The 136,643-nt window shown below is 33.2% G+C and overlaps 4 protein-coding genes and 3 long non-coding RNA genes across 18 annotated transcripts; 3 read left to right on the forward strand and 4 right to left on the reverse strand.

The window, feature by feature from the left end:
* The first annotated feature begins 10,933 nt into the window (after positions 1-10,933).
* Positions 10,934-41,362, forward strand: LOC127725701 (baculoviral IAP repeat-containing protein 7-A-like). 5 transcript variants are annotated; one of them, XR_007993107.1, is made up of 4 exons: positions 10,934-11,043; positions 14,667-15,307; positions 15,953-19,638; positions 41,167-41,362. XR_007993107.1 is itself a non-coding variant. In XM_052232879.1 (3 exons), exons 2-3 carry the CDS (start codon positions 14,701-14,703, stop codon positions 16,078-16,080), a joined length of 735 nt encoding a protein of 244 aa, XP_052088839.1. In that variant the 5' UTR covers positions 10,934-11,043; positions 14,667-14,700; the 3' UTR covers positions 16,081-19,836. The 5 variants fall into 5 exon arrangements, 1 of the variants encoding a protein (XP_052088839.1); XR_007993108.1 differs by having other exon boundaries at positions 15,953-19,503; positions 41,032-41,362; XR_007993109.1 differs by having other exon boundaries at positions 15,953-19,379; positions 40,908-41,362.
* On the forward strand, positions 29,228-41,362 carry LOC127725700 (baculoviral IAP repeat-containing protein 3-like). Its single transcript, XM_052232877.1, has 3 exons — positions 29,228-29,327; positions 35,901-36,545; positions 37,549-41,362. The coding sequence occupies exons 2-3, from the start codon at positions 35,930-35,932 to the stop codon at positions 37,674-37,676; spliced, it is 744 nt and encodes a 247-aa protein (XP_052088837.1). The 5' UTR covers positions 29,228-29,327; positions 35,901-35,929; the 3' UTR covers positions 37,677-41,362.
* A 9,475-nt stretch (positions 41,363-50,837) lies between these two features.
* Positions 50,838-53,609, reverse strand: LOC127725707 (uncharacterized). Its single transcript, XR_007993113.1, has 3 exons — positions 53,550-53,609; positions 52,392-52,796; positions 50,838-51,382 (listed from the first exon to the last, which is right to left on the reverse strand). It is a non-coding gene; the product is annotated as an uncharacterized LOC127725707 (long non-coding RNA).
* Positions 53,610-65,225: 11,616 nt separating this feature from the next.
* Positions 65,226-67,003, reverse strand: LOC127725704 (uncharacterized). Its single transcript, XR_007993110.1, has 3 exons — positions 66,830-67,003; positions 66,181-66,599; positions 65,226-65,707 (listed from the first exon to the last, which is right to left on the reverse strand). It is a non-coding gene; the product is annotated as an uncharacterized LOC127725704 (long non-coding RNA).
* Positions 67,004-76,645: 9,642 nt separating this feature from the next.
* On the forward strand, positions 76,646-79,616 carry LOC127725710 (uncharacterized). Its single transcript, XR_007993116.1, has 2 exons — positions 76,646-76,985; positions 79,079-79,616. It is a non-coding gene; the product is annotated as an uncharacterized LOC127725710 (long non-coding RNA).
* An 8,905-nt stretch (positions 79,617-88,521) lies between these two features.
* Positions 88,522-101,984, reverse strand: LOC127725698 (E3 ubiquitin-protein ligase XIAP-like). 7 transcript variants are annotated; one of them, XM_052232867.1, is made up of 5 exons: positions 101,855-101,984; positions 94,876-95,372; positions 93,991-94,236; positions 92,672-92,797; positions 88,522-90,270 (listed from the first exon to the last, which is right to left on the reverse strand). In XM_052232867.1, exons 2-5 carry the CDS (start codon positions 95,357-95,359, stop codon positions 90,017-90,019), a joined length of 1,110 nt encoding a protein of 369 aa, XP_052088827.1. In that variant the 5' UTR covers positions 95,360-95,372; positions 101,855-101,984; the 3' UTR covers positions 88,522-90,016. The 7 variants fall into 7 exon arrangements, with proteins under 7 accessions (XP_052088827.1, XP_052088834.1, XP_052088828.1 ...); XM_052232874.1 differs by having other exon boundaries at positions 101,830-101,984; XM_052232868.1 differs by having other exon boundaries at positions 101,779-101,984.
* Positions 101,985-125,931: 23,947 nt separating this feature from the next.
* Positions 125,932-136,603, reverse strand: LOC127725699 (baculoviral IAP repeat-containing protein 7-A-like). 2 transcript variants are annotated; one of them, XM_052232875.1, is made up of 5 exons: positions 136,551-136,603; positions 135,296-135,821; positions 133,959-134,204; positions 126,809-126,916; positions 125,932-126,388 (listed from the first exon to the last, which is right to left on the reverse strand). In XM_052232875.1, exons 2-5 carry the CDS (start codon positions 135,804-135,806, stop codon positions 126,177-126,179), a joined length of 1,077 nt encoding a protein of 358 aa, XP_052088835.1. In that variant the 5' UTR covers positions 135,807-135,821; positions 136,551-136,603; the 3' UTR covers positions 125,932-126,176. The 2 variants fall into 2 exon arrangements, with proteins under 2 accessions (XP_052088835.1, XP_052088836.1); XM_052232876.1 differs by having other exon boundaries at positions 135,296-135,450; positions 136,551-136,593.
* Positions 136,604-136,643: the final 40 nt, after the last annotated feature.

The following is a 136,643-nucleotide window of genomic DNA, read 5'->3' on the forward strand; positions in this document are numbered from 1 at the left end:
TTTTTCTGTATTTAACTGATGAATTGACTTAGTTATTTTTACAGTTAACAAGCATTTTAAGTCTGGGGTTAAAGCTTGTTAAACATCAATTACTTTGGCGGAAGCTTTTTAATAAAAAAAGATAACGTCTGAAGCAAACCTTGGAAAATATTTTTTTTTAATTTTATAATGAATTTGCTTTATTGTAACAAATAGACTAGCACAACATGTTTGAACAAAGCTATACATAATGGCATATTCACAGCAAAGAAGTTTTAAATCAAAAACAATTAATATATTATGTTATAACATTAGGTTACACATCAATAATTATCTAATAATGAGTGAAACATTATTTCCTTCTTGGATATATATTTGTGGTATTTAAAATCAAATAAACCAAAAAACCACCATTTATTAACTAGTGTATAATGGGGAACCAGGGACTCAAGTATTTGTTATATTCCTCTTCAGAGGTTTTTAAATGAAATGTATTTTTCCAAGTTCATGTGTTCCTTTAAATAATTTTTTAAAGCATTTAAATTTGGCAATACTTCTTGTAATTTTGTTCGGTAAATATAGTATTTTGTTAGCAAAATAATCTTATTTTTAACAAAATTCAATTTAATATTTTCGAATTTACCAAATAGAATAATTTTGCTATTCAAAGGCAGTTCAATATTTGTCATTTCATAAATCCACTTGTTTAGTGCATGCCAGAAACTGGAGACCACATGACAACTCTAAAAAAGATGTTCTATGGTTTCTGGGTCTTCTTTGCAAAATTTACATATATTGCTACTATTTATTTTCATCTTGTAAAGTAGCGTCTTAGTTCCCAAAATTCTATGGATAATTCTATATTGGAACCAGCAAAGCTTTATGCTTCTAGTATATTATGTCTTTTTTTCCAGTCAATACCAGTCATATTAAGATGGTTTTCCAATTTTTTCTTTGCAGCAAAAGTAATATTTTTCTCATTAAATACTGTGTACATGTCCTTTGAACCTTTCTTTGATTCAAAGAAAATACTTATATTAAAAGGTAGCATTGCCTGAGATCTTTTCTCCTTTACATCAATATTGATAAGAGTCTAACCACTCTTTGAGCAAGTGTGCTATTCCATAATAATGTAAAAAATTTGGTCTAAATTGATATAATTGTTGGAAATTTTGAAATGACATAATTTTGCCCTGATTATCTAACAAGTCATGTACTGTCCAAATTCCAGCTTTGGCCCAGTTTTTATCATAAACACTTGAACCACCAATTTTAATGTTTTCTCTCCCCATTAAAAATTAGATAGAATTTCATCAATATATCTTGGTGTTCTACTTTAATTAAGGGTTTTCCAAGCATCAAAAACCTCTTGCCAGAATTTATTTGATGACCTTTTTATGTGCCCAATATAAGGTCAATAAAATTTATTTGCTCCACAACAGAGACTAATCTCACCACTTTGGATATGAGTTATACATCCTTCTTATCCATGTAAGTTTCAAACCCTGTATAAATGCTTTTAAATTTAGCATTTTTAAACCACCAATATAATAATCTGGACATAAAAGATCTCGATTGACCTTATCTGGTATTAAGAGATAACGTCTGAAGCAAACATTTGAAAATGTATTTTTTTAGTTTTTAGTATTTTTCTGATGGATGAACTTCGCTTTTTACAGTTAATATTTACAGACAGTTTGGGATTAATTTTTTTTGACATGATAAATATGTAAACCTTCATAGATTGTTATGAAACTTGAAAAGAAGCTAATCTTCAAGACCAAGAAATAGCATCTAAAGAAAAAGTTTAAATTGTTTTTTTAAATTCTGTTTTTTTTCTGATAAATGGACTCACTTTTTAAGGCAAGATTACACTTTTACACTGACATCAGCAGACGAGGCGAGACACAGGGTTCCGTAAACATTTTTATTACACTTATTCTATTATTGCAACCATTGTGGTATCACCTATGACATGCAAGACATAGCTGAGTGCTAATCCAAAAGCATAAAGTTTAAATTATTCAATAGCTTTGATTTGTCAACTCTTGTCACTTTTTCCTATTATGAAGAAACGTGCATGGATATTACAAATAGATTATAAATTCCAGTTTTAAATAGCTAATATTTGAATGGATGTTGCCGGATTAGAAATTTCATTCATAATAAAAAGGGAGAGAGGTTTTAAAAAAGCTCTGGGGCCGTTAAACAATGATACAACCTTGAAACTAAGAGTGCATATATGATTTTATTGTGTGTCATGATCGTTTTCCGGGTCCCGGAATAAAGAGCCGTTCTAGATGTTGCCAGCAATTACAACCAGATGCGTATCTCTATATTTTATGTAATTTCTGTAAGGTTAGAATTGAGAATGGGAACGGGAAATGTGTCAAAGAGACAACAAAGCCACAAAAGATCAGAAAACAGCCCAATGCCACCAATGGATCTTTAACGCAGCGAGACATCCAGGCATAGGAAATTTGAGCGAAAATAAAAAATGCAGGAAATGTAGCGCCAGAATATTAACCTTACCTAGATTTTCAAATAGGACGTTTGAGCGAAATTTCCTGTGAAACTTTTATATGAATTAAGAAAGTATTTTTAAAAAGTAAGAAATCAGAGTAAGTTTTTTAAATAAATATGTTTTATTTGATTTTACAGCCGAGTGATTCGTCCAGTTCTGGCTAGTTAATGGTAGTGTAGTCCTGAGTTGATCTCTACTTACCAATCAATTCTACTATGATGCAAATTTTCTTTTTATGCTCCCGCCGTAGCGGTTGGGGCATTAAGTTTTACCCTTGTCCGTCTGTAAGTACGTACGTCCCAAAATTGGTTTTCGTTCTCTAACTTGAGTTTGCCTCAACAAAATGTCATGAAACTTATACACAATGCTTATTACCACAAAACACAGATCAAGTTTGAATTTTGGTGGCGTCACTTTAACCGTTCTAGAGTTATGCCCCTTTATAAATGGAAAAATTGCAAACTTTTTAGTTTCCGTTCTCTAACTAAAGTTTGCCTCAACCAAATGTTATGAAACTTATATACAATGCTTATTACTACAAAACACAGATCAAGTTTGAATTTTGGTGGCGTCACTTTTACCGTTCTAGAGTTATGCCCCTCTATAAATGGAAAAATTGCAAAATTTTGAGTTTCTTGCAAAATTTTTAGTTTCCGTTCTCTAACTCAAGTTTGCCTCAACCAAATGTTATGAAACTTATACACAATGCTTATTACCACAAAACACAGATCTAGTTTGAATTTTGGTGGCGTCACTTTAACCGTTCTGTAGTTATGCCCCTTTATAAATGGAATAAAATGCTCCGCTGGGTCGCAGCTTGATACGACCGCAGAGTTCGAACACTGAACAGTTGGGGCAAGTATGGACACAACATTCAAGCTTGATACAGCACTGAATTTGGATTGTAATTAAATATTTGACACAGCATAGGTTTCTGACACAGAATGAATGTGGTCTAAGAACTTAAAAAAATTTAATTTACCTATATAAACCATATCATTATTATTTGCTTTTATATATAAATCAGAAATAACCAATTTAAAATGGAAAATTGTAAAGAAAAAAAGGAAAAAAAAAATCCCCCCCCAAATTTTTTAAACCCCCTTATGATTTATCACCCCCAAACTCAATCCCAGCCTTCTCTTTGTGGTATGGTACCTTGCAGTACAATTTCAAAGAGATCCATACACTTGAACACAAGTTATTGTCTGGAAACTAGAAAAATGCTTGTTTTTTCCCCCTTTTTGGCCCCTTCTTGGCCCCAAATTCCTAAACGTTTAGGGCAATTACCCCCAAACTCTAACCCAGCTTTCCCTTTGTGATATGGAACCTTGTAGTACAATTTCATAAAGATCCATACACTTACACACAAGTTATTGTCCTGAAACTAGAAAAATGCTTGTTTTTTGCCCCTTTATGGCCCCTAATTCCTAAAATTTTAAGGCAATTACCCCCAATATCAATCCCAGCCTTCCCTTTGTGGTATGGTACCTTGCAATACAATTTCAGAGAGATCCATACACTTGAACACAAGTTATTGTCTGGAAACTAGAAAAATGCTTATTTTTGGCCCCTTATTCCTAATCGTTTTGGGCAATTACCCCCAAACTCAATTCCAGCTTTCTCTTTGTGATATGGAACCTTTTAGTACAATTTCATAAAGATCCATACACTTACACACAAGTTATTGTCATGAAACTAGAAAACTGCTTGTTTTTTGCCCCTTTTTGGCCCTTAATTCCTAAAATTTGGAGGCAATTACCCCCAAAATCAATCCCAGCATTCCCTTTGTGATATGGAACCTTGTAGTACTATGTCAGAGAGATCCATACACTTACACACAAGTTATTGTCATGAAACTAGAAAAATGCTTGTTTTTTGCCCCTTTTTGGCCCCTAATTCCTAAAATTTGGAGGCAATTACCCCCAAAATCAATCCCAGCATTCCCTTTGTGATATGGAACCTTGTGGTACAATGTCAGAGAGATCCATACACTAACACACAAGTTATGTCTGGAAGTTACAAAAATGCTTATTTTTGGCCCCTAATTCCTTAACTGTTGGTACCATAACCCCCAAAATCAATCCCCACCTTCCTTTTTTGGTATTGAACCTTATGGTAAAATTTCATAGAGATCCACCCACTTAAACTAAAGTTAGAGTGCGAAAACCAATGTGTCTTCTAATGACGACGACGCCAACGTCATACCAATATAAGACCGCAAAAATTTTTTGCGGTCGTATAAAAATTGCAAAATTTTTATTTTCTTCTAAATATCAAGTAATTTTTATACGCCCGTTTACGGTACGTATTATGGTATACCGTTGTCCGTCCGTCCGTCCGTCTGTCCGTCGTCAACATGTCGGACCTTAACTCAAAAACGCTTAAACCAATTTGCATAAAACTTTGGTGAATTGTTTATATCTATTGACGTGAGCTCACTTTCGTTTTTTATAAATTTTAGATTTTACGTTTCCGAGTTATGGGGTTTTATTCATTAAAAAAAGTGGGATTTTCCAGTTTTCGGACAATAACTGAAGAATGCTTTCACCAACTTGCAAGAAATTGTGGTGAATTGTTTATATCTATTGACATGAGCTCGCTTTCGATTTTTATATATTTTAGATTTAATGTTTCCGAGTTACATGGTTTTATTCATAAAAAAAGGGGGATTTTCCAGTTTTCGGACATAAAATCAAAAATGCTTTCAGCAGTTCTTTTGAAACTTTGGTGAATTGATTATATCTATTGATGTAAGCTCCGTTTAGAATTTTATAAATTTTACATTTTACATTTCTGAGTTATGAGGTTTTATTCATTAAATAAAATGCTCCGCTGGGCGCAGCTTGATACGACCGCAGAGGTTAAACCCTGAACAGTTGGGGCAATTATGGACACAACATTCAAGTTTGATACAGCTCTGAATTTGGATTGTGATTAAATATTTGACACAGCATAGGTGTCTGACACAGAATGAATGTGGTCTAAGAACTTAAATTTTTTTAATTTACCTATTATGGTCCAATATCCAAAATCTAAATACATGGTTAGATTCAGCATATCAAAGAATCCAAAGAATTTAATTTTTGATGAAATAAAACAAAGTTTAATTTTGGACCCTTTTGACCTCAATGTGGACCAATTAGATAACGGGGACCAAAAATCAAAATACATGGTTAGATTCAGCATATCAAAGAACCCCATATATTCAATTTTTGTTGAAATCAAACAAAGTTTAATTTTGGTCCCAACTTAGACCAACTTGAAAACTGGGCCCATAATCAAAAATCTAAACACATGTTTAGACTCAGCATATCAAAGAACCCCAAGAATTCAATTTTTGTTAAAATCAAACTAAGTTTAATTTTGGACCCTTTGGACCTTAATGTAGACCAATTTAAAAAACGGGACATAAAATTAAAAATCTAAATACACCGTTAGATTTGGCATATCAAAGAACCCCAATAATTCAATTTTTGATAAAATAAAACAAAAGTTTTATTTTGGACCCTTTTGACCTCAATATGAACCAATTTGATAGCGGGGCCCACAAATAAAAAATCTAAATACATGGTTAGATTCAGCATATCAAAGAACCCCACATATTCAATTTTTGTTAAAATCAAACAAAGTTTAATTTTGGACCCCAACTTAAACCAACTTGAAAACTGGGCCCAAAATCAAAAATCTAAATACATGGTTAGATTCAGCATATCAAAGAACCCCATATATTCAATTTTTGTTAAAATCAAACTAAGTTTAATTTTGGACCCTTTGGACCTTAATGTAGACCAATTTGAAAACTGGACCCAAAATTAAAAATCTAAATACACGGTTAGATTTGGCATATCAAAGAACCCCAATAAATTAATTTTTGATGAAATAAAACAAAGTTTAATTTTGGACCCTTTTGACCTCAATACGAACCAATTTGATAGCGGGGCCCACAAATAAAAAATCTAAATATATGGTTAGATTCAGCATATCAAAGAACCCCATATATTCAATTTTTGTTGAAATCAAACAAAAGTTTAAATTTTGGACCCCAATTTGGACCAACTTGAAAACTGGGCCCAAAATCAAAAATCTAAATACATGTTTAGATTCAGCATATCAAAGAACCCCAAGAATTCAATTTTTGTTAAAATCAAACTAAGTTTAATTTTGGACCCTTTGGACCTTAATGTAGACCAATTTGAAAACTGGACCCAAAATTAAAAATCTAAATACACGATCAGATTTCGCATTACAAATAAATAAATCAAATTTCCAATGGAATTTTCAACCATAATTACCCATTTAAATTTACCATAGTGCTAACTTAATCTATTTTATAATAGAATTTAAAGTATGGTGTCAAATCTTTCATATGGATTTTTTTGTAAAAAAAAAAAGATGCAACATTTGCAGATATTTTTACTGGTCTTCCTTTACAAATATGCATTTCTTTAAACATAATTTAAAAGCAGTGTAAGGGAAGTAATCAAAACGTTGTATGTGGATTACCTCCCTTACACTGTTTTAAATTGTCTTAATTGTTCATTAACCATTACTTTATACATAATTTAAAAGCAGTGTAAGGGAGGTAATTCAAATGATGTATTTGATTTATCTCCCTTACACTGCTTTAAATTATGTTTTGTACTAAAGTATTTGTCCATATAAAAATGCATGTTTTTTGTCCCTTATTTGGCCCCTAATTCCTAAAATTTTGAGGCAATTACCCCCAAAATCAATCCCAGCATTCCCTTTGAGATATGAAACCTTGTGGTACAATGTCAGAGAGATCCATACACTAACACACAAGTTATGTCTGGAAGTTACAAACATGCTTATTTTTGGCCCCTTTTGGGCTCCTAATTCCTTAACTGTTGGTACCATAACCCCCAAAATCAATCCCAACCTTCCTTTTGTGGTATTGAACCTTATGGTAAAATTCCATAGAGATCCATTTACTTAAACTAAAGTTAGAGTGCGAAAACCAATGTGTCTTCGGACGACGACGACGACGACGACAACGACGACGCCAACGTCATACCAATATACGATCGCAAAATTTTTTTGCGGTCGTATAAAAAGGGGGGATTTTCCAGTTTTCGGACAAAAACTCAAAAATGCTGTCAGCAATTCTCATGAAACTTTGGTGAATTGTCTATATCTATTGATGTAAGCTCCCTTTACATTTTCATAAATTTCTAATATGACATTGAGAATTGATTGAACTTTAATTGTTTATAGTCTGACAACAGATTTTCTAAGTATTGCGCAACAGCACAGTGTATTGCACAACAGCAAGAAATCTTTAATTGCATATAAATTCAGTTCATATAACCAATTTCAAGTTCTTTGACTACATTTATTCAGAAACCTATAATATGTCAAATATTTAATACAATCCAAATTCAGACCTGTATCAAGCTTGAATATTGTGTTCATTTTTGCCCCAACTGTTCAGGGTTGGACCTCTGAGGGCGTATCCAGCTGCGCTCAGTGAAGCAGTTTATTAAAATTGGAGTTATCTTCCTTTGTCCATGATTATAGTTGAATCAACTACAATCAATGCTTTATACAATGCAATGTTTAATTTTGACTTACACTGATAAAACACAGATCAAGTTGAATTTGGGTAGTGTCACTTTAACCATTATTGAGTTATGCCCCTTTATAAATCGAAAGATTGCAAAATTTTTATTTTCCATTCTGTAACTTAAGTTTGCCCCAACCAAACATTATGAAACATATACACAATATTCATTACCACAAAACTAAGATCAAGTACAAATTTTTTGTTTCCGTTTTCTAGCTTAAGTTTGCCTCAACCAAATGTTATGAAACTTATACACAATGCTTATTACTACATAATACAGATTAAGTACGACACTTTTAACATTCTTGAGTTATGTCCCTTTTATAAACATAAAAATTGCTGATTTTTTAGTTTGTCTCAACCAAATGTTATAAAACTTATACACAACCGTTCTAGAGTACGTACTTCTTCCATTCGCCAGCCATGATACCGGTATATATAATGTTACCCCTGCTCACCACGGGGAGGTGGAAGTAGAATTTCGAGCAGGATATAGTTAATAAAATGTGGAGTTTATAACGCACCAAGTTTAAAACATCGTTTAATTGCAAAAAAACAAAGCACTGTCATAAAACTTAAAACTCGGCAATGGCAATATTTTAACAAGTCAGTTCGGGCTTGTCAATTTAAGTTCAAATTCATATCCTAGGCTTCTGACATAAAAAAAAAAGCCCTCGTCATTTCCTGCTGGCAGTACCGAGAATGCAAGTTCAGGAGATTCTATTCCTTCTTCTTGTCCATTTGACTCTGAGGTGCATTTTGATGTAAGTCACAGATTGTAAAATTGTTTAAATACTTGCAAGACATATATATAGTTATATGAATTAAAGGAAATAAATGTGGATAGTGTCCACATGTGGACACAGATGATGCCCCCGCTTGCATATCATATAGTTATAAAGAGACATAACTGAAGAACGGTAAAAGTGACGCTACCCAAATGTGAACTTAATCTGAGTTTTGTGGTAATAAGCATTGTGTGTAAGTCTCATAACATTTGGTTGAGGCTAACTTAAGTAGAGAACAGAAACTAAAAATTCAGCAATTTTTCTATTTGTAAACACGCATAACCTGGCGAATGGAAGAGGTACGTACGTACTTCTTCATAATTCTTAATTTTTTTTCGCTCAAATGTCCTATGCTTATTTTTATTTTTGCTCAAATGTCCTATGCTAATTTTTATTATCGCTCAAATGTCATAAATTTTCGGCGCGGCTCAAATGTCCCATACTTTGGCGCTCAAACGTCCATTTTTATCGCTCAAATGTCCGTTGCCGCCCTCACCCAGATGCGGGCTTCAGCTGACCCCTTAACAATAATGTATACTAGATTCCACACCTGAAGGATCAATCCGGGGAAATCCCCGCGAATACCAAATGGTTGTCCCCTTACTTTTCGTTATCACAATTTAGTATCTTATACGCTGCCTCTTTTGCAAACCCCTCTGTACAGTTCATTTTCCAACTTGTTTAAGTTATTGACCTGTACACGTGTAACCGGAGAGCATGTTTCTTATTAAAAAATCACATTATCTCCTCCGGGACTCGAACCCGGGATCTCTGTATTACAAGTCAGCTCTAATCGACCGAGAGAAGTACTTCCCTAGCTCAATCGATTACGCTGGCTAAGTATCTACTACTACAGATTCTTTCTTTCTTTATTATTAAGATAACTAATAGTACATTAGTGTTCTCCATTACAATTCACATGATAATATACAAAACAACATTTCAAAGTTTCACATGTAGTCAATATATATAATAATAAAATTGTACCCATAATTTTAAGAATTGTTTCTTATTTCTAATGCATCTCTAATTAATTTGTATAATTACATTCAGTAATATTTTGTGGATTTAAAAGTTTAGAAACTGAAAAATAATTATTATGTGAATCATTCAAATCTAAACCATGAAATTGGAAAAATGTTTGCCTTGTATCTTTATATTTATCACAAGATATAAAAAAATGTTCTTCTGTCTACTTCAGTGCAAAATTTGCAAAAACGTTGTTCTCTTGGAATTTTGGGTTTATTGTATCTACCCGCTGTTCTATACTAGTATTTAAACAATGAGCACTGATACATAGTTGTGTAATTTTACTTTTTATATTTTTGGTAAGATTGGTTTGAAGATAGAAGGGAACAAAATTTGGAACAAAAATATTACTGAAAAACATCAGTTTACTGTCCACAGCTCCAGATTTGATTTTTTGTAGTTGTGAGTCAGATTGTTGATTATAATATCTTATTAGACTATTATTTTAAAAACACTATAATTTGTCAAATTGTTTGTATCAAGTTAAGTACTTTCGAAATATCTTATTTAGGGTAGAAAACCAGCATTTTGAGTTTTCTTGAGATAATTCTTGATCTGCAGTAAATGCACTATATAATATTCTATCTCTATTTATTTTAAGTAGTCTCATATAATAGTTATACATTAAACCAGAGACATATAATACATATGTATTATATGTCTCTGATTAAACATAATGAGAATATCAACATTGGATTCCTGTTACATTCAAGTCTACTAGCTGTATTTGATGACTGTCTTTTGACCCCCAGAATAGATTTCAACATCTTGTGTTGTAATTTATCAATTGGTAGATTGTCAAAATTATTTTAATTTATGTTATAATCGCATAACCATATTTCACTACCATATTTGAAAATAGGAAAAGTCCGACTTGTCACGGGCCGAGTCGACTTATTAATATAATTTATATCATATCCGTAAACTGGGACCCCTGTCTAATCTCTGCTTCGCATCATTAGCCCAAACATTGAGCCAAGGACCCCAGACTAAATATTTCTTATCGTAACACCTCGGTTATTCTCGACAATATTCATTGAGAATTGACGAGAAGTTACGATTGCGAAAAGTCCCAATGCTAAAAATAAAGCCTTGGTAATAACCTCTTTTTCCCTGGGGACTTGCCGAGTAAGCAGGTGCGTAAATTATCACTATTTGACGATGAAGCGTTTGAATGTTTTTCTGTGCTTTTTATATTCTCATGGCCTTCATTTATACTTTAGAGTAAGGATTAGGTTCGGCCTTTAGGTTTCGGTTTTACAGTTTCAGCCTTCAGGGCTAGGGAGTAGGGTTGGGTATGGGAAAGAAATTATTTAAAAAAGTGTTTAAAGCTTAATTTTGTATAGCCCTAAATAGATTGGGTCATCTTAAGTACAGAAGGCCATGTTAGACATTAAATATTAAAAAGTGTTCTTCCATTTTGAGTTTGTTTTTAATGAAAAAGTTACACTTTTTGACCAGATGTCAATCAGTGTATAAAATGATGTCATTGATTCTTACTATGACGTTGTAGCATAAGTATTGTGACATATAATATTGACATAGCAAATGTACAGGAAAGTGCACAAATTGAAGTCTGGAACCATATAGGTAAATTACGTATATAATTATAGTCATACGAGATAACTACATGTAAGGTCAGTAAGGATATGTTAGATATTTTTTTCATTTTGTCTCTGTATTAAAGTTAATAGTGAATTATCCAGCTATAACGGAATATCCTCAAAGAACTTTGTTTTAAATACTAATATTAACATGATTAAACAAAATTTAACTGATAGATTTTTTACAACATGTACAAAACTGTAACAAGATGGTCAGATCATATGTTTTCGTACGTCATATGACTTCGTACAATGCATGCTTTTTCAAAGGAAATTGTGACGTCACAATGCATTCTTAATAGCACAAAAACCCATGAGACGAGGATAGAACTGTCTGAAATAAGAGATTATGTAAAAATCTGTAAATATTCCTTTTTCGTCATATTTATATATACGGAATATTTATACCTTAATTTTCAAAGAGGTCTAAGAAAAAAACTTTACCAATTAAGAATAAGTGCACACTCTTCTTATGATATCCAGTTATCCATCAGATTTTTGATGATTACTAACTGCTGGGCATGCGTAGGATAATCATGATAATTATTAATAAATATTTAAAAGAAAGTGCAAAAAAATAAATACTACATTGTGTAACATGACGTGGTCAAAATGGTGGTTAAAACTATTTACATAACTACTATGTAAGGTTTACTGTTCTATATTGTAGAGAACAGAAGTGTCAAAATATCCTCACTAGCAATAGAAACTGGTAAAATTGAATATACAAAACCAATTAATAACACCCACTAGTGAAAAATTTTGTAAGTTTTGCAGAGGAGTCAGGACATGTTGAACATGGGATACATTTCTTGCTCATATGTCCTCTGTATACCAAAATTAGATCAGGGGAATCAAGGAAATAGATCTATAGAAATGACAAACCCTAATTCTGAAAAAGAAGTAAAATTTATTTCTCTTTTGTATATAAAGGAGGCTCTTGAATTAAAGGCCCTGCATACTGTTTTTCACCAAATATCAATCCTATTAAAGACAAAATTACATGTATATATGATTAAACATGTATTATTATTTATAGAAAAAAATACTAAGAATTGTACTATGATCTACTATGATAGTTCACATATTATATCTGATAAATGTATCAGCTAAAATAAGGAATTATTTGTTATTTATTTACCATATAATATGTAAAGTTTATAGATTTGTTTGTACTGTCAGATTTTGTGTGCAATTGGATCATATGATTCATATCTATTGAGCTCTTTTTAACAAAATATTGAATAGAACTGTTAGTCATAAATCAAGAAAACACTGAAGTTTCATACATGAATACATCATGTACATGATCAGGTAATGATGGATTTTAAACAAAATGGTGGTAAAAACTTATTGCCTCCTGCAGTCAGTACCCTTCTGTTTAAGGCAAAGTCATGAAATGCCAATTATATCCTTGACCAAAGCTCCCTATCCCAAGGGTGACTGGTGTATAGAGATATGGTCACTATTGGTCTTCTTCTGAGTGGCAGTAACACCCTTGCCAAAGTAGCCTACTAGGGTGTCTGTTTGGCTCTGCAGGATGTATAAATTTGCAGTCATGTACTGCCAGCTTCAGGATGTAAATTTTAATGCTTACATGTAGTGTAGAGAGAATGCCACACACTCTGCATTATTAGAACCCTTGCAACAACTCTTTGAAATATTTGAAACTGGACATAAAGCAAACAACAATCAATCAATATCAATACTTCTTAAAGTTTCATTAGTATTTTCCAGATACTGTAGTAAGATCTATCGCCAGTATAACATGTTACATATTGAGGAATCCTGTACTAAGGCTCATTGTTCAGTAATTCAATAGCATAAATGTTTAAGTTTTAGATTGTTGTCTATCGCGATTATGTGTCCACTACATAAGGCAGCAGGATTTTGTTAAATATATAAAATCCACTCTGAATAGAGTAGATCTGTGTGGTTACTTACCACTTTCAACCTTGTAAAGACATAACCACAAAAAAAAAGGCAGCGCTATAAGACAATGTAAGAAAACTATTTTAAAATTGAACATTTTAGGTTTTATTTACACCATATTTCAATCACATCTCAATTAAATCTTCCATAAAGAATGTATACATATATACAGTGTATCATATAAAACATGATTTACTTCAAATTTTGCAGTATTTTATTTTTTAATAGTTTCATAAAACATTTTTTTGTGAATTGGTACACTGTAATTTACTTATATTTATTATCAACCACTTATGAATAGACCATTGGAAATAAAGAAAGTCAGTTCAATGATATGGATTGATAGATTGATTGATTGTTGGAGCTTAACTTTCGGCACTCTTGGCTATATCTTTGCAACCAGCAAAGGAAGCAGGAGGACCTAGCTAGAACGAGGACCTTCAGCTGGAAAACTGGCAATCCTGGTCAATTAAGATTCGAGTCCAGCATTTTAGTTTGTGTTATATGCTTGGTCTGCACCAAATTGTAATACTCTTAGCATCAAGCTTACTTGGAAGTTCTTCAGTAACCAAGAGCTCATACACATACTAAAAGATGAAGTCAAGATGTCCTATATCAGTGTAAGCAGTATCCTATTTGTTGATATCCTTTACATTTATTTCTCTAATTCTTCGTCAATTTATCCCTTTCTGCACCCATTGTGTAAAAAAAAATTTAATCAACGTGTGGTTCGTTTGATCTCAGTTCTTCATTGGTTAAAATCCCATTATGACGTCGAATTTTCTTGCTTTCCTCTGAATTTCCTATTGTGACGGCATGAAAAAAGGCGACCATGCCTGATGACGTCACATAGAAAGAACACATCTTTTTGCAGATCATTCGAAAAGAAGGAATAAATTTGCTTGCGTGTTGTTTGAAAATCATTAGAGAAACAGATTCCACCACCAAATCTCGTGTAATACGATATTTATCCACTCTCGACAGTTAAATTTTAAATATTTAAAACGCTCGGCAAGCCTCACGTTTTAAATTTGGAAAATTTAACTGTCTCGAGTGGATAAATATCGTATCACACTCGATGCAGTGGTAGAATCTATATATATATGTCTTTGAATGAACTTAATCTATGCTTATTTAAAAAAAAATATTTGGAAAAAACATTTAACAGATGAATGGTATTAACACGATTAAATACTGAGATCTTTTCTTTTTACATGTTTTAGTTAGTTGTAAAGATTGGATTCTTACCCATCCAGAATGGTGTCAATGATGAACAGACTGAATATACATGACCACCGTGGTGGATATGACGAGGTACCCCAGCATCCATTAGACAGATTAGAACCTCTGAGAAAAAAAATCATCAGAAAAAACACTTTCGATCGCTGGCCTAAAGATGCTATAATCAGTCGTAATAATTTGATTGACGATGGATTTTATTATATGGGAACAGATGATAAAGTTCAGTGTGCATATTGCGGGGGAGTCCTCAGTGGGTGGCAGAAAGGTGATAATGTTCATGAAGAACATAAAAGACATTTTGGGAAGTGTCCAAAGATGAGGGTTGATACTGTGAGTGATGATGAAAATGACCTTGAGACTGATGGTGTGGCAGATTATAGTGAGTATGCAGACCAACAAGATCAAGCACAACAAGGTTCACCCGTACATCAACCTAAACAACATAATTTTGGATTTCAGAATGAACAAAAAGATGATTTTGTGGAAAAATCTATACCTGTCGCAAAGGTTCATAATCCAAAATTTTCCTTGTACATTGACAGATTGGAAAGTTATGAAAATTGGCCAAGTGATCATCATTTAAAACCTGAGGAATTAGCATCTGCAGGGCTACACTACAAAGGTTTGTTTGCTTTATAGATAAAAAGATTATCATAACCTTCCCTGGTTAAATTACATGAATCATCCTGTCTGTTAGAAGCTGTTTTGGCTTTCTCGATGCAAAACATGATGTTTCCTTATCTCAACTGTTTAAGCTACTTGGTTGGAATAATTTTTAGAGTATACCGGTAATTGAATATCATAGAGATGTACTTATGCATAAATGTATTAACAACTATGCTCAAGATAATTTACGTGTTATTATTAAATCATGACGTTAAAATTAGTATTCTCTCAGATCATAAACTGATAGAAATATTTTTGTACCACAACCAAAATCTTACATTATGAAGAAATTATTCCATTATTCAGATGTACACTGTAATGTTATGGAATCATCTACACCCAACTTTAACTTTCAACTTTGGATTAATTCAAGAAGAAATAACATATCTATTTGTTTATGAATTGAAATGCAAAGCTATACATTTCATCGAAGTTTATTAAATATTTCCATGATTTAAAAAAATATTTGTTCAAAAATTAGCATTTTTGTTTGTATTTGTAAAAATGGTTCATAGATTCAGTAATCAGTATGTACATGTACTTCATCTTGAAATTAAGATTAATACAAAATTTAATGTTCTTTATATGTTTTTACATGTAGGTTCAGGGGATAAGTGCCAATGTTTCATGTGCGGAGGCATACTAGAAGAATGGGAAAAGGAAGATATACCAAAAGAAGAGCACAAGAGATGGTTTCCAAAGTGTCATAACAGCATGGACAATGAGTGAAGAAATCTGTTACAACTAATTATAAGTCCCATTTATTTACACATACCTGCCAACATTTCAAAATGCCCATGGGGGTTTAGCGTGCAAGATGGCTCTCATTGTCCCACAAAACCTTTAAAGGGGCCTTCAAATTTATTTTAATGATGTTTATTTGCTTCTTCACAATCTTATACCCATGGTAAAATTGATTGTTTTGTTTAAAATTGTGGACAAAATTGCTTTTTTAAAATTTCCAATTGGGAGCCTCCATGGGGGAAATCCCCACAAATAGTGACAGTTGGCAGGTATGTTTTCCATTTATAATATTACTGTTTGATTCATTATTATTCATGGGATAACAATTTTCATGGATTTCGCAGGTATATGAAAACCACTAATTTTAATGTTCAATGAAGTATAAATTTTCTATAGTCATATATGCAGACTTTGGCAAATTCATGAATTCAAATATTCATGAAAAATACATTTTATTTGCTCAATCCAAGAAAATTGTTACCCATGAAACATATGAATCCACAGTAGTACAATTGTATAACATTTAAATCAGAAGTGATTGTGATAATGTTGTTAAATTACTGAAGGTTGAACAGTATTTTGAACTGTGTACTGTAAATTAAAAAGAAAAGGAGTATACCCCCTCAAAACCAGGGAGATTCAATGTCACCAAATAAAACCCTATTTTCTACATTACTGTAAATATTTTTAACTAGACACTGCACCTTCCCTTGTATACCACTTAGCCCATAATTTGACAAAGAGCCTGTCATACCACACTATTGAATGCCTTCGATAAATCCAAAAAGGCTCAGTAGAGGGATGCTTTAGAAGAACAGTACAAAGCACACAAACCTCACAAAGCTTAACATTTATCTTAGATGCATCGATCCATAGGTAAGGTGCCATGTTTTCTCTAAGTACAAATGTACTTTATGATGTTCTAGGAAGTTTACGATATGTATTTCCAAAGTTCTTGAAATAAGTTTGTAAACATTTGACGACAAAGTGATACCTTTCTTAAGTATCAAGATCGTAAACAGAAACAGGTTTTATGTAGAAGTTGTATAATTCCCCTCTGCCATTCAGCTGGTATCAGTTCAGAATCAAATATAAAGGTAAACAGATCACATAAAGATTATACCGTTGTATCACCACCATATTTTAGGAAGTCGTTTGTAATATCATCAAAGCATTTTATAATTTAATCCAACATAATGCATTTGAAACGGAGGAAAAGTCACTGCTAGCAATTGATCTTAATATAATAAACTATTGTACAATATGTCAAGCTTTATATTGTCCCAAGAGACTTGTGAATAAATTAAACATAAACAATTAAAGATATGTCATCAATTCCTTAAATTAGAAAGAACTTAAATATATGACATAAGACAACCACTAAAAAGATTCCTGACATCGGACAAGCACATATTTTTCTTTGAGTGTCAGTTCATTAGTTGTATTTGATGGTTGTTATGTGTTCTAATATGGTTTGGACTATATTTACACTTGTGTCATAGTGGTTAAGTACATTTAATGTGCCTACATGTATCCAGCCACTTTTTGTTATCTTAACTGTTGAATCAGCATTTTATTCTGTGTTTAAACTTATACTTCTGATGAAACGCTGAGGCGTTGGATATGAATGTGTAATACATTTTAAATTTTAATAGTTAATTCATATTATATGAACATGATAAACCTAGACTTAAATTACTTTGAAATCTGCATAGATTTTGTTCTTTATTTTAACATGGTATTGCTTTTTTTCCACAGTATAATATATTAACCCCAATTTTATATAAGGTAGGTCAATTTATCTTCATTTAGTGCCTGCATTTCTTTAATGAAATCATTATAATTTCCATCTTCGCTAGCCAAGGGTTGGAGAGGAGGGGACTGGATCGTAACCCTTGGCTAGCAAAGATGAGTCATTTCCAACTAATCTTTTCATGCTTTTTATGTTACATTTTTACAATCACATGCATGTGATATGTCATGTGTTTGCTGATAATTAACATGATTAAAGTGATAATTTTTTATGTTAACAATTTTGTCAGATTTTTGCCTAATTTGGAAAAGGTTTTGCTTCATTATCATATGACATTTGCAACATTAAAGTAAAGACAACACAATTTTATTTGGATGTATATCTACTCATTATGGATATTTCTAAAAGAAGTTGTTGTTGGTGTAACGTTAATGCAAATGTTTTTTGGTACTTCTTAAACGTTCATAACAGTTTAAAGCAAGAGTTAAGGAAAAATGAATGTTTGATCTGTTTAAGTCTTAGTATTTTAGATTTATACTAATTGTTTTTAGATGAAATATGATATAGGTCAAAATTCAGGACCAAAATCATGACCTCTTGAACATACACCTTTCAAACAAGTCTAGCATTGGGTTTTCTTGGTTATTTTACAGGTTTATGGACAGATGTTGCCATAAGGTGTCAAATAAAGCAAAAATTCATTTGAAATCTAATTTGACAAATAATTTGGAATCGTTTAATCTGACAGGGAGATATCAATAATTAATCTAGAAACCTATGTGCTAATTATGTTTCAGATATATAATAGGAATAGCTCAGCATTGGTAAATATTAAACTTCCTGTATGTTCTCATGGTCTGTGATTGTGTTATTGAGAAGAGAGAAAAATATTGAAAGTTATATTTACAAACATAACAAATTAAAGGAAGGTCATACATGTATAAATCCTACCTTCTAGAGATCAAAGAATTCAATTGGTTGTTTGATGTCACATGCTGACCATGTATATTTAAAATACAGAGTATACAAGATTTAATGTTATAAGATCTGTAAAATTTTCAAAGTTAGTAATAGATAAATAGATACTCCTGTCTTTTCATAGTATCAGACTGTCAGAAGAATATAAATATTACACAGTTCATCAGTAACCTAATATGGGATATACATGGTCAGAACATTTTATATGGAGATTCAAGCTACGCACTTACCAAAAATAAACTTAAAAGACTGTGTATATACCATATTAGGTCACTGGTAGAGTGTGTAATATATTGGTTATAAGACATTGTGCAAAACTAGTTAGCTTCAAGCAAAAAATATAGATTACATGCCCCAGGGGAAATCTTTAAATTATTTCAGATCTTAATGTACAGTAACAATTCTTTCTCAAACTACAATTTTAAAGATAAAGAAATATTTGGTACCCTCATTTATATTAATTTTCAGTGTAATTAAAGATAAAAATTGCTGAGTTTCAGTCAATATACATGTAGTGGTAGATGCAAAAGGTTAGAAAGAATATTTTTGAAAGGTACAACCACAAAATTAAAAAGAAAAAACAGCAAATATAAATAACACAAATTAAGAAAAGCTAAAATGCAGAAATCGGCAGCCCCATACTTCCACCTATTTAAAGGTCTTTTTTGTTGAAAAAGGTAAAGATCCAGATGGCGTAAGGATGACTGGGTAAGAAGAGTTATGCAAATGTTTGGCCCTTTTGACCATTTCTATCTTTTGTGTTTTATCACAACACAACATGTATTTTGTCAGAAAATTTAGATACAAAAAAGGTTACTATGTTCATTTGTTACCTTTTATAGATTTTCCCTGGGTATTTTAACCCCAAAAACTTCATAATGTGAAACATTTTATTTTAATATTTGATGTTTAATCTAGTGATAACCTGAAAGGTGTGTTTTTACTGAATCTGTTTTATATTTCTTTCTGTTATTTTTAATTTTTTGTTTTGATTAAATATATTTCATGTATTTCATTAATGTTAATTTTGCCTATTATTGCCATTACTTGACAAAAAGAGATGACAAAGGTTGCATCTTCATTATAAAAATTAATAGATGTGGTATGATTGCCAATGATACAAGAACTAAGCAGAGTTCAAATGAAGGGGATATAAGTTATAAAAGGATATCGTAGGGCTTTCAACAATGAGAAAAACCCATACCATATAGTGGGCTATTAAAGGCCCTGACATGAAAAATGTGAAACAAGAAAATTTAGATAAAAACTAACGGCCTAATCTATAACAATTTTATTTGCGAAAAACGTATATGACAGACATGAACCAACGACAACCACTGAACTACAGGCTTCTGGCATGTTTGAGAGGGCTCATATTCAATTCAGGATGTCTTCAATAGTTGGATTGCTAATTCCCTGATTTGAATCTGTATCTCATTATTTTTTCCGGAATAGTAAAATGACTACTAGTATTAAGTGATCCACATGGACAACTGTTTATCAAATTCACTGTCTGTTTAGAAGTTCAAAGAAAAAAAAAGAAGAGAAAATCCCAGTTTTAATTGTAAAACAGCAGAAAATGCAAGATTCTACCAGTTTTGTATTTTGTATATAAAGCTACTTTGCTGTTCTCATATTCAAAGCTTTTCAGAAAAATTTATTTGCCATTACTTAAATTGCAGAACTTATGACATATCAATAATCACTGACTGTATATGTATTCAAACTTTTTTTGAGTTTAAATTGCAAATATTTGACATAATTGTGGTTCTTTGATCTTATTCCTTTAACATGTTTAATGTAAATTGTCTGACCTGTGAAAAATTCAATAAAATATCTGTTACACCCCCATAATGTTATCAATAATGTCGTGCATTTGAGACGACCTTTTAATCAGAGGTATGTGTTGGAAGATTGCCATGCACAGTATATTTGGAATTATTTTATTACTAGTATGGTTAACATTACTTTAGTACCTTTTTGAATAAATATTTCTACTAGTCCCTATTGGAATGATTTCCAAGTAGCCATATTTTTCTCGTCTGCAAAAGAGGCGGAAGATACCAAAGGAATATATATATTCAAACACATAAATGGAAGACATACTGACAACATTATGAAAAAACCAACAAAAAGACAAACAACAGCCACCAAAACACAACCTAGAAATCTAAAGATTGAGCAACACAAAACCCCACCAAAATCCTGAGTGATCTATGGTGCACCGGCTGGGTAAGCAGATCCTGCTCCACATGTGACACCCGTCTTGTTACCCATGTAAAAATGTATAACAAAACTACCGAACTCCAAGGTAAATTTAAAAAAGGGAAATCCACAAAAACTGACAAAATCAAACGTTATCAAACAAAGTAATGTAATTTAAAAAAAAAATCGTTGATGTAGACTATCAAATCCACTATCTTTAGACGTTCAAAGAAATAGAAGAGGAATTCCAGTCTTTGTTGTAAAGTAGCAGATAATGCACGATCCTACCAGTTTTGTGCTATTGCTCTAGTTACTTGAAAATTATCCTTGTATTTGGTTTATAAAACTACTTTACTGTTCTAATATTTAACGATTTTCAGAAAATTTTATTTACCATTACTTAAATTGCAGATCTCTTGGATATATCAGTAACTGTATATGTTTTCAAACTTTCTTTAAGTTTAAATTACAAATATTTAGAAATATTGTGGTTCTTTTGTCTTAGTCCTTTAATGTAATTGATCTGACCTGTGAATAATTCAACAAATATTTGTTACACCCTCATAATGTTATCTACAGTGTGTTGAGACGATCTTTAAATCAGAGGTATGTGTTGGAAGATTGCCTTTCAAAGTACATTTCGAAAAAAAATCTTTTGCTAGTAAGGTTAACATTACTTTAGTACCTTTTTGAATATATGTTTTTGCTAGTCCCTTTTGAAATGATTTCAAAGTAGCCATGTTTTGTCTCGTCTGGAAAAGAGAGGTGAAAGATACCAAAGGGATATTCAAACTCATAAATAAAAGGAAAACTGACTAGTACATTTGGAAAAAAAACGACAAACAAAAGTCAACAAAACACAACATAAAAAACTGAAGACCGAACAACACAAATATAAAACAAAGAAGATGTGGTATGATTGCCAATGAGACAACTCTTCACAAGAGACCAAATGACACAGAAATTAACAGCAACAAGTCACAGTACGGCCTTCAACAATGAGCAAAGCCCATACCACTATAAAAGCTATAAAAGGCCCCAAAATCACAAATGTAAAAAAAAATTCAAACGAGAAAACTAACGGCCTAATTAATGTACAAAAAATGAACAAAAAACAAATATGTAACACAGCAAAAAACGACAACCACTGAATAACAGGCTTCTGACTTGGGACAGGCACATACTTACAGAATGTGGCGGGGTTAAACATGTAAGCGGGATCCCAACCCTCCCTTAACCTGGGACAGTGGTGTAACAGCACAACATAAGAATGAATTTTAAAAATAAGTTGTAAATGGTTTAACTCATCAGATGGATACAAATAGAAATACATATAACAAAAACATAGAGTGAATGTGGCTGGGTACTGTTACCTCCCAACAACAAAAAGACACTAAGTACAAATCTGAGAGTACTCGCAGTTACTGACAGCTAGTTCAAAGACAATAACAACTAATAAAAAATCATGCTACTCTGAAATTGTTGGGAAACACCTTTTTTCTATAAATACTACTGTTCACTACCTGGCCAATTGAAACCTTGTACGGTCTAATTGAGACTAGATTAGGAATTTAGATATTTCAACCTATAGAAAATGCTTTTGGAATTTTGTAACCTTTTGTACGATAAAAGATAAAAAAAACCAAATATATCTATATGTAAATTGAGTTGATTTTCGATGCTTTGTATTTTCTCAGGAGAGGTAAATATATAGAAACTTGAAATGGCCTTTATTTTTTAGGGTTAGGTTAGAGGATATACATAGCATCGAAAATCAACTCAATTTACATATAGATATATTTGGTTTTTTTTTATCTTTTTTATCGTTATAAATGTGGACTTAATATAATATTTAAGTTATTAATTCAACAAATAATAAGATTAAGAGACCAAATACCTACATCGAACAGAAAAGGAGAGTGAGTCTATAACACCACAACTCCGCAAACCACCACTGCCACTGGACACCTCAAATACATTTTATAGCGCCGATGTTCGCTTTGGATATATTGAACTGATCGACAAAATGTGTTAATATCTCTTTTGTTTTAAAATATTTTTTATGAAATTACGAAATCAGCGAGATTAATATATATTTTATATGAAAATATAAACTTTATAGTACAAATAAATGTTTTTCTACAAAAAAAGTTGACCGGACGGATTTCACAGTCGCCGATGTATATTGAGCTGATCGACAAAAAGTGTTAATATCTCTTTTGTTTTACAATATTTTTTCATGAAATTACGAAATCAGCGAGATTAATAAATTTATTATATGAAAATATAAACTTTATAGTAAAAATATTTTTTTCTACAAAAAAAGTTGACCGGACGGATTTCACAGTCGCCGATGTACGCTTTAAATATATTGAACTGATCTACAAAATATGTTCATATGTCTTCTGTTTTACGATATTTTTTTCATGAAATTAAGAAATCTGCGAGATTAGTAAATATTAAACTTTATAGTAAAAAAAAATGCTTTTATACAAAAAAAGTTGACCGGACGGATTTTATAGGCGAAAATTATGCCACGAATAATATTGACCTGATCGACAGAAATTGTAAATATTTCTAATATCTAACAATATGTTTACCGTGAAATTAATAAATCTTTAAGATAAATAATTGTATTTTATAAAAATATAAAATCAATTGTAAAAATATTATTTTTTTCAACGAAAAATGTTGACTTGATGGTGATCATCGGCTCACATTTCAATCTTGAATTTATATTATTATAAAAATTGGGATATGTATATTTATTCAAATGATAAAAACTGCGGCAACAAATTATTAGCCGACCCCTTCAATCTGCCAGAATTATTCTGCCCCCTGCACACCATCGGGGAGGTTGAAATAGGAATTTGGAGCAGGATATATCTTTTATTTCAAAACATAATTACAAAGAAACCTAGTGTGGTTCATATAGGGAACAAACTTTTTTCTTATTTTTACTTTGTTCTCCTAATTGCATCAATCAATTTTAAAATACAAAATTCTTTATTGATTTGATTCTAATTGCCACCTGATTATATAAGGTAATTCTCTTAAATGTATTTGATGTCTCAGGTGTGAAAACTTAAATGACATGTTAATTGGCTTGATTGGTGATCACGACAAGTGTCAAAATTATATAATCTAAGTGTCGGTTAGTGTATGGAAAGGTATATACTATGAAATTTAGAGCGAGGGGCTTGCCCCGAGCTCTTAATTTCATAGTATATACCTTTCCATACACTATCCAATTTAGCACATATTTACAACTTGAGTAATCCTGTAATTAGTCTATTGATATATTTTGGCTGACTAGGTGTAGCTCATGTACGTAGTTTTGTCAATCTACTCACTAGTATCATTGTAAAATATTGAATCCAGAATGAAAAGATGGTAGCTGCTGGTGTAAGTATGTTTATTGACATAAAGCAGTGTTTTACTATTCATGTACTTCTTCACATGGTAAGATGACAAAATAAATTGACCAAAAGCAGGCAATAATTAAATTGCAGTGGAAGCTTTACATTCTTGTAAACATTTTTTCAATTTCACCTAAAAACTAAAACTATAATAAATTTTACACATATAGATAGTTTGCACTGGCGGATCCAAAAAGGGGGAGGGGGAGTTCAGGAGGGGGATGGAAAACGCCCTTTTTGTGATGATCAATGCTTTTGAATGAGGACATACAGTTGGACCCCCCCCCCCCTTTATCTTGGGTTGGAACCCCTTTTAAAAATGACTGGATCTGCCCTGGTATGTACCCATAGGTAGTCTAGTGGATAGTTTACATGCATGAAATATTTGTCACTGGACATTAAGCAACCAATTATCAATCAATTCATGACGAAATATATCAAATTGCTGTAATTTTCCTTCACAGGGTTTCATGGTTCACTCTTTTTTGTGTACAAAGTAATTGCATGGAAGATAAATGATTACAATTTTCAGGTGGCGTTGTACTCTAATCAAGGTATAAAAAAAACCATATGTGTTACTCTTTATTTAAATTAAAGAAACTTTTAATCGTCAAAAACATTTTTAGATCCAAAGATTAAATAGTAGGATGTTTAAAAATCAATTTGAAAACTAATTACAAACTATTTAGTTTAATTTGGAACACAGCATTTATTTCAAAATCGCCAGTAGCAATTCTTGTTTTAATATCTTGATTACGATACAATGAAATCTTACCCTTGTGGTCATTCATGCGTAGTTACTTAGTACATGGAAAAAGTATGTACTATGAAAATTAGAAGGCAAATATAAGCAATTTGATTGGACGAGAAGTTGTAAGTATGTGCTAATTAAATTTTTGGTATTTTTAATGTGTCGGTGAACTCGCTCAGGTCAACATTTTGGGCTTAAAAATATAATTTTTTACGGATTAGTTTGTATTTTCATATAAAATATAAGTTTATCTGAAAGGTTTCTCAATTTAAGGAAAATATATTGAAAAATAAAGATGTTATTAACACTTTCAGTCGATTTTTTTTTTAGGTTTATATTTTCAAATGATATATGTAGGTATTCTCTTTATATACAGTGCTGGTACTCCCCCCACCATTCGACATCTAACCACATTTTCATGTTTAGAATGAGTGCTCTCTTTATGTACAGTTCTGTTACTACCCCCACCATTCGACATTTGTTGTGCACATATTTTCAATATAGAAAAGTAACTAGTGTTCATTTGCCTCGATCTGTATGTCCTGCACAACCAAATCAGAGATCTATATTTTAAAAATATAGATTGAGTCCTCATCAGTATGACTGGCCAATAGCTGTTTCAATAAATTCTAAGTGTTTAGAGCGTGCAGTTTTAAGTTTATTGCATTTTAGTACGAAGTGGCATCTTTTCTCTTCGTGTCTTTTGGAAAGCATGCACATTTCTGATATTGCATTTTAGTATGAAGTGGCATCTTTTCTCTTCGTGTCTTTAGCAAAGCACACAAATTTCAGATATTGCATTTTGGTTGAATCTTTGTCTGTGTGATTGAGGAGTATAAGTACTTGTGAATAAACGACCATAGTTGTAATTATTTAGGTGTAACCTTTTCAGCTTCAGGTACATATTCCTATGCTAAACAAAAACTCTATAACAAGGGCTTAAAGCAAACTTTAAATTATGCAAAGCTTTTACATCCTCTAAACCAAAAGTCTCATCCCTAAATAAAACTTATGTATTTATTCCCTCATACAGTAAAACCAGTATATTATACGGTTCAGAAATTTGGGGAAGTTTTCCGGTTAATAAATTAAAAAATGAACCAATAAAAGTTGTCAAAAGAAATAGACAAACTAGTCACGGAGAAGATACACATGTAAGATCTGTAAATTTGCTTTGAGTGTAAAATCAAATACTTCTTATATTGGATTTCGGGGTGAACTTGGGAGGCAACCAATGCTTTATTTTGTTATTCTACAGTTAGTTAAATATTGGATAAGACCACAGGTAATACATCTTAAAAATAATGTCAAAACAGTAGTGTATCACCAGCAGGACATCATACACCATGTTTCTAGATAATAAAGAATCATGGATTGGACTTGTTCATAAAAATTTTAAATCTTGAAAATTTCTTTAAAAACTTTAATAATTACAAAAACATTTCTCTTATAAATAAATTTAGCATAGACTAAAAATAAAATCTAAAGAGATATGGTCAAATCAAATCAATAATGATAATATAACAATTTTTCAAGTTAATGCCGAACAGGGCAACAAACTGAGAACATACAGAAAATTAAAAACTTTCTTCAAACTTGAACCTTATCACAATCTTAGCACTCAGGAACAAGGGAGTACACTATCAAAGTTGAGGTTAAGTTCCCATATGCATTGAAAAAGGTAGATACATTAATTTAAATGTTGAAGATCGATATGTAATCTTTGTGATCAGGCTGTTGAAGATGATGTTCATTTCCTTATGAACTGTACCTTTTTTCAACAGAACAGAGAACCATATAGTTTATTGAAATAATGCACTGTTATACCCCAATGTGGTTGATGGCATACTTGAAAATTAACAAAATAACACATTACATAATATATCATAAAAATAATAAAAATAATAAAATACAAGACATGAATTTATATATGTACATCCACTCTCCTCAGTGACCATGACTTTTTAATAGATCAGTGGAGCAGCATATACGACCATATACCGTATAACTGAAGGACATGAAAAACATAAAACCAATTTATTCAAGTTATCCATATCATCATATATAAACTCCATTAATAAGAGCTGTGATGATTTCAACATACTCAGTTCAGAAAATAAATTCAGTATATGGATCATGAGTAATGAGGATAAACCGATTGTCTATAGTATTATTTAAAATGGTAGCTTCATTGTTTGAGAACCGTTCGCATTTAAGCAAGTTAAACTATGATCCAACAATGCTTGAAAAAAAATATACAGCTGGAGATCCTCAGATCAATAAAATTTTATTTTCTTATTTCCTTAATTTTTTTTTTGGAAGGAGGGGGGGGGGGGGGGGGGTGTCAATAGAACTTTGTACATTGTAATTATATAACTTCGGCTTCTTGTGCTTGTGTATCTATATCTACAGTGAAGTCCTATCGACACACAATTTGTGCCTTATACATCCCTTGGGTCACTTTTTCTGTTCTTCTTATCAGCTTCCTGTTATTAGGAATAGATACCCCTTAACGGGTAAAATTTAATTGTTAAATTCATAAATGGGTAACGTAAAAATATATTACATGTAGGTAAAATCCAGTGGTGGTGCACTATACATTAAGAGTGAATATACAATGATATACACATAAAAAGGATAAAAAAGACCTTCAGAAGGTCAAATAACCCATATATTTAGTCATTCATTTTACCTGTAAATAAAATTTTATACATAAATGGTTATGGAACAGCTGTAATATTTGTATACACAATCTATTAATTAAAGTTCATAAATAGCCTGAATTTTCCTTTCCAATGTCTATGTTCCGGACCATATGAGTATTTAGACCGTACGCGTATGGTCATGACCATATGGGTATACTTATATAGTCCGACCATAAACGTATGGTCGGACCATATGTGTATGTACCGGACCATATGAGTATATGTGTATATACTAGTTTGGTTATTAACGGGCCGGACCATATGAGTATTTAGACCATGCATAAAGGTATTTTTCGAATAAATTCAAACTTCCTCAACAGACACAGCTCGTTCTCTGAACCAAAATCGGCACAAGATAACTGAAATCCTTTACATTTGTTACATATTGTCTGAATCTTGGTAAATTTGATGTCTTGCCTTTGCTATCTAGAGTCAATTCTAAGCACCTTTATCCTATAGACAGTTTCGTCCGTACGTGTAATCACTGGTGTTTCGGGCATGGACATCTTATTTTTTCTTTCTCCCCGGCGTTTAGATTAGATTTTCTTTAATTTCTTCTAATTTCCACTTAACTGATGTGTTCATATTATTCTTATTCATTCGATCTTACAGTGGTTTCTACATAAGAATAGAGGGGCAGCACGTATAAACTACTGTAATTGTAAATCGTATAAAGAGGAGTATGAACAAATTTAATAACTAAAAATAATTTGAAATGTTTAAGACATTTTAATTTACAAAAAACAAATATAAACACCAGAATGAAGAAAAAAAGAGGGTTCAATGCTCCAATTGCTATTGTGTAAATCAGTTGACTTCTTGCTTCACAGTTCATTTAGTTATTTTTTGAGTCGACGTATTGTGTTTCGTAAAGACAACTTAATTAATAATGACCATGCAAAAATTCTTCTATAGTAACTATAATTTTAACTTGGATATGTTCCTGGTAAAATTCATGTTATTTCATTAATCACGTTACAATGATTATCAAATTAAAATCTTAAGTCAAAATTTCATTTTTAGAAACTCTTAATTTATGACATTCTGTTCAACGTTCATCGTATTAATTACCCGGACCATATGAGTATATACGCAAATGGGCATGGCCATACGCTTGATTCAAGTAATTAGTGTCACGTGTCACACATTTAGCTCTTTTAGTAGAAATAATCTATGATAATGTAATTTAAAAAAGCAGATGTGTCTTGTGAGAGTTTCTAGTTCAAGAATAGACTCTTTTTCAATCCTAGTTGTTCACTATTGCAACTAAAGATTATTAAAAATATACATTTTGCTTGTCCCAATCGTAACTACTCGGACATTCTCGGCAATTCTCAAGTTACGATTGCGAAAATTCCCAATGCTAAAAATAACGCCTTGGAAATAACCTCTTTTTCCCTCGTCACATGCCGAGTAAGCAGGTAGTAATTTATGCTGTATATGAAAATGAAACAAATATATCTATATGTAAATTGAGTTATGTATTTTCTCAGGAGAATTAAATATATAGAAACTTGAAATGGCTTTCAATTTTTAGTGTTAGGTTTGAGGATATACATAGCATCGAAAATCAACTCAATTTACATATAGATTATATATATATTTTTTTTTTATCTTTTATCGTTATAAATGTGACCTAAATATAATATTTAAGTTATTAATTTAACAAATAATAAGATTTAGAGACCAAATATCTACATCGAACAGAAAAGGAGAGTGAGTCTATAACACCACAACTCCGCAAACCACCACTGCCACTGGACACCTCAAATATATTTTTATAGCGCCGATGTTCGCTTTGGATATATTGAACTGATCGACAAAAAGCTTTAATATGTCTTGTTTTAAAATATTTTTTCATGAAATTACGAAATCAGCGAGATTTGTGTATTTTTTATATGAAAATATAAACTTTATAGTACAAATAAATGTTTTTTTTACAAAAAAAGTTGACCGGACGGATTTCACAGTTCCCGATGTATATTGAACTGATCCACAAAAAGTGTTAATATCTCTTTTGTTTTACAATATTTTTTCATGAAATTACGAAATCAGCGAGATTAATAAATTTATTATATGAAAATGTAAACTTTATAGTAAAAATATTTTTTTTCTACAAAAAAAAGTTGACCGGACGGATTTCACAGTTGCCGAAGTACGCTTTATTTATATTGAACTGATCGACAAAATGTGTTAATATGTCTTTTGTTTTACAAAAAAATTTTCATGAAATTAAGAAATCTGCGAGATAAGTAAATATTTTATATGGAAATATAAACTTTATAGTAAAACAAAATGTTTTTATACAAGTTGACCGGACTGATTTTACAGGCGAAAATTATGCCACGAATAATATTGACCTGATCGACAGGAATTATTAATATTTCTCATATCTAACAATATTTTTTCCGTGAAATTAATAAATCTTTAAGATAAATAATTGTATTTTATAAAAATATAAAATCAATTGTAAAAAAACTATTTTTTTCAACGAAAAATGTTGACTAGATGGTGATCATCGGCTCACATTTCAATCTTGAATTTATATTATTATAAAAATTGGGAAATGTATATTTGTTCAAATGATAAAAACTGCGGCAACACATTATTAGCCGACCCCTTCCATCTGCCAGAATTATTCTGTCCCCTGCTCACCATCGGGGAGGTGGAAGTAGGAATTTGGAGCAGGATATATCTTTTATTTCAAAACATAATTACAAAAAAACCTAGTGTGGTTCATATAGGAAACAAACTTTTTTCTTTTTTTTATTTTGTTCTAATTGCATCAATAAATTTTGAAATACAAAATTCTTTATTGATTGGATTCTAATTGCCACCTGATTATATAAAGTAAGTCAATTTTAATGTATTTGATGTCTCAGGTGTGAAAACTTAAATGACATGTTAATTGGCTTGATTGGTGATCACGACAAGAGTCAAAATTAGATAATCTAATTAAATTTTTGGTATTTTTAATGTGTCGGTGAACTCGCTCAGGTCAACATTTTGGGCTCAAAAATATATTTTTTACGGATTTGTCTGTATTTTCATATAAAATATAAGTTTATCTGAAAGATTTCTTAATTTAAGGAAAATATATTGAAAAATAAAGATGTTATTAACACTTTCAGTCGATCATTTTTTTTGTAGAAAAATATATTTTTTTTACTATAAAGTTTATATTTTCATATAATATATTTATTAATCTCGAAAATTTCTTAATTTCATGTACAAATAATGTAAAACAAAAGAGATATTAACACTTTTTGTCGATCAGTTCAATATATTCAAAGCGTACATCGGCGCCTGTGAAATCCGTCCGGTCATTTTTTTTTGCTCAAAAATATTTTTTTGAATTTTTTTTTTAGATTTTCATTTAATATAGTTTTGTATCTCAAAGTTCTCCAAATATGAAAACAATTTACCAAATAACAAAAAGGTATGATCATTTATATCTCATCCGGTCATTGTCCTGTCACTTTCCGGTCAATCGTCCTGTCATTAGTGTAACCCATGTAATCCGGAAAAATAGTGATGAATCCGGAGACGTTTTTCTTTATATTGATTATATTGATTATCAACTTTAACATAAAAATGATGCACATAAAAATCTAAAAATTGATTTAATTATACGTAATTAGTTCCCTACCGACGAAGTCGAAGGGGACTTTAGGTTTGCACTCTGTCCGTCTGTCTGTACGTCCGTCCGTCTGTCCATCCGTCAGTCCGGCAAATCAGTTTTCCACACTTTTTTCTTCGTTCTTGAAGATACTGATTTTATATTTGGTATTTAGTTTTATCATGACAAGTTATAAATCAAGTTCGAATTTTGTTCCGGTCTGATGATTTAGTCCAGAGTTATCATGGTCCATATCTAATGTTAGAGTACTACATTTTGTATGTAAACCATATTTCTGTACAAAGGGAGATAACTCATTTTTTAAAAGACATTCTTTGGTAAATTGTTTGAAGAATTTTTTACAGGATTGTTTGTTATTTTGTATAAACTAATTTTCTGAATGCTCTATATATATATAAAAAATTATGAAGTGAAATCCTTTAATTAGATAATAATCTATTTTTATTAAGGGATATATTTCATTACATTACATTGTGTATAGATAAGAGTTGTTGACATTTTATAGATAAGTTACAAATCTATATTACTTTGTGACAAATGATAGAAAAAATATTTGGAACTATAAATTATATTTGAATATAATTTGGAAATATGACTTAAATCAGCAAAGACCCATCGAAACAACATCTGATAAAAAAATTTAACAATACTTTTAGATATTTGGATGATATATTGGCTCTTAATAATGACGACTTCAGTATGTATACTAAAGAAATTTTTTCCTGTTGAACTTACTTTAAATAAAGCCAATACTAACAATGACCACTGTCCTTTCCTCGATCTTGATATCTATATCATTAACGGGAAGCTTAATACAAAAATTTATGATAAAAGAGATGATTTTTCATTTCCTATCGTTAATTATCCATTTTTAGATGGTGACGTTCCCTTGTCACCATCTTATGGTGTTTATATATCTCAACTTGTACGATTCACTCGTGTATGTAACAACGTATTAGATTTTAGCGAGATAAATTTATGTATTACTGAAAAATTATTACACCAGGGTTTTCGATATCATAAACTAGTCAAAACATTTACTAAATTTTATCATCGGTATAAGGACATCATTCGTAAATATAACTCAACATGCAGACATCTTATACGTTCGGGTATTTCACATCCAATCTTTTATGGTAATATTCTTTACAAAGCACAAAAATGTCAGTATACACCTCAAAAGCTAACAAAACCTTTAAACAGACTTATTAAGAAGGGATATAGTTACGATACTGTTGTCAGATCATTAAAGATTGCATATTTTGGCTTTAATATTGATTCACTTATAGGGTATTTGCATCGGAATTAAACACATTTATTTTAAAACCAGTTGTTGGCATGACACGGGTTATGTTCTTCTCATATATTTTATGACGGTATAATACTAAACCCCTAACAGGAGGGATTATGCCTGATATTCATATGATGAAGACATAATCTTTCAATCAGTTTAATTGAAGTCTGGAGCTGGCATGTCAGTAACTGCTAGTAGTCTGTTGTTATTAATGTATTATTGTCGTTTTGTTTATTTTCTTTTGTTTCCCATTCTGACATCGGATACGGACTTCTCTTATACTGAGTTTTACTGTGCGTACTGTTATGCGTTTGTTTTTTCTACATTGGCTAGAGGTATAGGGGGAGAGTTTTTGCGCATGGGGGAGGGTTGAGATCTCATAAACATGTTTAACCCCGCCGCATTTTTGCGCCTGTCCCAAGTCAGGAGCCTCTAGCCTTTGTTAGTCTTGTATTATTTTTAATTTTAGTTTCTTGTGTACAATTTGGAGTTTAGTATGGCGTTCATTATCACTGAACTAGTGCATTGAAGACCAATTGGTGGCCTTCGGCTGTTGTCTGCTCTATGGTCGGGTTGTTGTCTCTTTGACACATTCCCCATTTCCATTCTCAATTCTATACATTGTATTACATCATATCTAATTTTAGAGAAATATTAGTCATATCTAATGTTAGAGTGTTTTCCACACCTTTTTTCATCATGCTTGAAGATATTGATTGATAATTGGTATATAGTTTTATCGTGACAAGTTACAGATCAAGTTCAAATTTTTGTTTCGGTCTGATAATTTTGTGTAGAGTTATGGTCCTTGGACTTGAAAAATTCACTCATATTATCAGTTTTGCACACTGTTTTTAGTCATGCTTGAAGATATTGACTTGATATTTTCTTTTTGTTTACACCATGACAAGGTATAGAACAAGTTAGCATTTTGTTCCAGTATAATGAATTTTTACCCGGAAGGGGACTATGTATTGCCATGCAATACTCTCAGAATGCTTGTTTAATTTATTTTATCGTTTTATTGCATCACTGTTTTTCTTATTGGTTGTGGTTTTTTGGGTGTTCGGTGGTGTGTAGTGGTGTTCGGTGGTGAAAAGACCCACCCTTATTTAATAGATGCACAGGAATCGGAAGTTCTATCAATAAAATTTTGTAAATAATAAAGTTGACTATCAGTAGAGCTTCTCTGTACTTATACATCCCTCGGATTTCAAATGTTTGGCTTTGAGCGTTCCTGATGAAGGTAAATCCAGAAAAGCGCTTCGGACGCATGAAATTATTAAACGTGTTGTTTTCAATTTTTTACATCACTGGGTCGATACCACTGCTGGTGGACTATCAGTCCCCGAGGGTATCATCAGCTCAGTAGTCAGTACTTCTGTACTGACATGATTTATAACAAACTTTTCTAAAATTGTCCGTTTATAAATTTTGAAATTATAAAGAAACTAAGGTTTCAACTCCCTCAGGCAAAGTTGACCTCAGATGGATTTGGCTATTTGTTTTAGGTATTTTTGTCATATCGCTCTTCAACCGTTTCGGTACTTATACATCCCTCGGATTTCAAATGTTTGGCTTTGAGCGTTCCTGATGAAGGTAAATCCAGAAAAGCGCTTCGGACGCATGAAATTATTAAACGTGTTGTTTTCAATTTTTTACATCACTGGGTCGATACCACTGCTGGTGGACTATCAGTCCCCGAGGGTATCATCAGCTCAGTAGTCAGTACTTCTGTACTGACATGATTTATAACAAACTTTTCTAAAATTGTCCGTTTATAAATTTTGAAATTATAAAGAAACTAAGGTTTCAACTCCCTCATGCAAAGTTGACCTCAGCTGGATTTGGCTATTTGTTTTAGGTATTTTTGTCATATCGCTCTTCAACCGTTTCGGTACTTATACATCCCTCGGATTTCAAATGTTTGGCTTTGAGCGTTCCTGATGAAGGTAAATCCAGAAAAGCGCTTCGGACGCATGAAATTATTAAACGTGTTGTTTTCAATTTTTTTCTCGTAGAGAAAACCCCTTTATTCTACATGTAAATTAATTCAACAATAAAATATTGCATATAAACACATTGTATAGTTTATTTAGAAGGCAACTTCTGCACATCCAGTAAGTTCTTTTGGTTGCATGTTTATATAGACACATTTTTGGTGGTCACCGTGGAACCACTCAAAGCAGCTATCCCAAACGACGACCACAACAATTTGCACGTCAGTTTTGCACATCAAACAATTCCACTCTGCATTGTCTCTTTTGGACATAACAACATCTTTCAGTGATTGACATTTTTGATGGGGCAGAAGGACCTATTTTTGAGACATCAGGATAGGGCTTTTATTTTCTGCGGGAAAGCAGGATTTCAGAGGTCTCAAAATCTTTCTTTCGATGGTGGGCCTTGAACCAAATCTGATGGTCCCACTATTATTTCTATTGCAAAATGCTAAAATTGTATTGGTCCTTAAACTCCTTTGCAAAATTTGGTGGTCAAAAACTTCGAACCACCACTTTTCAAGAACTCTGGGATTTACACTTACAAGGACTATTGAATTAATGAGTAATTTTTTTTTTGATCCTGGAAAAACTGCTTTATTTTCTCGGGGACTCAGCGTTTATTTTTCTTGGAATTTTGGATGACGTCCCTCTACCACGATAATCTGATAAAACATACTTTTAAAGTATCTGTCCTCCTCAGAAAACATAATGTAGACATCATTCTGTGCACACAAGTTTAAATTGGCATTTAGTTTGTGTTATGCTTGGTATGCACCCAAATGTATTACTCTTAGCATCAAACTTTCATGGAACTTCTTTGAAATTAATAACCAAGATCTCATGCAAATACCTTTGTACTTAAAGATAAGATCAGGACTTGTTATAACATCAGTGTAAGCACTATCATCTCTCTCTTTTTATTGATATCCTCTACATATATATGTTAGTGTTTAGTAGGAACTTAATTTATGCCTATTTAAAGAAGAGAAAAATTAGAAAAATATTTAACGGATAAATAGTATTAACATGATGAAATTCTCAAATCTTTTCTTTTTAGTTAGTTGAAAAGATTGTAATCCATCCAGAATGTTGTCAATGATGAACAGATTGAATATACATGATCACCATGGTGGATATGACGAGGTACCGCAGCATCCCTTAGACAGATTAGAACCTCTGAGAAATGATAAAATCTTAAGAAAAAACACTTTTAATAGCTGGCCTAAAGATACTATAATTAGTCATAATATTTTATGCGAAGATGGATTTTATTACATAGGAATAAGTGACAAAGTTCAGTGTGCATATTGTGGGGGAGTGCTAAGTGGGTGGCAGAAAGGTGATGACGTTCATGAAGAACACAAAAGACATTTTGGGAAGTGTCCACAGGTGAGGGGTGATACGGTGAGTTATGATGAAAATGACCTCGAAATTGATTGTGCACCAGATTTTAGTGAGTATACAGACCAACCAGATCAAGCACAACAAGGTTCACCCGTACATCAACCTGAACCACATAATTTTGGATTTCAGAATGAACAAAAAGATGACCTTGTAGAAAAAGCTAAACCGGTACCTGTGGCAAAGGTTCATAATTCAAAATATGCCTTGTACAGCACAAGATTGGAAAGTTATGAAAATTGGCCAAGTGATCATCATTTAAAACCCAATGATTTAGCATCTGCAGGGCTATATTACAAAGGTTCGTTTGCTATAAAGATAAAAAGATTATCATAATCTCCCCCAGGTTGAAATACATGAATCATCCTGTCTGTTAAATGCACAGTTTTGGCTTTCTGAATACAAAACATAATGTTGCATGATCTCAATTGTTTAAGCTACTTGGTTGGATTACTACTTAAAGAGAGATGAAAGATACCAAAGGGACATTCAAACTCATAAGTCGAAAATAAACTGACAACGCCATGGCTAAAAAAGAAAAAGAACAAAAGACAAATAACAGTATACAAAACACAGCATAGAAAACTAAAGACTGAGCAACAGGAACCCCACTAGGATCCGGGGGTGGTTCTATAACGGTTAACCAACTTGTGATGCTGTTCGTAAAATTTTCGAAGTAATGATTTCAACTTCACCACTTGAAACTCTTTTGTTTAATAGCTTCCTTGTGAGCAGCAACCCTCTATCAAGGAAATCATGATAGGAAACACAAGCCCTTGAATTAAGAATATAATTGAATACCAAGGTATAGGTACTTATGTATAAAGGTATTAGCAACTAGGTTAATTAGATACATGGGATAATTTATCTGATATAATTAAATCATCTCGTCAAAATTAGTATTCTCTCAGATCATAAACTAATAGAAATAATTTTGTGCCTCAACCAAAATCTAACATATCCATTATGAAGAAATTATTTCATTATTCACACATAATTTTATAGAATCATCTACCCTCAACTTTACATTCTATTTCAACTTAATGAACTATGGACTTATTCATATCTATTTGTTTTTTAATCAAAATGCAAAACTATACATTTTATCGAAGAAAAATAAAAGTTTATCAAATATTTCCATCATCATGATCATTTTCAAAAACATTTGTTCCAAATTGAGCATTTCTTTTTGTATTTTGTTGTTACTATAAAAATGGTCCATAGATTCATTAATCAGTATGTACATGTACTTCATCTTGAAATTAAGATTAATGCAAAATTTATTGTTCTTAATATGTTTTTAGGTTCAGAGGATAAGTGCCAATGTTTCATGTGCGGAGGCATACTAGCAGAATGGGAAATGGAAGATATACCAAAAGACGAGCACAAGAAATGGTTTCCAAAGTGTTATAACAGCATGGACAATGAGTGAAGAAATCTGTTACAACTAAGTCCCATTTATTTACAAGATTACTGTTGGATTCATTATTATTCATGGGATAACAATTTTCATGGATTTCTTAGGTTTATGAAAACCACCAATTTTGATGGTCAACGAAGTATAAATTTTCTATAGTCATATGCAGACTTTGGCAAATTCGTGAATTCAAATATTCATGAAAATACATTTTTTTGCTCAATCCAAGAAAATTGTTACCCATGAAAAATATGAATCCACAGTAGTACAATTGTATAACATTTAGAGCTCTTTTCCTAATAGTTGTAGTTTAAAGGTATGGTTGACTTGCTTGCTTTGTTTGTATAAATGTTTGCTCAAGCATTGTAATTAAGATTGACATCTGCAATCAATAGATAGGCGGGGCTTCAGCTTGTATACTTTATCAGTGGCGGATCCAAGGGGGGGGGGGGGGGGGGGGGTTCTGGGGGTTGGAACCCCCCTTTTTTGACGATCAATGCATTTGAATGGGGACATATAGTTGGAACACCCCAGTTATCCTAGGTTAGGAACCCCCTCTTTTATAAATGGCTGGATCCGCCCCTGATTATACTTAACATCCAATAACATTTAAGTACAATGTATACAAGCTAAAGCCCCGCCTATCTATTGATTGCAGATGTCAATCTTAATTACAATGCTTGAGCAAACATTTATACAAACAAAGCAAGCAAGTCAACCAAACCTTTAAACTACAACTATTAGGAGATTAAAGCAAAGAAAAAAAAATTTTGATGTAAAGTAGCAAAAAAAAAAAAGGAAATATTCGTTCAATAGATTGACTCCTGAGCAGAAAATGCTCTCAATTTTCAGTATCCCCAGAATCAAATATGGGTCATATTAAATATAGACATAGTATGTCCTTGCAAGCAATTTTAAATGAGGATTTAAAACACAAGTCCTCGAAGTACAACTTCCTACAAGTATTTAAGTAGCAGTGATGATAAAACTCGTCTACTTTTAGCTGTAACGTCAATGCGTCGACTTTCTCTTGTGGCATTTCCATATTGACACTTAAATTTTTCAAGCTCAATACATGTATATTCTGTTTTTTTGTGCATCTCTCGGGAATAGTACCCAACATTTTTGGTTAATCGACAATTCATTTAAGATATGCTTGCACAGTCTGTCCTCTGGTAGGTTATCCTTTTAAAGTACCCAACTTTTTGACAGGTAATAAAAGCAGTCATTTGTTCCCATCCTAGATCGCAAAGTAGAGTGGGCCCAGGGTTATCCAGTTAGATAATCATATCAGTTTTAGCTGCATAGTATTGCCAACTATTGATAATTGACATATTACAAATAACAGCATCCAGACCACACATGTATATGTTATTGATAGCCTTATGACCAAGTTACATGGGGTGTCTTGAAAGTTTACAGTTAGAAACTCCATGCTCCCAGAGGACACGTAATAATTAGTTCAGAATGTTATTCCTTTTGACTTTCAAACAGATGTTTATATTGAAATTAGATTTCACTGATCTATTTATATAATAACTGACAAATGACTGAGGAAGTTATATTCATTTAACTCCACGATATTAAAGTCATCTAGAGACCAGGTACTTTATGGATTAAACGCTTTCTAACTACCAGAACGTTGGTTTTCTTATGATTGAATTTCAAATTCCATATAGACTTGTAGATCTTCTGGCAATTAAGCATTAAGAACATCATCTGCAAATTGGAGACACTCATTAAGTTGTAATGTAAGATCAAAACCAACACTACTCATTTAACATATCCAGCAAGTTCTTCATAAGCACTGAAAAAAGTGTAGGTAACAAAACATAACCCTGTTTAACACTGAATTTCTGTTCAAACCAGGTAGATTCAATGTCACCAAATAAACCCTATTTTCTACATTACTGTAAATATTCTTAATTAGACACTGCACCTTCTCTTGTATACCACTTAGCCCATAATTTGACAAAGAGTCTGTCATACCACACTATTGAATGCCTTCAAGAACAGTACATAGCCTGCAAAGCTTAACATTTATCTTAGATGCATCGATCCATAGGTAAGGTGCCATGTTTTCTCTAAGTACAAATGTACTTTATGATGTTCTAGGAAGTTTACGATATGTATTTCCAAAGTTCTTGAAATAAGTTTGTAAACATTTGACGACAAAGTGATACCTTTCTTAAGTATCAAGATCGTAAACAGAAACAGGTTTTATGTAGAAGATGTATAATTCCCCTCTGCCATTCAGCTGGTATCAGTTCAGAATCAAATATAAAGGTAAACAGATCACATAAAGATTATACCGTTGTATCACCACCTTATTTTAGGAAGTCGTTTGTAATATCATCAAAGCATTTTATAATTTAATCCAACATAATGCATTTGAAACGGAGGAAAAGTCACTGCTAGCAATTGTTCTTATTATAATAAACTATTGTACAATATGTCAAGCTTTATATTGCAAGAGACCTGTGAATAAATTAAACATCAACAATTAAAGATATGTCATCAATTCCTTAAATGAGAAAGAATTTAAAGATACATTTATGACATTTATAAGATAACCACTGGCAAGGTTCCTGACAGTTTTTTAGTTGTATTTGATGGTTGTAATGTGTTTGATTCTAATATGGTTTGGACTATATTTACATTTCTGTCGTAGTGGTTAAGTACATTTAATGTGCCTACATGTATTCATGTGTAATACATTTTAAATTTTAATTGTTATTCATATTATATAAACCTAGACTTAAATTACTTTGAAAACTGCATAGATTTTGTTCTGCCTGTAGCTTAAACATGGTATTGCTTTTCTTTCACATTATCATATATTAACCTCAATTTTATATAAGGTAGGTCGATTTATCTTCAATGCGTGCCAGTATTTCTTTAATGAAATCATTATAATTCTCACAGTCTTTTCCAACTAATCTTATCATGCTTATTATGTTAGATTTTACAAACACGTGCATGTGATATGTCATGTGTTTGCTGATAATTGAAGTGATAATTTTTTTATGTAAATAATTTTGTCACATTTTTGCCTAATTTTTAAATTATTTCAGATCTTAATGTACAGTAACAATTCTTTCTCAAACTACAATTTTAAAGATAAAGAAATATTTGGTACCCTCATTTATATTAATTTTCAGTGTAATTAAAAATAAAAATTGCTGAGTTTCAGTCAATATACATGTAGTGGTAGGTGCAAAAGGTTAGAAAGAATATTTGTGAAAGGTACAACCACAAAATTAAAAAGCAAAAACAGCAAATATAAATAACACAAATTAAGAAAAGCTAAAATACAGAAATCGGCAGCCCCATACTCCCACCTATTTAAAGGTCTTTGTTGTTGAAAAAGGTAAAGATCCAGATGGCATAAGGATGACTGGTTAAGAAGAGTTGTGCAAATGTTTGACCCTTTTGACCATTTCTATCTTTTGTGTTTTATCACAACACAACATGTATTTTGTCAGAAAATGAAGGTACAAAAAAGGTAACTATGTTCTTTTGTTACCTTTTATAGATTTTCCCTGGGTATTTTAACCCCAAAAACTTCATAATGTGAAACATTTTATTTAATATTTGATGTTTAATCTAGTGATAACCTGAAAGGTGTGTATTTACTGAATCTGTTTTATATTTCTTTCTGTCATTTTAACTTTTTGTTTTGATAAAATTTATTTCATGTATTTCATTAATGTTAATTTTGCTTATTATTGCCCTTTTTTGACAAAAAGAGATGACAAAGGTTGCATCTTCATTATAAAAATTAATAGATGTGGTATGATTTCCAATGAGACAAGTACCAATTACAGAGTTAAAATGAAGGGGATATAAGTTATTATAGGCTACCTGAGTGCTTTCAACAATGAGAAAAACCCATACCGTATAGTAGGCTATAAATGGCCCCGACATGAAAAATTTGAAACAAGAAAAACAAGAAAAAAACTAACGGCCTTATCTTTAACAATTTTATTTACGAAAAACATATATAACAGACATGAACTAACGACAACCACTGAACTACAGGCTCCTGACATGTTTGAGAGGGCTCATATTCAATCCAGGATGTCTTCAATAGTTGGATTGCTAAGTTCCTGATTTAAATCTGTATCTCATTATTTTTACCGGAATAGTAAATGACTACTAGTATTAAGTGATCCACATGGACAACTGTTTATCAAATTCACTGTCTGTTTAGAAGTTGAAAGAAAAAGAAGAAAAAATTCAAGTTTTAATTGTAAAGCAGCAGAAAATGCAAAGATTTTACCAGTTTTGCACTAATGCTCTAAATTATGTTTTTGTATATAAAACTGCTTTGCTGTTCTTCATATTCAAAGATTTTCAGAAGATTTTATTTACCATTACTTAAATTGCAGAACTTATGACATATCAGTAATCACTGTATATGTATTCAAACTTTCTTTGAGTTTAAATTACAAATATTTGACATAATTGTGGTTCTTTTATCTTATTCCTTTAATATAATTGATTTGACCTCTGAAAAATTCAATAAAATATCTGTTACACCCCTATAATGTTATCAATAATATCAGTGCATTTGAGACGACATTTGAATCTGAGGTATGTGTTGGAAGATTACCATGCACAGTATATTTGGATTTTTTAAAAATTTATTTAGAATGGTAAACATTACTTTTAATTAGTAAAATTGAGAATGGAAATGGGGAATGTGTCAAAGAGACAACAACCCGACCAAAGGGCAAAAACCAGCCAAAGGCCCCCAATGGGTCTTCACCACAGCGAGAAAATCCCGCAGCCGGAGGCCTTTTGAATAAATATTTCTACTAGTCCCTATTGGAATGATTTTCAGGTAGCCATTTTTGTCTCGTCTGCAAAAAAGAATCGGAAGATACCGAAGGAATATATATATTCAAGCACATAAATGGAAGGCATACTGACAACATTATGAAAAAAACCAACAAAAAGACAAACAAAACAAAACACAACCTAGAAAACTAAAGACTGAGCAACACAAAACCCCACCAAAATCCGGGGTGATCTATGTTGCTCCGGCTTGGTAAGCAGATCCTGATCCACATATGACACCCGTCTTGTTACCCATGTAAAAATGTATAACAACCGAACTCCAAGGTAAATTCAAAAAGGGGAAGTCCATAAAAACGGACAAAATCAAACGTTATCAAACAAAGTAATGTAATTTTAAAAAAAATCGTTGATGTCGACTATCAAATCAACTGTCTATAGACGTTCAAAGAAATAGAAGATAAATTCCAGTCTTTGTTGTAAAGTAGCAGGTAATGCACGATCCTACCAGTTTTGTGCTATTGCTCTAGTTACTTGAAAATTATCTTTGTATTTGGTTTATAAAACTACTTTGCTGTTCGAATTTTAACGATTTTCAGAAAGTTTTATTTACCATTACTTGAATTACAGATCTGTTAGATATACAATGTATCAGTAACTGTATATGTATTCAAACTTTCTTTAAGTTTAAATTACAAATATTTAGAATTATTGTGGTTCTTTTGTCTTAGTCCTTTAATGTAATTGATCTGACCTGTCAATAATTCAACAAATATTTGTTACACCGTCTTAATGTTATCTATAACGTCAGTGTGTTTGAGACGACCTTTAAATAAAGGCAACAGTAGTATACCGGTGTTTAAAAGTCATAAATCGACTGAGAGAAAACAAATCCGGGTTACAAACTAAAACCGAGTGAAACACATCAACTATAAGAGGAAAACAAAGGAACAACAGAAACACTGAAGTGCAACAAAAACAAACGCCAACATACATAGAAACGAATTATTTGACAACAACTGCCATAATCCCGACTTGGTACAAGGCATTTTAAGAAAAAATGGTGGGTTGTACATATTTAAATCAGAGGTATATGTTGGAAGATTGCCATGCAAAGTACATTTCGAAACAAAATAAATCTATTGCTATAGTAAGGTTAACATTACTTTAGTACCTTTTTGAATATATGTTTTTGCTAGTCCCTTTTGAAATGATTTCAAAGTAGCCATGTTTTGTCTCGTCTGGAAAAGAGAGGTGGAAGATACCAAAGGGTTATTCAAACTCATAAATAAAAGGAAAACTGACAACACATTTGGAAAATAACGACAGTCAACAAAACACAACATAAAAAACTGAAGACCGAACAACACAAACCCCATCAAAATCCGGAGTGATCTATGGTGCTGTGGCAGGACAAGCAGATTCTGCTCTACATGTGCCACCCGTATTGTTACCCATGTAAATTCAAACGCTTATCAAAACCACTGCCCAAAAAATTTCAAAGAAAGAGAAGAGAAATTCCAGTCTTTAAGAGAAATTCCAGTCTTTAAGAGAAATTCCAGTCTTTAAGAGAAATTCCAGTCTTTGTTGTAAAGTAGCAGATAATGCACGATCCTACCAGTTTTGTGATATTGCTCCAGTTAGGTAGCAACCATTTAACTTCAAAAAGGGTGGGGGGATTATAGTATTTTGTCCGAGTCAGATTTTTTTTTTTAGTTTTTCGACGCTATCAATCAAATTATTTTTTTCAGAATAAAACACTAGAAGGTATTGGGAAAATCTGGATTCAGAATATTTTTTTTTGTCATCTGTATTTTTTTGATCAAATTGGGGATCAGAATATTTTTGTAGAAAATCCATACCCCCCCCCCTTTTGAAGTTAAATGGTCGTTCCCTTACTTGACAATTATCTTTGTATTTGGTTTATAAAACTACTTTGCTGTTCTAATATTTAACGATTTTCAGAAAATTTTATTTACCATTACTTAAATAGCAGATCTGTTAGATATATCAGTAATCACTGTAAATGTATTCAAACTTTCTTTAAGTTTAAATTACAAATATTTAGAATTATTGTGGTTCTTTTGTCTTAGTCCTTAATGTAAATGATCTGACCTGTGAATAATTCAACAAATATTTGTTATACCTTCTTAATGTTATCTATAACGTCAGTGTGTTTGAGACGACCTTTAAATCAGAGGTATGTGTTGGAAGATTTCCATGCAAAGTACATTTCGAAAAAAAATCTATTGCTAGTATGGTAAACATTACTTAGTACCTTTTTGAATATATGTTTTGCTAGTCCCTTTTGAAATGATGTAGTCATGTTTTGTCTCGTCTGGAAAAGAGAGGTGGAAGATACCAAAGGGATATTCAAACTCATAAATAAAAGGAAAACTGACAACACATTTGGAAAAAAAAACGACAAACAAAAAGTCAACAAAACACAACATAAAAAAAACTGAAGACCGAACAACACAAACTCCATCAAAACCGGGAATGATCTCTGGTGCTGTGGCAGGACAAGCAGATTCTGCTCTACAATATTTTATTTGATATTGCTCTAGTAACTTGAAATTAGGTTTTGTATTTGGTATATAAAACAACTTTGCTGTTCTAATATTTAAAGATTTTCAGAAAATTTTATTTATATTTTTTTTATATAGTATAACTTTTTGACATCAGTAATCCCTATACAAGAATTTTGAATTTCCTTTTGTTTTAACATGGAAGTAATACATTTTGTTGTGGGGATGTATAAGTACCCTGCCACGTCCACTCTTGTGTTTTTACATGATGATATGATAGTACTTCCATGGTTTTAATTACAAACATTTGGAATTATTGTGGTTCTTTTTTCTTTGTAATTTAATGTAATTGATCTGACCTGAAAAAACCCAACAAACTATCTGTAACACCCATATAAGGTTTTCCAAAATGTCAGTGCAATACTAGTATATGCCAAAGAAAGCTAGATACAGGAATACATATCCGTTGGTGACCGAGTAAAATTACTTGTATAAAACTTGACATTCAGAAGGAAGAAGAGCAGGATAATCAATATATATTGTATACAAATACAAGTGATGGTCTAGTTATTGTTACAGAAGGCGAGATAGGGATGCTTATGATAAACAAATAAGGAGATGTGGTATGATTGTCAAGAGACAACTATACACCAAGTTCAAATGAAGTGGATGTAAGCAATTATAGGCAACCGTACGGCCTTCAACAATGAGAAAAAAACCATAACGTATAGTCGGCTATAAAGGCCCCGACATGAAAAAATACGAAACAATTCAAATGAGAAAACTAATGGCCTATTCTATAAGAAAACAATTTACGAAAAACAAATTTAACAGACATGAACCAACGACAACCACTGAACTACAGGCTCTTGACTTGAGTCAGGGACATATATAAATATTGTTGCGGGGTTAAACATGTTTGTGAGCGCTCAACCCTTCCCCCCTAACCCGGGCTGTGGTGTTGCAGCATGCACAACATAAGAACATACTGTAAAAATCAGTTAAAAATGGCTTAACCGATCAGATCGACACAAAGCAGAAAAACATATTACAATAGCACAGACCGGACGTGGCAAGGTATTTATACACCCCTAACAACAAAAGACACAAAAGTACAAATCTGAGAGTACTCGCAGTTACTGACAGCTAGTTCAAAGCCAATAACAACTAATAAAAGAAATCATGTATCTAAGACTAATATATTAATCAGTACACATCCAACATCCAATGGATTTAGTGTAAAGACGTCTTTAACAGTCAGAGAAAAACACGACCTTGTGCAATGCCAAAATATAGGTATCGACAGATTGTAGTACATGTACCTTGCACGAAAGTGCATATGTGTATAAAAATATTATTTAGTATGGTTTTAATTTACTGATAACAAAATTAAATATTTATACCAATAAAAACAATATTCAAAGATCTAATTACAGTGTTGAATAGGTAACCTTTTAGAATAAGTTTATTTAAAGGATTGATAAGTTTACCGTAGCCGGGTCGTATATAAATTTCCGGGCTGGGTAAACAACATCATCGTAAAATTTAGGATGTGCTATTCCGTCTGAAATAAGTTCTTTTACAGGTACAGCCAAACTTGCGAACCAAATCTTTGTATCTATAGAAGAATTTAGTAAAGGTTTTAAGTAATTCATGGTAACGAAATCCCAGACTTAATAATTTACCAGTAATACATAGATTACGCTTATTGAAATCCAAAACGTCGCTACAGACACGGGCATAGCGAAGGAGTTGGGATATATAAACACCGTAAGACGGTGCCAAAGGAACTGTCCACATCACAGTCCAAAAAAGGAAAATTAACAATAGGGAAAGAAAAATCATCCCTTTCGTCGTAAATTTTTGTGTAGAGTTTCTGGTGTAAAACTGAAATGTCTAAATCTAGGAAAGGACACTTATTGCTGTTAATGTTTGATTTATATTTCCTTTGGGTAAATTTCGGCAGTATATTTAAAGAATTCTTGTTATTTAACGAAACAATATCATCAAGATAACGGTAAGTGTTGTTGAATTTATCAATTAAATGGAATTTAGACGGGTCTTTACTGAGTTTGGCCATAACAGTACAGAAACAAGTCTGCTATTAAAGGGGCACACTTGGTGTCCATAGGAATACCTACAATTTGTCGATGAGCTTTATTGCCGAAACATACATAAATGTTGTCAAGGAGAAAATTTATGGCTTTAATCATCTCATCATATATAAGTATATCTGTAGGGGGCGGGGGGGGGGGGGGGGGGGGGGGATAACCTATTTATACAAAGATTCATTTTTCTTAAAGTGGCATTTTCTATTTTTTGTATCAAGCATTCATAAAAGCGGAGACTTGAAATAATATTTCGTTATTAGCAGTCAGTTTGTTCAATTTTGTCAATAAATAACTGATTTATTATTCATGATTTTAATAACATATTACAAATATTTCAAAATTATTGTGGTTCTTTTTTCTCTGTCCTGTTTCGTGACAAAATTCATCTGTTTGGTGTATAGATAATGAGCCATTGTGAAGCGTTGAAGCTAAGTTCCCCAATTTCGTGTATAGAGTCTGGGCAATTGTTTTACAGAATGATTTTAAGGAGTACATGTAAGTCCGACTAAATTCTTCAGATCTTCATATCATTTTCATGTATCAAGATTTATGATTACATATCGTGTTCAGATAGGGTCCAGAAACAGAAACTTAAATCTACAACATTGGTTTATTTTAAGGCTACACAAAATGTATTCAAAACTAATCTTATTATTATAAGATGCCTAGGAATTTTAACTCTAACGCAATGTTATTTATTATGAAACTATTTTTGTTGATATTCAAGTAATATGTAAGCCGATATAATACCTTATAATTTAAAGTACTGCAACATTACAGTTTTTCGGTAGTCCACCATGAGCAAGACATATCAACATTTAAACGTGGAATATTTTGAAACTACACTACATTTCCTTTTTTTAAATGTCTTCATGAATATTTAAAATTGACACTCCCATGTCTTATAAAACACAAATTCAACATCAACTATGATAGTTCCCCTAACCACTCACAGCTGCCGTGACATTTTGGCTCCTTGAGCGAACAGCATAAATTCCTAAAATTCAACGCAGATTTTGGTTTTTTTGTCTTCAGTAAACGCTCTTATATCCGTAAATCAACTTTGCAATTAATCTATAAAGGGTACAAAAATCTATAAAATAGATCAACCACAATCTCCATTTCATGTTACAGAAGTTTTTTTTTCGCTTAGTACTATACAATTTGGGAACAGTACCAGTACGGCGTGAATAGTGGTGAGCTATATTTTCCTCAGCCTCACATATTTACGACCTCACATATTTACAGATATAAGAGTGTTTGCTGAGAGGTCTACTGTTTTATGGTATTGCAAGAGGAAAGAGACATATATTGTACTCTAATGGATCTTTTGATTTGTTAAGTATCTAAATCTGAATCACACCGCCACTAAGTAAGCCTTTTCACAGCAATCTTTGATTGAGTATTAAATAATTGATGTTGATAGTTTTGAAAGAGGTTTCTTGGAGCACTTGGAAGACCCAGCAATATAACATTGTTTGTAAGACACTTTTGCAATTTTGGTACCCTTTATGTTTGATTAACATCCAAAGGATCACAGAACAGACCTATGATTTTTTCAGGATTTCCTCTATGGTAAGTATCGTGTGTAATATGTGGAGTCTCCAAGGGAATTGTCAATACCTAATTCCGATGTAAGCAGATTTTGTAATTTGATTTACACACGAATACGATGTTATTCGGGCTTTATCTGCGAGGACAACATTTGGGTCTTTGAAGAGAGATGTAGCATGAGTGATTATAGACCCATTCAGTTTTTTTTTTGTATTAAGGACCTCACAGCCTTAACCCATTCAGAAAGAGTATCTACGTCATTTTTTACGCGTTTAGCCGATTGCCTGGCATACTCTTCGACTGAATCAATTAGTGTTTTAAATTTGTGTTTCCATTTTATGAATATAGGCTAACCGTATTTCGTCCTTTTGGTTAACACATTTCGAAGAGAAGTTTTGTTGTCAATGTTCAGATCCGGAGTATAACGTGGCCTGCCAGATTATATGAATAGGGAACTAGCAGAGGTGGACTTTTGAATTTGTCAATATCGAGATCCTGCAACACGTGTTTATAATTGAAAATTGTAGTCGTAATAGGTCATGTAGGTATGGTATAGGAATGATAGGAATATGTTGATCTTTTGAATAGGGAGGTATTGTTGAGCGAACTGATTTATGATGAATGAAGTATATTGCCTAAATTAATGGCATCGAGAACTTTGTTTGCAAAAGAAAGTTTTAGAAAAGATCGTTTCTCCGTAACATCTTTCACAATGAGAACTGGTTTGAAAAGTCTGTGATAGCTGTAAGTTTGTTTTGGCTTAAATGTGAGTTGTACAGAGATTGAAGTTTCGAAAGGGGGAGCAAATGCAGCTTCTTGTATGATATCAATGAAAACACCACGAAGAGAAGGTGATAAATAATGACGACGACCATGGCCGAGTCTACGCCGAGAAGCAGAGTTGAATGTATTCGTCACATTAACCGAGCTACAGGAAGGTCTAGATAGAATACCTATACCATCAATTTTGCCATTGCAACTATATGGTGTCGCAGTTCTAGATATCCAAACTTTCTTTAAAATAGAAGTAATTCCTGCGTCATACTGCACTCATAATCGATCATTTTTAAGTGTCTGAAACTTACAAAAATCTCATTTCATTACACCATGATAATATAAATTAACATTTTCTTTCTATATCTTTAAATATATCTTGGGAAGTCTGAATTTGTGTCATAATATACTTGTTTTTCGTAAAATAAACTACCTTTTGAAGAAGAATGCAAACAATCATCAGCAACAACGATATATAACATATTCCTTGTATATTAGTATATGTGTCGCACAAATGTAATATATATGGGTTGCTAACATTTTTGAATTCAACGTGTCATTGTAAAAATTCTCAATTCGTTCACTGTACAGGGAAACAACCGACATTGTATTACTCGAATTTTATAAAATACCCTGCTTGTTCAAAAGAGAGGCGAAAGATACCTAAGGGACATTCAAACTCATAAGTCGAAAATAAACCGACAACGCCATGGCTAAAAAAGAAAAAAAAAGACCAACAGACAATCAGACAAACAGACAGTACACAAAGCACAACATAGAAAACTAAAGACTGAGCAACACGAACCCCACCAAAAACTGGGGGCGATCTCAGGTGCTCCGGAAGGGTAAGCAGATCCTGCTCCACATGTGACAACCGTCGATTTGCTCATGTAAGTACACACCCGGTGATAAGTCAAATTCGATAGGTCACATTCGGGGAAAAGGGAATGGGATAATAGTTACGACAGTTGGAACATATCCATCGTCATCTGTGAAACATTTATTCCAAAATGGTCAACTAACTCGTGATGTCGTCCGTAAAATTAACGAAGGGATGAGTTGAACTTCACCACTTGGAACTCTTGTTTTAATATCTTCCTTGTGAGCAGCAATTCTCTATTAAGGAAAGCATGATAGGAAATAGAAGCCCTGGAATATCGTATCAACCGGGACTCCGTATGCAGGCGCTGCTGGAATGTTGCTACATAGAAATGGAAAGTTCACAATTGGGAAGCTGAAATCATCTCTTTTGTCGTTAAGTTTTATTTTTAATCGACCCACCAAGATATGAGGCAGACTTAACCGTATCTGTTGTATCCTTTATCTCAAGTTTGATAGGATAGATGTGTTGAACATAGTCACCAAAGTTTGAACTTAAATGTACATAGCGAATCATGAAAACCAAAATGTAATAATAGTAAAGATTTATAAGATAACTTAACATTGAATTTTGTATTTTTCAATGGTATAACTGTGTTTTACCCTCCAACAATTCCGAATATTTTACATTATGTTTACTGAAGATATAAGAAATTAGCAAGTTCCATTTGACATATTTCATTATCTTGATAAATTCATGTTTTGGTTTTATTTTCCGTTTGTCGCTTTAATAATTATGAATATACAATTGAATATTATTTTGACCTTTCGGTCACTAGTTCTTTTATAAGAAATTTATCTTTAAAACTTTAATGGATTATACACAATAAGAAAAAGTGAATAAACAAAATCAATAAAGCAAGCCGAATACTAGATTGAGACTGTGATACAAGTATGATGAAAAGCTGTAGCGTCGTTTCCTAAGATTGTTAAGGAGGTATTTCCGTCTAGGATATTGTTCGACTTAGTGGACAATCCGGAAACATTCTCGTATGTTCTGTTAACGGTACATCATCAGCTTCCCAATCACAGACACACCCACCACACTTGAAACATGTACATTTGTCAAGTATGCCTGAAAAGACGGAAATAAAATTAATGAATATTCAATTATTCTTATAAGTCAACATTTTACTTTCAATTAACTGAAAAATTTATTTTGTGCATGCACTGTATCAAATCAGGCTATCGGAATCATATATTGTTCGCTGTATTTGATTTTTTGCGTTTATTTTCTGTTTTTTCTCGAATGAATCAGTTGTTGATTTTGTACTGTTCGTTATTTTTTCAATTATTACTGATCTCTTTTTTTTCTGTATATTACGCGATCGAAACTTTGTACATCCGTAGTTGAAATAACTGCAGTGTTTCCGTAAGTTTGATAATTTAAAAATATAGTATTAATATTATACTTAGCTGCTATTTCAGATACAACTGAACTTTTAATATGGTTTACATTACTATTTAAAGCTCATGAGTGACAATTATTTATTCTCGCTTTTTTCAATGCAGTTCAACCATTAATATATAAATATAGTGAAAGAAAGTAAACGACAACTGTTGGTCACTAAGGTTCCAACTCCCTCAGGCACAGTTGACTAAAGTAAACTCCCTCAGGCACAGCCGACCAAAGTAAACTCCCCCAGGCACAGCTGACCAAAGTAAACTCCCTCAAGCACAGCTGACCAAAGTAAACTCCCTCAGGCACAGTTGACCAAAGTAAACTCCCTCAGGCACAGTTGACCAAAGTAAACTCCCCCAGGCACAGCTGACCAAAGTAAACTCCCTCAGGCACAGCTGACCAAAGTAAACTCCCTCAGGCACAGTTGACCAAAGTAAACTCCCTCAGGCAAAGAGAACCTGAGATTAGTTTAGCTATTCTTTAGGTCTCTTTTGGTCATATAGCTCCAAACGTTTCTAATCATTTTGTAACCCCTGAATTTCAATAAATCAGTGTATATTTTTCAAAAATTAAATGAATCAATGTGCATTTGTAGTTTATTTTACATGAAGTATGACTTTTGCATATGTGTTAATAATTATTGTATATTTAACCAAATCAGTTCATACTTAAAACACTACACCTGTATAATAAAATCCAGCTGAAGCCAGATCCATAGGACTCTGACGTAGATTATGTGGCCAATTTCGGAATGATGCAAGTCTCTCTTCATATTTTGCATACTTGCAAACTTTTTGACATTGTCCAAAATTAATAGCATGCTGTTGATGAACGTTATCGCCAGGTCTCAATCCACTCAGAACACACCCACAAAATGCACACTGCACTCTATCAGATGTTCCCATGTAATAAAATCCATCGTCACACAGTTCCTTCGGAGATATATTTGGATTAGACCATTGCTGAAAGGTTTTCATTCTCAGTTCATAGTTCTCTCTCATTGGTCGAAGTCTTTCTAATGGATGCTGTGGGACATCATCATAGCCCATCCTGTAGTTGCAACAGATGTATATTCACCACAATTTTTCTATATGGAAAACAGGTAAAAAAGACAGAGAATTAATTATAGCAATTTTAAATGAAACATTGGCTAATGAAAGCACTATTCATGAATATTATTGGTCCAACATTTACAGGAAGACAAGTGTGCAGTTCTTTGATTTTGTTGTACAAGTTTTCTACAAGCTAAAATGTTTAAATGATTATAAGTTGTATAAAGTACTGATGAGTTCTTGATTTTATATTTGAATCAATATCTTACAAGGAAGATAATGTATCATGTATATTAATTTGATTATTTATAAAAGTATATGTTTAAATATCGGTTTAAATATCAGCCATTTGCTTGTTTACGACGAAAGTATTCAAATTAGTAGGAGTTAGAATGAGTGAATCCAGCTCAATTTTGATATGATGGGTCTTAACATTTTAAAAATTGCTATGCACGTGTTTATATCAACCTCGAATTTTGCTACATTGCGAGGACTTTGATATTGTCTGTGAAGCTAATCAAAAGGATATAAGCATAAAGAAAGGTGACACATTATGATATTATGCTTTATAGGAGCACAGCTTATGTTGAAAATGCGGAATGTAAAACGCCCCTTTGAAAACTAAATGTTTTTATTTTAAAGTCCAGTAAAATTTCATCAAACACATATATTCAAACATGGTAAATAAAGTAAAAAATGAGAAGTGCATGTTACATTTCTAATTAAGATAAGCTTTATTCTAATATTCGAAAAAATAGATATGCACGCTTTAGCTTAAAGTAGCTTACTTATTTTGTAGGACAAATTTATTCCTTCCCTGAAACAGTTATGTCGCAGTTTATAGATTAACACTGATTTAAAGCTTGAAAGCGGAAGATTTTAATTCATAAGGTCGAATATGTCAACTGATAGTGTTTTGAAAGTGTTTGTTTAACCTGTTAGTTTTTGTAAAATCCAATATTTTTGTCGTATACATTATCAAAAACAATTGAACTATATTGAATGTATTACTCAAATTCATCTCAAGCCATATTTCCTCATGGTTTTTCTTAAAGTTATTGACTTGGTTCCCTGAACTATTCAGATTTGGTTTAACAGTGAACTTGACTATGACCACGTCTATTTATATTTGTGGATAATTGTTTCCTTATTTCATTTAAAAAAAATCAAAACAAAATGATAAGAAAGTCCTAAGATATTCTGTAAGAGCATTCCAACCTTTGATTTCACACGTACCATAAATATGATTTTTTTTTTAATTGAGAAAAGATGAATTAACAATAATGTAAACAATTGAAAACAGTGCTGCATGGACTACATTTTCGTTGACGACAAACATAGAAGAATCATCATGTGTTGTTGGTTTTGTACTCTAGATTTAGTTCTCTCACCCTCTCGTCGTTATATCCTGAGCTTATTTAACACACTGTAGAAATCATCATAATATAAAATTTTGTGTTTTCTTCATTTGTTTCTTTAATCATGCCTTATTGAGCTAATATAAGTTGTTCTGGCACCTTTTCTGCCGTAATTTTGGACTGCGCTCCATAGGTACAATTTTGCTTATTATCTACCTTTAGATTTGTATACACATGGCATGTAACGCTAGTCAAACTTTAACATTTTGGTTCCTGTGGATAACTTTAGTGTATGTATGACTTAATTACTTTATTTTTGAGATAATGTCATGTTGCAGAACGCTTACCTTTAATAATTTAGTTGTTCGATTGATATTTTCAGTAATTTGAGACAAATACACCTTATCGCTATTCCCGCTTGACCCGAGAATCTGTCCCGCTCGAACTTTTGACGTCATACAACAATCACTTTTCCATTGTGGCGTCAGACATTTTCTATTATGACGTCAAAATTTTACGGGAACTTGTGTGATGTCCAGTAATGGCGGACAAATAGCGATAAGGTGTATTGAGCCGTCGCTCTTGATAATTGTGTAGTTTTGATAAATTCATATTTTTTGTATGAAATAAGCCCGTTTTAAATCTTAATTGATATTTCCCTTGGTCTATATCAGAAATCTAAGCCTTTTGAGAAATTTATATCATTTTTGTACAAGGGTTATGCTCGAAAATTTTCTGTGTATGGAACGCAAAAGGTGTCATAATTGAACGTGTCTAAATTTTTGTATTTTTGATGAAACTCGATTTTTCTGTTAAAACAAGTGCTTGAATGCGTTTTTCTTTGTATTTTGTAGCTTTTTACCTGCATTACGTCCAATAAAGATTATTTGAAGACCTGTCTTATATTTAATTGACTACTGTTGGATCTAATCCGGTACATACTTTCTGTGGTGACAGAACAGTAAAAAGACTATACCATCAACTCGACACTAGAGATTTACATTTTTATCACCAACGCACTCTGCATACGATGATTTACAATAATTGAATCTGCTGTCAATCACATTCCATGATGGATAAAGGTTTTGAATCGTTACGTATACGAAAACTCACAGAAAAGGCAGCCATAGAATTTGAAGCTACCAATGATTATTTTGTGGCCTCTCTGCACGGAAAGTGGACCACAATCAAAAATCTTATATCAAGTTTCAGTTCGGCGATCACGACCGTCGACTATATTGACAATATTGAAAAAGACATTTCGAAAGCTTATACTGAGCTATGCACAACGTCTTCATCATATATGTCATTCCTAACGAACACTCGAACAGAAGACAGCATCAGATACTATCATGAACACTTAGATACAATTGCTAAATGCAAGAAATCAGTAGACGAGGCCATAAAACACATAGACGATGCACACCAAAGGGCATTAGAAGTCGCCTCACAACGAACCAAGAGTTCAGCACGACATTCCCAAGGTTCAAATGCTTCGTCTGCACTTTCTAGGAAACGAGCAAAAGCCGAAGCGGCAAAGGCAAAATTGATTTTTGCAGAGCAAGAAATCATCCTGAAAAAAGAACAAGCTGCTCTCGAAGAGCAAGAAATGACTACAAAGGCAGCGTCCTCACGAAAAATGTTAGAGCTGGAGGCTGATTTGAAACTCCTAGCTAGCCGTCAAGACTTGGCCGTAGCAGAAGTGGAAGCAGAGGTTTATGAGTCAGGCAGCGTTATGAATGGCCCGTCATTGCATAATCTTGAAAAACTTGATCAGTTAAAACTGATAAATCCAATCGAGAGGACAAATCAATACGTTAAAGACCAAATAAATTTCATCAACCCCGATAATCATCCCATACTAGAACCTGCTGCTCCACTAAATGTTAATGCGCAAACTTTTAGTCCCGTAATGCAAGATAACAACATTCAGCTATCTAATCCGCCGTTTCAAAACTTGAGTGTGCAAAATGATCAAATTCAAGATCTTACAAAGTTTCTACTTAAGAAAGACATGCTTATTTCTAGACTGTCGTGTTTTAATGATCGACCCGAAACTTATCCGTTCTGGAAGGCTCAATTCAAGGGAATTATGCAAGAGCTATCAACAACCGACATTGAAGAGTTAGATTTATTATCAAAGTGGTTAGGACCGCAATCTTACAAGTACGCTCTAAGCATTCGTTCTGCTAATACGTATAATCCTAAGCGAGCATTACAGCAAATTTGGGAAAGACTTGACGAACTATACGGGAGTCCGGAATTGTTAGAATCAGTGCTCAAAACAAAGCTCTCAAAATTTCCACGTCTTACCAACAAAGAAAATATCAAACTTTATGAGCTTCTGGATATTTTATGTGAGATTGAATCGTTAATGAACGATCCAAAATATCAGTCACTGCTTGGATATTACAACTCGTCGTCAGGTGTCCTACCGATTATTGGCAAACTGCCTTACAATCTGCAAGAGAAATGGACAAGCCATGCTCATAGATATAAAACTAAGCACCATGTAACATTTCCACCATTTACTTGCCTTGTAGAATTCATGCGCGACATGACAAAGATGAAAAATGATCCTGGTTTTTCGTACCCAAATGAGTCATCCAGTACTCCAACAATTGTGAAGGAAACGGACAAATTTCCTCGTAACAATCATGGTCGACCACAAATCGCAGTTAATAAATCCGAAGTTAAACCTGAAAGAATTCAAGTCAGTAAAACTTGTCCACTGCATAACACGAATCATAGCCTCAACAGTTGTCGCGGATTCAAAGAAAAATCCTTTGAAGACCGAAAGAAGTTCTTGCGTGAACATAACATTTGTTTTAAAATGCTGTATTTCAGATCAACACAAGTCCAAGGACTGTATGGAAAAGGTCCCTTGTGAAACATGTGGAAGTGAATCTCATTCATCAGCAATGCACTTACAACAGAAACCTAGAGTCAATCATGGTGGGGAGAAAATTGATCGTAACATACCGGAACCGGATGCGGTAATAAAATGTACACAAATCTGCAAACAACAATTTTCTGGCAAATCATGTGCAAAGATAGTGCAAGTAAATATTCACAGATCAGACTGTCCAAGCAAAACTATGAGATCATATGCGATCTTAGATGATCAGAGCAACAAGTCTTTGGTGAACGCCAATGTTCTGGAAACACTAGATATTACTGGTAATGCTACAGAATATAAACTTACCTCGTGTGCAGGCGTTATACAAACCTCAGGAAGACAAGCTGACGGTCTTGTTGTTACATCGTTGGATGGAACTGTAAGTCTTACTTAACCTACCGTAATTGAATGTGACCGCATTCCTCAAATTCGGGACGAGATTCCCACTCCAGAGGTGGCGAAATATTATCCTCATTTACAGGAATTAGTGAAATACATACCAGAAATAAACGACAATATTCCGATCTCGATCCTTATTGGGAGAGATTTACCGGAAGCTCACCACGTTTTAGAACAACACACTGGTGTCAGAAACTCTCCATACGCTCAGAGATTACCACTAGGCTGGGTAGTTGTAGGTGAGTCTTGCCTACACAAAGTTCATCCACCAAAGAACAATGTTATCGTCAATAAAACTTTCGTATTGCGAAATGGAAGGACTTCAATTTGTGAACCCTGTCCGAACGACATCGAAATTCAGCAATTGAATATGTTAAATGGACAATCTAAGTCAGACTCACAAGAAACTCTCGACAATTCAATATTCTTAAAAAAGAAAGATGACGATACTGTAGGACTATCAATGGAAGATAAAGAATTTCTAATGGTCATGGATGAACACGTTCATCAGAATTCCGATGGTAACTGGGAAGCCCCGTTACCATTTCGTTCCCCTAGGCAACTCCTACCGAACAACAGATCACATGCATTTAAGAGAGCAACGAACTTGGATGCAAGTCTTCGAAGAGACGAGAAGAAAAGGGAACAATTCTTCGAGTTTATGGAGAAAGTATTTGAGCGTAGACATGCAGAAATTGCACCGCCTTTGAGCCCAGATGATGAGCGATGGTACTGACCTATTTTTGGGGTGTATCACCCACGTAAACCGAACAAAATCAGAGCCGTCTTCGACTCTTCCGCCAAATATGCAAACGTTTCTCTCAATGATGTACTTCTTCCCGGACCAGACCTGAATAACAAACTTCTTGGTGTGTTGTTAAGATTCCGGAAGGAGCTTATAGCCGTCACAGCAGACATCGAGTCTATGTTCTACTGCTTCGTCGTTAATCAGGAACACAGAAAATTCCTTCGTTTCTTCTGGTACGAAAACAATGACTTCGAAAAGAATTTGGTTGAGTACCAAATGAGAGTGCATGTATTTGGAAATTGTCCGTCTCCGGCAGTTGCTTCATATTGCCTTAGAGAAGCAGCCTCAGTAAACAAAACTACAAACGTATCAGATGTAGTTGAATTCGTTAGTAGAAATTTCTATGTAGACGATGGTTTGGTCTCACTTGCAACATCAAGGGAATCTATCGATTTGCTTCAGCGATCTCGTGAATCACTTCAAACAGGAGGTAATCTCCGCCTACACAAAATTGCATCTAATAACAAGGAAGTTATGGACGCCTTTGAACAACAAGACCGTGCTAATAACTTCAAAGACATTGATTTGTGTGTTGACGAACTGCCTACACATCAAAGTTTGGGTCTTAATTGGGAGTTAGAAACTGACACATTCACATACAAAGTTTCTCCAGAAGAGAAACCATTCAGCAGACGAGGATTATTATCCACCGTAAATGGGATATTCGACCCTATGGGATTCGTTGCTCCTATCGTCGTTACAGGGAAGTTGTTACTCCGAGAAATCGCCAATGGCTCATACAACTGGGATGACCCACTTCCAAGACATCTGTTTGCAAAGTGGTCCGACTGGAAACAATCACTTATATCACTAGAGGGCTTGCATATACCCCGATGTTATTCACCTACTTCTTCATGCAATGCTGCAGAAAAGGAGCTCCACATATTTTCTGATGCCTCCGAACAGGCAATTGCATCAGTGGCTTACTTGAGGACCAAAGACAAGGATAATAACTATCATGTAGGTTTCGTTCTTGGTAAAGCCAAAGTGGCCCCGACGCACGGCCATACAATCCCAAGACTCGAGTTGTGTGCCGCCGTACTTGCAGTGCAAATATCTGAAATTATTCTAGAGGAACTAGATATCCAAGTCAATCGAACTCGCTTTTATACTGATAGTCAAGTAGTGTTAGGCTACATATATAACCAAGGCAAACGTTTCTACAAGTACGTTGAAAATCGTGTTGAGAGAATTTGAAAATCTACGCAACCAAATCAATGGTCACACGTCCGGACCAATATCAATCCGGCAGACTCAGCTACAAGAACCGTTTGTGCTGGAACTTTTCACAACAGTATGTGGATTCTTGGACCTCCTCAACTTCGTGAGCTTGAAACAGGAGATTTAGATGGAAGATCTCAATTGTTAGATCCCGATAATGACTCAGAAATCAGACAAAATACTAACGTTAAAACATTGAAATCCAACGTATAAAACCATAGCACGGTTTTTAAAATCAGTCACAGGAAAGAAAGGTTTTCCGAGTGGAACTCTCTAGTTAAATCAATTAACCGCTTAAAAATGCTAGCAAGGAAATATCATCGAAATGACAAGTCCGATTCAAACACAGTGTCATTAACGTTTATGTCAGAGCAGTTGATTATTCTTAATGTGCAAAGAGAAGCCTTCTTTTCGGAAATAGAGTGTATTAAACAAAGGAAACCTTTTCCAAGAAACAGCAGCATTGGCAATTTGAATCCGTTCATCGACCAAAGTGGTCTTTTGAGAGTCGGTGGTTGACTTAAGAGAGCCGAAATAGAACTTTCGGAAAGACATCCAATCATTTTGCCTAAAAACCATCACGTCTCTGTTCTTTTGATTCGCCATCTCCATGAATCTGTGAAACACCAGGGAAGACACTTTACAGCTGGAGCTCTTCGTACAGCTGGTTACTGGATCGTAGGAGAAAAACGTTTAATCGCATCTATCATCCACAAGTGTTTTCGATGCAGGAAATTACGTGGAAAATATCAACAACAGTTAATGTCTGATCTTCCTCACGAAAGACTACAATCTACTCCACCGTTTACATTTATTGGCATTGACACGTTTGGTCCATGGAACATTTTGACGCGTAAAACCAGAGGTGGTCAAGCGAACAGTAAACGCTGGGCAGTGCTTTTTACCTGCCTCTACACTCGAGCTATACACATCGAGGTGATTGAAGAGCTCTCATCATCTTCTTTCATTAACTGCCTACGACGATTCATTTCTCTGAGAGGAAACGTAAAGGAAATTCGATCTGATCGTGGCTCAAATTTTGTGGGTGCGACAGATAGTTTGAATACTAATGTTGTTAACGTTGAGGATGCAGCCATCAAACGTTTCTTGGACAATAGTAAAGTAACTTGGATCTTTAACCCCCCACACTCCTCACACATGGGAGGAGTGTGGGAACGTATGATTGGTATCACTCGCCGGATCCTCGATTCTATGATGATGGACATCCAATCAAAACATCTGACTCACGAAGTCTTCATAACTTTAATGGCTGAAGTATGTGCAATTGTCAACTCAAGACCGATCTTTCCCGTATCAACTGATCCGGACTCTCCAACTATTCTAAGTCCAGCTTCCTTGATAACTCAAAAGACGAATCAGATTCAGTCAAGCTTTGGACCCTATGACATCAAAGATCTTTATAAATCACAGTGGCGTTGTGTACAACATCTCGCAAACATTTTCTGGCAAAATTGGAGAAAGGAATATCTCCAACAGCAACAAGTGAGTCGTAAGTAGCAAAATGCGACACCTGATCTTACGGAAGGTGATATCGTTTTAGTGAAAGACCAGATCGTCTCGAGATGCGAATGGCCAATTGGGATAATAGTTAGCGCTATTAAAAGTTTTGACAACAAAGTTCGCAAAGCCGAGGTTAGGATCTTCAGAGATGGAAAACGACTGACTTATACAAGACCAATATCTGAGTTAGTCCTGCTACTCCATGAGGAATAAACAGTACATTTGTTGAACTTTGAACTTGTCCGTGTCTTCTTTTTTAATATGAGTGACACATCAGTTACGTTTCAGAAAGAAATAATTATATTTGACAATGTATGATTTCATTTTTTTTTTATATATATAGTGATATACTAGTATATCAGGTGAGGAGTGTTCTGGCACCTTTTCTGTCGTAATTTTGGACTGCGCTCCATAGGTACAATTTTGCTTATTATCTACCTTTAGATTTGTATACACATGGCATGTAACGCTAGTCAAACTAACATTTTGGTTCCTGTGGATAACTATAGTGTATGTATGACTTAATTACTTTATTTTTGAGATAATGTCATGTTGCAGAACGCTTACCTTTAATAATTTAGTTGTTCGATTGATATTTTCAGTAATTTGAGACAAATTGAGCCGTCGCTCTTGATAATTGTGTAGTTTTGATAAATTCATATTTTTTGTATGAAATAAGCCCGTTTTAAATCTTAATTGATATTTCCCTTGGTCTATATCAGAAATCTAAGCCTTTGAGAAATTTATATCATTTTTGTACAAGGGTTATGCTCGAAAATTTTCTGTGTATGGAACGCAAAAGGTGTCTAAATTTTTGTATTTTTGATGAAACTCGATTTTTCTGTTAAAACAAGTGCTTGAATGCGTTTTTCTTTGTATTTTGTAGCTTTTTACCTGCATTACGTCCAATTAAGATTATTTGAAGACCTGTCTTATATTTAATTGACTACTGTTGGATCTAATCCGGTACATACTTTCTGTGGTGACAGAACATAAGTTGAAGATAAAAATAACGAGATGTGGTATGAGGCAATGAGACAACCATCGACAAGAGACATATGACATAGATGTTGGCAACTATAGGTCCCCGTACGGCCTTCAACAATGAGCAAAACCCATACCGCATACCGAGCTAGAAATTGCCCCGACATAACAAATGTAAAACTATTCAAACCAGAAAACCAACACCGTGATTTATGTACAAAACAACAAACGTAAAACAAATATGATATTCATGTACAGCAATAAACGACAACCACTGAATTACAGGTTCTTGACTTTGGACAGGTACATAAGTACTACTGTGGAGGGTTAAACATGTTTGCGGGTGCCAAACCCTTTCCCTAACTTGGAACGGTGGTGAAACAGCACATCATAAAAACGAACTATAAAAATCAGTTGAAAAGTGCTTGAAGTTCTATTTTGAATTGTTTCACATTTGTCATTTCTGGGCCTTTCATAGCCGTTTATAGCTTACGGTGCGGTATGGGTTTTCCTCGTTGTTGAAGGCCGTGCGGTGACTTATATTTGTTAACTTCTATGTCATTGGATCTCTGGTTGAGAGTTGTCTCATTTGGCAATTCTACCACATCTTCTTATTTCTATATAGACTCATCAGATCAATACAGAGCAAAAGAAATAACAAAATCACTAAAGACACAAAGTACCGATCAGAGAGTACTCGCAGTTACTGACAGCTAATTCCAAGGTAAGGATAACTTATAAAATAGTCAAGGAAAATATGCCCTTGTGCAATGCCAAAAATATAAGAATCGACAGGATGTAGAATCGGAAGACTTTATAACTGTATAGTAATACATATTTTGTTCTGTAATGATTCATTAATAAGAAAATCAATGTAAGTACACTCTAAGTATCAAATATTCAAAGATCTTACTACATTTTGTACAATGTTAAATTTATAGCCTTTGAGAATAAGTTTATTCAAAGGAGCGAAAAGCTTACATGAATTATATATAAATTTATGGTCTCATAAAATAACATCACCGTAAAATTTAGGACGCGATATTCCGTTAGTAATTGTTTTTCATAAACAAACAAACAAACTTCCAAACCAAATCTTTGTATATATAACAGAATTTAGCAAAGGTATGAAGTTATATGTGGTAAAGAGACCCTCGACTTAATAACTTACCAGTGATGCTCTTATTACGTGCGTTAAAATCTATAACGTCACTACAGACCCAGGCAGAACATCGTAAGATCAAAGGGAACATCAGCGTCCAAAAAAGGAAAATTAATAATATGGAACGAAACATCATTTCTTTTGTCGTAAATTTCAGTAGAGAGTTTCGAATGTGAAACTGAAATATACAAATCAAGAAAAGGGCAGTTATTGCTGTTTATATTAGATTTATTTTGAAATAAGTTCCTTTGGATACAATAAAGGAGGAAGATACCAAGGGGACATTCAAAACTCATAAGTCGAAGAAAACTGACTGATGTCCTAATCGAAGAAAAGAGGATGGGATTGTTGTTACCACAATTGGAGCATATCCGTGGTCATCTATGACACAGATACTCCATAAGGGTCATCCAACTCGTCATGGTGACCGCAAAACTATCGAAGGGATGGCTTCAACTTCACCACTTGGAACCCTTGTTTCAATAGCTTCTTTGTAAGCAGCAACCATCTATCAAGGAAATCGTAGCAAATGCAAGTTCTGGAATATCGTATCAACTGGGAGATACATATTCCATATGCAGGCTCTGTTGGAATGTTGCTACATTGAAAGTTCACAATGAGGAAGCTGAAATCATCCCTTTTGTCGTAAAGTTTTGTTCTTAACGGACCCTTATTGTCAATTTCTAGATATAAGTCAAGATATGAGGCAGACTTAACTGTTTCTGTGGTATCCTTTATTTCAAGTTCGATGGGATAGATGCGCTCAACAGCAAACTTTTGTACTAATAGTATTTAGTGAGCGGACATCATATATATATATCGGAACATGAAATTAGAGGTTAATGTCAGCAAGAAGAGGGGAACAATTCGTATTCATAAGAATGCCGATTTTGTTTGTTGAAAGACGCGTCCTCCAAACGCAACAAATATGTTGATGTCGGTCTTTATAGATGTTTTTGTTTGAATTAGAGTGTTTTTAACAAAGTATGATTTTCCCCTTCAAAAAACAAGAATTTTGTATCTAGGTTTGCAATCGTTTTGATGAAACGACGTTGGACTATTTCTTTCAATCTGTCTTAATTCACACCGCCCTTAGAGTAGGTACTTTCAAAGATACTCTCAAAATCTTCATCTTTTGTTGAAAATCCACAGGAACAAATAACAGACTTATGATTGTTCAAGAAGTGTCGTGGGAGTATATGTTGAGTTTCAAAGTACATTTCAACATCAAATTTAGAGAATTCTTGATTATTTAACTCAGTGAAATGAAGTTTGCCTTTTGTAACCTGTGAAATTTTAAACAGGCATTCCTTGACCCTTTCGTTTAGCCTATTGTTGTTGTTTTCCAGCATGATGACTTATAACAATATCAGAAGGTGACATTTTGATACATTTATCTGACGTGCTATTTGTAATGCTTTCAAGTCAGTAGTGATCGTAAATTCAGTTATTCAAACCATTTTATTGTTTTGTGCTGTATTCTTCCAGTTCATCACATTTGTTAATAAAAAAAAACAACACAAATTATGCTTTTCAACTGATGTGTCTGGTGTACCAAATCATTAGCCAATTATCTTTTATGAGATTTTACCACCACCAACCCACTAGTGAGCACTTTTGTGTTGACATGAATTATCACTAATATGTTCATTTTCTTTAAATTACTGTTTATAGTATAATAATTTAATTGTGGATGTAACACGTCTTCTGATTGGCTGAAAGTGTTTTGTCTATCAGCTAATAGACATAATTTTGTTAAGCATGCATGTCGCCAATAAGGATTTGTTTGACTGTTTTGCTTCCTACAGGCGCTATGGGTATTCATATTTTTTAGCACTATACATACAAAATCGAACAAACGGTTTGTCATTTTATGTGTAAAATATTGTTATTTTTCTATTGTGTATTCTATTTGAATTCCATTTGTAAAGACATATTCCCTTGTACTCTTTCAAAATAATTTGTAACTTCATACAAAATGTCTACTATATATAAAAACTGTAAACCAATTCAACATGATCAATATCCATATACATTTGCGAGGAACCATCACCATCACTGGTATCTGATATTAAACGTTTAATAAAGTAATGGAGACAAAAATCACATTGATTGAAATCTGTTAATATATAATATTTATTCAGAAAGTGTTTTATGATTATATTCATATCGTCCAACATCTTGGCACGACGTATGTCTCTATAAAGATATGCATTTTTTTTTTTAAATTTCTGGTGGCTTATTTAATCCAAAGTTCTGTTAGTTCTATAAGGCCGATATAATTTCCGTCTTGAAATTTTGTCCTTCCTGTTCCGATGCAATCTTCTCCTCTTTAAAGCGATGCATACGGCTAAAACACACTTTCATTCAAATCTGAAATAGCCTTTTATCGGAACACTAATCAAAGCTTATCCTCTATCATATAACTTTGTCTTTCAAAACCAATTTTACAGATAATGGAAACGTTGTATTCTACCTTTGACTGAATGGGCAAGTAGGAAACCATTTTCTGTGCTCTATTTCAGGTATATCATTATCTTCCCAGTCTGTTATGTGTCCTCCACACATATAACATACACATATATCATGTTCTCCTAAAAAATGATATACACTCATAAGTATCAGTATACAATTTATCAGAGATTATTGAATAAATTATATTTTCAAGTGAATTATGAAGCTGTTGTGTGAAAATTAATATTGCAAAATAATAATACTTTAAACTGAATAACGCATTTTTACAATTTTAAATGTTACTCAAGAAATAAGTAATTAATCAAGGCTTACTTTTTTAGAAAAAATAAATTGAAATACTGACAATGTAGTTAAGTTGATCAGATTTGTTAAAATCATAATGGATTGATTTATCTTGACAAGGAAAACAAATCATCAAAGATACTAGTCCTATAATTCAGCATGCCAGACACGTGTTTCGTCTACATAAGACTCGTCAGCAATTATGGAATCAAAACAGTTCGAAATTGAAGAGAATAACAACCAAAAGTTCTAAAACGTAGTACAAAATCCGTCCAAGGCCGAAAGGCTTTAAGTGCCGAAAACAACTCACCTTTATAAAAGAAGCCTGCAGCCGCAAGATCTATTGGATTCTGTTTGAGACTCTGTGGCCAGTTGTTGTATGTAGAAAGTCTTTCATTATTCACCGCATATCTGGTATGTTTCACCATACGAACTACTATACAATGTCCATAATGAGTAGCATGTTTAATATGAACGTTATCACCACAGCTCCAACCATTTAGAACACCCCCACAAAAAGCACATTGGACCTTATCATCCATTCCCATGTAATAAAATCCATTATCACACAGGTCTTTTGCATTTATACTAGGATTGGACCATAGCTGAAAAGTACCCATTCTTAGTTCATAGTCTTCTCTCAATGGTGCAAGTCTTTCTAACGGATGCTGTGGAACTTCATCACGACCAGGCGCTCTTGGCATCAGAGAAACTGTACACATATTTGTTCTTAAATATAATAAGGTTTTCGGTTCTTAAATGCAAATATAGACAGTAAATACATTTATTTTGTATATAAAATTGTATTGGCTATAATTCTGCATCCTGTTGAAAGATAACATTGAAGATGTTATGAAAATATTAAAACACAAACGAAACTTTGTCAACAGAAAAAAGAATTAGTGATAAATGTACATTGCAGATTTTATTTTTAGAATACTGCATTGCGAAACACTTACCTATTTATTTTATTTCTCCTAATTGAAGGTTTGTGTAATCAGCTTGGAACAGTAAAAGCAAAGTTGATTTTAAGAAATGATCGCTTGCCTAAATACATGTTTATTAAAATTTATAAAACGGCATTGCCACCATTCAAAATTCCAAAAGCATTTTCTATAGGTTGAAATATCTAAATTCCTAATATAGTGTCAATTAGACCGTACAAGGTTTCAATTGGCCAGGTAGCTATATAGTGAACAGTAGTATTTATAGAAAAAAGGTGTTTCCCAACAATTTCACAGTAGGACTTTTCAAGCTTAAAAATGGTAACATCTTTAAGAAACAATAGCTATACTGATTTCAAATGCATAGGAAATTCTTTTTTTAGAGTAAATTTGGTGATTTAAAGTTGCATTTAATTTAAATATTAAGAAAAAACATGTAAAATCCGTTTTCGTTTTTACATCCGAGTTTACTGCCTGCTAAAAATAACTTCATTATGTAAGTGTGTCAGTTTCAATACTATGCCACTTCATGATTTTCACTTTTTTCAGACTGATTATTGTTTATGATGTAGTTTACTAAAAAAAACGCACTTCTTGAACACTGGTATACTACTGTTGCCTTTATTTCTTGCATACAGGGAGCTTGGTATCTTTGAGGAGCTTTTACAACCACTGGGTTTGCGCTGAATATCATTGATACAATCATTTTCTGTAAATTAACCTCATAAAATACTAAAACCATTTAAAACACTAAGACTTTTCTATCACCAGGCATAGATGACTAAGCAAGAACTAGGATAACGTGAAGAAATTTGTGAGTGTCAATGCTCTTCAACTTCAACTGTTAAAAACTCAAACGGTCGATTAAGATTGAATCCCACAGAGCCAAATCGACGCTTTCTTATCAAGGCTATTACTTGGGAGACATGTCCAATTAGATAGCATATCAGATATCTGTATCACTGAGACAATTTCCTGATAACATACACTTTATATAGTTAAGTCACAGTAGTAAGTCATACGTTGAATTATAGAGTATTGGCAGGAAACAAGGGGGTTAAAATACCTAGGTGTGTTAATTATATACATTCAACGCTATACTATCTATGTTTAAATTTCATAAATCCATTAGGAAAATAACAATAAAGTAAAAAAACAACAACAAAAAAAACAAAAACAAGGGAAACGCATGAACGGGTGCATCTAAACAATCTTTTAACTTGTGTACACTTTACGCAATTGAGGCTGGAATGTTATCAAACAAACGGAATAAAAGTATTAAATTCACCAAAGGAAAATGTAGGTAACTTTTTTTTGTCGTAAAGTATTATTTGTAACATACCCTCTATATCGATTTCTACGTTTATGTCAAAATATGAAGTAGACCTTACTGTATCTATGGTCTGTTTCTCTTTATTTCAGGTTAAATAAGATATTTGCGATCATCAGTCGTCACCACAAGGTGAGGGAGGGGGTTCCTCATCCTATGTGAAGTTGTATTCAGACATACCTCTGGTATGGGTCGCATTTTTGGTATGTTAAATATTAATGGTGCAATTTCACGAAAGTAATATTTCAATGAGTAATACATTTTCATCATCTGATAAGATAACCATCGTTATCTGCTGAAACTTTCATTTACACAAGTTGAATAATCCTTTCACTTCACAGATGCATGTTTGATGTCTGAGATATCCATCAATTGGTTACGATTTTGCTATTAATTATTATTACATGTATATTTTCACCGAATTATTTTTTTTTTTTTAAACTCCAGTGGCACGACTTCAAATAAATTTGTATGTTGATGCATTATGGCAATATAGGAACAGGTAGACGTTTAAGACCTATATCAGTGCGCATGGCAATACAGAAACAGGTAGACGTTAAAGACCTATATCAGTGCGCATGGCAATATAGGAACAGCTAGACGTTTAAGACCTATATCAGTGTGCATAGCAATATGGGAACAGGTAGACGTTGAAGACCTATATCAGTGCGCATAGTAGGATATTGTTTCTAATATAAATATAAGGAGAGATTTTATGTTGCCAATAATACAACTATCAACTCCAGTCAAAATGCCGTGGATGTAAGCCATTATATGTCACCGTACGGCTTACAACAATGAGGAAATCCGTACCGTATAGTCAGCAAAAGAAGGTCCCGATATGACAAGATGTGATACAATTCAAACGAGAAAACCAACAACTTGATTTCTGCAAAAAAAAAAAAAAAAAAATAAACGAAATATGATAGACATTCACCAACGACAATCAATGCTTAAAGGCTCATCACTTGGGACAGGCACAAACAAAAGCCTTCCCCTAACCCGGGAAAGTATTGAAACTGCACAATATGATAACAAACTGCAAAAAGTGTTGAATAGGCTTGACTTCAGATCGGTATAAAAGACAAAAAACAAAAGACAAAAGACTCGCAGTCACTGATAGTCTGTTCAAAGGCAATCACAAATAATGAATAAATCGTGTTGAGCTAGACCAACTTTGTTTAGGGGCCAGCTGAAGCCCGCCTCCGGGTGCGGGACTTTCTCGCTGTGTTGCAACCCATTGGTGGTCGTCGGCTGTTTTGTGCTGTTTGGTCGGGTTGTTGTCTCTTTGACAATTTCCCCATTTCCATTCTCAATTTTGATTTTAAAATATAATCGGTACTATTACTATTTGGAAGAATAGATAGTCAATCTTTGATCGTATATGCGATAACAGATCTTTAGTTTAACAATAGTTAAAAATAAAACCTTCAGTAAAAAGAAATATGAAATTAAAAAAAAAGGTATTTATGAAAATAGTTCATATCATTTAATTTCAAGTAAATGCGTACGTGATTTTTTTAAAGAATATAGTTTTGGAACGAATTGTCGGACGTTGCAAAGTTGACCTTTAATATGTTTGACTTAATTGGTCAAATGTATAAATATTATTTTCCTTTCAAATATTTAAAGGTGGAAATATGTTTATTATAAGTTCGTACCTTTTTATGTTTATTTTTGTCGTCTTTCGTTGGTTTCCTGTATTCATATGTTAGTATGAATAAATAATTAGTAGATCAATATAGTTACTTGATTATAAAATAGGAAATGGTACTTGTATGAACTTTTCATTGTCCAAGGAAAAACGGATACTGAAAAGATAATCTTAACAGACTTCCCTGAAAAATTATGTACGAGTTTTTTTTAATCTAATGTAGTATAAATTATTAGAATATCCAGATATAGAAGAAAATCTTTGTCCTACTAGTACTTAACAACTAATTAATAGGATTGATTCAGTTGTGATGTGTATAATCGAAAAAGTGTTTTGAATGACTTGTGTAGTAAACCAGACGTGTAATCCTTAACATGTTACTTCAAGTGTTCTGTGATGATATTAATCTAAAGGAGTATAATGAATTACTCTTTAATTCAAATGTAAGCATCAAAATAAAAAAAAACCAATTTCATAACACAGATAAATTCGAGATAAAGGTGATTTGACCAATTTCAACTTATACACTGTTTAAGGGTGTTCGATAGGCTTGTTTTTTACTCAGATATTCGAAATCCTCTGGTTTTATCCATGTAGGGTCATTAAAAATTTTGCTCGCTAACCCCTATTTTCCTTTTATAATTTAATTACATATAGTTTAAATATTTAAAAATATTATTGATACGATCGTGATTGTAAATTTACAAAGGTTGAAATATTGGAAACACTAAGGATCTTTTATATGGCAGCCGTATATTACCTGAGCCTTTTTGGCACAACTTTTGGAATTTTTGGTTTTCAATGCTGGAAATACGAAGGATTTTCGTATTCGATTTTGCCATTCAATGATTTCAATTCTAGCGCCATTGATGAATCTTATGTTTACAAAACAGGTTTGATCATTTCAAGGCATTTGTATTTCTGTTGTAATAGTTTTGTAGTTATGAAACTAATGAAACTATTACGATCATTGGATTTAAAGATGCAACTGAATAAATTAAGATGACAGTAATTTCCCGAAGTTCAAGTTTCGTAAATCGATTAAGAAGAGAAAAATCATAGTAACAAACAAACAATGAGGGAATCGCATGAACTCCAAACGAAGCGAGACAAGATACATCGACATGGTATAGTAATGTCCCCTGCTATGCATGTATCACCCACGAAGCAAAGGCAAAATCAGTCAAAATATGACAGTCGGGAATTAAATACAATCGGTAAAATTACAGATCTGACGATTTAACTTATATTTAAAGATCTAAGACATCAAAAAACATGTCGCTATTGAGTTGAGACACTTCCTCATTACTCTGTTGAAGCAGTTTTCGTCTAAGGTCCACACCCCTATAAACGATGTCCGAATAGTGTGAACATACACGATCGTAACGTATCAACTGAGATATATAAACGCCACACGACGGTGCAGAGGGCATGTTTCTGCTGAGAAATGGGAACTTGAAATCATCACGTTCGTCAAAAATTTTAGTTTGATGTCGTCCATCGTGTCAAAATCGAGAAAAAATCAAGATATGAAACAGGCCTTCTACTTTCGGTAGTATCCTGAATAAAACAGTATATGAGATGTAAAGGTGTCAGACCACCAATTCAAAATACCTATCTATTTAACCATTTTTTTTAAATTTCCACAGCTTTCTAAATATTTTACCTTAATTTTAACTCCATAGAAACCAGGTATATCCTGAATTGTACATGTATCAGCTTTCTACATGCCAATTTTCAAACAATGTTTAAAGTCTTGTAGTTAAATACGACCGTTTCGGTAGGCATCTACTACTAACAATAACCCCTGACTTTCTGGAAATCTTTAAAAGGTATACTGCGGAGCGCATTAATCCTCAAATTGTAAAGCAAACTCATGGATAAGTAAATTTTAGTTCAAAATGGTCTAAATATATTTCTCTTTCACCAAAAGTTAAAGTTTTTGGTTATTTTAAGAAAACAATGACATCAAAAACACCATTTGTTGTCGGGGAAGGGCTACTTTTACATATATTCTAAATTGGAGTGAGTTAATTGGTGGCCTGACACTTAAACACTAATTGAAATGTAGGTTATTGAGTGACTGGACATCATTGACATATCTGAGAGTGAAAATAAAGAACTTTCAAGATGTTGTTTTCTATTAATCTTTGAGAAAGCTCTGTTTGAATTTGGCTTTATGTAAGATCACAAATAAATCGGCCAGTAGTGATGCATAATTAGTACCTATTGGAATACCGACTGCCTGCTGCAATATTAATCCATTAAACCAAACAAATATGCTGTCGATTAAAACAAGTGTGCTGTCCTATGTTGTTTTACGTGTTCGTTTTTATTCTGTGGTTAGCATGTCGTAATGTACTACTGTATTGTTTATTTGTGTATTCCTCGGTCGTGAATGTTCTTGCATTTATTTGTACTGTATTCCTGTCATGTAATGTTGTTATTTTAGTGTTATATTTAACATTGATAGAAAAGCGAGGTTTGGCTAGCCATAAAACCAGGTTCAACCCACCATTTTTTCTTAAAATGTCCTGTACCAAGTCAGGAAAATGGCAGATGTTATCTTTTAGTTCGTTTCTGTGTGTGTTGCATTGTCGTTTGTTTTTTGTTCAATTCATTGTTTCTGTTGTTTCGTTGTTTTCCTCTTATAGTTGATGTGTTACCATCGGTTTTAGTTTGTAACCCGGATTTGTTTTCTCTCAATCGATTTATGACTTTCGAACAGCGGTATACTACTGTTGCCTTTATTTATTCAGCATTTCGACGATACCGGCATCATTAGTCTAGGATCCTGACACAATATTCTCAACGGACTTCCTGGTGTTATATTTGAATTGAAGCTTGCAAAATCGATAACATTTCATCAGGATTCCAGGTTACCCGTATCATCTTCAGTGAATTTGTTGCGGGAATCAGCGTGTTTTTTTTCTCACAAAGTATGATTTTCATGACCCAAAAACAAGAAATTATATCTACATTTACCATTCTTGCAGAAAACGATCTGTTTAATGAGACGATGGAATCGAACTTTCAATTGACCATAGGAATAGTAGTGTAAAGCGTTCAAAAACACCAAGATTTTGATATTACTGCAAAATTGTAAAGATTGTGATTGAGTATTTTGGAGTAGATCTTATAAGAATCCACATCTGATTGACACCGCTGGTTCAATATAACTTATCACAATGGTTCTTAAGGCGATATTTTACTGTAGAGTGTAGTAAGAACTTTAGAAAGATGTTTAGCCGAATGTTTTGACAACCCGGCTATATATCGGTCTTTATAATTTAGGTATCCAGTATTAAGATTGGAGAATGTTATCGTCCTTATAGTTGATGTGTTTCCCTCAGTTTTGGTTTGTGACCCGGATTTATTTCAGTTAAATCGATTTATGACTATTGAACAGCGGTACACTACTATTGCCTTTATTTATGTTAATGCCAAAAAGAAGAGAAGGACGGATTTGTGATTTTCTAAAATCTCCCCTTTAGAAAATGATATATGTGGGATTCCAATTTTTGCTATGAATAGTTATATAGTGAGACATTCCAAATAATGATGTTTGTATATAAAACAACATTCATTAAGGCTTTAAATGCTCGAACAACAACATATGGCCAGAGACACGTGTGTTCATTGTACATCGTACATTTTGTATGCGCTTTGAATGCATGATCGTGTCCAGCTTTTGTTCACCTAGCGCTTTTTCTAGTTTTCTGGCATAGTCCCCAACCGCACAAATCAGTAACCTAAACTTTATTTTTCCAGTTGATGAGATTGTGGAATTAGGTATTTAGGATCTTTTTCTAACAACTATATAAGTAATAACAACCGTAAATATAGAAATAATTGGGAAAGTTACACTTCACACGGATCATCATCATCAAATATAGGACTGTTGTTGCAGAAAAGGAAAACAAAATGTTTGTCTTTTTGTCCTTAATTTTATTATCATTTTATGTTAAATTATTGCAAAATCTGTGTGTATTATTCAGAGAGAAAATGTCATCTTGTAGTATTGTTGAAATTTTCTCCATGTATCAAGTAGGGTTTTGTTTTGCTTTAAGAAAAATGTTCATACCCTATACGTTTCATAACAATATAGAAATTTGCAACAAGAGGGGCGCGATTAATCATCAGTAGCAATCAATTTTTTGCGATTGTATACTTTATGTCCAAATTATAGCTCATATATATATATATAAGCAAAAGAAAAAAAAGTATTAATCCTGAATCAGATTTATAAAAAAATAGTAATAAAAGTTCAAAATCAAATCACCGCCTTGCTATCGAGATAAGTTGCCGTTTTGTTCTTTAACTGTTAATTTGTTTGATAAACCCATAGTATGTACCTAGCATATATACCATAAATGTTCATTGTCGGTAACTATATAATTTATGTTTACGAGTTAAACGAAAATCGAGGCTTGTCGAGCTTTACATCTTTTTCGTAGGAAGTACAAATGAATTTCATATTTTTCGATTATGTATACATATTGTTTTTTTTCTGCTCTGTAGAACTGTGACGTTAAAAGTAATTTTAAACAGTATTAATCGCTCAATCAGTGACATAGAGTATTGTGTATTATTATAGTTGGTTGATTACAGGATAAAACATTTTATCAATTTGAACCCAAATAATCTTTTCGATTTAAAGCATTCATTATGTCAATAGTGTTGATAATAATTATATCAGTCATCAGATACCAACGACTGACAAAACGATATTTGTTCAAAAGAAATATTTCTATTTGTATTCTTTTTTCTTTTTCATTTTTGATTAATATGTTTATTGTATTTTAAGGGGAGGGGCAATCGATATTCGAATAGAATATTGTACATTGTATTTCCACGATAAATGATTTAATATATTTCCTATACTTTAGACTAGGGTACAATTATAGTTCTCCAGCATTTATCATAAAATGGGCAGGTATATAAATTGAATTGCTGGTGCTGTAGACCAGGCTTCATGTCGTTATAATTACAAAGGGCTTTGTTCGTTGACAACTGATATCCTTATTTTTTATATGTCCAAAAGTATTGAACATTTTAATGTCTTTGTAATAATTATCAGAGTTAAAGAGATTTGTTTTATATCCTTTAATTCTTTTATATACCACTAGGTCGACACCTTTGCTGGTGGACTGGTAGTCCCTGATGTTATATATCACCAGCCCAGTAGCCAGTACTTCGGTGCTGGCATGAAAATAGGGATAATGTGCTATTAAAATTTTCTTTTACAATATTTTTGAAATTACTTTAAATTAAGGAATATACATCGCTCATGCAAAGCTTTGATTCCTTTCCCGGCTTTGGCTATACTTTTTGTCCGTTTATGTTTATATTGCTCTTAATCTTTTTAAAATAAGTTTTGAATTTTAAAATAGTTTGGTCTCGAGCATCACTGAAGAGACAGTTATTGTCAAAAAAACGCATCTGGTGCAGGAATGTCAATGTTGTTTTGAACTTTTAAGACAATTGTTATTGAAGGCAGATCTTTGGTATGCTTTGTAGAATTTGGTTACAAGTTGTATATAACCTAGCCTTGTGGATTGTTTTAATGACTCAGTTACATTCCTCCACTCGAAGCTTGGATAGTTGTTTCGTGAGTTGTCTTCTAATCAAGATATTACACGTTACGTTAAAAAATAACCTGAAGCAATGCTGACTATTTTTCAGGCTGCATTGTAATAAATTGCCTTTTCACTTGAAAAACTGTTGACTTGCAGCTAGTGTTCCGAAAAAGATTTGATCACTGTAAACGCGTCATTGAAGCTAGTATTTCGAACAAGATTTGATGATTGTTAACGCGGTACTGTAGCCATTATTCCGAATAAGACTTGATGACTGTAAACGCGGCTTATATGCTGTATTCTCCTTTGATTTACTACCGCTAAATCGATACCATATTTGGGAGTATCAGTTCCAAATATTCAGACTTACACAGACACAGTTGATAACATTAGTCGTTTTTTTTTTGCTGTTCTTAAAGACCTTATTTAGATAATTGCACTCCATTCATTTATACTTCTCTGGGTATCTATGCTGTTGATTCTAAGAGTTCTCGATAAACATGGATCATTTGGAGGAAGCACATTCAGCATTATTTATTTTGATTAAAACATATTTTTAGTATCAATCGACTTTGTACGTAGCTGCTCATGTTATAAATAGTCATATGCAAATAATAATATTGGCGTAAACTGATATAGGTTAAGTAATCTAAGTATATAAATATTGCAATATATTCGCTATCGTTTGACCAGTTTTACAACAAAATGGAACTATATCGCAATTTGTTTATTTGTTCGGCCATTCTGACTGTTTCTACTATTCTTACGCATGGTTTAGCTATGGGACTACCGTACTGGATATACCGGCGAGTCAGTGTAAAAATTGCAAATTTATCAGTGGATGCTCTTGCTTATGAAGGATTATTCAAAGCGTGTAGAGAGTATGATGATAAAATACATATAGTAGAACATAAACATAAGCATATTAAAGAATGTATTAATAGTAAGTATCGTAATAGGTTACAGGTTGGTATAGTTTATTTTATTTAATATCATGCTAAAATAGAGGGGTGGCATATTATCATGATAACAGGTTTTTCAAATGGCATACATTTTCAACTTTATATCATAACTTAATTACATTTTCTTAACTGGCATGCTGTAAGAGAAATTGACTTTTTCCCTTCAATGTAGTATTTTTTTAAATAAGTAAATTATCAAATCAGATTCATATACATTTACCTATGATGTCTTAGAAAGCCAGAAATAACACCAATGCACACAGCTTTTAGGGAAAAACCTATACTCCACTGAGTAAATAAAGAAAATATGCATGCTTTAAAAATCCCCTAAGTTTATGTAATTTTGTTAATACAAATATATTAGTTTTAAATCACTTCTACGGCAGATAAACATGAACATCTACCATCATCATGAAATGCAAGTTCTGTATTGAATAAAAGTCAAATGTTGATTTGAATTTTTCAGCACCTGATAGAAACTGGCTACTTCAAGCGCCTAACAAAGACTGGATAATTCCTGAGAGGTATTTGGTTTCTTTTTCAATGGGTGGTCTTGCCATCACATTTTTCTCGGATTTACTTATTGCATCTGGTACCATTAGCAGAAGACACATATTTGGATCCAGCATAAGCAATTTATTAGCAGGTGAGAATCAGTCAATAGTTCAGCAGAACGCTAACAGTTTTGGGGGCACATTTTGCTGGAATTGTTTCAGTTGTTCATTTGTGTAGACGTCTTTTTAACTATTTACGTAACAGTCTTCGAGCTATCCGTTTGTTACATTTTGAGGGTTTTTTTTGGTACCATTTCAGTATCTACTTACCTCCTAGAATACGTCAATTATTATATTGTTATAATGATTTTTTTTTTGGGGGGAAGGGGGTTAAAGAGCCAATAAAAATAGTAATACTACTAATGATAAAAATCATATTAATACTGAAATACACTATATTCTTATGTTTAAAAATGGTTTACTCGTCTGAAATATCAAAAATTATTGAAGGCTTGGTTGTAGTCTTTCAACTTGGTTTTTTGTAATCATATTTGATGTCTTTAAAAAACGAGATATAGAGTTGTGTCACGTGCACCTACAATCATATAACACACTTGGAGCAACGAACACCCCTTTTATTTCTTGTTAACTTGACGTACCTAATTGTTGCCCTAACTGTACAAGATATAATATTTATACAGTCATTTGAAAATAATGATACAATGAGAGTTATCTATGTAAATATACCAATATATAGATACGCTATATCTCGATAAGTTTTAAAACAAATTGGAACCATATCGTATGTTGATCCTTTGTGCAGTCATTTTAACTACTTATGTCATGATTACTCATAATCATAGATAAAGTGTTACCGTACTAGTTATAGGGCAACAATGCAGATAAATCACTGGACACTCCTGTATATGAAGGATTATATATTGTGTGTAGAAAGTCGGACGATAAATTAATTTCGATAAGAATATTAGAAAAGAAATGTATTTCAAACTAACTAATGACATCTTTACCACGTCTTAGATTGTGGTTTAACATCTATGTCGTCTTTCTGCTAAATACCGAACGTGACCTATTCCCAAATATGACTGTTATACCGAGTGTGAATTTGCATTGCTATACGACGTGTCTCGGTATTTTATACATCCAACATTCATGTATTTATTTTTGAGGTTTTTGTTATGGTTTCGGTTGAATAATGTTTTATGTCTTATCGTTTGTTGTCCAAATGATTATAAAATTGCCTTTCAATACCATCATTGTCATATTTCAGAATATGACTGTTATACCGAGTGTGAATTTGCATTGCTATACGACGTGTCTCGGTATTTTGTACATCCAACATTCATGTATTCATTTTTGATGTTTGATGGTTTCGGTTGGATAGTATGTTATGTCTTATCGTTTGTAGTCCAAATAAATATAAAAATTGCCTTTCAATACCATCATTGTCATGAAAATTGTTTGGACGAGTATTGTGAAAATAATTGTATAAAGTTCGAGATTGCATGTTAGTTACGTGAGCGCGTCATTGTTTGTGAAATCCTGTAGTGTTTGTCGTTGGTGGAATATGTTCCTTGTTGTTCTGCTGCGGTTTGCATGTTGTGTCGACTATTATATTATTTGTTTGTGCGTTTCTTTGTGATGAATGTTCTTGCGTGTGTTTGTGCTGTATTTCTGTCACGTAGTATTGTCATTTTAGCGATATTGTTTTTAAAAGTGTCATAAAGCGGGAGGTTTGACTAGCCATTAAACCAGGTTCAACCCACCATTTTTTCCTAAAATGTCCTGTACCAAGTCAGGAATATGGCAGTTGTTATCAAATAGTTCGTGTCTATGTATGTTGGCGTTTGTTTTTGTTGCACTTCAGTGTTCCTGTGTTTTCCACTTATCGTTGATGTGTTTCCCTCCGTTTTAGTTTGTAACGCGGATTTGTTTTCCCTCAATTGATTTATGACTTTTGAGCACCGGTATAATACCGTTGCTTTTATCTAACAATTGTTATTGTTGAACTATTATATTTGATTTTTTTGTCTATCAAACCAATTTTCCAATTAAATACACGTTACCCTGATTTATTCGATTTTTATTTGACTTGGATATATATATGCATGTTTAAGTTCTAAAAGTACGATATAGTGTATATTTCCTACAAATGTTTTACTTTCATACTATAGTTTATGTTACATCTGAAACATCCCAATATCGTGCGTTTTCTTTATCATTTCAGTATGGTTGCTTTTTACAGTTCTTATTATATATGGATTAAAATCAGATTCAACAGCATACTATGTGGCATTTGATTGTGAGATAATATCGTTGATTCTGTCATTCTTCAGTAGTTTTTGTCGATTCACAATCTGTAGAGGAGAAAAAAATGGACCTTATGAGCGCATAAAGGAAAGGTCATTTCGGGTTAATTCATAGTCATATGTAAAAATAATTCAGAATCATAGTCATAAATCATGTCAAATTGTACAAAGTAACTTTGGATTTTTAAACCTTCACCGTATACTAGTTCCTTCGTTTGTGATACAACTATATTGCAATGAACTTAAAATGAAGAAAAAAAACCAAATGTGAAACATTTTTTATAACTAAATATGGTTCTATATAAATGGTTTTGCTACATTTTACAGTAATGGCGGGCATGATGTATTTAAATGTAGTTAATGTTATGCATTCACCTATATGTGTTCATATTATGTATATTGAGATGTAATTGTTATGTTGTTTTTATATACTTGATGAATAAGAATTGCTTTATATATCGATTTGTTATAAGTCATCAACTTTTTTGTTATCAAAGAGCAAGAATGCCGTTTTTTTTTTAATGTAATGCTCTTTGTAGGGATTGAGCACTTTACCTCATAACGAATAAAGGGACGACCAGAGTTCAAGAATCAACCTTAAGCAGCTTATTTGCCATAAACTTTTGAATATTTCACGTGTAAATAGATTTGATTTAATACCGAAACTGAAATAAAACTAGAGGCTCTCAAGAGCCTGTGTCGCTCACCTGTATTTACTGATGCTTTGGAAATCATGTAAAATAAGGTTAGAATCATAATTAATAGTATTAGATATTAGATATTATAATGATATCTAAGATAATAACAAAAAACTGCAAATATTTTGTAAAATTACAAACTCAGGGGCAGCAACCCAACAACAGGTTGTCGAATTCGTCTGAAAATTTCAGGGCAGATAAATCTAAATCTGATGAACATCTTTGCCACCTGTCAGATTTGCTCTAAATGCTTTTGTTTCAGAGATATAAACCAAAAACTGCATTTTACCCCTATGTTCTATTTTTAACCAAGTCGGCCATGATGGTTGGAGGGCGGGGTCATCGGACAAATTTTTTTAACTAGATACCCTAATAATGATTATGGCCAAGTATGGTTAAATTTGTCTCAGTAGTTTCAGAGAAGAAGATGTTTGTAAAAGATTACAAAAATTTACAAAAAATTGTTAAAAATTTACTATTAAGGCCAATAACTCCTAAAGAGGTAGACTGACAATTTTGGTCATGACAACTTATTTGTAGATCTTACTTTGCTGAACATTATTGCTGTTTACAGTTTATCTCTATCTATAATAATATTCAAGATAATAACCAAAAACTGCAAAATTTCCTTAAAATTACCAATTCAGGGGCAGCAACCCAACAACGGGTTGTCAGATTTGTCTGAAAATTTCAGGGCAGATAGATCTTGACCTGATAATCAGTTTTATCCTGTCAGATTCTAAATGCTTTGGTTTCAGAGATATAAGCCAACATCTACATTTAACCCCTATGTTCTATTTTTAGCCATGGCGGCCATTTTGGTTGGTTGGCCGGGTCACCGGACACATTTTTTAAACTAGATACCCTAATAATGATTGTGGCCAAGTTTGGTCAAATTTGGCTCAGTGGTTTCAGAGGAGAAGATTTTTGTAAAAAGCTAACGACGACGGACGACGACGCCGACGCCGACGACGACGACGACGACGACGGACGACGGACGCTAAGTAATGAGAAAAGCTCACTTGGCCCTTTGGGCCAGGTGAGCTAAAAATATGACGCACTTAAATAGGTGACTGCAAACTTTCAAGTATCGCTTGCTAGTGACCTTGATAATTGCAGAGATATCAAAGATACAAACCTGAACACATGGAATTAAGGAAAGACAATTCATGGCCATCTGAAGTAGTAAAGAGACAAATACTAAGAAATTACTGAAAATTGAACTTGTGCAATAAAGTTTAATAAAAAAACGAACTCTAAAGTAAATTCAAAAAAGGGGAAGTCCATAAAAACTAACAAAATCAAATGTTATCAACCCAACGAAGAGTAGAAAATAACTGTAATATTCCTGACTTGGTACAGGCGTTTTCCGAAGAAAATGGAGGCATAAACCTGGTTTTATAGCTAGCCCAATTGTATGACTGTTGTTTATAGTTCCGTTATATTGACAAAATTGGGTGAGGAATAAGTCCAAGACATACCTTACTAAAACCTAGTTCGTTGACAAAGACGTTATATAGCATTTCCTGCATTGCCCTGCTCCTAAAACTGCACGCTTCGAAATTTACATGATAAAATTCAGTTATATGCAAAGCCTACGATAAATCATCAGGGTTTACAAAGATAGAATTAGGGTTAGTCCAACGACTAATGTAACGCATCTATTTTTCTCTCTGAAAACAACAGTTGAAACACAATATTTGAATACAAACATTGAGCAGCGCGGTCCTCACTATAAACCTGGGAGAACTCGGGTACTTCTAAAGGATATACAGTTCCAACTCAACCAGTGGTACCAGTTTCATTGCTTACGACATTTAAATATCCGGTAATATAACACACTGATGACAATGAAAGGTAATTCAGATTAAAAAGGTACGTCAGCTTTACATTGGATTCGGTGAAAGAGATATGCAGACTGTGGGTACAAACCGAAACTGAACATGTCCGTCAGTGATTGTCTAGAACACATATACTCCGAATCTTATGATCACATATAATATCCATAATTACCATTCATTGTCTTCGGAAAATGCCTGTACAAAGTCCGAAATATTGCAGTTGTTAACCATTCGTCCCGTTGTATGATAAAGTCTAACGTTCGCTTTTGTCGGTTTTTATGGACTTCAGAATAAATTTTCCTTTTTTAATTTACCTTTGAGTCGGTATTTTGTATTCTTCTTTATATGCTTTAATTCTAATGAGATGCTTAGAACTGAAGCAATACTATTTATTAATGCGAATGTTAGTTATGCAACATTGATCATGAATATGGTTGTTTCAAGAGAGAACACACTGCAATGTATCGCCTGCTATACTGGTCATGAATGAATTTATATAGAAGTCTTTATGATAAAGAATTTACTACGTGTATCACATAAATATAACGTTGTTAATGATCCATAAAAATGAGGTCACGGTCAGATAACCCCTTTCAGAAAGACATATATATTTAACAATCTTTTCATTCGCAAAATATAGTGGACTTGTTGATTAAAGTATCTGAGAAAAGGACCTAACCATGACAACTAAACATTGACCAATGAACCATTAAAAAGAGATCAAAGGTAAGATGAATATGCCAGATGGTCATGTGCACCTTGCAATCAATCCAAACACCAAATACAGTTTACATCGTTTACCCGTAATATGAGAACCCGAGCCAAAATTATTGATTCCCTTGCATCATCAGACCATCAGTTATGCACCGAAACAGATTTTAGTAAAGTAAAGGGAAGCAGTTTAATGTTAGAACATCTAATAATGAAACATCGCAAGGATAAGGCCAAGAAATACTTGAACATCTAAATAAATCATAAAACATACTAGACAAGGAAAAATACATGACAAAAATTGATAGGTGTTTTGCATGTGTCGGTTTATCTGTGGTTGAAGATTTTGAAGAATTGCGCAACTTGCGTATCTGTTTGAAAGTTTTTTTTTATTTCCATGTGACAGGAATGTATTGGGGGATTTGTGATAAAATTTAATGACAACGGAATCAGAGGTGAAAGTGATATACGAATATTAGGAGGAAATAAAATGAAACCTTTTATTTACAAAGTTATAATGTAACTTTGCTGGACAAATAGAATCAGAAGACTATATAGTATGGGAATTTCTTTAAAAACAAAAGATTAGATACTGTGTTGAAATCAGTATCGCCACATTTATGTTTCCACACTTTGTTCTGCTGGATCCCAATTATTGTCATGTACACCAAATATGTATGTTTGGGTTGCTCACATAATTGTGTCAATATGACGTAACTATACAAACTAATATACAAAGAGGGAGGGGGTTTAATTAGCTGTAAAACAAAGTTTAACCCACCATTTTCTTCGGAAAATTCCTGTACAAGTCAGGGATATGACAGTTGTTTTCCATAGTCGAGTATTTGGTTTTTGTCAGGTTTTGTGGACTTCCCCTTTTTTTAATTTATTTTAGAGTTCGTTATTTTTGTTGATACTTATTCAACAAAAAAAATTATAGTTAAACAAATCTGATACAGATTTCTGTTTGCACATGTGCATCGTGAATATATTTGTTTTGTTTGCTTGAGATCAAAGGTGTCAAAGGTCTGAATTTCCTGAGGAAATGTTAACCTTATCTATAGTACAGTAACTAATTTTAAAATAAATTCATGTCACGGAAAAGATGTACCAGTACTGATCGGCACTAGCTAAATTCAATCTGTTTGTTTGTTTTACTCTTTTAAACAAACCAAACTTAGAATTCTGAGTTATTCCTTACTGTTACAGTTAAACACAAAACGGTTCATGCGAGAGTAATGGAAACTAGATATAAACGACTAGCCAATGTTATAGAACTTTAAGATTGCTCCAAAGCAATTTTGTTACCCCAAAACAACTGAATGCGAAATGCCCCTTTAGATCAAATTACTATAGATGAAATCATCCTTCCGCAGTGAATTTATATGTTTGTGAAAAACTAAAACCATGTCTGGAGGATTTTTTGAAACTGTGAAAACAACTGCCTTCTAAAAAACCTGTAATTACTTCAAAGCTGTTTTAGGGTTCAAGCCATTGGTATTTCAAAAACATCACTGTGAATGATGTTTTTCATAGTATTATGCAATTGTGAATAAACTCATCATAGACACCAGTACTAAAATTTTATACGCCAGACTCGCGTCCACAAAAGACCGACCATCGATTCGAACCAGGCATAGGGCGAATTACATTGCAATGTAATGCATTATATTACAATTACTTTGACAAAACCATGCATTAAATTACAATTACAATTACATGCATTTATCAAAGTAATGCATTATATTACAATTACTTTTGCAAAGTAATGCATTGAATTACACATTACATTTGTAAATTTTATTATCAAGTGAAAAGAAAAATCAAACATTTTGAAAAACAACATGAAGTCACAAAAGATTCTAGCATATGCAGTAACTGTTCCATGTATTAAATTTAAGTATACATGTAAAAAGTCTATTCAATACCACTATTACATTTTACCATCATAAGGGTTTCGAAGGTTTCATGATGAATAATATTTCTGACTACCCGACTGTTTCGCAAAAACTATCAAAGTAGATTGCTCTTCTATCTTTGGTTTTAATGTTTAAAGGTATACATCTCTGTGTTTTCTCAAAAAAGAAATTACAGAGATGAAGTTTAATACTTATTTTAACTTAATGTTAACTTTACTTTTATAAATATGCATTGTTTTATGTTTTTTTAATTTCAATCAAAATATTTACTGAGAATTTCTTTCCTGATTATATAATAAACATAGAGCTTAATTTATGACCAAGTGTCAAAATGGTGAAAAGATTGATTGTAAAACAAACAAATTAGTGTTTTATGACAATGTTCAATTATCTGTTATTTAATCATGTGATCTTTTGACAACAATGGAACACTTTTACAGTAATGCTTTTCAAATATCAATCTTTTTATGCAGGAAAATGTATAAAATAAAATGTAATAATTAAAAAAAACTCTATCTGATACACAGTGTTGTGTTATTCATTTAGAATTGTAATTTGGTCATTATAGTATTTATACCACTTTATTTTTTTTCTTTTCAAGTTCTACCTGGGGCAAGGCTTAATCACCAAATTCCCTCTAGTGATTTATGTAAAGTGTGAAAATAAATAAAATAGAAAATCAATATTTAAATGATTATGTTCTTAGTTAATCAAAAAAATTCTGCTTTAGTTTAATCTCCAACAATCTGTTAAAGTTATATAGTATGTGAAAAAAGTAATGCCATGTAATGCAATGTAATGCATGAAATAACACAATTTTTTGCTATAGTAATGTAGTTCTGTGTTTTCACTATCATAAATCCGTTGAAAAACTTGTCAAATTCTGAATTTTCAACACCTTTGGGTGTGAGTAAAACTGCAAAACACATATAGTGCCGCAGCTTTTTTGATTGAAAATTGGTATTTATTAAGGGTACTCTATGGTTTCTGAATGTTTGAAATAGCATAAATTGTAGAACACTCCTTGCTTAATTTTGCACAGAAAATTTTGCCCATCAGAAAGAGTTTCCTCCTTATTTTGCTATTTCTACACCAATAGCCGACAGCCAGTTTCAACTTTTTCTTTTCTAATTAATAAGGCGGCAGCAGAAAATACATTTACTTCTGGTTATCATCTCGGATGTAAAAACAAGGTGGCGACCGTCATCTTTATTTACTTCCTTTTAACCAATAAGGCCATTTAAAGTAAGAAGTTGAAGATCATTGAAAACCAAAAAAGCCGACAGGTAAGGATGTATTGTTGTCTCTTGTCGAATGTACCTGAACCACTTTCGGAATCTAATACGATAACTTGAGAGTTGTAAAGCCACATGCCTGCTTATGGTTTACAAGTTTAATTAATTCATTGAGAATTGGTAATTTGAAAGGTGTTGTTGGTTCTAGATTTTTGCCATATTACATACACTTTCGAAATGCTTTTTTATATTGCATTTACCCAAATAATGTCGAAAATTACCATGCAACTGTACCTATACATTGGTCTGCATACGATTCATCAATGACGCTCGAATCAAAACAGTTGAATGTCAAATCATATATAATATTTAAGAGCAAAGACCCAAAAATTCCCCCAAAAAGTGCCAAATAAGGCTAAGGCAATCTATACCAGATGTAGAAAAACCTGTTTCGAAAAATTCCCCAATATGGACAATAATTTACGGACCAATGATATTCCATGTCAACATAAAAGTTTTGGTTACTGGTTTGGTATGTATCGACCACCAAAGATACCATCATTATAATTGTGTACGCCTGATGCATGTTTTGTCTACATGCGACTCATCAGTAACACTTTAATTCAAAATTTGTGATATCGATCTAGTGGTATTTAAACTAAGTCAAATCACCCTTTGAATGTTTTCTGTATTACAGATATTTTTAATAAAAATAAATGTCTTTATCAATTATCATATTTCTTTAAATAACGTGTTAAAAATCCTAACAACACAATTTAACAATTGAGCCAGCTTAGCATGTGCCTCTAAACTTATTTTCAAAAGTGTAAAATATAATAATATAACAAGAGGCAAATTGTTAATTTGTTGAATGGCTAATGACTGTAATGAGATTTTGGCAAACATATTTTTTTTCAAATGCAAAGTTATTCAATGCAAATGTTGACAAAACAAGAAGTTGAAAATGATGTCGTGCAAAGAAATTACAGTACACATCAAAAGACATTGATGAAAAATTTCATGCTTAGTGCATACAACAAAATTTAAGTATTGTCGACTAGACGTGAAAAATGCCAGGCAGTTATGGCTGTGTGGAGGTATAACGAAAAAAACTATGTACAAACAAGGACATTATATTATTTTATATTATGTTCTAGGTACAAACAAGATGTAGCGTTGTTCTGTCGAGGACACCCCCATAATAGTAGTTCAAAGTATCAAAAAACAGGAATGGTGTGTCCGACAGATTTCAAAAGCGCTAACAAGTAATCAAAGCTGCAGACCAACTATAAAGTCATTATGTGCTGTTTCTGAGAAAAGTGTGACGAAAGTATTTGTTTTCATTCAGCATATTGAAAAATTCAAACCATCAGCAAACAGAAAATAGGTGTCGGAAAGATCTGAAAAGTGCTCACACCTTACAACTCATCACTGTCAAGCTGCTGACTAACTATAAAGTCATCCTGTTTAGCTGTTCCCAACAAAAATAAAGTTATCAAAAATTGTTGATGGACAGATAATAACTTGGTATTTGCAATATAGCCCCACCCTAGGAATTGGAGTATATTAGTTCAATTTTAATTCCAGTCTGATTGAAGTATCGATCCTTTGAACATAGATGAATCTAAAAAAAAAGAGGCAAATGATACAAAATGATATTCAAACTCACAAGTCGAACATAAACTGACAATATGTGAAGGCAAAAACAGACGAAAAGACAAACAGTACACAAAATACAACAAAGAACGCTACTGAGCAACACGAACCCTACCAAAAAACCTGGGGGGGGGGGGGGGGGGGATCTCAGGTGCTCAGGCAAGCAGATTCTGCTCCGCATGTGGCATCCGTCATGTTGCTCAGGTACAATTGGAACATAAAATAACCAGGCTCCTTTCGACTTTCCGTTCTGATAATTATCATCTCAACCAATGAGTGTAGCATTACAAAAAAATCTGAAGTAGAATGGAGCAATGTCCGATCTTTGCAAGTGTAACCTTGAAACAGGATATGTACTTCAATCAGATTATTTTAGTTTTGGATATCTTCAAAGTGTAAAATTTTACAAAAATGTAAGGTCTGAAATATTTTACCTTAACTATCTCTCAATAGGAAATTGTTGCACAAAGAAAACACCACTCTGATCTTGTGAGACCAAAAACACTCATTACTTAGGTCTTTATCCAATTGGTTGAGAAACACTAACTAGAGGCTCTCATGAGCCTGGATTCCCTGGCAAACATATGCAACAATAAAATCATGAGCAACAGTCAGCCATTGTTCACACAATGAAGAAGATTTTAACCTAATATGTCTACATGTTAGATGTTTGAAGTCTCTATCTATCTATTGTTTTTCAAGATAATAGCCAAAAATGCAACAAAATGGGTAAATTTTTCATTTAAAGGCAATAACTCCTTAAAGGAATCAACGGACTATTTCGGCTAAGCAGACATATTTTTATATCTTGTCATACTGATAATTTTTTTCTTATATATTTAAAGTCTCTTTCTTACAGTAATACTCTCAGTAGTTTTCAAGATTGCCAAATTTGCTTAGATATTGACATAACCCCACAATAGATTGTTAGATTTCTCCGAAAACTTCTAGAAGAATAAGATCTGGTAATTTTACCTTTGTCAGTTTTGTTCTAACTTTTATGTATTATGTTGCATATAAGGCAAAAAACCTGCGGTTTTGTTCTATTTATAGTAAGTTGCTATGTTTGCTGGTCCAGGATCAAATTTTGACAGAAGATACCCCAATGTTGATTGTGGTCAAGTTTGGTCCTAATCACTTCAGCAGTTTCAGAGATGAAGGATTTAAAAAAAATGTTAACAAAGAGAACAGATCTCAGATGGCAGCAGACACTGAACGATGACAGCAACAGACTGATGCCAAGTGATGGCAATAGCTCATAGGGACTTTTGATCAAGGTAAGCTTATAAAAAAACAACTCGTTTTATGAATGCATAATTTCTATTCAACTGTTTATTACAATAATGTAATTGTGTATAAAACTTATATATTTTGATTAAGGCTTAGATAAGCACTACAGAAAATATAACTATATATTATATTATAAATTATATTATAAATTTCATACATCCAGGACATTATTACAGACTCCTGAATGTCAGCCAGCCTAGACTGACTAAACTAAATTTTAATATGGTCATATGTTGTATAGATGTCTAATGATGCATCCATTCTAATGATTCATTTTCATATTGTTTTTACAAAGTTGATGCTTTCCAAAATCAGTAAATAGGTATTATTATTTTTCTGTATCTTACAAGATTTAATTCAGGGCTGAAAATGAGATTTTAAGGCACTACTTTAAAATAAAATTGAGAATGGAAATGGGGAATGTGTCAAAGAGACAACGACCCAACCATAGAGCAGACAACAGTCGAAGGCCATCAATGGGTCTTCAATGCAGCGAGAAACTCCTGCACCCGGAGGCTTTACTTTATAACCTGTAAAGCTGAAATCTTTCTCATGACAGTTAACTTAATAGCTTGTAACATCATTACTAATATAAATACATTTTATCACAAATACAAGACAAATGGAAGACAAAATCCTCAGGTCTATGTATATTCCTTTTGAATAAAAATATCTAACAAGATAGCAAGTACAAAAATAATGAAACCATAGCTTGATTGATTCATTGTCCAGTAGTGAAATATTTTGTGTGCTAAAAATTTATCCTACTTCAGTGTTGTTTTTATTTGAAAAAAATCTTAAACTGAAACAAAAAAAGTAATTGGACAATTGACTATTTATAAGGGAAAAGCAATAAAGTACTGTAAAATATCATTATAATGCCCTTTAACTATTTATTTATAAGAATTGACTAGATATGAGAGGGTAGTTCTAGATTTCCTCTGTGATATATATAGTGAGTTTCTTTGATAAATTAGTTTCAGAGTAGCAACAAAATTGCTAAAATTCCACACTTCTTCAATAAAAACTAAATAAAGCATTAAATTTCTACCAATAAAATGATTGTATTTCTGGCTTAGATTTTGTTTGCAAACTAAGGGCAAAAGTTGTACATAATAAGTTACTGTCACTTTATATACAATAATCAACATCAAGTAAGACTGTTTAAAATTATCAGAAAGGTGAAATATGCATAGAAGTTCCACAAATATGATTACTTTTCATATCAGGATTCAATAAAAAAAAAAACCTCAAAGACTATCAGTTTAATAAATAGGTGGATGAAAACCTTTCCAATGATATGTTATAACTGATATCATTTATGTGAAACTACTAAGGTGTTTTTTTTACAGTGAGAATTATATTTTACTCATTCGTGTGTTTATACTTTCTAATAAATATGAAAGACATCAATCATAAATCAACAATTTTATGTAAAATATTTGCACTACCAAAATAAATGTAACATTTTTTTAAGGATAAACATATAATTAATAAATTATATCATTAGGCAAAATACAGTGGTTGAATTGCTTTGATTTTCCCCCTACAAATAGGACATTCTTTCACCCTCAACTTATTGCTACAATTTTGACAACAACATACATGTTTACATGGTAAAAATAAAACTTCAACAGGATTGTCTAGACATATTTTACATTGGAATCTCTCATCTGTGATCCAATTTGCCTGAATGGCACTCTTCTGTGTCTTGTAGTCTGGTCTTTTGCCTTTAGATTTCTGATCTTGCACAGGGGTTTCTGTAATAATAACAGTATATAACACAGGCATATTAATTTGCTAATGGCTTAAACTGAATAATAATAAAACTTTTAACCTCACTGTTTTTTCTCGTACAGGTTCTTATTAATTACTGTAAGTTGCAACAAACCTATATGTACTGACAGTTTAAATCTACCTTTGTTATGTTTTGACTTAAAAACCACATGTGTATAAATGAGTTCTGATTGCTAAAATCTACCAGCACTGATGCTCATTGTCTAGTGAAATCTACCTGTACTGATGCTTGTCTAGTGAAATCTACCTGTACTGATGCTCATTGTCTAGTGAAATCTACCTGTACTGATGCTCATTGTCTAGTGAAATCTACCTGTACTGATGTTCATTGTCTAGTGAAATCTACCTGTACTGATGCTCATTGTCTAGTGATCAAAAATTCATAACTGGTCGCCATTTAGGCTATTAGAAAATTGAAAATCTGGCGACTGTAAATTTTCGTAAATTTTGCCCTGATCAGTCTGGTTTTTAAAAAATCGTCTGAGCGCTTGACAGTAACACAACACTAGTGAAATCTACCTGTACTGATGCTCATTGTCTAGTGAAATGTACCTGTACTGATGCTTATTGTCTAGTGAAATCTACCTGTACTGATGACATTCACTCAGTAAAATCTACATGTACATTCTGCAAAGTACTGAAGACTTTGCCCAACACCACAAATCTATATATTAAGTGTCTTGCTCTAAACATTTTTGTACATGACAATTCAATTCATTTAAGAATTGAATGCATCCTCTTGTAACTTTATTGAGGTGTAAAAGCTTTGACCGATGTACATTTTGCTTTTACAGCCATATAAAATTACAAAAAGAAGCATCCTATTCTTATAATTAAAGAACCTTTGTGAGCACGATCACATACCCCCACGCCCTCACATTGTCACTGGGCAAACAAAATCTCAACAGATTCCTAAGTTCAAAGACTCATACTGCTACAAAAGTAAAATGATAAAAATTTCTTGTGGATATGCACATCTACATATCATGTCCTTATTATCTACAAAGATTCATGAAATTCTGTAGTGTGGTTTCAGAGGAGTTGCCAAGACGAACTGTTGCAGTAGTATATTTAGGCCAAAATTCTAAGTTCAAAGGGGCATTACTCATCGAAAAAAAAAACAGAATCATAATTTTCTGTCGATATGCACATCTACATAGTATGTCCTTATTATCTACAAAGTTTCATGAAATCTTGTAGTATGGTTTCAGAGATGTTGAGATGACAAGAACAGGACTGACAGACCGTTCAAAAACATTATACCCTACGCAATAAAGTTGCGTCCGGTATAATTACTTGTTTATGATATACAACCATGAAATTACAAGTTATAGCAAATTTTGTTTTCTTCCTATGCATTGATGTGTTGTGGTCATGAGAAGCATGTGCTGTCAAGAATGATGAATATTATGAAGAAATACAAGTTGATATTGGAATGCCTCATGATAACTTTCAGCCAATCAAAAGTACAGTTATTTATGAAACCTACATGTAATGTAATTATATAAATATGCAGCAGTCTTTTCAAGTTCTCGGTTGCTATGAATAATAAATCAACTACTTGGTTTATTTTTGCATCAGATTTTGTTCACAGTTACGGCCTTTTATAGATGGGAGTTGAATTTTTACTGTGAATATTATTTGCATTTCACAGCATAATAGGTGTAATACCACCATTGTTTTCCTCTATTAGTCTTTGTTCAATTTGCACTTTTCAAAAAATTGTGCAGAATTATCTTTGTTTCAAATAAAGAAATACTTGGCAGGAGTAAAGTTTTATCCTGTCCAGTACTACAGACAAAATTTCACATTACATTTCATTGCATATAAGATAATAACCATCACTGGAAGTTAACCAATCAAATTTCCACCCCTTTCTTTCCTGTTTACAAGCTTTAGTAACCATGTAACCTCAAGTTTCCAAAATATTCTATAGAAACACCATATAAAAAAAGAATGGTGCTTTGAAACACCCAAGATATATGTTTATGACTCAGAAATTTTTTACTGCAATGAAATATAAGATTAATTTCCTACAACTGTCAAATTCAAGGGAATATTTTTTAGGACCCTTTTTTGTATGCAACCTGATATGACGTACTATGATTTGGTGGTATTACACCTTTTACAACTCATTTAAATCAACAGTACAATGTCTACAGTGAAAATTAGACACACACGAAAATTTCAGGATAGATTATATATCAAGTCCATAAAATATTTGTAAAGTAGGTATGTCTATCTGACTGGAGTCCCCTGACCTTGACCTCCCTTTCATAGTTCAATGATCAACATGAAGTTGTTGTCTTTTGTGAGATGTTTTAAGAGTTGTACACAGCTATTAACCAAAGGCAAGACATATACCTGGAGTAACAGGAGGTTGACCAGATGTGTAACCTGTAGCACCCTGGGTAGATGGTTCTGTTTCCTGGCTGACTCTCAACTGTTCTAATTCATCCACAAGGTCTTCATAACTTTCAGGGCATGGAACTACAAAAATATAAATACTGCAGTGTTACAATGTACAAATCACTAGGTTTTTTAGAAACTTTACTTTCATCTCCTTTTTTATTATTTTCCTTTCAAATATAATTAATAAATTTCATATTTTGAAATAATAAAACACTTTATTTCAGCTTCATTAAGTTGAAACATCTAAACAAAAGTTTTGATTCAAACATATAAAATATTCCAATGACTATATTCCATGTTATTTGCATCAATTTTTTTTTAGTATCTGTTTGGTCAGTATAATGTCAACTATTTTCTACTTAAACCAAAAAACTAGATGATTGGAAAGTCATTTTGGTATATGGTGTATAAGAAAATTGATATTTAGATTTACTGTTAAGGGAAGCAGTTTGTAAAATGATTTATCCTGTGTTTACCCCAACTTTTTGGTTCTTTTTATATTTGATATCCTATGAGTTAATTGCATGATGATAGGATAGGATTTAACACATTTTCTGGAACATATATTGAATTGTAATCCGGGTATTCACTCATACCGTAAACCAAAAATATTTCAACATTAGTTTATGGGTAAAATACATCGGGGTCTCTTCCTATATAAAGGTAGATGTGCTGCAGGTATGGGTCACTTTTTGGAAATGTTGACTATATCAGTGGGATGCAATTTCACAGAGGTAATATAACAATAGAAAATTAATATGTCAATGGGTAATAAATGTTCATTTTCTACAAAGATGTCTTTAAAAACTATGCACTGATCTTTTTATAAAATGATATGAATGATCACATGCGGTTAACACCTAAATAAAATGCCACAGATTGCAAGTATGATACCTGGTAAATATATAAATGGGTTATGATTTTTCTATGAAAATATAAGTAAAGGTAGGGATTTTTTCTTCTTTGAAGAATCAATTAATAATGGGGATTGGTTTAAAACCCAAGCTGAATTTCTAATCCCAAATTTTTATGCTGAGATCCCCGATTTCCTCCCCATGCAAAAAAACCCCAACATGTGTCCATATGCATACAGAAAATAGATTAACTAAGGTAAAAGGGAAAATCCACAGACCATATTTTAATTTGGTATGTCCTTCAAATTCCTTCTATTTCTGGCTAATATAGTTGAAGATAAGGAAGAAACTCAAAAGTTTTTACCAAGATTTCTAATGTTTGACTGAGAATGATATCACTGAAGGACATTTTCTTACATCCATTTCTTATCACATATTCTTTATGAATATTCAGTAGGTCTTCGGTATATCCATTTCGCCTTGCTATCATCCGATATGTTTCAGATCTCTGCTTTTTTAAGGCTTGTTGACAATCTTGACCATTCTCCGTAATGAAAGGACAAGCTGGGAACCAACGTTTGTGTTCTTCCCATGGTACATCTGGATCATCCCAGTACCGTAACAATCCACCACAATGGAAACACTTCACAGAATCTCCAGTTCCTAAATGAAAAAGAAAACAATTATTTTACAAAGTTAAACTATAAGTAACTCTCAATAGAGACATACACATTTAAAATCCTACTGACTAAAGAAAAGGTAAATTTTTAGTCTTATTTGGCCTTTCAAATTTTTTCCAAATAAAAAGCAAATAATACCAATACTATCGATCACTACCTATAAATTAATCAATTTTGCATAATTTTATAGAAAAGACGCTGTTTTCTCAAGGTTTCAACTTCTTTTGTCAATGTAAATTAACAGGGTTTTTTCATGGCAAATTATAGTAATAGATTACAATAGCCCTTAAAAGTCATGTGAACTAAAAAGTATTTGTAAACAAAAAATGAAAGTTTGTAGAACTGGTACATTTATTTGCTACAAATTTCAACCTAGCTTTACAAAACATGACTGTTAATAAAGATCTCATACATGTAGTTAGAGGTATTGATTAACAAACATTTAAAAGAAGGTCCAACTGTGTATTGCTGAGCCTAAGATATTGCTTTCATACTGGCAAATGTTACATGTACATGTTTAATATGCTTCTCATAAACTATAATTTTAATTTAAATCATAAAGATATTCTTAATACATAATAACTAATAAAACCTCAGAGTTTTTTTTTAAAAGATATTTTACCTAAATAGAAAAATCCAGCACAAGCCAAATCTTCCGGTTTTTGTTTTTTATCTGATGGCCAACCTTGGAACGACCTCAATCTAATTTCCCTGCTTTTATATTCAGAATGTTTTGGATTGATGGGTCGATTGTTTGATCTAACATCCTCTTGGTGTGGAATATTTCCAGCAGTTTCGGCATTAACGATAAATGGACAATTAGAAGCGTGTTTCTTATGTTCAGCTACAACACTGTCCCCACATACCCATTTTTTAAGAATAATATTACAGAAGATACACTTCACCCTGTCACCATCACCAAGGTAACAAAATCCATTTTTGGCTAAGGAATATTTATCTACATTTGCAGTCACAGGCCAGTTGTCAAATGTTTCCAGTCTATAATGTTCATAACGTAAATAATCTTCTGGTCCCCTGTTTAACTGATCATCACTGCTGTTGCGAGGAAATCCATCAACAAAATCTTCTGTTCCCACCTCAGGCATGATAATTTAGTCTCTGAAAACAAAACATGTATATGTATAAGTGAACAATAAATAAAATAACTTTAAAATTTCTCAGAAAAAATGCTGTACATCTTATAATTAACTACTGTGTTTATAAGTGTTTAATTCTCACAATGGCAGAACAGTAAAATTCTGGGACAGTCCAAGTTGGAATTATCTATAATATTTATAACCCATACTGTTAAAAATTTTGACAAAACCCTTCAGGAAAAGCTTTAATCCAGTCTGACTGAAGCCAGCCCACACTGTCTACTTGCCTACAAATGCAAGTAGATAGTGGGGGATGGGTTGAGTCAGACTGGCTTTAATCAATAAATAATTGTTGGCAGTACAGATTCCAAATAAGCATTCTAACTTTCCTTTAGTTTTTCTATCCTTTGTTTATTTGTTTGTTGTTGTTAACACCTCTTTCAGCAACCTTGACTATATCATGGTGGCCAGATTTTATTAGTGGAGGAAGCTGTTGTACCTGTTGAGAACCAGCAACCTTCAGAATTAAAACTGTAATCCTTGTCAAATAAGGTAAGGCTTGATTAGGAAGTCAGTTCATTTAAAATCAAGTCTTAAGATTTAGTTCTGTATAAACTGCTGAGTGAATCAGTCTATAGATTCTACTCCTCCTACACATGTATATAGATTGTATCATCAACTACAAACCCAAATTAGGAAATTTTGAAAGGTACATGTACCAGGTGATGAAACTTGAATAACATACACGACCTAGGTTAAAAACAATTAACATGGAGTAAAATAATCATTGCTCAAATTGTTAATTTTATTCACACCTTATGGACTCATCCCATCAAAAAATTATTAAAATCTATCCCTTACAATACAAATTGTAATAAACCTAAATCATGGGTCATGTAAAAATCATTCTATACAAAGACAACAACTTTTTTAAACTTACTTATAAATATGCTAAATAATCAAACTTTGAAAGAAATTAAAAGGTTTCTTTTTCCTCATTCTTACAATAGATGATGTTGATTCAAGATTTGTTGTAAAATTTTAGAAATTTTTATCTCGTTTTCCTGTTGACCTAATATCACCTTATATAATATACTTATATTACTACAATTTCAATTTAACTGCTAACTAATTGTTAAACACTGTAACTACCAATAGATACCTTCCTTTGAATATACAAAAAGACTGTTACTCTACCATGAAAATGACCTGCCATATGTATTCCCCCCTGCCATATGTATTCCCCTAAATTTCAACCTATAAGTATAAGGGCTATACAAAGGTAATGATCAAACAAACAATTTCATTAGAGTAACCCAGATACATTAAATGTTTTATGATATTAATACTCTATTAAGGTCTGCATGGTACATTATACATTTATCAATTCATTTAATCCATTCAAACTACATGTATATGTCTGATATCAAGCTAATCAAAGTAATAGATTCAGGCCTACACCTGTACATTGTGTACATATATACAAATGTATGTACATTATATCTTCATTTTTGCATTTCAATAATACACATAGTTCTAGTACTAAATAGATTGAAGACCTATGGTTGCTAACTTCTACATCATTTGATCTCTGGTTGAGAGTTGTCTCATTGGCGATTGCAATCATAACACATCTTTTATAATTTTTTTATATAGATCAATTATTCTTTATTTTCACATAAATATAAATATCATTTCTTTTTGAATAAAAATAATTATGCTATAATTCACAGTATGTTGTAAACATGAACTAATTATTTTTGAACCAACATAAAAAAAATTCTGTCATAGCCAGTTTGCTGAAATTAACCTATTGTTTAAAAAATTGTATTCATATGTATACTCATAAAGTTCAACTGTAGATTTAATTATTTAAAAAATAATCAGAACTTAATCAACATTTTGATCATATATCAACCTACCTTTTCAAACAATTTAAATTTAATTGACACAGATAAATACAAATATGTATACATAAGAATGTAAAATAGTTTTATTGTTTACTTGAGTACAAAAATGTAAGTTGAAGGTCAATTTTAAGACGAACCTTATTTCTTGTATATATTTCCTATCCTTACATTGACACCTACAATAGTTTATAGTTACCTACTTGTATTTACTTTCGTAGATGATTTAAACATGATAAAAACCTTTGACGTATATACCCTTCCTCTAGCATGTCTAGTCAATTTCCTTGGAAAATAAAGCAGGTATAACAAAATACATTTTTTGATTTTAAAAATAATACATTTTTATTTTCATTTTTGATGAAATTGTATCATTTTTTTAAGGTACATCCTCCATGTACATCAAAATATAAGATATAGTAATTATTTATGTCACATGAAGTTGAACTGGCTTAATTGGCTGGAGGCAGAGACTTGTTGATCAACAAATGATTTATGTATATATACTACTGAAACTTTTATCATAATTTCTATCACCTTGATACAGCCAGCTAGAGCTTAAAACATCAAGAATCAATCAACATGATCAATCAATTAATCAATCTTGATTTCACTCCATATTATGTACATGTACATGATCTAAAAGCATCTTGACTGCTAATTATTAAGGATTCACCTTGGTCAGCAGAATCACAATTCTATACTTTAGTTTTATAACATTCAAAGATCATAACAGAAGAAGAACCCCTGCAGTCTTCTCATGGTAGTGAGTTCAATTTGAGTGCACACGGTTGTGGGCCTAATCCTTGATTTGGTCAAACCAAAGACTTAAAAATTGTCATTTGCTAATTCTACGCTAAGCATGCAGCATTAGGAGTTGAGCAAACACTGGTCAGCTGAACTCTGTCAGACAGACATATACACCTTACAATTATTACATACACCATATATAGTTGACATATATTGATTACAGTATCTGAGAAACAAAACTTACCACAAAAACTTAATGATCACCAAATAAACCATGAAAAAGGTCAAGGTCAGGTAATCTCTGCCAGAATGAAATGAACATCTTTAACTATCAAAAACCCATACACCAAAAATAATTGACCTTTTATAAATAGTATCTTAGAAACAGATCTAGACTGTTGAGTATGATAACCCCGCAAAATATAATATTGACAAATGAACCATGAAAATGAGGTCAAGGTCAGATTAGCTTTGGCAAATTTTGTACATCTTAAAATCATTCAATACACCAATACATTATTCAGGTGACCTATTGCTTATAGTACAATGTATCTGACATGCAGACTTGAACAAGAAAGCTGAACCTTGATCAATCATCCATGATATGAGGTGAAGATCAGGTGAAGCATGACTGATGGACATGTAGATCTTGCAGAGATTCTATACCAAATATACATGTACACTGTAGTTGTATTATGCTCTATCATTCATAATAATTGAGACAGATCATGAAGCAGTAGCTGAACCATGAAAATGAGGTCAAACATGTCAAGGACAATAGACATATACATATACCAGACAGAAACTTTATAACATAACTTCATAAGGCATCTGTATACAAGATATGAAGTACCCAGGTCTTCTACCTTCTAAAATATAAAGCTTTAGGCAAAGAGTTTACGCTGCCTTCACTGTCTCCAAATGTCTAACATACAGGCTAAAGAAAAATTGTGTTACTAAAACTTCATCTGAGATCTTTGATTACATGTTGAGTAAAACAATATTCTGAATGGTATCAAACATGTTAAATGATTATTTAAAGTATGGTTCACAAGTTAGTACAGGTAAGGCAATATTGATTTCATTTGCTTTTTCTCTGTAAAAATGATAAAAAGTCAAGGATGCATCATTAAGTCACTTACAGCTCAAATCTTACACAAATTATGATTTATTTTCATCTCTAGTCCTTCATAGATCTATCAAAATTGCAAAAGCTATCACAAATCTGATCAACTGATTAAAGTGTTAAAGTCTTCAAGATTAACTTTTGCAGCAACAGGCCTGAGTCACCTGATGCTAAATTTTTGGAAAATTTTGTATAGATTATATTGGCCTGTCTAAGACTCTAAGAAATTCTTACATAACCCATATAAATTTTACAATCCATGGCTGGTTGGCCTGTGGCAAGGCATAAAGACTGGACTCTCTTAGGGATTTTTACAAGGAATTATAAGAAAATACTCCATCCAAATATGCCATTACAAAATAAGCTAGAAGGCTTCAAGGACAAAGGAAGGAGCCTAAATCACTTCCCTACAGTTATAATGGCCTACAACTACTGAATGTCTGAGCAATCATATGCAGCCATGTTATAATCATTGGCTACAGGTAATTTTTGCAAATTTCATACACTGTCACAAAATTAATTTCCAATACTTTTCAATGTTCCAGATAAGACTAAGGACAGAACTTTAAAATGAAGATTGATATTTTCTGTCTGAAAGGGGACATTACTTTACGTCATTTGATCATGTTTATAAATAAAAAACTCTAATAATTAAGGGGACATTACTTTACGTCATTTGATCATGTTTATAAATAAAAAACTCTAATAATTGACAATTTACTGAATTAATAGTACTTTTGGATTGTAAATTAAGCTGTAGACATAAACTAGGTTTCAATTTTTATTACCAAAACAATTTTTTCACAAATGGTGTATGATTAAAGTTGATTGCAAGTTATACTGAAAAGTTCATAACTTACAATTATTTTTCTCAGAAGTTTTTTTTTTTGGAAAAAAATCCCCAATCTTTTCACAATTTCAAGGGTCTTGAAGTTATGTTTTTTATCATACAACTTATTGACTTGAAGAAAGCAATAGTTGCAATATTTTGAAACAAATATTTTTTCCTTTAAACATTGACTTATTGAAATCATATTTTATTTTGAAATAAAGGGAGACAATACATAGAACATACAACTTGGACCTCTATTTATAAGTCAAAAGTAAAATTAGATTTATTTATATCTGAGCTCTGACTGTGTATGTTATTGTATCCTTTATCCTCTAGGTTTCATACTAAGTTCATAAACAGCAAACATTTCATCCTGATGTGTTCACATGAAATTTAATTCAATTCCTATCAATAAGGAATTCTCATCATCAATTTGGTTAACATTCTTAAATGCATGTGAATTAATGTATATCCATTGTTCTCCTCAGAAATTTCTTATATCATCCTGGTAAACAGGAGATTATGAAATACCTTCTTGTTCCTAGAAATTATAGCATCAAATCCATAACACTATCTATAAGAAACTAATTTCAGATAGCATCACATTACCATGATTCTAAAAGGCCCTGGGGAGAACACTGATACCATGATTATGTTTTATTACTTTAATACATGTAGTACAATGCTGTCAGCTAATGTGACACAACTGAGATGAGTCATTGTGCAAATATTGTGTGAGATGAGAGAATCACTTAACTCCTAATGTTTTCAGTGTTTAAATCAGGATAACATTTTTTATCTTTTGAATTTTACATTTGTACATTGGTCTTTTTGTAAATAATTATACAAAAATTAATAAAAATTTAACAGAAGGTGACCAGGCATCCCTCTTTTTATGCAAAGTCTGATAGAAGGCTAATTTCATATACCAACTGTTCTTAATAAGCCAGTCTACAAAATTTTGTTCATTTACATGTATTGATGAATTATTCAGACAGGAGTGATTGATTGATTTATTGGTGTAAATGCCACTTTCAGCACTATTGTGCTATTTCGTTGCAGTCAGTTTTTAATGATGGAGGAAGCCGGAGTGCCCGGAGAGATCTACTGACTTATGGTACGAGAACTGACTATCCTAAATTAATTAAATGTGTTTTATTAACCTACTTAGCTTAGAATAAGTTATTTATACTTTGAGTAAAAGTGACATATACATGTATCTCAAAAATGTACTTTAAAAATAAGAGGATGCGTCTGGTTTAAACATGTTTGAGGGGCTTTTGAGGGCGGCCAACCCTTAATTATCAATATAAGCAGTATTACACCATGTAAACCATATAAATTAGGGTTTTCAGGTAATATCAATCAGTTTAAGGTTTTAACTATTTTTTAACGTTTTTATGTCATCTAGATACGGCTGACTACATGCGCAACCTAATCATTAGAAAACCCTCTTCACCATTTACAATGTAGTCACCATTCATCAGTTGTTTCATTGTAAAGTGCAGTACATCAGAGATGTTTCTGTAAATTTTGTGACAAACAATAACAAAAAAGCATGAAAACATTAGAATGGTCACTCTCACAGAAAACCAAGTGCAATGTAGCAATGCATTAAAACATATTAGTAATTATAACATACATTTTGTACAGACCAACTGCTAGAACCAGCTTAAATTTTACATACCAGCAACTCTGTCACACTGCAATCTTATCACAAGTGATACTTTAAATGAAAAATTATTGGGGAAATTACGAAATATATTGTTTGAAAAGAAACTATTATAAGAGGTGGCAGCACTAGGGAAAATACCTAAAATTTACATGCTAGCCACTCTTGGAGGCGGTAGGGGATTTGCCTAACCATTGTCATCACATTCTCTTCATACCTCTCTAAACCAACAAACTGAATGCATCGTAAAATACATGCATGCGTTCTAGTTGGTCTCAAATATCACATAGTCAAAATTCCAACCTGGATTGACAATTTATTTTTTTGTTTGTGATGATTTGTTTGGTTTACATTAAGACCAAAAGGTAGCACTAATCCCCAACGAACCGTAATATAGTATAGTATATAATACTCCGAATATATTAGGGTGGGACAGGAACTTTCTATATACAGTATAGGGGGGTCAGACCTTTATCGGGACTCCGGGATCGGGTGTTTTTAAGCTCGGGATTTCGGGATTGATCCTTTCATGCATATATATATATATAACGGGAACGGAAAAAGCGTGCTGCACAAATACTGTGTTGTTATTTACATATTATATACATCGTACATTACAGTGCAGTTACGATTAAGACGGATGTGATCATCTTCACTGCTCCATGTTTAAAATACTAGTTGCTAATTTTATAATATGCTAGGTGTGCGAATATATACATTAGCTTTATAGCAGTCTATAGGAAAGCACTAAATGTTAATGTCTTATATTTTGGACATACTGTTAATATTGGATATGCGTTCATCTGCAGAATATGTAGATATATTTAAAATTTAGGTACACTAAAGCACTATGCGGTAAATATGCAGGAAAAGAGAATGTTAAAGTACTGACTATGCTGTAAAATGGCCAAATAAACGATACATGTAGGTAAATAGCCAGCCGGATTGTCGTTATTTTTTTCTAATAAATAATATGCTTCTACATAAACTGTCACTACACCCTCACCCCTACCCTGCCATCTGCCTCATTCTACTGGTATGCATGTCGTAGCAGAACAGTCGTGTGAGGTTTTCTAGCTCTATGTATTGTTGATGTTTCATATGGAATCCGTAGTTAATGCTTTTGTGAGTACAGTCCATCAGAATTTGTACAAGCATGTTACAGTTAACTAAGTTCTGATAGAGACCATTTTTTAAGTTGTCCAGGTATAATTTTATTTTCTGGAGGTGCCTTTCACGTGTATACGTACGTATGCCTATTGCATGAGAGTATGAAGTGTTCTAGGTCTTCATTTGCTGTATTACACAATGTACATATTGCGGATATATTCTTGTTGTGTTTAGACCTAACTGTCTGAAGCATTTACATTCGTGTTTCTAGCCTGCTCTTTATTTCTCCTGTTTTCACATTTGTAGGGTTGTTTCCTGTACACTGCCAGATATTATGCGGAATAAATGATGGGTTTTCCTGTATTTGAAGATATGTCAGTGTCTTTTTATTGGATTGGTCTTCAAGGCATATTTCATGCCAGTATTTATTTTGATGATATCTAACTATCCTTTTCCATTTTTCCTTTGATTTTGGGTGTTTCATAAGATTCTCAACCGGTTCCATCCTGTACTTTGTCAGAGCTTCCTCTACTCTATTTATAAATATGTTGCTTTTTTCATTTTTCATTGCAACTTGACGTTCCAGGATTTGAAATTCTAATGAGTTATTGTTTCTTATTATGTTCATCAACAAGGATAGCATATTTCTGTCTATCACCATACGGATTGGTACTGCTCCAATTAATGTGTACATAGACTGCTGTGTTGGCTACCTGATTGGGAAGGCCCTGTAACTGCTTTAAGATTTTCCGTTGCATTGTTTCCATTTGGTCCATTTCTTTTTTCTTAATTGGCATGACCTCCAGCCCATATGTCATTTTTGGAACAGAATATACCTTCCACAGATTGTGGGATACAAGAGGAGAGAAACCTTTCCTTATATGGAGACCAGCTCCTAACATACCATAAATAGTGGCCCTTCCTACTTTCAGTTTTTCATCAATATCAATTGTATTCTTTTCATTTCTGGTTATACCTAGGTGTTTTGCAGTTTCACTCCTACCTATCTGAGAGTTGCCAATGTTTACTACTCTGTCCTGTCTGGTATTATAGCATACAAGATCCGATTTCTGTGGGTTGATTTTGACCAGGTCCCTCTGTGTATGGTGGTATACAATGTCCATAATGCCTTGAAGTTCACATTCAGAGTTTGCTAGTACTAAAATGTCATCTGCACATGTAGGTGTAGCAATGCCTATTGTCCCCATATGGCATCCTAATCCACTTTCTGTAACACTATCTAGAATGGCATTATTATAGCATTTGTATAGGGAGGTCGAGAGTTTTGCTCCTTGCTGAATTCCTTGGTTGACAGATATTTTGTCAGAAACAAGATCGTCCCATCTAATTCTAATGCTCATTTCTCTCGTCAATGCCATAGTGGTAGACCTTGTTGAATAGAATCTCATGTTCCAATTTGTCAAAAGCCTTTTCTGCATCTAAGGTTAGTAATAGGACTTCCTGGTCGTCTTCACTAGATTGTATTATAACTTCTGATGCCAGGAATGCGGCAAATATCATGGGTATTGCTTCCGTAAATCCTCGTTGTAGCTGGTTTTGGATTTGGTGGATCTTTATATCTATTCTTGATTTGAGTACACTCTGAAGGATTTTAGTAAAGATTTTGGTCACTGTTATTCCTCTATAGTTTGCTGGGTTTTGACGGTCCTTATTTTTCTTCAATACTGGTGTCATTATTCCTCCTTTCAGCACCTGTGGGATATCAAGTTGTTCTATTACTGTATTGAGGATATGCAATATGAGCGGTAGAAGCTAAGTCTCAGCGTTTTTGTAGTGTTCGGCTGAGATTCCATCGATATCTGAGGATTTCCCGTTTTTAAGTCTTTTTACAGCATCATGTATTTCCTCCTCTCTTATTGGTTCAATTTTAGCTTTCCCCTTTTCTATCTTTTCGATTATTGTATTTTGAAGAGATGAGAGCTCATATTTTTCGTAATCAAAATCCTGCTTATAGTCTGGATTTGATAGCTCGTAGAAATAATCTGTCCACATATGAAGAATGTCCTCGTTTGTTTCAGCCGTCTGATTATCTCTTCGTAGCGTCTTTGTAAATCGGTTTCCATCTGACCTTTGCGTTCTCAGTAATTTGTGGAAGAGTTTATTGTCTGAGGAAGATGCTGTCATTATCTGGTTTGCCAATTTTTCTCTTTGCGAGGCATATGCTTGTCTGTGAGCCTTTCGTAATAACCTTTTGGCTGCTGTTAGCTGTGATTTTAGAGGATTATTTTTGTCTTTTGGTGCTCCTCCATGTTTCCATAAGGCATGTTTTTCCTTAGTATTCTTTGATGTTTCTGATATATTTTTATTCCAAAGGGATTTCCCAGTGCTTTTTGTTCTTATTGATTTGTTGTAGTTCGGTATAGCCTCAATGCATGCATTATGCATTACATTTTCTATAGATGTGATGTCCTCCTCTATATTTTTGTAACTAGCTTGGAGTATTTTTTCCACTCCATCAGATATGGTCAGTTGATATTTTTGTAGATTGCATTTTTCCCATTTTGTTCTTACAATGACTGATTTTGGTTTGTTGGGTTTCCTAATTAGTTTTCTCTTGATTGTAGCTATGACAGGTACATGGTCGGATGTGTTTTCTGCTTCCATATCTAATATCTGTACATATTGTGTTAGGTCTTTACTTGCTGAGAAAAAATAATCAATTTGTCCAGAAGATTTTCCGTTATGATGGAAAAAGGTTTCTTTCTCTGGGTATTCTTGGTTTAGTTCCAGTGAGTTTTCTGCCAAAAATTTCTTTAATAAAGGATCATGAGATGTTTTTGATCGATGTATAGACCCGTTCAAGTCTCCACATAGCAGAATATCATGAGTGTTCCTGTATTTTTTTTATTATTTCTGGCATTTGTGCAAGAGTATCTTTGTACTCATTATCCATATCTTTGTTGTCAGAAGGCATGTATACATTAATGAGACATAAGGGTGTGTTGTCAGTTTCCATTTGTATAACCTGGATTCTATTGCTCCCATCAACCATTACTGATATTTTGTCATCCATTTCTTTTTTCCATAGTATGGCTACCCCGCCATAGCCTCTACGGGCAATCATACTCAGCTCTGGATTTTCGTCGTCTATGCTTTTGGGCTGTTACAATCATATTTGTGTCAATATCGTGTAAAAGGTGCTGTTCTTGTTTAAAAAGCCAGTGCTCTTGTAGGCAGCACAAATCTAACTTCTTGAGGAGTTGCTTTAAGTATGTCATGTTCCCTTTTACACTTTGCACATTGAAAGTTCCTATAGTGACTTGCGTCGCTTCTTTCTGTTTCCCGGGCCTATCTCTAAAAAATGGTTCTTATTCTCCTTTGATGGCCTCATGTTTGGTATACTTGGTTTTGGCAATCTAATCTCTGTATTTTGGCCGTTGCTTCCATTGCCAGCTGATCTTTGTGTTTGCAAGTTTTCATTAATCTCCCTTTGACTAGGGTATTTTTTATAGTAGTTTTCTAGTACATCTTTGCCATTTCTGTTGTTAACATGGTTTTGTTCCGTTCTTATAAGGGGAGGTGCTCCATGGTATCTTGTTGGCGCATTCATGTACATTTGAGCTCCTTGAGCTCTTCTCACAGCATCTTGGTCTTCTATACATAGTCTGTTTTGAATATATCTGGTAGGTTCACTATTATTCTTCAGGATGTATCTTTCATTGCTGGTTCTTTGTGTTCCTAAGCTCTCACATTGGTGTTCTATTTGCTGATTGTTTTGGCAAGCAGAGGTTTTATTTTGTTCATTATTAATACAGTCTCTGATTGATGGGCTTTGATCCTGCACAATATGAGTAGGATGTATGTTTGCTATATGTCTGGATGTACTATAGCCTTCATCATGAAGCTTAACATTTGTGTCTTCCTTGTTGATTTTCTTTTCTAATCTATCAGTAATGGTTTGCTGCATCTCTAACAGTGACACTTTGTTTTTTAATTCCATCATTTCCATTTGATGTCCTATTTTGATGTCTCTTATCTCAAGTTCATACTTAAATTTCTCGAGCATGCCTTCAAGTTTTTCCTCAATGTAAGATTCCTTACTTGCATGTTGTTTTCGGCATAAGCATTGTTCTTGTTCATTATTGGTCAAAGTTGTGTTCTTGATTTCCAGTTGTGATCTGAGTAAATTGATGGTGTTTTTGTAATCTCTATTTACATCTTCTAGCATAGCTATTCTTGCTTTACATTGTACAAGTTGTCCCTCAAGTTGTCTTTCTTGGCTAGATACATCTTTTGTAGAACTAGTCTAGATAACCCGAAATGGACTATATATAGAACTAGTCTAGATAACCTGGAACGGACTGTCGAACTAGTCTAGATAACCTGTAATGGACTGTAGAAAAATTATTACAGACTTTCTGGAATGTTGATAGTTGTATCAGTATAACTTACGTTGTGTTTCAACCACAGGCGCTTGGGTATATGATACAGAAATTCTTTTTTTATTTTTTTGTTGTTGATTAAAAATATTAAATTTTCTATATTTATACTACATATCTATCACTACTGCGCATGTCTCATCTAGTTTTGAGTGATTTTACCAACTTTGAGACAAACCCCCATTTTACTATCCACACTAAGAAAGTTGGTAAAATCACTTCAGTCCATTTCAGGTTATCTAGACTAGTTCGACAGTCCATTTCAGGTTATCTAGACTAGTTCTATAGTCTATTTCAGGTTATCTAGACTAGTTCTACGGTCCATTTCGGGTTATCTAGACTATTTCTACAGTCCATTTCAGGTTATCTAGACTATTTCGACAGTCCATTTCAGGTTATCTAGACTCAGAGTTCTATAGTCCATTTCAGGTTATCTAGACAAGATCGACAGTCCATTTCAGGTTATCTAGACTACTTCGACAGTCCATTTCAGGTTATCTACACAAGTTCGACAGTACATTTCAGGTTATCTAGACTAGTTCTACAGTCTTTCAGGTTATCCAAATTGGCTAAATAGTCTCGCACTGTAAAACAGATTTACCGTCAGTGTTTATTCGAAATTATGTTTTCTTAATGCGAACGGAAGGTATTATGTATGGAGCTTAGCTATACCTTAGGCATATCAGGTCAAAGGCTATTCTAAAGAAAGATAAGAAAACAGTTAAAGAACAAGTGAAAATCAATTGAAACCTCGTCAAACCTCGTCCTGTACATGAATGAACCGTTTGCCACTGGACGTTGAACAAACAATATCAGTGTAAAAATCATGCAGAACACATGCAGATTATCAGTGGCTTCTACTAGACATTAACAAAAAATATTTCAGTAACATACAGGTCTGTATATGTGTGTTGTTTATATACCACAAATTCATCTTACTCTAAATCTATAAATTATGATATAGTGGACTTTATTGAGAAGGATATAATTAGCTATAAACAAACTTCCGGAGGGACGTGGGGTGTGTCGATTTTAAATGCACAATCTTTATTTAGATTGTATTTCAGTTTCAATATGAGAGTATGAAGTAGATACGATTCTATATTAGACACAAGGCAGAAAAATACTTGAATTGTGCAAATGCGTATTGCGAATGTCACCTTTTGAGATATTTTTGGAAGATCTATTGCTTCTGATGTAACAGCCACTATGTTCTGTCAGTTACTTTGTTCCGGCGGAACTTTTCAACTATAGTTATTTCGTTCCGATGGAACTTTCCAACTAGTTGTTTTATTCCGAGTGCAGTCGAAAAGTTCCGGAAAAAGTAGCTATAAGTTGAAAGTCCCGGAACAATGTAGCTAGTTGAATAGTTCTGGCGGAACAGAACAACTAGCTACATCGTTCCGAATATACCATATTTCGTCCTTTTTGTAGAAAGAGGGGGAAGAATGAGTATCAGTATATATAAGAGCATATCATTAATTTACAAGAATACCCAACGCACTGAAAGGGGTTTCTTTGGGGACAAATATGCAAAATTTAAGTTGTATTTCATAGCTCACATAAAACGGAATAAGTTGCATTATCATGCAAATTTAGTATTCACGGTACCCTCAAGAGAGGGAAGAATACCCCCCTCCTCATGTGGTTCTTTGCATCAATTCTCCAAATGGAACTTTGTGACTGGTTGATTAGTTCCGTTGGAACTTTTGGGCTAGTTTGTTAGTTCCGGTTTTGACTTATTTGCCAAAGAGGAACTTTGTGGCTAGTTGATAAGTTCCATTTGACTTTTGTAATCAGTATCTTGGTTTCCCTTTGAAAGGTTCAAATATAATATGTTGCTCTTTTACTTTGCATCAATTCTCCAAATGGAACTTTCTGCCTGGCTGATAAGTTCCGTTGGAACTTTTGGGCTAGTTTGTTCGTTCCGGTTTTGACTAATTTGGCAAAAAGGAACTTTCTAACTAGTTGATATGTTCCGTTGGAACTTTTCAACTAGTCACTTTGTTCCGGTGGAACTTTTAAACCAGAGGAAGAACAAAGTAACTTGTTAATAAGTTCCCCCGGAACTTTCCAACGTCGGAACAAAAGAGCATTTACACCGACAATGTCTGAGTAAATGTTTTCAACACATATTGTATTTCAGGTTTTCTGATTTTATGCCATTTTTGTCAGATTGTGATTGCAGAATATCTTTTGAAATTATAGCCAAGTTTTTACAAAGCTATATTAGTAAAACTAAGAATATCAATTATCAATTGCCTACAAAATAACATCCAAAACAGATTCTTGCGAAAATTTTCAAGCGAATGTAACTTCACATGACATTAAAAAAACAAAATGTTTCAGGAAAATCAAAGAATTCGACATTCAATGATATCAATTAAGCTGTAAAAGACTTAAATGACATATGAAGAGAAAGGAGAAAAGTAAAAAAAAATAAATAAATGGTTTTATTTGGATTTAAAAAAATCTAAGGGGAAAAGTTAAATTCCAAGAAAAACTTTAAAGTATATATTTCCAAATTAAAAACTGTAATTCGGGTTATCTTGAGGGTTATTAACTTTGTTAGACTTGTGAAAGAAAATAACGTCTTGCTAGTTGAGATACTTTATGATTCTAAGATGCGTAGAACTATACGTAACAATAGCGTTACGTTACATTACAATAGTGTGCGCGAAAGTACGGGCGGGAAACAATTACATAACATAACGTTCTAAAGTCTCTTGGTCCATATTCACGACATTCTGGGGCCGGCCTCAAAATGAAAAAAGAAATTTAATTATTTTAAAATGATAAATAATTAAAACTATTAAAGTTCTATAAATAGATCACATTGAAAGTGTTTTGTAAAATTTCACATTACGTTAACTGTCCTTCACAAAAATCATTTAACAGTTATTATTATAATAGTTCTAATGGATATAACTTCACAATTGGTCGTATGGTAACTAGTCCTCTAGAAGTCCGTACTTTTGCTGCATAAATAAGTCCACCCCTCCTTTGATGACGTCTTCTATTGTTCCCAATCTCCATAAAAGTCGTGGTGATTCACTTTCTAGTTGAACTACATCACCGATGTTAACTTGTCCATTATGTTTTCCGGAGGCTCGATGATATTCACGTAATCTGGTAAGATATTAAACGGCCTAATAAAAGTCCTTTTCTCTCAAATAGCTTGTTTGCTGTGATTGTGTCAAGTTCTTGAATATTCGCTTTGTGTATGTCGTTGTGCATCTCTGTCGTCGAAATAATTCTTCCATGTAAAAGATGAGAAGGCGTCAATGGTTCGGGATCTCTTATGTCTGAATATATATATATGTAAGTGGGGCGATTGTTTATTATAGTTTCAATCTCCGTGAGTATTGTTGTTAAAGATTGTTCGCTGACGAGTGCTGTACCAAAAACTTTCTTTAATGTCATTTTCGTTAAGCCAATAAGACGTTCCCACCATCCGCCATACCACGGCGCTCCTTTCGGAATGAATTTCCAGTTAATGTGCAAATTCAGCTGACTTTGTAGTTCAATTGATGCGGCTACACATGTAGGTGCGTTATCGGAATAAATAGTGTGTGGTGTTTTCGACTGACAAAACGTCTAAATGCTAAGACAAAGTGTTGAATGACAAATCAGGTACAAGTTCCAAATGTATAGCTCGTATACATGCACATGTGAATAAACATATGTATACCGTCCGCGGTTGTGTTGATTTATCCTTGATGTGTAGAGGTCCGGCAAAATCTATCCTAGAGGTACAAAATGGTATGGTGACTTTTACTCGATCCTTTGGTAGTGGTGGTGGTTCCGATCTGTTATACGGTTTACCAATTATTTTTTGGCATTGTACGCATTTACGTAAGACACTGTTCACACATTGTCGAATTGCCGGTATCCAGTATGATTGTCTTATCTGGGTTATTGTCTGGCCGACTCCTGCATGTAGATTTCTTAGAGGTGCGTCCATATTAAAAAAATCTGAAAGTTTGTGGTTCTTTGGTAATAAAATAGGAAACTTCGCGTTTTCTTCTAGAGATGAATTTTGTATTCTGCCTTTACATCGTATGATTCCATTTTCATCCAGATATAAACGTAACTGTTGTACAAGCGGTAGTGATTAAGTTTTCGGAATCAATGAAATATGTTCTAGCTCTTTCACGAACCTGTCTTGTTGTGTTTCTTTGATCTATAAATTCATAGCTAATGAAATTTCCTCTTTTGTTAGAATTGTCTTGGGCTTCCTGTCACCTTGTGAACTCCTAAGTCGATATGGTCGTTTTTTCTGACAGTTATTTACGAAGTACAAGACGTATCCAATCACAGTTAAAAGTTTATGTAAATCAGAATACCTGGACATATCCATGACCTGTGATATTCGCTGCGGATCAATTGGGTTTTTATCGTCAATTCTGTGTGTCTCTGTTCCTGTGATATTGGATAGTTGAGTGCTTATTTCCACATGTCCTGTCCACGTGGGCCATTTACGCTCGTCCGTTATCCACTGGGGTCCATTCATCCTTAATGTCGAATTTTCAAATTGCGATGCATTTATTCCACGTGTTTGTAGGTCAGCTGGGTTAATTTCTGTAGGTACATATTTTCATTCATGAGTTTCAGTTATATCTTTAATTTCACTAACACGATTTTTTACAAACTTGTTTAACGGTTTCGATGAGGTAAGCCAATGTAGAACTATTTGACTATCGCTCCAAAATACTGCTCTTTTAATCCTTAAGTTTTCAATTACATCTTTTGAGAGTCGTGCTCTGATCACTGCAGCCATTAATTCTAATTTCGGTAAAATTATTAATTTCAACGGTGCAACACGGTTCTTTGCGATAACGAGTGTTGACACTGTGCCTTTACTCACGTAAACGGAAGCTCCATATGCTTTCTGACTTGCATCAACAAAAATGTGTAGAGTAGAGTCGCTGGTTTCCTCGTCATGGTTTGCAAAATAGTATCTCTGTAATTTAAATTTTGAAGTTATCTGTGAGATGTCATTCTTCACATTGGTCCATGCGTTTTTAATTTCTTTCGGTAGTGTCTCGTCCCATGTATATACTTTTTTCAAAAGTTCTGTAATAAGTGTTTTTGCTCTAATGGTGATCGGTCCGAGTAGTCCTAACGGATCATAAATAGCGGAAGACTGTCGCAAAAGTTCACGTTTTGTCAATTGTGTGTCCATCTTTAATTGTTTCGTTTCGGCAAAGCTGAGTGTATCTGAGTCTGCATTCCAGCGCATCCCCAATATTTTCGTCTCCTCTGTATCTAGTACTTTTTCAGATTGGACCAAATCTCTGAGTCTGTCGCTGTTTGACATCCATGACCGTAAGTTAAAGCCTCCCTGTTTAAGTAATTCTCTCGATTCAATGAAGTATTTAACTGCTGTTTCTTCGGAGTCCATACTAGTAAGAACATTATCAACATACAAGTTAGACTGGTTCCCGATCGCAATATTCAGTATGTTACACATATACCAATATTTGCTAATACCTGGAACGTAGTACCGGGAACCAGGATACATACAAGTCTTCTTGAAGAATTGTAGCTTCTTTGCTCGGATTCATCGATATGTGTTTTAGCAATGTCGCGTTTAAAATAAACGGCGAACATGTCGCTCCAAAAAGTACAACTTTAAATCTGTACATTGTGAAGTCACTTGTTTGTGTCAGTTGAATCTGACAACCAAAAGAACCGTGTTGCGTCTCGGTCTTCATTGTCAAGTCTTACTTGTAAAAATGCCTTTTCTATGTCTGTTGTAATTCCATATTTCCCTAATCTAAATCTTGTTAGAATGTGTGTTAATTTATTCTGGTGCTGAAGATCGTGTTTCTCCATTCGAAGTGGAATTTCTATTTTGTAAATTATTACGGCAAATGCTGCTATGATTTTTCTTACTGCAAAATCGGAAACTGTATTGTGACTGACATTCCGAAACCTTATGATTACCGAAACAGTTAAAGCAAACTCGTTTTTCCTTGACGATTTTCGTGCGGACGTTTATATCGGTGATCTTTGTACATTCATTTGGGTGATGCGGGGTTTGACAAAACAAACACGGCCTTTAAGTCTTAAATGTACTATTGTCGTTACTATCCGTAGACCCTGTTGACCTCCATCTTTTATTTGTAGTTTCTGTTACGAACGATGCGGTTGGGATACTATCGGTTTCAATAGGATTGGCGTTAGCGGCCTCTTGAATACAAATTTCTTTCTTTATTGCTTTGTGTAAACTTGAAATATCCCAATCATCATTACCGCGGTCTCGAGTAATGTTTTGTCTGACAAAACAAGGAAGTTTGTTGAGTATTAGTGGTATTAATAGGCTTCCGTACGATTCCTGATATCGACCCATTCCTTCTAGTTCACGTATATAACTTTCTATTGCGTCACCGAACGATTTCAGTCCCTTCATTCCGGGCGTTGGTGCAGGCAAATTTAGCAAGTTTTGCATGTATGCGTTTACAATTTTGTGTTGTTGGCCAAATCTCTCGTGTAGAATTTGTATAGCTTGGTTATAATTTGTACTAGTAATTTGCATTCCCGATATACACTGGCTATCTTCTCCGTAAAGTTGCGATTTCAGATAGTTCAATCTTTGTACGTCACACAATGAAGGATTTTCATGTACGGCAGAATTATATGAATCCCAAAAGGCTGACCATTCTAGTAGGTTTCCGCCAAAAGTGGGCAAGTTGAGTTTAGGCAATTTGTTGTAATGATTTGACGACATAGAGGTGGGCATGTTTGACTGGCTAACGCTTGTTTGTTCTGAGTTCCAATTTATCGGATTTGCATGTTCTTGCGCGCTTGGTATTATAGTGTATATGAAATCTGGTGCTTTAGGGTTTAATGCGGATTGATTTTTTGACAGGCTTACTTCTTTGATGTACTTCTCAATTTTCGTGATTCCAATCTGTATGTCCAATTCGTATCTGTTAACTTCTTCAATTTCTTCGTCGAGGTCTTCTTCTTTTTCAATAATTTCCATAATCTTCTCATTAAGATCGGACAATGTCTTTTGCTTTGTTTTGATCAGCTCCATCATGGATTGTATTTTTACAATATCTTGTTGTGGTTCTTCTACCGGGTCTCCTTTTTTTCAGAAGCTTTATTACTGCTCGCCGACGTGCTGCTCGGACTGTTTTGAGTTTCGAACTCATCTCTATTCGTTTTCGTCACGGCACCAATATCTTGAGGGTTATCAACTTTGTTAGACTTGCGAAAGAAAATAACGTCTTGCTAGTTTAGATACTTTGTGATTCTAAGATGCGTAGCAATAGCGTTACGTTACATTACAATAGTGTGCGCGAAAGTACGGGAAACAATTACATAACATAACGTTCTAAAGTCTCTTGGCCCATATTCACGACACGGGTCATTATTATAAGCTTTATAGATAAAAATTATATACAAAGAAAATATAAATTAAGATTGATTGATTGATTGATTGTATTTGGTGTACTTGTAACATAAAATAATGTCCCCTATGAAATATTGTCTGTCGGACAAATTTCCATACAAAATACTGTCCGTTGACACTATTTCATAATGAAATACAGTCCAGGATAATATTTCATTATGAAATTGCGTCCTTGCCAATGAAATTTTGTCACTTCCTTCTGGACAATATTTCAGTATAAAATACTGTCCATGACAATATTTCACTGTGAAATTCTGTCCATAACAATATTTCACTGTGGAATACTGTCCATGAAAATATTTCTTAATCTAATTACGTCTTCCCTGAGAAATCCTCTGCAATGAAATTGTGTGTTTCTAGACTTTTTACATATATTTCATGAAAAGTAGGTGTATAACCATAAATTGCTGCATCAATTAATTATGCAGGTTTGTTTGTTATTATCAATCAAATACAACACTTTAATGATATCATTATCCAAAAATATAAACTGTTTATAACCTCCCTTTCATGAGACAAAATTTCATGACAATCCAACTATTAAATATTGTCTCAATCATGTCAATATACACAATATATAACCTTAGATAACCTCCCTTCAACAAGACAAAATTCCATACTACCCATTTATGAAATGTTGTCTGTATATGGACAATATTTCATATGGAAATTTGTCGTTCTCTGGACATTATTTCATAGATGGGGACAAAATTTCATGATACAAAGTCATAAAAAATTGTCTTGGTGGACAATATTTTATAGGACAATATTTTGCTTTACATATGACGTCTCTTTCAGCACTATTGGCTATTTCGTGGCGGCCAGCTTTTATTGGTAGAGGAAGCCGGAGTACTCGGAGAGAAACACCGACATTCAGCAGGAAAACTGGCAATCCTAGTCATTTATGATTGGAATCGAACGCACCTGCCACGTATTGGGTTTTAATTCAATAGATGAACTACTTAGACCACTCGACCGCCTCGGCCCCATAAATTTAGGTAAATCATATTTAAAAACAAGAATGTGTCCATAGTACACGGATGCCCCATTCACACTATCATTGTCTATGTTCAGTGGACCGTGAAATTGGGGTCAAAACTCTAATTTGGCATAAAAATTAGAAAGATCATATCATAGGGAACATGTGTACTAAGTTTCAAGTTGATTGGACTTCAACTTCATCAAAAACTACATTGACCAAAAACTTTAACCTGAAGCGGGACAGACGGACGAACGGACGAACGGATGCACAGACCGAAAAACATTAATGCTCCTAGGTGGGGCATAAAAGGCAGAGAGAAAAATACAAAAAATCACGCTAGACCTACCACAAAAGACCTACTTTATTGAAGTGGAAGGAGAAACATTGATATTATTAGCCAATTTTAACGACTTGAAACAAGGAGGGCAGATAACAAAAGATGATAATGAAGCTTTCTATAAAGAGGTCAAGAGAAGCCACGACCATTGGTTGGATATCAGAGTTAAGACGAACTTTCTTGACTCAGAACAACGAGTTAAAGATATCGAAAAGATAGCTACAAACACAGGCACTTGTCTCTTAAATCCCGTCCTATATACCTTAATATAACATAATTTATGTTATATTTATAGGGGGAAAAAATTTCAGAGACAAGTGCCTGTGGCTACAAAGAACAATTTAAAGTTGAATTTATATAAATAAAGGGCGAGATAAGCCCAGGCCTTAATACCTTAATTTTTTTTATACTCTTCTTTTGTTAAAAGGGGGGGGGGGGGGGGAGATAAGCCTACCCCACAAACAATAAAAATTTAAAAATTAAAAAAATAGGCTATTGTTAATAGGTTAGACCATATTTATGATAAAGATCCAAACTAATACTGGAAACTCATAAATGATTTTTAGGTGGGAAAGTAAAGGCAATTCAATTGATACAGACACGAATAGCTATAGCATTTTAAACACTTGAAAACAATTTTGAATCTCGTGTGAAAATGGTCATAATTTGATATGTCAAAAGAAAGATAACTCTATTTTTAATCAATAACATTTAGATTAGTGCTAAATGTGGTCACATCCAACTAGCTTCTATCTTGTTTATTGGTTCTCTTCAATTTATGTTTTTCTTATAGTGTTTACCAGATACATCGACAGAGGGCCATAATACTCTAATTAAAAAAAAAACATTACCCTTGTGATCCAAATGATTACAGAGTATAATTATTACAAGTAACTGGGAAAAATTATTCAATATATAGTATTCTGAATAATAGACTTGATCATACATCCTCAGTTGGATTTATAAGAAAAGATAGGACAGCTATTTTTTAATGATTTTTATCAACGATCTTCCATCATATCTAAAAACATGTTAAGACTGTTTTACTTAAATGAAAAAAATTAGATATTAATAAAATTGAGGATGGAAACGGGGAATGTGTCAAAGAGACAACAACAGCCCGACCAAAAAGCAGAAAACAGCCCAAGGCCAATAATGGGTCTTCAACACTGCGAGAAAATCCCGCACCGTAATGTTTACGATGATGTTTATATTTTTTTCCGACTTGAGCAGAGGGATTCCGAATGCAAACTACAATTTTTTGAAAAATATTTCTCTGACTTGTGTCTTAGATTAGATTAATCGGAAAAAGACAAATAGTTATTTTTAATAAAGCTTGAAGAATCTTGCGGCATTTTTTTCCATTAAATTATTCTTTTCCAAGTGTGTGTCCAGTAATAACTTGATATCTGGGTATTTATTTTTCAGAATTTGGAAGTTAATCATTAACTAAATGTGAGCTTTATACATATCGTCTATATATCCCGTGGTTTGTGGTTAGGAGGCTATTCTTGAAGGCATCTAGTGTTGATGCTGCAACATCCTCAGCTAGTTAGTCGTTCCACAATCTTATTGTTGTTGACTGTTAGTGGCACTGAAACTTGGAAAACGGGAGTTGTATCGTTGGTCGTGGCCTCTGGTTGTTAATGTTACACCTCGTGGGATGAGGTATAGCCAGTCCACTACCTCTATAGACAGCTTGTCAACTACCTAATAGACTATTCTGAAGAGGAAGAAAACATTTTCTCTGTTTCTTCTCTCCTCTAATGTAGATCTTTCAAGGTGTTGAAGCATATTGGTTCTCTAGTCATCAATGACAAATCTAGCTGCCTTTCGCTGTATCCTCGTTATTATTGGTTATCGGGTCCCATACCACATAATGCAATAATGACATTTACTAAGACACTCACCATTCATCTTTTGGAGGTGCTTTTGTATTATCTGGACACACATTTTTTTTTATAACAAACTTTCTATTTTAAAAAACATACAGGGACAGGAATTTTTTTTTTCATAATCAATGTTGAATTTATTGTTTACCTCATTTTCTATGGAAACAAACTTTTACTTCCCTTTTGAAAGAAATAATTTGTTGTCAGTTTTGTTTTAAATGAAACAATTTCAAACAAAACTTCTCCTCGAAGACCGCGTGATTTTGCAACTAGAGCAAGGGATATCGGATCGGAGTTGGGACAGTATGACGGTGAAGGATGCCATTTCAAATTTTGCGTACTGTTTCTTTATGAGCTGGCACGCTAAAAGTCCGACAAGTGTGTTCCTAGTGCAACTAGAGGCTCTAAAGAGCCTGTGTCGCTCACCTGCATCTTCAACAATGGCCACTTTTTGGTAAAAATCATCATTACAGGGCAATAACTCTATAAAGAGTTAACTGACAATTTTGTTGTTGTCTCCGCAGATAAAGCCCCAAACATCGTTTTTGTGTGTAAATCACATTGCATAAACTTCTTGATAAATGAATTAGGTATTGACAATTCACTTGAAAACTTAATATATACCCCCACACTTACCAAGGAGGAAATCCTGGGTAATCATAGGTCTGTTCTATTTTTTGCTTTGGAATTTCAACCAAAGATGAAGAACTGGATCTTTCTTCACTGTATTGGATACCTAAACTACATAAGTGTCCTTACAAACAACGTTATATTACTGGGTCTTCTAAATGCTCAACGAAACCTCTTTCTAAATTATTAACATCAATTTTATCAGCAATCAAAGCCGAGCTTCAAAGTTATCATGAAACTACCTATTCTAGAGGTGGCGTGAATCAGATGTGGATACCAAAAAATTCCTAAGATCTTTTAGATTACATACAATCTAAGACTCTTACATCTTGCGATAGTATTAAAAAATTTGACTTTTCTACACTTTACACAAGTATTCCCCATTCCAAACTGAAAGACAAATTGAAAGAGTTGGTCCTGCTTTGTTTCACAAAAAAGAATGGCCTACGTAAATACAAGTTTCTTGTCTTTGGGAGGGATAAATCGTACTTTGTAAAAAATCACTCTGATTCAAACAAAAAATTCTCTGAAACTGACATTATCAAGATGCTTGATTTCTTGATTGACAACATATTTGTTACGTTTGGAGGAGGTGTTTTTCAACAAACAATCGTCATTCCCATGGGAACCAACTGTGCTCCTCTTCTTGTCGACTTGTTCCTTTATTATTATGAGACTGACTTCATACAGGAACTTCTTAGGAAGAAAGAAAAGAAGTTAGCTGTATCCTTTTACTTTCATTCCGTTATATAGATGATGTTCTCTCACTAAATAATTCAAAATTTTGTGACTATGTGGAACGCATCTATCCCATCGAACTTGAGATAAAGGATACAACAGATACAGTTAAGTCTGCTTCATATCTTGACTTACATCTAGAAATTGACAATGATGGTCGGTTGAAAACAACACTTTACAACAAAAGAGATGATTTCAGCTTCCCAATTGTTAACTTTCCATTGTTATGTAGCAACTTTCCAGCAACGCCTACATACATAGTTTATATCTCACAGTTGATACGATATTCCAGGGCTTGTATTTCCTATCATGATTTCCTTGAAATTGATAGTGGGTTGCTGCTCACAAGGAAGCTATTAAACCAAGAGTTTCGAGTGGTGAAGTTGAAATCACCCCTTTGTAAATTTTTACGGACGCCATCACGAGTTGGTTGACCTTATGGAGTATCCTTTTCAAAGATAACAACGGATATGTTCCAATTGTCGTAACTACAGTCCCGTCCCCTTTTCCCCGAATGTGACCTACCGAATTAGACTTATCACCGGGTTTGTACTAATATGAGCAACACGCGTGGAGCAACACATGTGGAGCAGGATCTGCTTACCCTTCCGGAGCACCGAAGATCACCCCCATATTTTGGTGGGGTTAGTGTTGCTCAGTCTTTGGTTTTCTATGTTAATATGTTTTGTGTACTGTTGTTTGTCTGTTTGTCTTTTTCTTTTTTTTAGCCATGGCGTTGTCAGTTTATTTTCGACTTATGAGTTTGAATGTCCCTTTGGTATCCTTCACCTATTTTTTTCAGTCATGGTGACGTTTTATAGATCTTGTCTTGCTGATCATTTTTACTTTTTTACCCTTTGGGCCAGGTGAGCTTTTCTCATCACTTGGCGTCCGTCGTCCGTCGTCGTCTGTTTACTTTTACAAACATCTTCTCCTCTGAAACAACTGGGACAAATTTAACAAAACTGGGCCACAATCATCATTGGGGTATCTAGTTTAAAAAAATGTATCCGATGACCCCGCCTGCCGACCAATGGCCGACATGGCTAAAAATAGAACATATGGGTAATAAACAAGTTTTGTCTATTATTTGAAAACCATTATAAATAGAGAAAATCTGATATGAGCAGAAAAGTTCAGAATGTTGAGCTCTACCAATTGTCTATTTGACGTCAAAACTATCAGATGACTTCCTATAGGAGTTATTGCCCTTAAATGACAAATTTTATCATTTTTTCAATTTTTGCCTATAATTATCTTGAAAACTATAATAGATAGAGAGAAACTATAAAATGCAGAAATGATCAGCAAGACAAGTTCTACAAATAAGTCTAATGGTCGAAATCGTCAGTCGACTCCTTATTATAGTTATTGCCCTTTGATGACGATGTTTACAAATATTTTTGTGTTTTTGCCTTATATCTTAAAAATTATAATAGATAGATAAAAACTTGAAGAAGCAGAAATGATCAGCAAGACATGATCTACAATTTAGACAAATGGTGGAAAACGTCCGACGACTCCTTATTTGAGTTATAACCCTTTAATGACGATTTTTACCATTTTGCGTTTTGCCTAATATGATAAAAATTATAATAGATAGAAACTTAAATAAGCAAAAATGATCAGCAAGACAAGATCTGCTAACAAGTCAAATGTTGCCAATATCGTAAGTAGACTGTCACTCTTAATAGGAGTGATTGCCCTTAAATGAGGATTTTTGTTTCCCTCTTTTGTGTTTTGAGCAAAAAACAAAGAAGATAGAGAGACACTAAACAGACTAAATGATCAGCAATACAAGATCAACAAGACAGAGATATTTGTCATGAATTCTATTGTCGTCTACAATGTTGCAGAGTGTCCTTTGTTGAATATGCATATAGACCAAGGTGAACGATACAGGATCTTTAGAGCCTCTAGTTTGAAGTTTCTATCTACATTTGTATCTTTTATACTTTTCTATGTAATAGACAAAAACTAAAAAAAAATGGTTTAAAACATCTCTAAAGGGCAATAACTCCAATCACGAGTCGACTGAGGATTTCAGTCATGATGACTTATTTGTAGATCTTGTCTTGCTGATTATTTTTGCAATAAAAGTATCTAATCTATCTATTATAATTTTCAAGATAATAGGCAAACATGCAAAAAAATGGGAAAAATCGTGATTATAGGGCAATAATTAAATAAGGAGTCGACTGACGATTTCGGTCATGGCGACTTATTTGTAGATTTTGTCTTGTTGGTCATTTTGGCCCTTTAAAGTTTCTATCTATTTTTTTTACAGTTTTAAAGATATTAGGCAAAAACGCAGAAAAACAACATCTTTATTAAAGATCAAACTCCAATAAGGATGATAAAAGTTTTCCTCTATCTATTACAGTTTTCAAAACAATAAGCAAAAATGAAAAAAATGGCAAAATTTGACATTTAAGGGCAATAACTCCTATAAGAAGTCGTCTGACATTTTTGATGTAAATAGTCGGTAGGTAGATTTTAACATTCTGAACATTTCTGCTACTGTAAGATTTTCTCTATTCATAGCAGTTTTTAAGATAATAGACAAAACTTGCATTTTACCCCTATGTTCTATTTTTAGCCATGTTGGCCATGTTGTTTGGCAGGCGTGGCCATCGGACAGATTTTTAAACTAGATACCATAATAATAATGACTGTGGCCAAGTTTGGTTCAATTTTGGCCCAGTAGTTTCAGAGAAGATTTTTGAAAAAGTTAACGACGACGACGGACGCCAATTGATGAGAAAAGCTCACTTTGGCTCTCGGCCAGGTGAGCTAAAAAAGGAAAATTTCTGTCATTAAAACTGTATATATATATATATGTAACCATTCCGAATATTTATATAAAATTCACTGCTCGAAATTAAGCGATTAAACATCTTCATCATTTTGAAATGTCAAATAAGATCCAAATTTTCAGACTGACAAGGTTTTTTTACTTTTTTGTTATATCTTTGAACTTTCATTTCTTTTATTTATCTCATGTATAGCATCTTTAAATCAAAGTATGTGCGCGTCTTTAAAGATTCACCTTCATTAGGAATGCATTGATTTCTGACATTATAGGCAATAGAGTCAAATTCGGAATGAAGATGAAATCTTGTGTGATAGGAACGTCACACGATCTTCTCCTTTTTCTGTTAAACAGGATCTGTATTTTAGTCAAATTGTTAAAATGTTTCATTGTATACATATATATATACCAATGAGAGACTGTCATCAAATCAAGAGGGATGGGACGGTGTCAAACTTTTGGACGGAAAAAGACCTACTAATTTCTGTGCTAGGCTTCATAGTTTTATTTGGTTGTATTATAACTTTACATCATGCTTAGGTCCATAGTAAAATTTTAAAAACTTGGGTAAACAAAAAAGTCTTAGTTTTTAATTTCGATTTTGTTTCATTTATTATGCGTTAGTAGTGTAATTCACATTGAGCTACATAGAAACGATTAACATAGGCGAATCTAGGGGGGGGGGCCCTGGGGGCCCTGACCCCCCCCCCCCTTTTCGTGGGAAAAATTTGGTTGATTATATAGGGAATCACTGAAGCATGACTGGAGCGGGCCCCCCTTATGTCAGTCAGCCCCCCCCCCCCTTATGAAAAGTTCCGGATCCGCCACTGATTAATGGCGTTTTTGGCATACCAAAAGTTTCAAACACACTGAAATCTAAAATGTTTGATTTAAAAAATCATTAATATTAAGACTAAATTTTTACTTCTAAATGTCCATCGCTTATTTGTGCCGGGTTGCTATTGTTTGGTTGAGTTGTTATCTCAGTGACGAATACAACACATCTTGTTTATTCGTGTGTATATATGTTTGTGTGTGTGTTTAACCAAAATCGACAATTAAAGTTACATCTTTCATTTACAAAAAAATGAATATTGGCTACGCTTTACTCATAAAATTGAGAATGGAAATGGGGAATGTGTCAAAGAGACAACAACCCGACCAAAGAGCAGAAAACAGCTCAAGGCCACCAATGGGTCATAGACTTTCTTTTAAAAGAAAACCCTTTTTTGGTGGGTTTCGTGTTGTTCAGTCTCATGAGTTTTGTAGACTGTTGTTTGTTTTTTCGTCTTTTTTGCCATGGCGTTGCCAGTTTGTCTTAGACTTATGAGTTTGAATATCTCTTTGGTATATTCCGCCTCTCTTTTATATTATCCAAGCCTTCAGAAATGTATTGCGATTGAATTATTGTCTTCCTGTACTCTAATTCGCCGACAGCTTTTTCGTACGCAGTGACCTTAATAATGACGCATTCGGCAATCGTACAACACAAGTGTGAAGGAAACCCCGTTATAGCCGACGAAGAAAAAGTAATGAAAGAAAAATTTTAACACACCCAAATCATTTAAAGTCATGTCATATGAAACAAGTTTTCTTGTAATTATAATGTTATGAAAGTTATTGAACCAATGCATGGATATATACTAAATCAGTTATGATTTTTCGACTCTGTACAAGACACTACCACACAATCTTATCAAACAGAAGTTCTCTTATTTAATTAAATTGTCCTTTGAAAAATTTGTAATGAAGAAGGGACATATGCTAGATATACTTACTGGAACTGTGATGAGATGATAAAAGCTTTAAATTTTCTCATTGACAGCATCTATGTATACGTTTCGGCAATAAAGTTTATCAACATGTTGTAGGTATTCCTATTGGCACCAATTACGCCCCTTAAATAGCAGATCGACTTGTTCCTTTACTGTTAAGAAGCACAATTCATGGCCAAAATCAGTAAAGATCCGTTTAAATCACATTTAATTGATGAATTTAAAAACACTTACCGTTACCTTCATGATATTTTTGCTTTAAATGATCAAGAATTTTCCAATTTTACTGCGGAAACTTACCCAAAGGAACTAACTGACTTTAAATAAATCTAATATAGACAGCAATATTTACCCTTTTCTAGATTTGAATATTGGATATCCCGATTCGCTAATTTTCCCTTTTTAGACGGTGGCGTTCCTTTAGCCTCTTCTTACGGGGGTGTATATTTCACAACTTGTTCGCTATTCCCGTGTCTGTAGTCGCGTTTTAGATTTCAATGTACGTAATTTATGTATAACTGTTTTAAAGTCATGTAGCCGCGTTTTAGATTTCAATAAACGTAATTTATAAATAACCGTTGAGTCATGTATAGTCGCGTTTTAGATTTCAATGAACGCAATTTAAGTCTGGGATTTTCGTTACCACAAATTAATTAAAACCGTTACCAATTTTTTTCATAGATACAAAGATTTGGTTGGGAAGTTTGGCTGTACATGTAGAGTTCTTATCAAAAACGGGATATCACATCCTAATATGTACAATCCTATCGATATTGTTTACGTATAATTTGTCATTGCACAAGGTCATACGTTTTTCATACTGTTTATGGCCTCTTTACATTAAATCCGTTGGATGTGTACTGATTGATACTTTATTCTGGGAGAACATGATTTATCTATTAGTTGTAATTGGCTTTATACTAGCTTTCAGTAACTGTGAGTATTCTTATTTCGGTGCTTTTTGTCTACTGTTTTTATATTATTATAGTTGTTTGTATGCTTCGTAACGATCTTTTGAGTTAAGCCAATTGCTACTGATTTTTACAGTTTGTTCTAATGTGCTGTTACACCACTGTCCCTGTTATGGGGAGGATTGAGCGCTCAAAACCATGTTTAACCCCGTCACATTCTTTATGTGCCTGTCCAAAGCCAGGCGCATTGTAGTTCAGTGGTTGTGGCTGGTTCATTTCAGTCATAATTATTTTTTGTAAATTGTTTTGTTATAAAGTTACACACAGTAGGCCGTTAGTTTTCTTGTTTGAATTGTTTCACATTTTTCATGTTGGAGCCTTTTATAGCCGACTATACGGTATTGGTTTTTTTTCATTTTCATTGTTGAAGGCCGAACGGTTGTCTATAATTGCTTACATTCACTTCATTTGAAATCTTGTGTGTAATTGTCTCATTGGCAATCATACCACATCCCCTTATTTTTATATAAGTTCTGTATGCACGTTTTTTACATTCATTATGAACCCATAAAGTATAGTCGACAAACAATGTTTCATTCAGTGATAGTTGATCCCAAGCTAATAAATTTTCGGTTTGGTTGTCAAATTAACTGGAATATGATTAACAATCAACACAGAATCATGGAGGAAGTGAAAAATATGTGAATGTAATACAGCGATGTTATTTTTTTTATATTTTCCACGCGTTTCCATTTGTAAATCAATCTTTGCCAGAACAGTTGTTCAATTATTTGGTGTATTAAATTGTTCTATCAGAATCAATTAAAATATAGTTATTGAACAAGCAAATCGGTATATATCATCCCTCGCACTTACGCTGTGCGATTGCCGAAGTTCTAACGAGAGTTCTCATGGTTAAGGTCACTGCATACGGAAACGCTATCGGCGCCGCGAATTAGAGTACGGGAAGACAATAATTTAACAGCAGTACACTTCTGAAGATTTTATTAAGATAAAGGATTTACACATGCTTTATAGTTAAACTTAGCCATTCGAGTATTTAAAACATATTCAACTTTCTTTAAATTTGAAGTTCTTATGACTTTAAAAACTGTTATGACAAAGTTTTATTAACGAGTGGGGAGGCATGGAAAAAAATAAAATAAACACCCTAACACCGGCTTGAGCGGAATTCTTTGCAAAAATAATTTGGATAGACTTTGTAAGGCGTAACACTGACAAATCAGGCCGGGTCAAAAAGAACATACTGGAAAGTAGTACATATTTAAAACAAAATAGTTCTGTTTTATGTATATAATCTAATTTTGGATGTAACACGTCTTCTGATTGGCTGAAAGTGTTTTGTCTATCAGCTCATAGACATAATTTTGTCATGTGACCGTGACGTCATCAACGTTTTTATCATGATTTACGTCTTTTTAGAATTACATTATAAGGAAAGACTGTTACATGTAACTGAAATTAATGAAAAAAGTGTAGACTATATATATAACAATTATAAAACAATTCTAAGGAAAGAAAAGCTGTAGTTTCCCCCTGATGGCTGTCCTACAAACAGGACAGTCTGATAGCTTATCACCGCACTCCTTACAACAACACACATGTTTACATGGATAAAAAATAACTTCTAACGCACTTTGATAGCAAACTTTACACAAATAACGCTCGTTCTGATCTTCCACATTGGTTCTACCAGCTGCCTGTTGTGGATTTACTTCATCTATAACAGAAAAAATTTATTCAAAATATGTGGGAATAATAATGCAAGATTAGCCTGATTTAAAAAATTTAACTTTGAAATACAGAAACAATTTAATGTTGTTTAAGTTGTTAAAGATAATGACACTGACGTGAGGCAATTATGATAGTAATTCTTATAATAACACCCTTTTACAAAATGATTTCAAAATTATTCTATATTTTCTACTATACTTTTCACCTTTTTCATATTTATATATCTATTGCAAAGTTTATTTATGTTTTGACCAATAAGAGGTTGCTTGTTTCTGAATCATCTGAGTTATATTTTAATGTGATGATTTATCGGTTTAAACATTGTTTAAACTAATGACATGTTTATATTGCATCAGCAAATATCAAGTAGAAAATAGAAATATATGCAAAATAAAACAATACTTACTTGTTTCTGTTGCACTGCTGGCTACATTAGGGGCAGATATAGGACCTTGCCTTTGCCTAAACTGGTCTAGTTGATTTACAAATTCCCCGTACTCCTCTGGATGTTCAACTGAAAGACAATATATGTATATCTATAGCTTCTGGCGACATTTAAATAAGGAGCCTGATAATCAGTGGTTGCTTTGGTGGCTATATGGAACGCCTCAGCTGTCTTATGTGGAACTCTGAAATTACTTTATGTTGTTTTATTATTACTTGATGATATTTTGTCTTTACTTAATATGGTTTTGACATTACGTAATGATGTTTTGATATAACTCAATATGGAATACTCATTACTTAAAGATATTTCGATATGGTTTCGTATTGACTTGATATAGTTTTGTCATTACTCAATATGGTTTTGTCATTACTCGATGTGGTTTCACCATTATTTAATGTGGTTGTGTCATGAGTCAATGTGGTTTTAACATTACTTGATGTGAATGTGACTTAAAGTTATGTAGTTGTTTCATTACATGATGTGGTTTTGTTATTTCGTAATGATGATTCGCCTATTCTTTATATGGTTATAACATTACGTAATGATATTTCAAAATTTGACGATTTTACACTACATGATGTGTTTGTTTCATTATTTGATGTGGTCCTGTCATTCTTTGATGAGGTAAAACCACGTGACCAATTCGGAAAAAAATATGTTCTATTTTTAAACAGATTTCAATATATCATTTATTTAACGTGCTTTGGATGGGTATCGCTATCCATTGAGTTAAAGTTCAAATTAAAGTTCGAGTGGTTGTTCAGAGTTATTAAGCATGAAAAAGGTAACCGGCAGACAATAATAAGAAAAAAAAGTATAAAAAAGTTTACAGTATGTTTTACATAATTGGGATATCCCCAAACCACTTTGTCTTGTTGTTTTTATCCTAAGTTCTCAAACGGAAGCAGTATTTTTGTAATAAATTTGTAAAATATTCCACGGAACCCTATGTCTCGCCTGATATTGCTGCTGTAAGTGTAAAGGCGTTATGTTGATCGGCTGTACATTTATCTATACATTTATCGGTAAAAACAAAATTAAAATAAATGTTTTTCTGTAGATGCTTTTTCGTGAAATTGATGAATAACTCCTATTCTCCTATACAAGTTTTAAAACACTTCATGGAGGTTTACAAATTTATCATTTCAAAACAGTTTAATTCGGTTTTATTTAACTAAAACAAAACTGTATGGTTTTCAATAATAAGCAAAACCCATACCCTATAGTAAGCTATAAAAGGTCCCGAAATGAAAAATGTAAAAAACTAGAAACCTAACGATCTATAGATAGATAGATAGATAGATAGATAGATAGATAGATACTTTATTCTCTAAAAACTAATTACAAGTTTACAGAGAAACATACAATATAAATACAGATACAATAGTTGAGGTAAACAAATACAGTATGATATTCTAAAAGTAAAAAATTATAATGGCATACGTGTTTAGTAACATGTATAATGAAAGGTTAAACTCAATAGAAATAAAAAAAAATGGAGATGGAGACGCCGACGCCACTATCGACGACGAAATATAGGTTTGTTGGGTCTCACTGCCGCTACATTGATGTCGCAGGCTCGACACAAATCAAACGACTTGAACTTTAATGTTAACAAATGAAGCACTTCAAATCAACTCACACTAAAGTTACAGGGAAACGGGGGGAGGGGGCTCGGACTTAGCGACAAAGCATCAATACTATAAAATAAGAATTCTCCGATTTTTTTTTAGCGTAAATGATCATTTGAACTTATACAAATATCAATCTTTTATTTGTAATCAATTGAATTCCCTGATCTACCTCGCACTAATTGAAAAATAAACTTTTTGGAATATCTGTTTCACATGTGACGACGGACATGTTCCAGTGGTCGTAACCATAATACCGTCATCTTTTTCTTGAATGTGAACTACCAAACAAAACCAAATCACTGGGTTTGTACTTTCTCGAATAACACGACGGGTGCCTTTCTAGAGCATCCGAGATCACCCCGATTGATTTATATTACCCAGTCATAGTCAGCCAAATGAAACTGTTTTGTATGCCACCGCAACTGAAAGTTGGGGGGGGGGGGGCATATTGTTTTACCCCTGTCCGTCCGTCCGTCCGTCTGTCCGTCCCATTATGGGTATATAGTTATTCCGCATAACTCCTCCTACAGTTTGAATCCTAGGAAGTTTTCTCTTTACTGTATGTTTGTACATATATGGAAGGTGTGCACGTGGTCAGGGTTTAATGTTTATTAATATTTGCTCTTTTTGGAGATAGTTAAACTTTGTAATTTTTTGGGAAATTTACTTGCATAAGAAGAGCGTTTCCAGATAACTCCTCCTACAGTTTGAATGCTAGGAAGTTTTCGCTCTGCTGGCTTTTTGTACATATATTGAAGGTGTGCATGTGGTCAGGGTTTTTATTTTTATTATCTTTTGCTCTTTTGGGAGATAATTGAACCTTTTTCTTTTGTCATTTTTTGGGTATAAGCGGTTAAATGAGTTGAGTGCGGGGCATCACTTTGTCTAGTTTACATTTTTTTCTCGTGTTGTGCTGTTACACAAGTGTAACAGTCCGAAGTAAGGTTAGGATTTAGCGCTCACATACATGTTAAACTCCGCCACGTGCACTTTCTTTATGTTCCTGCCCCAAGTCAGGAGCACGAAGTTCAATTCAATTGTTGTCGTTGTATAAATGTGTGTCATTTTTTTTTGTAGATTATTTAAATATAAATAAGACCGTTTGTTTTTTCGTTTGATTTTTTTCACATGGTGCATGGTGGCCTTTTATAGCTGACTATATGGTGTTTTGAAGGCTGTACGGTTGCCTATATATGATTTCTTACATCCATTGCATCAAACTCTGGTGGATAGTTGTCTCATTGTCAATCACACCACATCTAACTTTATTTCAACTTCTATGTTGCGTTTTGTACACTGTAACATTGTTTATCTTTTGTACGCATACCCCGAAGCCCTCTTTTCGGAATCCCGAGCAAAAGTCCTTGTTCCGCGATAGAAAATTTAATTACGAACTCATATTAGATAGCACGAATTTCACTGACTCAAAATCTTAATTAATCTAAATAAGACTTAAATTCGAATCTTACTCAAACTCAAAAAGTGACTCAAATTTAATGGTGTAACTAGAACTCTACCTTTAAATGTGACTCAAACTTGAAGTCCAACTCGAAACTCAATGCTAACTAAAACTTTAATGCTAATAATGACTTGAATTCGGAATCGGAGACTAACTCAAAGTTCTACTCAAACAGTAACCCTAACTTTAATTTGAACTCTAATTCGATGGATGGCCACACTCATCCAAGGCACATACAACATGGAAATCTATCTAAAAATAGAACAGGATTTTTTCCGAATTGGTCACGTGATTTTACCTCATCAAGTAATGGGATAACCACATCAAAGAATGACAGGACCACATCAAATAATGAAACAAACACATCATGTAGTGTAAAATCGTCAAATTTTGAAACATCATTACGTAATGTTAAAACCATATAAAGAATAGGCAAATCATCATTACAAAATACCAAACCACATCATGTAATGAAACAACTACATAAAGTTAAGTCACATTCACATCAAGTAATGTTAAAACCACATTGACTCATGACACAACCACATTAAATAATGGTGAAACCACATCGAGTAATGACAAAACCATATTGAGTAATGACAAAACTATATCAAGTCAATACGAAACCATATCGTGTAATATCGAAATATCATTAAGTAATGACTATTCCATATTGAGTTATATCAAAACATCATTACGTAATGTCAAAACCATATTAAGTAAAGACAAAATATCATCAAGTAATAATAAAACAACATAAAGTAATATCAGAGTTCCACATAAGACAGTTGAGGCGTTCCATAGTATGAGCTATCCGACATTTTGTTTTTTCATATATTGTTGTAGTATAAATGAGGCTGTTGGTTTTCTCTTTTGAATCGTTTCACATCTTCATCATTTTCATTCAGGATTCTTACATAGCTAACTATACGGTATGGGGCATGTTAAAGGCCTTACGGTGATATTTAATTGCTCGGATCGTTGTCCTTTTGGTCTTTAAAGATAGTTGTCTCAATGGCAATCATACATCTTCTTAACATTATAAATTCAACATCCTCACGTATACTAAAAGGCGTTACCAAACCATCATATATAAATACTAAAATCCTTTACCAAACCATCATATATAAATACTAAAATCCTTTACCAAACCATCATATATAAATACTAAAAGACAATTAAATTATCCATATATTGTACTGTTTACGATAAAATCCATTTTAGTTTATCTGGCACAAAAATATCCTGTGGGAACTGATCTCCTCACTTGGCGTCCATCAAACGACAATAACCCTTTCCTTGGTTTAATAGCAGTAAACTTCAGGTTTAATTTTATTCTATTTCCGTTATTATCAAAATAATCTTAATTGTTGTAATATGTTTACAGTAGTTTCTGTCATAGAAGTCTGCAACAAATTGGGAAACATGATGGATCCAATATTGATATAGTGTCCCGTTCAAAATCTACGAAACGATAGTGAATGTGCTTGTGGTGAATGTATCAAAAAGAGCTTAGGGAATTAAGGAACCTGTATTCGCATTGAATTTTCATTGTAAATATCAAAAAGGGTGAAAATAAAAATATGTTTCTCTAACATCGAACATAATCCGCTGTCAACTTTCAGACACCATTAAATTTCTTCATAACGACACACTGAAAAAAAACCCGTGCCTTATGATTTTTATGTCGTTGTGGGGCTATCGCGTTGACATATAACCTATATTAGCCCGGAAAAAGAAAAAGGAAACAAGCATTCTGAGAGTATTGCGTAGCAATACATAGTCCCCTACAGGGTAAAAATTCATTATACTGGAACAAAAAGCTAACTTGTTCTATAACTTGAATGTCATGGTGTAAACAAAAAGAAAATATCAAGTCAATATCTTCAAGCATGACTAAAAACAGTGTGGAAAACTGATTAAATGAGTGAATTTTTCAAGTCCAAGGACCATAACTCTGCACAAAATTATCAGACCGAAACAAAATTTCAAACTTGATCTGTATAACTTGTCATGATAAAACTATATACCAATTATCAATCAATATCTTCAAGCATGATGAAAAAAAGTGTGGAAAACACTTTAACATTAGATATGATTAATAGTTCTCTAACGTTAGATATGATGTAATACAGTGTATATCTATTTTCAAATTATAATCAAATATAATTAATAGTTCCAAATATTTTTTCTTTTATTTGTCACAAACTAATATAGATTTGTAACTTATCTATAAAATGTTAAAAAAATTTATCTACACAATGTAATGTAATATATACATTAATAAAAATAGATTATTATCTAATTAAAGGATTTCACTTCATAATTTTTTTTATATATATATAGCATTCAGAAAATTAGTTTATACAAAATAACAAACAAACCTGCCAAAAAATTCTTCAAATAATTTTCCAAAGAATGTCTTTTAAAAAATGAGGTATCTCCCTTTGTACAGAAATATGGTTTAACATAGTACTCTAACATTAGAAATGGTCCATAACTCTGGACTGAATCATCAGACCGGAACAAAATTCGAACTTGATCTATAACTTGTCATGGCAAAACTATATACTAAATAGCAAATCAATATCTTCAAGAACGAAGAAAAAAAGTGTGGAAAACTGATTTGCCGGACTGACGGATGGACAGACGGACAGACGGACAGATTGCAAACCTAAAGTCCCCTTCGACTTCGTCGGTAGGGGACTAATAAATGCGAGCTAGTATGTAAACGGAAAAAACTGAAAGCAATGTAAATATGATGCTTCACAATAATTTTTTAAGTAAGTAATTTCTACGACTCTGGGTTAAATCATCGTTAGAAGAAAATTAAGTTTGATTTAAATCCGAAGAGCAAGTTAACTAACAATTCCGAGGAAAGGGGGATCAAAGAGCCATACAAAATATATGGAAACATCCGGAGAATACTATTATAAAGACTACCAAACTATTTCGAAAAAGTCGGGAAAACGAAAATCCGGAAAACACAGTCACAGGGACTACCGGACTATATGGAAACATCCAGAAAACACAATCACAAAGACTAACTGACTATCTGGAAACATCCGCAAAACACAATCACAGAGACTACCGGACTATATGGAAACATCCGGAAAACACAATCACAGGGACTACGTAACTATCTAGAAACAACCGGAAAACACAATCACAGAGACTACCTAACTATCTGGAAACATCCGAAAAACACAATCACAGAGACTACCTGACTATCTGGAAGCATCCGGAAAACACAATCACAGAGACTTCCTAACTACCAAAAAACATCCAGAAAACACAACACAGAGACTAACTGACTATCTAGAAACATCTGCAAAACACAATCACAGAGACTACCTAACTATCAAGAAACATCCGGAAAACACAATCACAGAGACTACCTAGCTATCAGGAAACATCCGGAAAACACAGTCACAGAGCCTATCTTAATATCTGGAAACAGCAGGAAAACACTCTCACAATCACAGTGACTACTAGTATCTGGAAACATCCCGAAAACCGGCTGTAATATTCTTGACTTGATAAAGTTTTTGTCTGAGACATATGTTGTTGAACAGGTTTTAAGGCGCTAAACCTTCAACATAATATTACAATAAAATACGTAAGAAGCGTTGGACATAAACTCCCTTTTTTCATTTTTGGTGTTAATATTTTCATTAAGGTTTATTTACCATTAAGTATATTTCACTTTACTTGTTCTTGCTCAAACTATAAATACAGTCTTGTGGTGGCAATAGTTTGCCGCCCCATTTCTATATTTTCACTGCTACTGCTACTGCTGATTTTTTTGATATGGTATTAAGACATACAAATTAGTTCAAAGGAGTAAAACATTGTAGGTTGAACACTTTACTATTATAAAAATAATGACATGGTTTGTACAATAATAATGTATATTAATAACATATGAGATTGCTCTGGCGTCTGACGGTCCTTTTTATGACTTGCTTGGGGCTGTGGTCCAAAGCAGTCTCGGACTAGTTCGTAATATACTAACTTTCATTGTCTTCAATGTATTGTCTGTACCCACTTATCTCATCATCAGAGTAACCGTTTGACAAGGCTATTCCACTAATAGTTCTTTGAAGATGGCGCCCAATTTCTTCGTGAGATGATGGATCGTGTTCTACGACAAATAGACAAAGAGGAAACCATTTCATATGTTCTGCCCACACTTCATCTGTTTCTCCCCAGTGTCTCAACATTCCTCCACAATAGAAACATTTGACAGAGTCGCCTTGACCTATAATAAAAAAAACCCCAATCTTTTATTAAGTTTCAATGATTCATTCTTCCCGTAGAGAGTTCAAAAACAAGTTTACAGATTAATGTGGTAGAACGAAAAAAATAATTGTTCAAACTAATTTAACACCAAGTTCTTTTTTTTACCTTGCTGTCAGGTGAGGCAATTAAAGCTGATTGTCGAAGACGCTTCATAGGGTTAGTTAAAGGTTGAAGAACAGCAATACACATGCAGTTATTTTGGTAATATTCATGTGGTTCAATGTTCATATACTAGTATAAAACAGTTGAAATCACACAACTTATAAGTCATAATTATCTTAAAATACACATAGTGATAAATTATTTTAAACTAGATATCATTGAGATGGGAGCCATCTCTGTGGGCCCCGTGTGAATAATGTGTGGTAAAAATTTGTATCTTTATCATTGGACATGGGGTTGTCAACTGAAACCAAAGTTTTTTTACCTTGACCTTTGATCTAGGAAATTGTACATAAATTATGACACACCCTCTGGTGTTGGTTTATATACATGTCAAGTATAAATTTTGAAATCATAACGGTTCTCAAGATAAAGAGCGGACACGATCTTTACCATAGGACATGGGGTTGTCAACTAAAACCAAAGTTTTTGACCTTGACCTTTGACCTAGGAAGTTGTACATACATTATGACACACCCTCTGGTGTTGGTTAATATACATGTCAAGTATAAACTTTGAAATCATAACGTTCTCAAGATATAGAGCGGACACGATCTTTACCATAGGACATGGGGTTGTCAACTAAAACCAAAGTTTATGACCTTGACCTTTGACCTAGGAAGTTGTACATACATTATGACACACCCTCTGGTAATGGTTAATATACATGTCAAGTATAAACTTTGAAATCATAACGGTTCTCTAGATATAGAGCGGACATAATTTGTTACGAACGGACGGACGGACGGACAGACTGATCACTATAGGGCGTCCGCCATTTGACGGGGCCCTAATTATTTAAGTATCAAAGCTAATGTAAATAATAAGCTCATTGACAACCATACTACGTCTCCTTATTTTTAGTCTATATACATCCAACTATTTTACCAAGGTAGAAAAATCCTGCATCTGCCAGTTCACCAGGGGTTGGTCTTCTTTCTCTGTTAATAGGCCAGTTGTGAAAAGACTCGAATCTCATCTGCCTTTCTTGATACTCTCTGTGGCGGGGGCCGTGGTGGTGACGATTGGTACTATCTAACCTCCTAAAAGAAAGAGGAAAATTGCCGGCATGTGCAGGATCATTTACATAAGGACATTGCGGACCATGCTTTCTATGTTCCTCCTGGATATCATCTCCTAGTTCCCATTTCTTCAGAATTATTTTGCAAAAGTCGCACTGAACCCTGTCATCATTGCCATCACCAATGTAATAAAAGCCATTGGCTGCCAATTGGTTCTTATCCGCGTTGGCTGACTGTGGCCATCTACTGAAAGTTTCTAGGCGGTATCTCTCGTATCTCATATTGTCAATGCTCTGTTGTCCAGTGCCATGATCATGACCACAGTCGTGTGTATCGCCACCCCCATCAAGTGAGTCCGCACTTTCAAAAATCGTCATTTGGAAATTATATTCCTAAAACATTCAGCACAAGTCTATATCAAAGTTTAAACATTTTCACAAGTTATTATAGATTGCAATTTCGAACTGAAGAGCATAAAAATGCGGTCTGCCAAAATTGCACTCTATGTGGGTTTATGCATTATACATATACTTTTGTAAAAATACTACATCTCAAGTTTTCATAGGTTAATAAGCACATATATTTGCAACCATAGAGTAATTCTGTCCAATATAACCCTGTGGTCTACCACTGAAAGCGCACAACTAGAGATTCCAACAGTAATCAACATTTTCATAAGTTATATGTAAATAAGTATATATTTCGTTTTGGTTTTAAATAGACACTCCTTTGTCATGTTTGTTTACAGCTCTAAACCAGTAGCTCATCTTTACTTTGTATCAGGTTAAATGCATATGAATAAATGAGATGTAGGGTATACACTAGCCAGCACTGAATCAAACGACTGATTAAAACTATACAACATATTTGTTAACTTGTTAATCATAATGCAATATTAAAATAACTTTGTATTAGGATTTATAAGATGCAAGGAACTGGTTTCATCAGCAGGTACTTGAGGATTCGAACGATAACCTGAAATATCTACTATCACTAAATATAGAGGGATAGTTGATCTTGCCATGGATAGAAAACAAGTGCCTGTGATTTGTATGCACTATATATATGTCTGTGCGTGTGTAAATGCATGCAATGAAGATAGAATGCTTATGATTACATACCTATGATCGCAGGTGTAAATTGAACTTTTGAAATATTACTTCCTGGATCAGTAAATGTTCAACAAAAGGCGGTAAATATGATTTTAACGGATT

The sequence above is a fragment of the Mytilus californianus genome, unplaced genomic scaffold, assembly GCF_021869535.1.
Source record: "Mytilus californianus isolate M0D057914Y unplaced genomic scaffold, xbMytCali1.0.p SCAF_15, whole genome shotgun sequence".
Lineage (NCBI taxonomy): Eukaryota > Metazoa > Mollusca > Bivalvia > Mytilida > Mytilidae > Mytilus > Mytilus californianus.

Excerpts from the sequence above, each read along its gene's own strand:
- LOC127725698 (XM_052232867.1), bottom strand. The coding sequence starts at position 95,359 with ATGCCTGAGGTGGGAACAGAAGATTTTGTTGATGGATTTCCTCGCAAC. Across the intron at positions 94,237-94,875 it reads TGCTGGATTTTTCTATTTAG|GAACTGGAGATTCTGTGAAG; the intron begins GTAAAATATCTT and ends TTTTTCATTTAG. Across the intron at positions 90,271-92,671 it reads TCAACCTCCTGTTACTCCAG|AAACCCCTGTGCAAGATCAG; the intron begins GTATATGTCTTG and ends TTATTATTACAG.
- LOC127725699 (XM_052232875.1), bottom strand. The coding sequence starts at position 135,806 with ATGACGATTTTTGAAAGTGCGGACTCACTTGATGGGGGTGGCGATACA. Across the intron at positions 134,205-135,295 it reads TGCAGGATTTTTCTACCTTG|GTCAAGGCGACTCTGTCAAA; the intron begins GTAAAATAGTTG and ends TTTTTATTATAG. Across the intron at positions 126,389-126,808 it reads CAGCAGTGCAACAGAAACAA|ATGAAGTAAATCCACAACAG; the intron begins GTAAGTATTGTT and ends TTTCTGTTATAG.
- LOC127725701 (XM_052232879.1), top strand. The coding sequence starts at position 14,701 with ATGGTGTCAATGATGAACAGACTGAATATACATGACCACCGTGGTGGA. Across the intron at positions 15,308-15,952 it reads TGCAGGGCTACACTACAAAG|GTTCAGGGGATAAGTGCCAA; the intron begins GTTTGTTTGCTT and ends TTTTACATGTAG.
- LOC127725700 (XM_052232877.1), top strand. The coding sequence starts at position 35,930 with ATGTTGTCAATGATGAACAGATTGAATATACATGATCACCATGGTGGA. Across the intron at positions 36,546-37,548 it reads TGCAGGGCTATATTACAAAG|GTTCAGAGGATAAGTGCCAA; the intron begins GTTCGTTTGCTA and ends ATATGTTTTTAG.